The sequence below is a fragment of the Cygnus atratus genome, chromosome 9 (genome assembly GCF_013377495.2).
Source record: "Cygnus atratus isolate AKBS03 ecotype Queensland, Australia chromosome 9, CAtr_DNAZoo_HiC_assembly, whole genome shotgun sequence".
In the NCBI taxonomy this organism is placed as follows: Eukaryota; Metazoa; Chordata; class Aves; order Anseriformes; family Anatidae; genus Cygnus; species Cygnus atratus.
In genome coordinates this window covers 2,839,113-2,983,291 of record NC_066370.1, presented here as the reverse complement: position 1 = coordinate 2,983,291, position 144,179 = coordinate 2,839,113, and the positions used below count along the sequence as shown (strand labels likewise).

Sequence of the window (144,179 nt, the reverse complement as noted above, 5' to 3'; positions counted from 1 at the left end):
GTTTAAAACCTCTCTTGCTTTATCTTTCAGACAATACCCCTGTGCTAACATTGTTTATCTGCTTTGCTGAACCACGGACTCACCAGCAATGCGGCAATTCAGCAGCAAGTCATTTCTGCCTTCCTTAAAGATGGGTTTTTTTTTGAGCTTAGCAGGACAGAAATAGAGCCTCATTCTACTTCAGGAGCAAACCAGAAAAGGCCACTCATTTCACATGCATCAGATGCAGGCTGGTTTTGACTGACACCATTAACATTGTGCAGATCTAGGCATTTTGTCTCCCCTGTTGGGAGTATTACAGATGTACCACTGGATGATTTCTAACAGTTACTTTAGCTTAGCTCTCTGGTTAATTGTAGCACATGGTGAAAAAGTGGGGGGGGGGGGAGGGGGGAAGTTAAAACTAAATCAAGAGCACACCACAATATGACAGCAAATCTTGGACATAGCTTACCTTCTCTGTACCTTGTGGGAATACCTCAACCATAAAGGGTATCTGACACAAGTTTTGTATGTTGAAGCCAAAGATGGGTGACCTAGGAGGTACTGAAATGAAGGATGCATTATATCGATTCTGATTGCTCATGTCCACCCAACAAAATCTCTGCTTATGCCTTAATTTTAACACTTTTAACTTCTTATCATATGCAAAAGAAAGCACTGAGCAGGCAGTCCTTGCAAGTCCCATTCCATAGAGCTATCCCAGCCAGGAACCAGCATTACCATGCTCACATTCACCCAAGCCCAAATCTCCCCAGGTGACCCCTGGGACAAACTTACACTGCCCTGGTATATATAGAAATGTTAGTTCCTTCCCTTTTAAGCTTATTTATTTATGTATTTATTTTTAAATAACCAACCAGCCTGTCCAGTCCCCATGGGGATGTAACTCAGGGGCAGCTACATCTCACTGCTGAGAGCCATGTAGTATTTGGGTGCTGGAACCAGAGGGAGAGCAGTCAGGATGGGGGCTGTGATTGCTCCATGTGCTCTGCCTCAGGTCATGGGAGGTGATCAGGGAGCAGAGGGAAGGAGGCAGGCTTTGGCCTGATCTAGTAGCTTGCCTGTGTTAGAGAATCAATCAAAACTCTTATGTAAAGGAGCTGAGGAGATGGAGGATTTTGTTTCTTGATTCTTGATGCTTGTGTTTCTGGGGTTCAATACCTACAAATACTCTGTTTGGTGATTTATTACAGAAGCCTCCAAATTCTCAAGTTGTTTAAGGTTTTGCATGTTTTCCTCTTACTCATGTTGCCTTTTCTGTCTGACGTTCTGTTTTTCAGTATTTCTGTTACAGCGTTCCAGACATCGCCCAGAAATTGTAGTGTCTCACTCAGGAGTTATGTAAGAGTTGCACTAGATATTCCTGATATTTCCCACTGTTTACAAAGCAGACTTGTTCTCTTTAATGTTTTCCAGTATACAACTGTCAGTTTACAAATGAGCACTGGCTGAGTGATTCGTGCCAAGCCATCTTCTTTCCACTCATTGTTTCCTTGTCCCAAATGACAGGGAGCACACGGCAAGAACAATAAATAATACCAGAAAGGGTGGATAATCTCCTCTTGTAGAAGGATGTTGTTTTGACTTGATGTAAAAGGTTATGAGGGTTTTGCAATGCTAATGATGAGTCTTCTAATCTAGAAGTGTTGATGCTGGAATTTTTTTCCTTTTGCTGTTTATTTTTCTTGAAATTTCCAATGCTTTATTACTAGAAGTTAAATCTTTCACCACAGTAAACTAACATGGGCTTCCCTAACTTTACACTGAATTACACGTGCTGAGGCTCTGTATCTGCAGCTTTGTATTTCAAAGGGTTGCCAGCACTTAGCAGAGTTTAAAACTGGCAAAAAGCTATTTTGGTTTTGCTTCCTGCTTCCTAACCTCAAGGTGTGATAAAGCCTACTCATACATTAGAACGTTATTTTTCTAAATCTCGTGGTTCTAGTTGGATAAGCAGGCAATCAATCTGACTGGATACTGAGTAGTGAAGTCCCATCATTGCAGCATCAATGTCGATGGCAAGAATGGTAACCCGTAAGGGTTAGAAGAAATCTGGTCTTGATAAACATTTTATATGAGACTCATAAGGCTTGAAAAATCTGTGTGAGCTCCTCAGCAGTGCTAGATGAAAACCCTCCATGCAAAACACCTCCTGTATTAGCAGGAAAGGTTTTGAAACATAGCAGTATTACCCCTCCCACGGCCTCTGGTACTATCCAGAGGCTCCTGGACAGGTGTGAGCCCCATGTCCATCCATAACATCTCACAGGGCTGATGGGAGGCTGCTCGGTGAGACACAAATCCGTGTTTTGCAGCAGCAGGGGCACAGTGTGCAGGAAGGGCAGCTGGGAGGAACGAGACAAGTGGCTGAGAAGGGGCTGCCAGAGGGTAGGTGCTGCTGGGCAGGTGGATGTGGCTGCGATCACCCCGGGTGAGGATGGCTCCCACAGGGTTACATCCCTCAGCACACCCCTTGCCAGTCCTGGCACAGCCCCTTTATAATGCATGTGCTTGGAAAAGGGGCCAGGTGACACACAGGGGAAGAAATGCAGGTTATGTGGAGTATTCTCTTTGTGTCAGTATTTCCTAGCACATGCTATAAAGGCAAGTGGATCTGTTTCTCACATATCACAGCTCTCCCTCTAAAAGTTTGAAGTGATGAACAATAATATTCTTATGCAATGCTTTTACAGGCTGTGAAAGAAGCTTCAGTCCAAAAAGTCAGCATGTTAATCTGCTTTCAGGGAGCTCTCCTCTCAATTCTTGTGCATCTCTAATAGGCATAGTGATGATGCAGTACCAAAAACACTACTCTGCCCTTTTGGTGATGGATGTTAACAGTCATAAATAATCACTGACTCCATGCTAAGTAAGAGGAGCTTATTCCTTTGCAGTCCCAATAATGTGTCACACCATGATCCATCACTGTGTCTCATGAAAATGAATTGGTCTTTTATCTTTTCATTCCTGCACATTAACAGCCATTTGCATTTTCCTCCGATGAATTTTATAAAATGTTCAGTGACAGATTCTTTAAAGAAATGGCTTCAGATTTTCCAAGGCACAATGGAGGAGGACAGATGTCACACAGAGGGCTTCACTCGCTCTGTGGTGCCTTCTGGCTTGCAGAGAACTGAAAATGTTTTTATTCTAAAGGCTCTGCTTTGAAAGGGCTGTTTCACCTCCTGAGTTGCTAGTGAAATAACCACACTTATGCCAAATTGAGACACACTAAAAAGTGACATGGAACAGCTGTATTTAACATTATGGATTCCACTTACAAAAGGGTTTCCTTCTCAATGCCTAGGAATTTGCATAGAATAAACAAAGTTGTGATTTCGCATGTTTGAGAGCTCCAGCATCCTTGCCTGATACACATTTTCTCACAGTCTGCTCAGAGCCTGCACCTAAATCCTAGATAGAAATATATATAGCAATTAATGTTATTCTCTCAATATTTGTTTCTAAGCTGGTGGCCAAACATTTGAACATAAATGAAAACAGTCCAGGCTCACTGAACATTCACTCCACCTGACTGCTCTGTTTAGTTAGCATTTGGTTTTGTTTTGGTTCATTTTCAAGAACCTTTGGATGACTTAATATGATTTTTTTATTATTATTATTTAATCAGAAGAAATAAACTAGCTCCAGATTAGATTTGCACAAATGTAACAGTATTAATGAAGTGTTTCCTTCTGCTGTGACAAAAGTGAGCTCAGCGTCATGCTCAGCACTTTCCAAGTCATACAGAATTGCTGTAGGGAGGGAAAGGAACCTGCACTCTGAGCCCTGTGCCATTAACAGCATTGCATAAGGAGCCCTTTGCATAACCAAATAGTGCTTTGGGTCACTTCAGTGTCATATCCAGTTGACTAACTTCACGTTTCCTTACACACACACTTCATTCTCTTCTCTTTTGTATCTAAGCGGGACTGTTAAATGGGACATTTTATCACAGAAATGATTTGCAAAAGACCTTTAGTGTTTTGTTATCTATTTTACACATCCCTCACCTCATTACTGACCATTTTTATGCTGTTTTAAATTATTTCCCCTCACACATGTCCAGAACTTCCTGTGAACTTTTGGTTTCTGAGCCCATCAGTGACACACATGACTGAAACACCCTGGACACTTCCATCCCATAGAATCAGCCTTAGTCTGCTGCACGCAGTTTCTGGAAGGTGATTAAATTGCACTACCTAGTCTTTTCTCACAATTCACGTTGTAGTTTTCTTTGAGGCCCAGCCTTCACTCCAGCACTGCCACCTTGTAACGATCCGTTTTTTTCATTATTCTCAAACAGAAGCAATAGCAACGTTTGAGTGTAGTGTTAGGTAATATATCAGGCAATGAAAAATTGGGCCTGTGCTGATCACTTCTGTCTCAGTGTTAGCAGTATGTCTACACTTTTATGGCTTCACCTAACACCAGATTGTTTGTACTGAGATGTGGTCAGAGTGTCTGTTAGAGATCCACTAGGACTTCAGCTGAAATGATGCCAGCTCTGCCCTGTTCTCAGGTATTTTGGCCTCCACAGTTGTAGAAGAGGAGACAGGAATTGCTTTCATGTTTTCTGACCTGCATTCCAGCTGTTGGGAAGATGGGAGCAGTGAGCCAGCATCGGGCACCAGTTGCTTAGGAGCAGTCAGGATCTCTAATTCACTTCGATTAAATGGGGGCTTGGATTACGTGACTGTCGTGTGGGCACTTGCTGCAGTTTATCATCCATAACTGAATTTGTGATTTCATGTTGAATGGCTTTCAATTTAGTTTTCTCCTTAACACTTATGAACTCATTCACTGATGATTACCAGTGTTTCCTGGCTCCTTGCTAGCTTTGGAGAATATGAAGTAGTTCAGTCTAATGAAGCAGAGACTTTTAGCTGGAAAAATTATGCTACTCTTTTTGCATTGGGTTATTCTTCCCTTTAACTGCTTTCTTAAAGATGGTCTGCAGAGTGAGAAGCGTTAACCCCAGATCTGGCAGAGAAGGCAGCACATATAACCTCTGTCTTCCTTAGAAAAAATCTCATTGGGGGTTAGAAATCAAAGCTGAACATCTAGTCAGCGTAGTGGGCAGACCCCACCTCCACACTATTCCGTGTATTGAGCCCACGTGGAGTGCTCTATTTGATATATAAAACATGGAAGCCTTTTTCAAGTTCTGAACCTGATCTGTAAATCTGTGGCCAAGCATCTTTCTTTTACAAATGGGTGAAATTTTGCCTGAAAGTTGTTGGATTCGCTTCATAATCAAGTTGTTTTCATTTAAGATATCTTTGTCTATTGAAAACCTTGTCTGAAGGTTATTTCATTGTGTTCTCCCTGATCAAATACTATTCACAATAGAGTGGATGTCATGACCCAGTAATCCTATTTAATGAAATTCAGTGTCTTTTGACTAGTTAGCAAAGGGAGGTACCATTCAAACAATTATCAGACCTTAGCATTCAACTTGTGACTAATATCAAATCAGAAATGACTCTTGCTGTTCTCCTTCTGCTCACCTTGAGTGAACGTTAAATTAATTAATAGCTCTAGACATCATCAAAGTCCTGAGAATCTGCACACACACTGTAATAGAAGCATAAAAAACATTTCTGATGGGTACACTTAATTCACCTCATAAGGCATTCTGCTAATTTCCTTATCTCTTGAACTATCACAGGCTGATAGTGTTGCACATTTATCACCCCAAAATAATTAATTCTTATCAAAACCCACTATGCTTCTTTTTCTCGACCATAACAAGCTGTTGCTTAGGACACACAGTTTGTCTTTGATATCAGAAACATGAAAATATCAGAAAAGGAGGCTCTAACTCCATACATGTAATTTAAGCAACACGCAAATCTTGGTATCTGGCTACCTACAGGAATCTATGGCCTTGAGTTTCCAGACATGGGAACAATAACGTGCCTCACAACATGATCCACAAAAAGCAGTACCCTATATCAGCCTGTTTGGAGTACCAAAGGAAGCATCTGGATAGGACCTACATCCAGTCCAGAGAGAAACATGGACTTTGTGCAGGACCCGCAGCTACCAAACCACGCCAAGATATGTGAGATGAGTCAGACATTTCCCAGGGGAATAACTTCAGCTTGTGCATTTGTCAAAGAGCTGGGATGGCAAAGCTGCTTGCTGTGGTTTGTGCAGGGCAAGCCTGACAATACTGGGAAAAGGGGAACAGCTTCAACAGAATAAGGGGTACTGCAGAATAACTTGTACGGAGCCAATCTTCTCTTGAGGTTTCTCCCCTTTTCCCAATGTTAAATATTCATTAAGCTCTGGAGAAAAATACACCCAACAGGTGGGCAGTTGGGCCCTCCACATGGTGTGAGATGGGAGAAGCTGCCTCATCAGCAGGGTATTCACAGGACTTGAGTAATCCTATGCCCAGTCAACAGGAGAAATTAAGATGCCCAGACATTTTTTTTGATGGAAATTTAGACATCCCAACAGGGGTTTCTTTGGATGTCAGTTTCGTATTTGTACAATTAGGATCTGCTATGGGCAAGCCACCTAATCATTGCTGGGGTGATAACTCTTCAGCATCAGTAGAGCAATATAGCAAAAAAGGTTATGAAGTCGCGAATGTTGCAGTGAACAAAATGAATGAAGGCCATTGGCTTTATTGTCAGAAAAGTCTCCAAGCGTTTTTGGACAGGGAAGATTATTAACCTCTCTGTACTGACAGCAGAACAAAATGGGTACTTCAACGCAGCCTGCCTTAAACACACTGAGAAGTCAAAAGAAAAGGCATCCTTCACTTCCCTTTCTAAAGGATCATCTACAGCTTCTGTGTGTTTCCAAACAGCTGCAACATTTGTCCAAGGAAGATCCAGTAATCTGTTTAGTGTCTGCATACTTGTCTGAAGAGTGTTTAACAGCCTTTTGAGATGATCAGCACTTTTTAAAAGCAGCTTGCTATGGGCCAATTCCATTTCCATGTCTGACACTGTAGAGACCTCAAACACACCTCTAGTGCACTTTAAACATAAATAGTGAGGATATATACAGATATTCATGAATACCCCGAAATCTTTTATCACCACTGTGATAAAAGGCCAGAGATGCTTCTCAGTAGTGGCTGGAGGAAAAGGAGAGGGAAAGTGTATTTAGTGCTGACCTGACGTTTCACTGAAATAAGCAATAAAGCTTCTTTGAGTTTCAATGCACAGAGGGCACAGGTTAGCAATCTTGAAAATTTTCTTCCGTGAAGTCTATAAATATCTGGAAATGCCACTGAACTGTTTTTCGCTGGCTTATGATGCCATATAACAGCCTTTTGCGTTTACGTGGAGAATTTCAGTACAAAATTCATGGCTGTTTGCTGCTTCAGAGCTGAGTCCCTCTGAGGAGAGGCCAACCATCAGGTCTGTGTAGCTGTGGCTCCCTGACAAAGCTAAACATGATCCACTGCTCCTGGTGTCACACACAGTCCGGATCACACCCCTTGCACAAGCATGGGGGAGAGGCTGGGAAAGCCAAGTGACAGCACAGGTGAACCAGAGGGCTGAGGGAAGGGCAGACCTTCATTTACAGTGTGGGGCTGGAGTGGCACACCTGTGGCATGTGGCTCTGCAAAATTCCTGGGGATTTCGGTATATATCAAGGTGAAACAGCAAGCCTTATAGCAAATACGGATTCTTAGCTTCCTGGAATTAGTTGGTTTTTTTCTTGAATGTCACACAGAAATACTGTGAGAAGCAATGACGTGTGGAACCACAAAAGGTAGCTGCAATGGCTGAGCTCTGTGGTAATTAATTGTAGGGGTGAAAGCAGGGAAGAAAAATCTCAGTGCAGTGAAATGTTCTTTTAAGGGCTAAATAAATCCAAATGTGAACGAACTAAACATTTAAAGGAGGCCTTCAGACAAATTAGTGTCTTGTGCCCTATGGGTTATGTAAATGCCTTCTAGATTTTACAACTGTGACCGACTTTACCATTTTGTGCTACTGCATGAATCCAGCACATGTTGAAACTGATGAAATAATTGTTTGTGTACATAAGTAAACCACCCTGGAACAGCTAAAGCTTGCAATTAATGAAGATATTAAAGGCAGACACAGCAACATTCAAAACAAACCAAGAAATAATTTATATTTTTAATTACTATAGTTATTTATAATTATAGTTATTTATGGTTATTAAGTATTAGTAATGGTTTGCTACAAGCTCCAAACCACTTACTATTAAGCCAGTCTGTATCTCTGTTTTAACTGCTTTAAGCAAAGGCAGCCCCACAGGCAGAGGAAAGTATCTCAACTACATGACCAGCTGGCAAACATTTTTTTCCTTCTTTTGAGGAGAAAAGTAGAATATCATTAATTAAAAATAATTAAAATACCATTCAGCATTTGTTTGGGTCGGTTGTTATAACAGCATAGTGTGGCTTATGGATCTCTGGAGTAAATAAACAGTTTGCTTCTGTAGAGATGTATTTCTGCACTGGTCTTCTCCTCTTCCTACTCTCTGGACTGCACTGACAGATCTAATCAGGTATTTAATTGTGTTCTTTCAAAAGTGAACAGAAAGGGTATTCAACAATAAGTGAAGACAATTCCAAAGGAAAATACTTACTTTCTCCTGAAGAAAATGATTAGCTCTCTTTGGGACTGTGTTATTAAGAATGAATGGCTGTATATGTGGATTGCAGATGATATACGTTATATCCTGGGATTTTGGGGATGAGTCATATTACTGTACCAGACAATGGCTGGACAAATAAAAAAAATTGCTTCTGTTATTAGGAGAAAAAAATGTATAGAGGAATAAAAGCATTCTTCGGTACATTGATAAAAGCAAATGCATATTCAAAAGAATTGTGGAAATGTGTGTGTTTATATCACTAAAGCAGAAAAAGCTTTCATGTCTAGGACTTTCATATTTATGTAGCAACTATATAATGTATGTATCCATTATGTTTGCATTTTATATATATTTATATGTACTTAAAAATGTATATTTTGAAAAACTAAGTCCTAACATATCGTCTGGAATATCCTCTATCCCTGGATCTCTTCTGGACAGAAAGAAGGCAAACTCTAGAAATCCACTCGCTTTGGATCTGGCTTCTGACAGTCCTTGATGGATAACAGATAACAGTGTCATTTTTAAGAGGCCTTCAGCAGAGATAAAAACTTGTGTGTTAACTGCCATGTTTCTGTGCTATATCAAAGAATGTAAGAGACAGGTTTGGGCTGAAAATAATGACCCCCTTGCCATGTGCTGATATCAAGGAATATTAAGTACCTTCTTCCAGCTCACTGAGCCCTCACAGATTTAAGGCAGAACAGTATAGCTGTCTACAGCAGGGTAATACACAGGACAGCCTGTTGCTGGAGGAAGACTAAGAGAAAGCCAGGCTGAGGAAAAATGCGGAGCTACATTCAACACAATATCATTGCTCATTTCTCTGCTCATTAAAACAGATTTTAGGAAAGGAAAGTAGACTTAAGTCTACAGTGTGTGAAGTATATATTTGAGAAGAGGCTGAAACAGGTGAGTATTTATTAGAAAGTGCAGCAGATGAGAGAGTAGCATTATCTAGCCTGAGACAATTCTCAGCTGGAATGGCCAAAGCAAGCAGCCACAAAAAAGAAAACCTAAGAATTGCATTTTGAACAGGAAATTGGAGGGAAAAAAAAAAAAAAAAAAAGATTCTTTTGTAAATGAATTACAAATTCTTTGTAAAAATCCTTCTTAGCACGGTACTACTAGAATGAGTTTTCAGAATGAGTCTGAAAAGTGCCATGCCATTAGAAGTAATATAGATTTATGGTCAATTGACAACCATACTTTGCTCAGGATAAAGAAAAGCAGTGTAGAACTGTACTGCATCATCCACCAGGCTGTTTAAACTCCTTTTACTGAAGTGGAAGCCCATCATAATGTTACTGAATACTTTTTAAATGTTCTGTAATTAGTTTCCAGAAATAAATTAGCTAACAGTGGATGAATCACAGGCTTTTTTCTGCACACCCCAGTGTGAGCAACCCTCAGAGATACTTGAACCTGGAAAAGTCACAATTCAGTGCAGTTATAGCCTTGCGAGCCCTGTACAACTTTCTCATAATCAGGTCCTGGCTTCCATTCCTTCTTCATGCTGTCTCCAAAGAAATCTACTCCCCTTGGCACGATACCTTGTCTTGCTTTTTTAGGCGTGATGTGGAAGTATAGCAGGGTGCACAGCTGAACTCTGCCTTCACCTCCCTTTGAAGTTGACGGAACGGCAGAATGTGCATGTTAGAGTATTTCTCTTATTTCATTCCCCAAAACAGTGCTTCCTGGGAGCTTTCCAAAGCCAATCAGTTGCTACTTTGGAATGCAGGACTGCAGCTGGACACAGGCCAGTTCTTCTATTAAATATCAACAGCATCGCCACCTGAAGCTACCACAAACAGAACAGAACCGAGCGGAAAATGTCACTAACTCATCTATGGATTTTTGCTCTGCGCTGCTTTTGGCAGGCTGCAGTAATCACATAATCATCCATTCAAATCAGGATTGGCAAGAAAGAAACCCCAAGTAAAATGCAGCTAGGAGTAGAGAGGAATGCAAAGTTCCAAGTGACTGTCCTCCTTTTGAGGTTTGTTGCTGGTTTTCTATTTTACTCCTGAAATAACTTTACTGTTGCTTTGAAACCTCTGATGCTGTTACAGCTGAGGTATTAATCAGCAGTTTACTTGTTAATGTCCTGGTTTGGGCCAATAGCGGAAACACTGGCTGGCTTGTTTCATACAAAGGTTCTAAAGAAAGGGCTCTGGGCTGGTGAGCACAGAGCACTTTATTTTGCTTTTGGAGAGCAGTGAAGATTTCCTTTTGATGTACAACTGTTTCCATCACAGATTTGATACAGTGCCTCCAGCATACAAAACTGCATCCATGATTATGGAAATAAAGGCATAGGATGGGAATAAGGCTCCTGCAACACATTTGAATGAGTTAATTACAATCCTTCCACCACCATCATTATCCAGTAGCAAAACCCTGCATTTGCTGTTTAACTGGACACAGATTTAGGGCAATAAATATTGAGTTGTCATAGGAGATTCTGCAGGATTTGCAGAAAATAGTTTTATTCTTTCCTTCCTGTTTCTTCACACCACCTACAGTAAAGAAGTAATGGAACAATTACTTTCATTCCTCTACCGTTTTGTCGCATCTTGCAAAACAAAGCAAAGCGAATGGAAGATCTCAAGCTAGAGCACATTTCCTGCTGCCTTTCGTCAATGTTATCAGACATTGTCCTCCACACACTGCTCACCACCATTTCTCAGGGTGAAGAACTCCAGCCTTTCCATCCAAAGCCGGTGCTTCATATATATACTCTAAGGATTTAAGGCATTCAGCTGTTTCTCGTCCCTGCGAGCAGGCAAGGAGGCACTGCTGCCAGAGGAGAGGCAGGGACTGCCTGCACAGCACAGCCCTCGCCAGTTCCCAAGGGTCTTCACAAGACCTCTATAACAGCAGCCACTTCCAAAATGAGAGCAAGCAGTTGTTTGCAGTAGCAGGGGCTTCACACCACAAGGACTTGTCGTAAAAAGACACCTGAAGTCTGACAGCCAGGCAGAGCCTCCCGAGCCTGCACCCTGCAGTGTGCAGTCAGCCTTCTCTGGAGGAAGCACAGGGCTGCCTGGGGGACATCGGAGCCTGCTGAGAGCTGCTGGCATGCCTAGGATATTTCTGAGACAGACCAGTCTCTAGGGAGAAAACTCTGCCTGCTGTAGTGTTTTGCTGAATTTTCTGCTTCTCATGTCAGGAAATATCTGAGACTATGGGGTCTCCATCCAGATAAACACTAGGAGCAAAATACCCAAACATAGCTGACAAAAGTCAAGCCCAAGCATTTAAACAGTAGCACCTCCTACAGCACCAGTGGCTGCCCTTGCGCTACTGCAGCTGCATATTCAGAAATCAGACATTTCAGATGTAGGTGATAAACAAAGGGCTCAAACGCTTAAGGGTCACTGGGGGAGGGAGACAGGCCGAGAGATGAAAGCACCTGAAAGCACTCACACGTCAAAGATAAAGATGGAAAAATGCTACTCATCCGGGACACATGAGTCTTGGAAAAACTCAGACTTACTATCTTACTTTTACAGTGTCTGCGGATGTTATTCTAACTATGTTATTCTGTTATTCTGTTATTCTGTTATTCTAACTATGTGTTTTTTGTTTGTTTTTAAGAAATCAGATCACATCTTCTGTAAGAATTTAAATTATCTATGTGCCTTATTTGTATTGTTTGTATGTGTTTTGCTGTGAAAAATGGATTACGCATTCAAGACTCACCAGAGTGGCTGCAGAGTTTAATGAAGGCACAACTGATATGCTGGCTGCAAATGCCAGCTGGTTTCCACACTAAAAGATGAGCTGAGATGAAAAAAATACTTTTCCTGAGCTCATACCTATCCTGAAGTGGTTACGAAAAGGCAGCTCCAACATGGTCTTAGGAAAGTGGACAGATGAGTATCAAAGACATTCTCCTGTCCTGATTAATGCCTGTTAGTAAAGGACAACTAAAAATATGAAATATAACCTAAATAATATTTGCACACAAAAATTATTTCAGACTTGTGGACAGACAATGGGATGCAATAGGTTTTGTATGCGGATGTCATGAAGGTACAACAGAAATGCTCTGAAAGGTGGGTGACCCTTATGGTAAGTAGGTCATTCATTGAATGGGATTAAAAGCTGAACTGGAGTCAAAGATGAAATAGGGAAAAAATGGGCAAGAGAGGGCAGAAGTCCAACAGGAACAAACCGTTGACACATTATGTATCCCTGACAGCAGTGGAGGAGCTGCTAAACTCCTAACCTGGGGCTTAATGGTTCCTATTTATCACGCAAGACACAAGTGGTCTGAGCGAGGAAGAGGTGCATTAATAATTCTGACGACGTTCAAGAGAGCGCACAATCGCTGAAAGTTTGCAAAAAAACGGCCCCTGAAAAGGCGACATGCAGGGATGGGGGCTGTGACTATGCACCCACCCTCATCCAGCTCCTGGGGATGCTCAGGTCCCGGCTGGAGACAGAGCAGGACTGGGAGCCCCAGGCACAGCCCTGGGGTGCAAGGACACCCGGCTGGCCCAGCCGGCACCCTCACGCTGCTCTGGCCTTTGTGGGGCAGCTAACCCATGAGGAAGAAGGAAACCGCTTGCTTGCGTCCTGTCCTCGAGCATTTACCATCCCCCTCTAGGTCATTTCAGCCCCAAATGTCAAACTAATTAGGGGAAAACAAAATCTGATTTGAATTCCCAAGCTGAGATGGCAGCTTCATCAAATGTCTGGTGATTCTTTTTCTGTCAGTAATTTGTTTTTTTTATTGTTGTTTTTCCTCTATTTGGTTTGAGCTGTCTTCAGGAGGGAAAACAAGCCCTCTCTGAGGATGTTTCTGAGGTATTACCTTTAATGGGCCAGTATTCATGTTTGTGTGTTTGTTTACATTAAAAGGAACCTGATCTTGTTAGAAAAGCTAATGTATGCTGGAGATAGAATCCTAACTAAACCTCTTAACTCTTCAGATATTTTCCTAACTAAACCTCTTAACTCTTTGGATATTTATCTACCGTTGTGTTGAATTCAGTATGTAATTTCTGCAGTGTGCCACCAGTGATGTATCCAGGTTGTAATCTCTGCAAGAGAAGCTTCTGTATGCAAATCACTGATGATATTAAAGGCCATCAGAAAATAACAGATAATCCTACTAATAATGCCAGCACCAGTTTCTTGTTTGTACCATGATCCATTCTTAGGAAATTCTTAGATAACTACATGTAACTTTTTTTTTTTTTTCACTTATGTAGAAATATTCATCTTGCAGGCTTTAATCCAGTTAAATGTTTTGGTGGTGGTGGTGGTGGTGGTTTTTCCCCATTCATGGAGGCATCCAAAGAATAAGACGGTCTATCCAGGAATGTATGTACATTATAAGCACTGCACATTCACATGTCTTTGTTCCTAACTTTTTCAGAACGATGTTTTTGAGTAAGAATTTAAGGCAGCAGCAATCTAATTTACACATATAGCTAAGCTGCAGAAATAATGGCCATGTGGTCAGCTATGCAGCATGACAGTTTCCTGTCTCACAAAATTCACCCATCTCACCTGCTGTAAATGCTTAAATCCCCGTCTCACAAACACTCCTGACTTGGTGTCACTGATCTGTTGTATACAAAGGCTCACTGTCTGCCTTCATGGCCCACCAAATGTGAAGGTACCTTACCAATACAACTGAAAAGAAAACATACAAACAAACAAACAAAAAAAGCACCATACCAATGCTGCTTAATCCTGCTCTAGGAGGTTCCTCAGTGGGATGGGTGTGAAATGACCATGGAACTGGAGGCTATTGGCATCGAGAGCATTCAGCTAAATGAATAAAATCATCGTCTCTCATTAAGTCGGCAGTATTTGCAATAAATAATACTGATAGAGAACAAAATGTCAGGGATTTGTTATATTTTACTATATTTTCTATGCAATGTTTGAAAGAAAAAATTGACTGTTTCAATTCAATAATGGTTCATTGAGGAACGTATTGGAAATGTTGAGCTTTGTGACAATAGATTGAGCTGCAGTCATCTGATTTCTTTGTGCACATTTCAGCAGTGCTTCAACAGCTGAAGGATATATGGAATTTGTAGGTGGCTGCCTTGGTACCAGCAGTAATGTGGGATATATCGTCTGCTGTCGTTCATTAAGCCACACATATTTGAACAATAGAAAGTAACTGAAGACAATTAGTGGAATAAATTACATAAAGGGATATTAAAATAGTTTTGAGGCAGAACTGCAGTATGTCAATGTTAGTGAGAAGACTGCTAGGAAAACAGAGCAAATATAATTAAACATCACTTCGCTGTCAAGAGTTCAAGCTCAGCTAGCAGAAGGAATTGTTATGACAAATTGTGATAGCAGTGAACGAGGACACATCTGGGAATGGTGCTGGAAAACAGGACCTAGCGCCAATTAGTCTGTGCCATGAGGTAATGTCAGACGTCACTGCAGTTTCTTGTGGTGGTCTCCGTGACGTTTAGCAAAATGCCCTCTGTGAGCCCCGCAGCATTGTTCAGCATCAGTGCAGGCTGGCAAGTGGGGCCTCTGTCTGTTCAAGCACCTCAAAATATTTTAAAAATCTGTCTTCCCCTTGTCTTGGAAGAAAACCCTCCATCAAATAATTTTTGGATACACACCTATAAAATGTGCATTACATCTTTCCAGTCGTGACCTTGCTTTTGTCGTGAGAAAATGAGTTGTATGAACCCTGACCCATCAGTTGTTTTAATCATGCCCTCCATTTTCCACATTATCATCTATAAGGGATCAGGTTCCTAGGATACCATACAGATATTCATTTAATCATTAAACTATCACAGAAAAGTGCTGGCTAGTGCTGGCTGTGCTGTGCAGCCACATTACTGGGTGTGGAATGACATTAAAAGACATACAGGGGTATAACTACGTGCTGTTCTATTTACAGCAGTTAGAATCATTGAGTTTTATTGGTAAAGATAAAAAAGAACTGTTCATAAATGATCCTGCTAAATCAGGTAATGAGCAGCAGAGTCAAAGTGAAGCGTCTATTTCCTAAAGTCAGCTGAAGTCCCGCAGGTGGGCACCACGGGCACTGACAAGAGCAGCAGGCAGGGCTTATCACCCCTGAGATGCCTCTTCGTGGCTGCCAGGGGCTCTTCAACTGCATAGATACATCTGGGGCTTTTGTCTCACATCTGTCCCTGCACTGGCAGAATGATTTTTGCAAGGTTTGGAAGCCTCCATGTAACCTTATCCACAAAACGGGCTACCAGCTTCCTCAAATCCATATATTATACCCCCTGATATTTAGGAGTAGTCAACTGGAGGCACTTTTGTTAAGCAGAGAGCTTGACATGCTCAGTACCACACAGCTCCTTGACACAGCCCTATGTGGTAGTACAAAACCATGGGTTATGCTTGGAAAACATTAATCCAAAGAGAAAAGACACACCTCTGAGCACCGCACGAGTACAGCAATCCTGTCTCCCTGTTCTCACACCCTGCCTCTCAGCTGTCCCAGCTCTGTGGCTGCAGCTGAGGAAGAGCAGGCTAAGGCAGCTGTAAAGCTTCAGAAAGCACACAAGCTGCCAGTGCTCCTTTCCCCTTCTGTTTAACTGCAGGACACATAGTTGCTCGGTGAGAAAGTGGGATGTTAATCTAGCTACTTTCGCAGAAGAATGAATGCAGTTTTCCAACAAACATTTTAACATCCAAATGTTTGCAGCCACCACATGACCACTTCTCAGGCATGAGTCTCAGAAATATTATTTCACTAATGTTTAAGAGCAAAGCCAGAGGGACCACAGACACTGTGTTTTTCAGGAGTGCACACAGCATAAAGAAACACGAAGCTCTGATGCAGAAGACAACTCCACTGTGCTTCTGGGCAGGGCTGAAGAATGCAAGGGCTCTGCCAAGTTATACAAAACAGTTGTTGCCATTAGATCTACTTCAGGTAAGCCCCAGGGGAGATCAAGAGCCAGCACACCAGAGAGAGTGCTAACCAAGGGCTAATTCCTACCCTGAAATGCTTTCAGCTTAGATGGTGGAAGCAGGCAGCACATCCTGAAGCATCACTGTCCTTGGCAATTGGTGAGGAACTGCGACAAAGGAGAGATGATGGTGACCTCTTCTTTGCAACATGGGAATGCCAAACAGTGAGTTACTGGTGCTCGTGGGGGAGAAATTCTGTGGCAAAGCTGGAAGTCACACTTGCACCTCTCAAATCTCACCCTGCAGACTGAAGCAGCCAACCTCACTGTCGGATTTCCACAAGCAAGGGAAGCCGCAGCTCCATGGTAGGGCCGCTGATGGTTTTGATGCTCACACTTCTTCATTTATTTTCAAAAACTGAAATTGCCATCAGGAAGAAATTAGCATTGAGCAGAGAAAAAGGATGATGTGCCCTCCAGCACCTTCTGGAACCTGAATAATACTTTTTTTCCTTTTTAAACTACCCTGTCATTATTGTTCCCTGTAGACTTACTGCTAAATGTTTATTAAATTCAGTGATCAGGACCTGATCCTTAAACCAGACACAAACATCCCTTTTATTTATACAAGACCTTGAATAACATTAGCCAAATTCCCTGTTTTCTGATATAATTCAGCTGACTTAGTAGGAGTTGGTCACCCTTTATAGCAACATCAATGAGAGGAGAGCCAGGTTCAACACTTCATTTTCCATCCACACAAGAAGTTAACTCACAGCTTTATTCCCTGAGTCTGCTGAAAGTGTTGTTGATGGTGGTACATGAACAAAGGCTCCTTCACTTGCTGTGTTGTGTACATTGTTGTTGTTAAACATGCCCGTGTTAACTTCAGCCTCATGGCAAATACAAGAAAACCATTCATCCTGGGATCTGGAATACCAGGCAGATACTCGTTAAAAAAGGACGTGTTTTAACCATAAATAAATAAATAAATAAATAATAATAATAATAAACACCACTCCAAAACCAACAAGAAAAAAACAAACAAACAAACCAACACCACTGGAAACCCAGGGTAGATAAATACCCATGATTATAAACCTTAAAAAAAGAAAATACACTTAATATGTCCTGCCTGGTATGTCTTGAGTCATGGATAAGAGGATTTAACATTCTTTTTATTCTATCCACTTTTAATAGGAAAATCCAGGTGCAGATGTGGGTTTGATTCCAGTGCCAAGCTGCCTGCTCTGTTTAATAAAGAGTTTAATGCAATTTAATCCAAAGAAGCAAGAGCCCTAAGACACCAGCACTAGAGTCAGAATCCTAATTAATTTTCTGTTGGTCACAGTTGTCACAGAGATTCCCCTGCTTGTGCTTCTGCTAATATGGTTTAAAAAAAAATCCAGTAAACTCTATGTTTGCACTCAGTTGCAACTCCTAGGGAAATTATTAATATTTATATAAGAAAATAGAATATTACCAACCAGAATTATTCAGTTATCTCCCCTTCCCCTTGCTCCATCCCTCCCCATGAGATTTTCCTGTCATTAGTGATGGGATAAGCAGAAATGCATGGAAATACCTCTGACAGAGCCTGCCTCGTCTGATGTTGGTGCTTTGGAAAGGGAAGCAGAAACAGCTCTTCTCCACTCTGCCAGCAAGGCTGCGGGGAGGCAGGCACGGGACCCTCTCCACCATACAAAGAGGAATGATTTCTGGCCTGTGAAGATGACCAGGTCCTTTGATTTTAGTGGGCTTGTGACACCATTTTGCAGGAAGCAAATGGTGTGCCCTCAGTCAGGGGAAGGCATTGACAGAAAAGCCATTAATTACTGCACCTTCAACCCCCTGCAACCACTGTGTGTTTGTACAGACAAATGTACACCATAAAGAACTGTCTGCTCAAAAGGCAGGCTGACAGAGATCCAAACAATGCATCCAAATTCAATACACTCAATGCAAATGAAAAAACAAACACCCAAATGTGTTGACCTGTAGCCAAAGTATTCCTTTTGTAACATGATGACACCATACTGGGTTGGTTTATTTCCTGATTCAGAAGCCAAACGGTATTTGCTGAAAGCCAATTCATTTTTTTTCTGATCTTAATAAAATTTCCTTCTGATTATAGAAATGAAGCTTTTCTTCTGAGATGAAATAATAAAAAATTGAAAATTTAAGCAAACTGAGCCCTGTTGAGATGCTTTGAGGTTAATATAGATTGCTTTTTTTTTCCCCCCCACAAATCACAGATTGTAATAAATGTCAGAAGTACAGCATGTTATATGAGGGATTTGTCATTAAACAGCCTGGGATAAATACAACATGTCCAGTGTCTGCCTGTTCACTGGAAACAGTTTGATTGCATTGCTTGGTCTCACCTTCATCATTTTCACCTCCATTTAAAGCTACCCGAAACAAAGTGAGTTCCAATGAGAACACAAGCACTGATCAAGTACATCTGTTCCTGTCCGGGGAAATGGATTTTATGGCATTCCAGACCATGCACAAAGCATGAGGAAGACAACATATGTAATGGATGCTGTAGAAGCTGGAGAAAGAAGCTACAGCAGTGGCAGTCCTGCTGCCCATGCCTGTGGCTCTTCTGTGCCACAGGGCTGTGGAGGCTCAGCATTGATCTGCATTTGGAAACTTTCAGCTCTTGACTTTGCTCCATCCTCTGCCCTCTGCCTTCCCAGAAAGCAGAACAGAAAACTCCTGCACAGGCCGAGGGACTATTACTAGTGCCTCCTGTCCTGAGGAATCTGGCAAGAAAATTAAGAGTATTGCAACCTATTTTCAGAAGAAGCCATTTTCCATGTGAAGGCAGAACCTCTAACCAAGCACAAAACCGTCACTATTCCAACTCGGTTCCACTACAGCAGCAAGGGAGAGTATCAAAGTTTTCTCGTTCCTCACTATTCTCTTGTTATTTATGTATAGTAAATTACACAGTCAAAAATAAAATTAAATAAATAAATAAAAAGCATAATAAATTTCACAAATGTTGCTGGTATTTTATTTGAATAATGCAGGGTGAGAGAAGCCCATCACAACAGAAAGCTGAAGGCAAAAAAGACCAAGCTCTCATGGTGCTAGGCTGTTTCCAGGTTGCAGTTCCTGTATATACTGATTTTTCTCAGCAGGAAACAGAATTTTCCCCATATTTCCACTGTAGCGAAAAAGTGACTCTCTTCATCAGCGATAATGTACATGTCAGAGTTGAAAAAGTCAAGTCAATAGTTATTAGCTTCTTGAAACGTTATGTCTTGAAATACAAGGGCTTTGGTTTCCACATACACATACACATACACAGGCTGCCACTGGGGAATGCCGGAGTTCAGACTGGGCCCTCCAGGACTGGCCCACCCCAGGAACTGCCGAAAGATGGGGTGAGGGAAGGGCTGAAGTCTCTGGGGCAAGATGTGGTCCCCGTGTTTTTTCAGGACAGAATACAGTGCATTCTTACAAAATTATTTGTAACAATTTTGTCTCTGCCCCAGAAACTTGCTTTCACTCATTCACTTGTAGCCCAATCATCTGTTCATCACGTTTACCATTAAGACTTGTGTAAAGGGTGCTGCAGGAAGCTAAAAGAAAGGAAAAATAAATAACATGGAAAGGGGCTTAAAAAAAAAAAAAAAGCTATTGTTTCTTTGCTACAGGGAACCCATACTAGTGCTGCCTACCAAGAACAGCTTACAGGCTTATCACGGGTCAGAGATGGTTTCATTGACATGCTGCTGCTCCCTCTGCCAAGCTCTGACCTTGGGCAGGTAATTTATCTGGTCGGTGCACCAGTTTTCCCTTCTGCTGAATGGGGGGAATTGAATTTTACCTTATAGGGGCATGCTGCAAAGCTGCAGAATTTTAAGGCTGACAGGAGCAGACCTAATAAAAGGAGAAGGTACAGGGCTCTCAGGCAGCCAGTTCTGGGTGTGTGTCACTGGTCTCTGCCCTCACAATGTGTTTTATAAACACGAGCAGAAGGCATTCAGAAAAGAGAAAGACAAGTCTTAGTAAAAATTAAACGTGAGATTGGCTACTATTCAAAGTCATAAAATTAAATTTAAGAGTTCTAAATTAGGAGAGCTTTCAAATTGAAACGCTGCACAATTAGCTCAAACAGAGCAGAAATAAAAAAGCATTTATAGCCAGCTCCCTCCTGCTTCCAGTTGGCAGCCGCAGTCACTGTGATGATTGCCCAAGCTTCAGCAAGCTCTGCTCAGGAGCCTTGCAGCACCTCAGCAGGTCCCTGCGGGATTGTACCCACAATGTGGCCATGCCACTGTGCCACCATGCCACTGTGCCACCATGTCACTCTGCCATCAAGCCACTGTGCCACCAGCCATGGCACTCCCCTGCCCCAGCAGCAGGAGCCGCTGCCCTGTGCCTTTGCTTCCCCCAGTTCACCCACATCCTCCAAGTGGATTTTTTGGGAGGAAGGTGAGGTGGCGATTAGGGGTTTTGGTTGGTTGGGTGTTTTTACTATTAAAGGGTAAAATGGATAAATATTGCAATCTTTTTCTCTCTGATATTTTTTTCTCTAAACACTAATTCACAAAATCTGGACTTTTAGCATCCCAGAGGGGTGAAGTGCGTGGCCTGATGAGGGGGAGAGCAGCAAAGGGAGGCTGCAGGCTGCCAAACAGCATGCAGAGCAGGTACAGGGCAGTTACTGAGCCCCTGCCACTTTCACACTGTAGTTCATATGGCACAGGCCCCCGAGGGGTTGCTGGTCGTGGCCATTTTGGCTGTGCAGAATCACCAGTCCTTGCTGCTTTCTGCTCTCCTGGTCATCCCGTTCCTCTGGGGTCGCTGGTGACCAAATAGTCTCCCTGAAACTCTGTGTCCCAGACATTAATTTGTGGCAGTTCCTTGAGCAGCTTTGCTTGCCAGATACTCTTTGTGTCAGTTAGGCCTTTGGCTGCCTCATATGCTGGAAAATTCACATTTTTCTACTCCTTTTCTCTTGCTTTTGAGTTGTTGTATTTATTCAAGATGAAAGCCAGATGTTATATTAATGAGAACTGCCTTTCCTAAAGGGAAACATTCATCAGTGCAGCAGCAGACATTGTAGCTTTGCTGTGAATTACTTAAATTCCTCCTTTTTTCTTTTGAACAGGAAATCCAAGAAGATGTATCTGAAAGCAGTAGTATTGTGACTGCAGAATAAAAGCCATTTGCCCTAATCCCTTTAAAAGCTGCTAATAGGGATTTAAATGTACCGAAGTTTAACTATGTTTAAATTTGAAGGCAAAACAAATATAAACCTAAAATATATTGGGGGGGGGGGGGGGGGGGGGGGAGGAAAAAAAAAAAGAATGCTTGGATATTTTACATAGCAAATACCTTTCAGATACAACAGAGATGATTATTATCAAACCAGATGTCCTTTTTTTTAATTCCTGGTGTCCATTGATTTTCCTGCTGAGCCTCTCCTCCTAAAGGCAGGGCCATGGCACAGATGACTCTAAATGCCTTTTTACTTCATGCTGAAATAAAACCATTCTACAAAACAGCTCCTCCAGTGTTTTTGTGGCCAGGCATGCAGGGTGGGATGGTGCAGGGTGGTTCAGCACTGTATTGTCCATGTGAAGCGGGGCTCACCCCGTCAGGACCCCAACTGGGTCTGGCAGCTGTGGACGCACTGCCCACAGCCTGGTCTGCACCTTCCTCACGGCAGCCAGTGGTGAGAAGCTTCCCTTCAGGAGTGTAATTGCCTTAAGCACAGACCAGAATGCCCAAGCTTCTCCCGCACTCAGGTTAACACCTTAGAAATATCCTTCCCATGTATAAATTGTAACCCTTAATATTAAATAAGTAAGGTGTATATTAAAGCTTGCTAATATCACATATTCTTAAAAACGATCATAATCATAATACCTCCTCAGGCTTTGGAAAAAAAATGTTGTAGAGCTAATGCAATTCTCTGTTTGTACAGAATTTTATATCCTTATTATTAAATATTTCCATTATGCTATTGCTGGAATATTTTAAGGAGTAATATAATCTGTTGTAATATAAAGAAGAGTAATAGCATAGCTATTTTGCAAAATAAGTTCCAGCTGAACGAGCTAATTAGCTTTTAATAATGAGACCCAGCCAATGGATTTACAAAGCAAGCTACTGGGGCTTAATGATTTCAAAAGCTATCACATTTACAAGTTAATGTACCATAAATTATTTATGAGCATCTTATAAATAAGTGCAATAAGTTATTTCCAAGGCTAGTGTTGCCTTAAAATAAGGTTCTTCTGAAAAGTCCCCACAGAAATAGAGCTTTGTGTGATCCCATATTTACTGCCTCTGATGCTATTTTCAGATGAAATTTTATAAATTTGGAAGCAGAAGATCATTTACTAGCCCAGATTTCCTTCAGTCCACATCTCTGCTGAGCCCTGACAATCCCCAGGGTTTGGGAGAAAGCAGAGGCATCCAAAGCACTCAGTGTGATGCTTAACATTTCTGATTTCCTCTTGTAATGGCATGTAGCTCAGGCTACTGAAGCCAGAGAAGCCTCCTCTCTACAAGCAGCAATGTTATCTTTGGCGAAGCAGCCCTTCCTGGCATGCAGAAATGAAACAAAAGCCATCTGCAGCAGCATGCTGCCGACTCACGCCGTGAAAACCCTTGCCCTTGCACCTTCCCAAGCCTTCGTCAACACAGAAATTACTTGTCCAAACTTCCCAACACTGAGCTTGGTGGAGCAGCACCAGGGTGCCAGCAACGCTTTTCCCTGGCGCCTTCTTTCAGGGGCAGGTTCTGGTTTGCCCAGCAGGCTGAACCACCCTCACCTGGACACAAGGCAACCGTGAAAAACCCGTACGTTATAAGAACTGAACAAAGTCCTTCCAACCAATGCAGCGTCCTTCTCTCCCTGGTACTTCAGCAGAGTTTTGCTAATAAAAGGTGAATCAAGCTTAGAAAATGTTGCCATTTGGAGTCAGAGATGGCTCGGGGAAACACCACAGGTAATGGAGAGCTTTGAACCTGAAGGGAGAATACTACTTTAGGGGAAAGGGTCTTGTAAGGGCAGGAGAGAGGAAGGGCTGGGTGTTTTTTAAGGTCCTTATATTTCTAGATAGCTTTGCTGCCATTGCCATGCTAGTCCTGGTTCAAGGGATTGCAGCTGACAACAGAAAGCAGACACTGACTGCGGATATTGGGGCTAGGGTTTCTGTTTGTATCTCTTGTGGATGCTTTTCTTCAGTGATCAGAATAGGTTTATTGGTGCATCACGAAATCACTTTAATTTATGAGAATATTTGAATGTCACATCTTCTATGATAGCATCACCTCTGTCAAATGTAACTTTTTATGCAAGAAGAAGTGTCGCAGCAGAAATTTTTATTTTATATACAGCATGTGAGCCTCTAGTTGTATTTCCAACTGAAAGCCAATAAATAAACATCAAGACACAGCCAGATAAGGAAAGACAGGAATGCTTTCCTTATTTAATTGCCTGTCTGAGCCACGTCTTAGCATGTTCCTGATGATGTTCCTGGTATTTGTTGTCTTAAGGATATTTTCTCCACTTTGTTATTTCTGTTACCAATGTTGTATCTTAGATAACTAAAACCCATCAGTTCCTGTAGAAGTGCAGCCTTTCAGAAGAACACACACACACACACACACACACACACACACATGCCCCTTTCCATTCAGCTGTCGTTATTTAGGGTTGTTTTCATTTCTCTAGGTTTGCTGGGGTTTTGCGGTTATAGCAAGATCTCTTCAGGCCTCATGAACAACTATGTAACTATGTGGTCCTCCTCGTATTTCTGATTTGAATAATTAGATACAAATGGTATTTTTAAATAGAGGAAACAGTTGATTTCACAATTGCTCATTGAAAGCAAGATAGTATTGCATTTTCTCTTGAAAAAGTAATTTGGTGAGATGCATTTACATCATCAGAAATAGGATCGGGGGGAAACACTTGAACCATGTTCCTCTCATTCACTTGTTGCACAGAGATGCTGCTGAGTACAAATTTGAATCAGCAAAGGTTCATTAGATTCATTAATCCCAATCTTAAAAATGACAACAGCTCCCCTTACACAACAAAAGGCGACAAGCTTGAATCAGTGGATGTCCACCCAAACACGTGCCACTTACAGTAGAGCTTTCTTCCTTGGGGGCAGCTCAGGAACACAGAGTGACTCCCCAGGAGACACTAATTATCACCAGCAGGCTCTCCTGCCTCCCATGTCAGTTCAAGCTGCTTTGCAACCCTGCTTTCCGAGCTATGTGTGCCAACCACTGCAGGCTGTTACTAGTGGTAGGCAGATACATAGGCAGAAGTGCCCACGTGTGCATGACTTACATGCCCACCAGCACATGCCACACACACAGACACCATATTGTAACAGCCCAACATATCTCCCCCCTGGGAAAGGCAGTAAGAGCAAACGTCACCCCACTGTTAATAAGGAAATTAACTTTATGTTTTTAAAAGTGGCCAAAAAGGCCTTTATGAAGTGAATCCACCACTTGGACATCTTCTTGTGCTGACCTCAAGGTTTCTTAGGCACAAAGTTAAAATCCTGTTTAGCAGCAATAGCAGGCAATGCAGAAGGGTCAGTTAGGCTGCCGGAGGCTAGGAAGGATGCCAGCATTCACATACTTCTGTACATTTGCTTTAGAGGTAAAAATAATAATAATAATAATAATAATATTCAGTACATTAAAAATTCAAAGCATAAAAAAATATTCAATGAATTCAATGCATACAATGCATCCAGAAGCCATTGTGGATATTCAGTGTTTCATGGTTGTTGTATCTCCTATCAGCTGTGCACCCCCATGTGCTGGATAGTGAAACTCTGGTACTAAAAACAATCTGGTGTGATTTACTTACAAGGTTCATATAAATCATATATTCACAAACAACATCAAGGTCCTTGAGAAAAAAAAAAAAAAGAAAAAAGAAAAAAAAGGTTTAGCGGTTTAGAGATCACAATTTAACGTATATAGTGTACAAGATGTTGGGGGGGGGGGGGGCATTTTTACAGATTTTATTGAGCTCTGTTTTTCTTCCTCCTTTAATTTCTTAAACATTTTTAAACTCTTAAAGTTTACCAAGCATTTCCATCAAGCCTCATCCAGGCAATGAGTCCATGAGTTTTCAGTCAAGTGAAGAATGACAGAGCAATGTCAGCAAGGCATTCAGCTAACAGGAACCAGGTGGTGCTTGACACAGTATCTCCAAGCCATGCGTCATCCTGTTGCATTCTTGAGCCCAGTGTGACTTCCTGGGAGCAGTGCCAAGGCCAGGCAAATCATTATGTACAATTAATGACATGATGAAGTTTGTATACTGTTGAATTTCTCTTCTTGTTGTTTCTTTTGAACTCGTCTTTGTCTTCTTTAGGTTTTGACTGTACGCTCTCTGGAACAAGGATCATATCTTCAGTGTTTGGAAAAAGGCCAGACTCTCCACAGACCAGCCTTCACGCCCACTCTCACCAGAAGAATGAGTGTTGGCTTGCAGACATCTGAAATGGTGCTTCTTCTCCCCAGGGAGCAGTTTGTTCTTCCCTAGATGTCACCCACCATAAGGCCCCTCGTTCCCTCCTACAGCACGAGCCGACTCCTAGCTGCCTTTCTGCTCTTGCTGAGTTGTCGCATTCCCATCCAAACTAAACTCTCAGCAGTTCCTGGCGCCTTCTTCTCACTCCAGGAACAGCCCTGCCAAGCAAACCCTAAGTCTATCTCCCACCCGCCTCCCAGACCTTTTCTCCTACCTGCCTCAGTCACCACTGCAGCCAGCGTGGTCACCTCTGACAGCCAGACCGGGGGCCTGAGCAGGATCTCCATCTCCCTGCTCCAGGTTCGGGATGCGGTTTGATCGTGCAGATTCTTGCTTAAAAATATCTGTAAGATGTAATTTTCTTACACGTTCAGCCATAAAAATCCTCAGCAGCAACATGTCCCATCGAATACAGCCTTGACTCACGAATTCCATCCTGTTGCTCGTTTCCTTTCAGATAACGTTCCCATGGACCACCCACCCACCACTTACAAACGCAGCGGTTCTCCTTGTCAGAGCCACCTGTCCCTCATGGCTTCATTGCTCACTGATTCCCAGCTCCAGGCAGACATGATGCAGGTTCACAGATGGACACCTCGGTGCTTTTTTCCATTAATGCCTCCAGGTTGGTTTAACTTCTATAATAGCTATTTTAAAACAGCTTTTTGGGAAGAAAGGCTCCTTGGCTACCTGCACTGTTACCAATCCCCAAACATCAACAGAGAAATCAGACTCTTTTCCTGGAAGCGCAGAAATGAGCTTTACTATAAGAAAAAAATTAAAAATAAAAGATGAGAGTCTCTTGCTGGAGCACAGTTTAAGGAACACGCAGAGCAAGCGCACATGCTTGAGTATAATTTCCCTCATGTGTCTGATTTAAGATGGGTGGTGGCTATGCATTTACCCTGTAACAAACATTACTTGGAAAACATTTTCCTCCCTTTCCGTCTTCCTAAAGGTCTTCAGCAGTTTTTTGCCATTTTTCTCAGAAGTTTGTAATTTATTATTTTATTTTTTACCTCCTCCATTTGCAGTACATTAAATCTCTCATTAGTTGCTTATCCACTAGGAATTGGAGATGATTATCACTTTGTGGCTTTTATTTTTTTTTTACTCTGATAAAATTTACTGCCGAGATTTTATCAATAGGAGTGCAAGGTAGCAGCCTGAGCACCCTGGCTGTAATTGAGGGGAGATTTGTGGCTCTTCCTGTCAGTTCCTCAGCCATCCACCTGCAACACCGGAGCACCCAGCCCTGCATGAAGAGCACCGCCCAGCCCTCATTTGGGGCTGGCAGCTGCAAACCACAAGGCACCTGCTCTGCCACCCCATCTCCTCCTGCCCCGTGCTCCTGCCCAGTCAAAGTCCCTCATCAGCTGTGTCCACGCAGTGTCACTGTCACCAGCTCCAAACCCCAATTCCCACAGCTTTATGGACCCCTGAGCAGCCGCTAGCTGCACCACAGGCAGCGCTTCCACAAAACCTCTGCCAACATTTGCTAAATATATTCAGAATCCAGATGAAGGCAAACATGAAAACTGGAAGCAAGTATAAAATTCTGCCTGTTTGTGTTTTGAAGACAATTCCTGCTTGTCGAAGTTCCCGGTTTCTGGGCTGCTCAGGTCACCAGCTGCTTGCTTGGTTGCGTAGCAACTTCTGCCTCTGCCCGCCAGCACCAAAGGCCACATGTTGCATGAAATAATTGAAGGGTTTATTGCTTCAGAAGAACTGAAATCCAAGCTGTCCATTTTGCACTTTGTTCCCTGCACTGTTCTCTGATCCCAACCTCCCACCTGGACAAAAAGAGATATTTTTAGCACTGAAATCACAGGTCTATAATTTGTTTCCCCCCCCTTCACAGGACACAGTATGATCCTTCCTGTCCCGGACATCTCCTGCTACAGACCCAGAGGGGAACCAGGCTCCATGCTGGCAAAGCTTCTGAATGGGCAGTGGAAACCCAGCAGGATGAGGGGTACCCTTGGGCACTGACACAGCGTTTGTCGATTGGGTTGGATTCAGGAGGAAAGCAGTTGTATTTCAGTGCATGGCTGAAGTGCAGTGAGCCCTCAGGATGCCCCACTGGTGTGGATACTTTGTCTGTAAAACTGGTAATGGTAGGCAATCCCCCCAGGTTCTCCTCAGCTGCCCTAAGCATGGCCATCTTTTCGGAGCAGCCCAGCTTCCTACAGAAAAACTAAAAGAATACCACTTTAAGAATAAATCGTTTTAAAGGATCTTTAGGGCAAAATTCTCCACATGCACAAAACAGCAAACGACTGCCTTTGATAGAAGTATGCAGTGCAAAGCTCTGGCCCTGCAGGTGTCCCTAAGAGCTCACATCAGGCACAGTCAATCCTCGTGGCTCTGCATGAGGTCAGCTGCAAGTCCACCTTCCTGTGCCGCGGACATGAGCAGCAAACAAAACCCCAGAGGTTCAGGGAAAGCTTCGCAGCAGATTAGCCAAAGTGCCCACTGTTTACCTTGCTGAAAATAAACTGAAATCCCAGATTAAAACACCTAGGAACTTCAGAAGATGAGTCTGTCCATGCTGGATCTCATCTGAAATGTGCAATGAAGAAAAGACCAAGTGCAAGAGCTCAAATCTTTCTTCCTAGTCTCTATTTAGATACACCAATAAGCTACACATTTTTAAGACTATTTTCATTAGTTCTACCCTAATTTTGCTGCTTTTTTAACATAGAAGTGGTGTAAAAACCTTATAAAAACACAATGCTTAAGAACTGTGCTTAAAAACTGATTGCTCACTGTTTTTCTTTATTGATGACAGAGCAGAAAAAAGCACAGAGAGCACTACCAAACTGAATTGCTGGTTGTAAATATATCTACTTACACTGAGTGAAAGTGCAAAGGACTCTTAGATTTTTATAGTAAAAAAATAAAATCACTAATTCTTTATCTTCTTTGCATTGAATTCTAAAGTGAGTATAATAATTTTTAACGAGAACATTTTATCATAATGAATTCAGATACATATTGCTCAGAAATATACTGGGATTTTTATACAGGTAGATAAATATTTTTCAGCAGTAGAAGAATGACAATTATTCAGCACTGGTTCTGCAGCTGGGACAGGTGCCTGGCTGGTGGCCAAACACCCTGTGACAACCTCCCTTCCTGCTGCTAGCACATGAGTTTATCTCCTCGTCAGTGCCCTAAGCTCCTAACACAAAGCACCTGCTGGGAAGAGAAAAGAATGTAACAGAAAGAGCCAATATAGAGCCAACAGACTTTGCCAATATAGTCCTGCTTTTGGTGCCCGCATTTGATGTCCCAGGCTTCCTTCTCCTGCATCGCAATTCACTGGCTTTGGGGGCTCATCGGTGTTGCTTGAAAAATGAGCAGCTGCAGTACAGCAGCAATCTGATAGCCAGCATAGTTGGTGCCAATGAGTAGTATGCATGGATTTTTTATGTTAAAAAAAGGAAAGAAAGACAGAGAGTAAACACATGCATCTTGTGTATTTGGCCAGCAAAGCTGGATTAAAATAGGTAACATTAAGCATATGACTATTTACTGCCCAGCCCAGGAATGAGGAAGAGCCGTATGCCATCGCACACCTTCCAAGCATCTCTCCGGCCTCGTTTCACTCCCAGACGCAGTGCTGTGGCTGGAAAGCGAAGCCCAGGAAAGGAGGAGGGCCTGGGGCTAGTGCAGGGAGGGGGCCCAGGACCGTCCAGCTGGGCACAGGGAGAGGGCTGCTCACCTAAGGCCAAGCAGGGGGCTCAGCACCCTGAGCTCAGGCTCCTGCCTCTGAGCCCCTCCCTGGGTCTCTCACACTTGTGCTTCAATGGGAATTATGTCTTTTGGCATTTTGCTTATTTTGAATTCTTTCTTTTCCACTCTGCAGTACTATGAGCAATCGCCATCTGCTTTCAGGCTTCTTTCAGTTTAGCACATAGTTCAAGGCTTTATCAGTCAATGGTTAGCAATGCCCAGGTCATCTCTTTTTAGCTGAGGATGGGGGCAGGGGGCCTTCCTCCCCTGTTTCTCCCTGCCTTTGGAAAGGGAAAAGCTGTGTGATGTCAGGCTGATTGCCTCGTCCCTTGGAAAAAGCCAGGGGCTGAGCGGACACACGAAAGGGCAATTGCTGTCTTGGCCTTTTCTGCTACCTCAAACATCACCAAAAAAAAAAAGTCAAGGGAAAAATGTATTCTCAGGCTCCCCAATCCCATAAACGTCCTCAGCCCTGAAAAGGTTAAAGTGGAGGAGGGAAAGGGCACAGGTTGGTGACCTGCCTGCTGACAGTGACGACCTCCACCTGGAACAGCCGGGCTGTGCCTGCACCTCCATCACCAGCACCCCCAGGCAGGAATGTGGGACCCAGGTCAGCCTGCAGGTAGTTTTCCAGCTCGTCTCATCTATCTTTGTAAATAACAGCCAGAGACCAAGGAATATATTTGTGTAGCCTATCAGTAATATGCAATTTTTATGTTTCTGGGTGAAGAGAAATACATGTGCTAATTAGTGAGTATTGATTTTAGAGGGAATTAGGTAACTAAACGTTTTTTAAAATCATCCTTCGGCTGCAGGGTGTAGCAATCCCATGCACAGAATATTTAGCAGTGCAAAAATGGCTGGTTCCTGATCACCCTGAGGACACAGAGGCGATTAAAATTATCTCAGAAACAGTTTGTTTCGTTAAAAGCCAACATGTTCCAGAAGATTCATTCCACCCACATCCTTCCCAGCTGTCAAACACCCCTAGAGCACACAGACACCCGCTGTGGGCAGGAGGCTGGCTGGAGTGTCTTGGGAGCTTGGCATTTAGATGAAGCAGTTGTAAAATTCTCCGGTCATCTTTCCAGCTTTAATATACATGCATATAATGCATACATATATCTTTCCTCTCCCTATAGAGCATGGAAGCTCTCGGTGCCCAAATGCTTCATGCAGAGCAACCCACCATCCTCAGGTGCCCCTGGGCTGCCCATGAGTTCCGGGGATGCATTTTCTCCACGCACTGTGCATTACTTCAGCAGTTACATGCCATCTGAGAGGGATTTCTATCAGCTAGGAGGTTTCACTCCTGTTGTGAATTTGCCTCAAATCCTCGTGTTACTTCACACAAATGCCAGCGTGCTCTGGAATCAAAGATGTGCTGCAGCCTCTGCTGGCCAGAGCAGCTGTGCCCAGCCAAGGGTAGATGGCGATGGGGAAGCGCTGAGGCTAAGGAAAGACTCCCCACCTTTGGCTCTGCACCTGGGACAAAACCGCCACCGAGCAACTTGTGCTGGCCCAATACGCACAGGTGAGCAACGCCTCTGCACACACAGCCCCTCTGAGGAAGAAAAGGGGCTGTTACTCTGAGAAAACACTGTGTATTTTGCCTGCCAGGCTCACCCCAGACAGGCATGACCTTCCCGTGGCAGAGGAGCAGCGGTGCCAGGCCCTGGGCAGCGAGCTGAGCCCCGTGGTCACTGCCACATACAGCCACAGCCCACAGAAACCCCATGGGGAGCAGCACGGAGCCAGCATGGGTCTTTGCTTATCAAGCACATGTGTGGTGGCTGGGCAGAGCATCACCCTCCTGCAGCCGAGGACGGCGAGCACGACGGGGAGCTCAGAGGCCTTCCTGCACGTGCCTGGTCCACACTCAGCACAGGACCACTCCTCACAAACCAAGCACTGAGTGGGCCACATAACTTGCCTCTTAGTTTCTCCTTTAATGAATGCAGCAGTATTGGCACCATTATGATTCCCTTTGGCCAAAGAACCACAGGATGGGGAAACGATAAACGCTCCGTCTGCTCAGACCTGTAGATTTGCTTTTCCTGTTCAGGCATTTTTATTTTATTTTGAATTCTACTCCAAAATACATAAATTTGGGCCAAAGGATTTGGAAGTTAATTTATTGATCTTGAGCTGGATTTGGTCCTGTGAACTGATCACAGCAACTCCTCCTGCCTCATATGTGTAAAAAAGCCCTTGCTCCTGTTACTTGCTCCTGTCATCCCTACAGGGGCAAGGCACAGGCCTGCTCTTTTTTTTCTTTTTTTTTTTTTTTGGATCGTCTATTCGCAACAAGCATTATTTTTAGGCCTTCCATTTCCTACCGAACAGTGCATCAGCAACCCCGGACCACACAAGGCCAGGAAAGCTTGGCAGGCTCATGTCGTACAAGAATTGAATTTGGAGGGACATCAACAGCCAGCATGCAAACCACGGGGGGATCTCTGCTGTGGCTCTCAGAAGGCAGAGATAAACAGCATGGCAAGCTGTGGGGAGAGGCAGGGCTCTGCGCCGGGCCAGCCCATATGTGCCTCTGGTTTCTGCCTGTTCAGGGGAAGGGTACCTAGTTATAGCTCTATGCTTTGAATATTTCAGGAAAAAACAAACTAACCCAAATAGTTTGCAAGCCTCTTGCTTCAGCAGAACATGAGAATCAGTCCTGAAACACAACATTATGCTGAAGGCTGCCTGACACACAACTCTGTTTGGACAGTGAAAGGAAACCGCTCTGATTTTTAGAGCACTAAAATAAATAAATGAATAAATAAATAAGTAAATAAAGGCTATTGAAAGCTGTGGGAGATCAGCACTTCTGAAAAACAGTTGTTTTATTGTAGCTAGGATTATCACATTAATACGCAGCCCCGAGGCCTGCATTTTGGCAGCCTATAAATGAAGCTGGCGTGCTCCCGGTCCTCCCGCCCTGTGGCGATGCTCCGCACCAGGCTGGTGATGTGGTGCCCAGCACAACCCGGGCAAAAAGGCCACATGGTTTTCAAACAGCTCCTCGTTAGTAAGCCTACGGCTTGATCATCCACCCCAACTGCAGACAGGTAGCAGGGGGAATGTCTCCCACCCACCCAAGAGGTACAAGCACCCATCAGTGCCTGCCAGGCTCTGTTTTACTGCTCAGACAGCAGCCAGTGCCTCCGTGAGCACCACCACTTGCTACACCCACGTTCCCAAAAGCATGATTAAAAGTAGGGTTAAATGCTAGCAGCCAAATCCTGCCACTCAGGGAAACGGCTGGCAGCAGCAAAATGGCAACATGCTGCTCAGCTTTCAGAGAAATTAATATCAAGGCAATCCAACTTCTCTGATAATATAAAGGTTTGGTCATTTTGCATTAGGCTTTTGCTTCTTTCAGTTGCACTAGGTTAGACTGTACAATTGAATTACAAGATGCTGATTACTATTTGATAAAATATTTATCAAAGAAAGGCAGTGAAACAGCAGAGCTTCAGCAGCATTTTCCTTGAAAAGCCTTGAAAACAAAGAAAGGCAAACCAGAATTATTAATTAACACTAACAGAGCTCTCAGGAGAATAGAAGCCAGACTTTTTTCTGAAATTCTATTTGTTCTGTGTCCTATAAACTCAAATTTTAAGAGGAATATTTTTACAGCAAGCTTAAAGTGAATTGTGGTTTACATTTATGAGGCATAAAAATTAATAGACTTTTTTTTTTTTTACGAGCATCTTTGCATGCTTTGCATCACAAGAATTTTTATATCATCTCATTGTAGAAATGGAAACAATTAAGCACGACGGAGCCACATCTGCACGCTTACCTTTGCACACCAAGGGCAGGGCTGTGCCGGGGCAGCGCCCGCCGCTCCGACCGCATGCTTGCAGCCAGGCGCGGGGACCACTTCGGGCACAGACCTGGCACCAGCCAAGCAAACAACGCAGTTCTCCAAGGGTGGGATCTGGGTTTCCAGCAGTATGGGTGGTACGAAGGACTGCAGAGACAGGGCAGGGAGGCAGTGGAAACTGTCAGGATGTGCCACAGCTTTTGGGATGGCAGGTAACAGCTTATGGGCAGGACACAAGCCCTAGTAATATAAATGATAATAATCGTCGTGTCTTTAGGTCCCCACGAGGCTGCTGTTACCAAGATCTGTTGGTAACAGGGCCTGATACCAACATCGTACCCAGCTGGCAGAGAATGAAAGGTCAGCAGTTGAACAAATCAAGGAGATTTGCAGCCAAGAAGGCTGGGAGGTCTGCATTTGAAACAGGAAGATGAACTGGTCACACTAGTGCTTGCTGAGTGTCTTCAGTAAAGCCGAAACTTTATGGAAAAGGCCTGAAGATCAATCTCTGTTCTTATCATTTTTCCCTACAGCAGTACCATTCCTGTAAGAGGGCATGGGGTTATCTGTTGGTTATTGTTTGTTTGTTTAGTCAGTCAGTGCTGTATGAGGGCCTAGCAGCTCCCACCTGGAAGCATAAGAAAGCCACCTGTTACTTTGTCCAACCGTGCTGCTTCTTCACTTCAATAAGATCAAGCTGTTTCTAAGAGCAGTGAGCTATTTCTTGCAAGTTCCGCTAAAATGTATTTACTGAAGTTGAAAACTAAAGTACCAGAGTTTCAGAACAACATGTTAATATCCCATTGCAGTAAGCATTGTTTGTTTTGTGTTTGTTTGCTTTTTAATGAACATTTCTGAAGGAACAATGCCTTTTGATTATCTAATCCTCTGAAATGAAACATGTAGTCACCCTGAGCTGGCCGGGCTGAGCTGTGATGGACGGGGAGAAACAGGCAAAAAGGAGGCCAAGGGAAAGATCCCCACATAAGTAACTGCGTTAGTATTGTGCAACTTGGTGCAAGTCCTAATAAAAGATAATCAAAGACAGCTTTATAGAGGTGAAGTAATATCAGTGCACAACACATATAAAACGAAGTCACCAGGTGTTTTAATGGTAACAGGCCACAACCTCTCCTGACATTGCTTCCAGGAATGATACTTATAAATTGGCCCTGTTCTGTCTCCAGGAAGAGGGGAGAAGGGAAGACGTGCTGTGATGTGACTGCTACCTCTGCTGCTTCGCAGAAGGGGGAGCAGAAAGGCAACAGGCACTGCAGCAGTTCAGCTTCCCTTCTGCAACAAAACCCAGCCATTTCTAGCATTTCAACTCTGCTTTTTGGAGCAATAATTTAAAAGCTCATCATTTTTTCTACTAATTTTAAAATATTGCTTCACCAAAACAGTAGAAGTCTCCATTCATCAGTCCCTATTTGCAGAAGTGTCTCTGGACTCTTTCAGTGTGTTTATTTTCTTCCCAAACAGAATATAATTCTGTTTTCATCATTAATTATGCAGCCCTGTGTTTTGTTTTCCTTTTTCTGGCCTGCATAAAGTTTTCCACATTTCTTGCTGTCTTCCCGGTAGTCTTTCTAATCCCAAGAGAGGTTTCTCTTTAATTGTTTTCAGTGTATGGACACTGATACCCTTCCTGCAAACTCTGATTTGAATTACTCCTGCTTCTGCCCCTCATGTTAAGCGACAGAAGTCAGATACCTGTGAGTCATCCCAAGCACAATTTGTCCAGTTCCAGCTCTGATTATAAAAAAGCAACCTCAATCCCTTTCAACACTGTCCCAGATGCACATGAATGAGAGGAATGTTTAGCCACGGGCAGAACTAAAGGCATGCTGGATCTGCCTTGTGTCAAGCTCAGGGCCACACAAAACTTACCTAAGATTACGCTGATGTCTAGGATGGCAGCTGAAACCGTCTGCCTTAAAGTTCACTGAGACAAGCCATGCTACTGCAAGCTGCGTCCCTTTGAATTACTTGAACTGATATTTGCCCGTAATAATTTAAGCCCATACGCTAAGTGCCCCAACACCGACCACCTGCCAAATAGGAGCAGAAGCGTTCTGCTCCCCATACTCAGCAGCCCTGGGTGTGCTCAGTGAACAATGCCTGCACTACAACGGCCGCGTTGCATGGGACTTGCTTTTCTTCTTTTCCTAGTTCAGTGTTTAGCTTAACAGGTCATAAAGTGAGGCATCAAACAGAGAGAAGTTTATGTTGTTTGAAACTTCACCCTGCTATATCTTAACTTGGGTTGCATTGAACGCTTCCTAAATGCATATTAAGTTTATATAAGGCATGCAAGTGCTGCAAGTGCTCTAACTCTCATATAGGGCCCCTCATGAAACAGAGAGCAATGCCAGCCGTCATACTGCAGCTGCTCCTCATTGAAAACACAAACTAAAGACTGAAGATCTCCCTTGAGAAGCTGATTTTGTCAGCTATAATCAATAGATGCCATTTGTACATACACCCTGCCCCGCAAATGTCTGCTTGTGCCAGGTCCTGCTCTGCTGATGCAGCTTTTATGTAACTGGCTGTGGGGCTCCGGGGCCAGGGACACACATGGGGATGTGGGGACATGGGGACACGCAGAGGGACACAGCTGTGCCTGCAGCCAGCACAGCCCCACTGCTGTGCCAGGCTGGAAGTTGAACCAGGAGGCTCTCAAGGAGTGGGGATGCCCAGGGCCTGGGAGCTGAGCCCCTGCTGGATCTCTTGCCCTGTAACTGAGGACAAATCCTTGCTCTGTGGTTCACGAAGGAAATAAACTCCACAGGGAAAAAGTGATTCATGGCAGAAACATTTTCAGGTGGCTCACCATTAGCCTTGTGAGCTCTGTGGCTGTGGGCAGACAGTCACTCGGAGCCAGGGGATGCGATGCAAGCCCCTCCAGCCACAGCTCGAGGCCAGGGCTGGCAACCGCTGCCGGCGGGACGCATCCTGCACTGCACCGCAGCTCCTCCAGACACTCCCGGCCAGGGCTGGCGGACAGAGTACGTGTCCAGCCGGCGCTGCTGTCTGTTCCAGGACTGCAAAAGGTACACGTTTGTTTCAGTAACAGCGATCTTGGCAGGCGAGGGAGGCAGCTCCAGCAGGCTTTTTTATACGTACATATTTCGGACTCCCACTGAGAGTTATTAGTTATTAAAAAGCGATCAAATGAGGCTGGTTTTGGAGTACATTTGTTAGCCATATGATATCAATTAAGCCCCAGTCTCCTGCCTGCAAGGAATTGACATTACCTCATACACGCGCAGAATTAAATTCCTCCTCTCCCTCTCCCCCCACTTTGAAGCTGGTAATGCCAAATATCTCCTGCATTCCAGAGGAAAGTGTTGCAGTTATTCTGAATATGCAGATGCCTTCAATTTGCAATTAATAAAGCTTCACAGCAAATGCTTTTGCTAGAAGAGACAGCATCAGTGAGGATTCACTTTGCCGTGCAGCACCGAGCACCTTGTGCATGCACTGAGCAAAGCGGGGCTGGCCAGCAGAGCAGCTGCCCCTCGAGCTGCAGGAAGATGCACCAGGGAGACGTTAGGTTGCCTGTTAATTACTGGGGAAAGTGGGCATTTTCTTTACTCACAAGGACTGAGTAAAGGCCAGCTTTCCACACTGAAGGCCAGCCTTCCTTCTCATCGCTTTGCAAGCCCTAACTCTGAGAACGCTCGCTCTCATGCGGTGGTGTTCCTCTCACTGATTTGGGACAAATAGCACCTATTTAGACTGCAGCACGGACCCATGTGCTTGATTAACAGGCCTGGAGATGTTTTTCTGAGGCTTCACATCAGGACTTTTCCTTCTGGCACATCTGTGGCTGTCAAAACTGTCCACCTGCCCCATACACACTCAGCACCCAATCCTGCAAAGCGATACAAGAATCTACGTAGAATATTCTGTAGACAAAGGATGTGCTTAACTAAATGCCCTATTTCCTTTTCAAGGCAATATTATTTCCTCAAAGATATTTTTATTTTTTTAATCAAGTTTATTCATTTAATGCCAGTACTGTAACTGAAGACTAAAACAGGGAGAATACTTTTGTTAGATAAGCTGGCAGAGGTTTAGTATCTATAGTGCTTTCCAATGTATATTCAACTGTTTTATCAGAGTGCAAACTCACAAACAGTTGCCAAATCAATTAATATATCCCAGATTAACGACTCTCTTGCCAATTAGTGAAAAAATATCCATTATCAACTACAACTGATGAAAACATTTTTTCATCATTATGCCAAACATACTGATATTTTTTATGAGTGAGAAGACTACCACTTGCTATAAAGCATTCCAGCTGAAAACATGGATATTCAAGGTTATGAACAACAGTTTTAAAAGCAGGCTTGTTAAGAACAACAAAGCACTGCGGAACATTTTTGTAGTTATGTAAAAAAGCTGTATTCTGCACATAAACCTTTACATCTGACATGTCCTTTCATGAGGTTTTATACACGTTTTTAAATGTGTTTATATATAAATATATATACATAAACAGGAGACCTGTAAGAAGGAAATAAAAATCAGTGGTGATGTGCTAATTTTTTTTTAGTTTGGAACAGACACAAACACGACATCAAATATTTGGTTTCATAAATAACGGCAGAAAAGAATGGCATTAACTTTACCCCTTCTCACTGTATCGGAGCAAGGAATTGTGCATGGGAGAGCAAACAGATTTTCAACAGCTTTAATGATTTACTACTGATAAAAAAAAATGCACAGCATGTGCACAACCTATTAACTCATTGCCACATGTTGTCATTGCATTCAATTGCTTAATGGGGTTCACATACAGATTAGACATTTCCATAGAAAATGAGAATATCAGATGGTTGGATGAGGTAAATAGGTTTACAAAGATGTAAACACACATATTTCAGGGCAGACTCCTGAGACTGGAGAAAAAATTCTTCCAGTGGGCAGGTTCTAGCATTGCAGGGACAGCATCTGAAGCCTTCAGCACAAGCCATTATCAAAGGCCTGATAATGCACAAAACGGAGAACTGCTCTGCCTGCTATGATAATTCCTGGGTTACAGGAGGGACTCGTATTACATTTTACCATGTCTTCTTACATTTATGTCTGAGAAAAAAAAATAGTATTTGCTATGCTTGAAGTACACGCAAGAATTTTGGCTTCCTACCCACATAAATGTAAAATTGCCTGGGGTTTTCCACTGTCACTATCCTGCCCATGCACAGTGCCTCTGAGCTGCTTCCAGACAAGAATTCCTGATGTTCTGAAGTGAGCTGACGGTGAAGCAGAGCACGCTGAGCCTTGATGCTGTGCTTAACCGATAAACAATTTAGCAAATTGCTACCACCATCTCAACATTTCTAAAGGCACTAGTCTGCAGCCAAGCTTTATTTTTATTACATCATCTTTTAATAACATCCAAAATACAATGCCTCCAAGCCCACCTATTCACATGCTTTCAGTGAGCCCCCATGGGCTATCAACCCCAGTGCTAAAAGTCACAGGTGGGACTAATCTAATGCCACCTTTCTTCTGACCTTTTCCGCAAACATCCTTTGATACTGGCACTGCCATCAGCCCGTCCAAAGGAATTCGGGGAAAGAAACAGGGAGAGGGAGATGCAATGAGCCTTTAACCCAGTCCATTCCCAGTCCCACCGGCACATCCGACAGCAACTTCAGCCAGGCCATCTCCTCTCCACCATCTCCTTCCTCTCTGCCACTGGCAGCACCCAACCTGCCCCCAGCAAGTGGTGGGATGGAGGCTTGCTGACTGCTGCCCGTCCAGGGAGAGCGGCGTTGGTGGGACAAGGGATGCCAGCTGGATACTACTTTGCCTTTGGCTGTTGTAAATGCTGCTGGAATGTGCCCAGACACAGGTTCACCACCTGAGGAAGCACCAAGCAAACTAAGGGTGGGAAGTAGAGAGAGAGAAGGGGAAGTAATATCTGGTTTTGCACATTTTTTAAAAGAAGAATCACCAGTTTTGGCAAGGAAAAGTACCTGATTTGAGGTTTTCAGGAGAGCAATTATATTTTTAAATCTTGCACAAAGCTTACCCATTCACCCACTGAACCTAATCCAATACCAGCTGAAGTCACTTGCCAACGGCTTGCACTCATGCTTTGATGTAAGTCAATACTTTACATAAAAACTCACAGTGCAAAATTACCCAATAGATCTATTTGTAATGAGTACCTTTCTACATAAAACGTTGAGCAAATAAGCACTTATATTTTTAGGAGCATTTTAAATGTTTACTATAAAATTTTATTATGTATTAAACTTAATTACCCAAATTAAATTCTCAATTATTGTACCTGTGCATACTGTTTTATTTTTTGCCTCACTAATGCCAGATGGCATAGCCATTCAATTTTATTTTGAAAATTTGATTGAATTTATTCAGTTACTTTGTGTTGGTGTTGAATTAACACTAGGACCTGGGTAACCTTCATTATTACAGATAGAGACTGCACAGGCTATGTACTGCCAATCATAGTTGCCAACATGCACTGGGACTTTTTTTTTGGAAAAAGGCTGCAGCAATAAAACAAATGGCACTGAAAAGTACTGTCTGCTAGGACCTAACGTTGAATCAAAAGCAGATTTCCATTTTGGAGCCAAATCTTTCTTGAAACCAGGTTTTCAGAGATGAAAACATTACATCACCTTGAAGGGAAAAGGAAGGATACAGTAAGAATTTTTCAGGCAATAAGACTTAAAGTTTGCCAAGTGTATGACTGCTGACAATTAGTTTTAGTTATGCATTTATGGAACATCATCTACATTTTTATATCAAGCATAACAACTCCCTCCCCCCAAGCTCTGAGCCTCCACATGTTAAACTACTGAAATAGGATGTTACACTTTTATTCTTACTCTTTTGATTTGAAAACTGACTGAGTTCCTTATGTCTCTAAATGTTGTAACAGGCATCTATTTTCTGGTAAGCCTAATGATGAACTCTGCTAGCCATGCAAACAATACAAACACGATTCAGTGCAGAGATGCCCTTTTCAGGGACCACTTTATTTATTCTTTGTATTAGAAAGGAGCTGAAAAATCCAGGCATGAAATCATGTTTTCCAGCTATGCATTTTGTTATATTTATGGTCTCTTTGGTAAAATCAAAGGAATGCACTTCTGTCTAATGGGGCATAGTTTGAATGGCACAGTAACCATCATACCATAAAATTTAGAGTTGGGCTGCTTGATTACAAAAGCATGTCTTCACTCGAGCCTGTGCACAGTGCAGCTGTTTAAATCACTGAAGGTTTAAAATTGGAGTCATTTGAGAACTAAAATTGCATGTGATGGTAAAATGGTAGAAAATATTAAGTATAGGCTGGCAATTTCAGAGCAATTTCTAAAAGTCTGAGAGCTTATGGATAAAATTATGGGATGTAGAACATGCAGTATTCATTAAACTTATTTTCTGTTGCTTGCATCATGAGATGTCATATCTTGGCACTTCACTGTGGGACTCCTTGAAGTTAGAAACAGGTACCAACAAACAAGAAGGGGGTAGCAACGCTCCAAAGAATGAAGCTTATTACCTCTGCTGTTTTTCTCCTCAGATATGCTCCCTGCTACCCCAGGCTGCCAGAATCAGGCCCCTGGTGTCCCAGCCACAACAAGCCTTGACATCTTAAGTTTCCAGGGGGGATCTCTAATAACCCTACGGAAATACTTGTTTTCCAGGAAGCTGGAGAATTGCGTTGCCAAGCTGGTCACTGCTGCAATTCCCAATTAAGAGATTTTGACTGCCATCAGTTACCTCCCATGCAGGGAGTTTTACGCAGGGCAAAAATTTGCACAGAATCAGTCCTTCATCATCCCTCAAAGCAATACACACAGCTTCCACAGGAGAGGCAGGCACCATTACAAGTCTGTTTCTTCTACTTTTTCCTCTGCTATTCAACACTCATCCCTGTTGCCAGCAAAATTTCAGTACATTCAATAGCCTCCAAAAGCCTGCGATAGCAGCAGGACACCTGCAACAGCACAAGGAGGTGGAGCTGGGCTTGCAGGGCTGATGTCTTTCCTCACAATCTCAAAACTGCTTAATTAGGAAATGAGGGGAAAGCCACTGTAGAACTGAAGCATTGTGGGGAAATAGAGGTACACCATTCTTTCCTTTTAGACGTTAAATGGCCTTTTGAGCTGTAGTACTTTTTTCCACATTTACAGCTCTTGTTTTTCTAATTTTTATTAAATCTCAGTTTACCAGCTTGGACCCTTTTGATTTCCACCTGCAAGAAAGATACTAACGTCTTGCATTGTCTGACATCACTTAATCTACAAGATTAGAGTTAATTCTCTGTTTTACCTAATTAATTCCGCTGGACTGATCAAACTTATTTTTCTCTTCAGTGAAGATGCATTCAGCTGCTCATCTAAAGCATACAAATTATCTCATAGCCTAGTTATGCTGCTGACACGGGGTCATGAAAAATGTGCCAACAAAACAGAATCCCCAGCGCTCCAGCAGACAACAATGAACCTCGTATTTCACTATAACTTGGCAATTAAGTCAGAAGAAATGCCCTGGGAGAGGAGCCGTTCTCTAGGATTTCAAGCAGAACGAACCACTGCTGATGAATTAGCTGAGACCCACTGCAGTGCTCAAGCAAAATATAAACCATGCTCAAACTCTTTGTTCTTACCATTTCTAATAGCATAAATTAGGATTTTTGTAAGCAAGGCACAGGGAACGTGGTGACCTGCTCTACCGGAGCGTGCTGGCCTAGGAAAGCTCAGCACAACTCAGCATCAGCCCATCCTGCAAGCAGAGGAAGCATTGTAGCTCCTGTGTGGCCATCGCAGTGCTGGAGGAGCAGAGAGGTGCCAGCCAGGCAAACAAAACGACAGGAACAGAAATGAGCCAACCTGACACGCATCCCCCAGCTATTGCAATACGCCACGCTATAAACGCCTGTGTGAGATGGGCGCTGAATACCTCTGCCCAAGGCACCCCACCATATACCAGGAGAAAGGCCCACCATGAGGTGTAGCCTGGCAGCGGTGCGCCATCCTGGGGAGTTATTGGTCAGGGTTTTATTTATTTATTCATTTATTTATTTTCTGTAAGGATTTTTGCTACTTCTCACCCCCTGAAATCACCAGGCACAGGAGGGAGACCAACAGCAGTGAGAGAAGCAGAGCAAATTGCTGCAGACGGCCACAGCACGGGATGCCAGCCCAACCCAACCCAACCCTAATGCTGGGCACTGCAGCCTGCGGCTCGGCCAAGCTCAAAGCACCCCACGGCCGGTGATGCCAGGACTGTCCCAGCCCCATGCCCTTCCCTGCAAGCCACCCAACACATACACCAGCTGGGCCTATGGCCCTGTCCCACGCCACCATCCTGACATCCATACTTCTAATCAGCTGAGGCCTTACAGACGTGTTCACCCTACTGTGAGCACACCAGCTGAGACCTCTAATGAGTCAATTAGTGACTGCTGGGCAATTACTGTTGGTCACCCTTCTGCAAACAGCAGGAAGGAGGCTCTGGCCTTTCCCCCTCAGCTCTGCACAGAGTAATATGTTACCACATAAACACTGCCACAGCACTGGTAGGAAAAGACGTATTTTTCTGACATGTCACACAAATGCTACCAGGGCATGCTACTTGCAGAAGACACTGTGGTGGTCCAGGGAGCAGAGCAAAGTTCACTGGAAGTGACAGTGACCTCCTGGGGATGTTGAGGATGGGTAAAATGGAACGGCCATGGTAGAAAAGCGGGGACCACATGGCTCCTCTCGTGGTAGGCCTGGCTCCAGCTCCTCACAGACATTCCGTTGCTGTTCAATAGCAAAAGCGAAGGGAGACGCAAATGCCTTTTCTCTGTGTGGTCAGAGCAGACTCGAGAAAAAAGCACACAAAAATCACCGGAAACCCTGGAGAGAATTGGGTGCAAACTCTCTAGGAGTGTCCAGGTGAGCATGAAGCACGGTTTGTTTGTTAGTCTCGGGCACCACCATGATGTAGCACAGTTTCAGATTTCACCTGCTTCTGCATTTGGATAGGCCTGACATCTTTTATGGATATAAAAATATCCCACCGGTGACTATGTCATCATTTAACCTTGTTTTTCCTTTCTAGAGGAGTTTCCTTTGAAGTTCCTCTTCATATTTCATCATTCTCCTGGGATCTGGAATATCTGCTGTTACTTGAAACCACCAGGTCTGGAATCTATTAAAGATGAGACTGAGCCAGGGAGCAGCAGCATGCACACTCAGGAAGAAGGCCATAAGAATTTAACCCAGTTGCGCAAGAAAACCTTGATTAATTATATCCTCAGTAATTACATCTAAAACTATTTCTACTCTCTCTAAACTAGAGGTAACTAATTAGACAGCAATAACTTATTTTTTTTCCACGTGCATAAGACTGATACCAACTTTCCCAGAATTAAATCCGTAAGGTGATGCCAGCAACCCACTCCTGTCCGTCGTTCTCAGAAAATCTATGCTGCTCACAAAGAAGAAAAAAATAAAATCATCCACATTATGAATTATTCATAGGATTATAATGTTTCCTCTCTTTCTGACAGCAATGTGATTTACAGGAAAATAGCAGAGAATGTAATGCAGAATGCAATTCAAAGCATAATAGACAACTTTAATCTAGTAATATCTTCCCCATTCCCACTCTTGTGATGGTGAAAGTTGGGATAGAAATGAGGCACTCCTGTCTGCATAGTAATATTCCCCCTTGTGAAGGCATGGCTGGATTTTGAGTCATGACATGCACAATAATTAAAAAACACTTATTTTCCATGAGAGCTGGGCTGCTTTAGGGGCTTTTTTTCATTAGGTGTTCTCACCTTGCCCATGTAAGTGCACCAAGTCTTTGTGTTAATACATGAGCACTTTCCTCCTGATGAGAAAACATCAACAGCCTTTTCACACATGCCTTCCACTACAGACATTAAAAAAAAAAATGTTTTTTAAATCAAAACAAGCACCCCCCAGATATTCCCCTCCCATCTAGCAATAACTGGAAATCATGCCTATGCCTACATGACCTGCTGCCACAAGTATTTGTAATGCTTTCTCAGCTGTACATTACAAATACTCCTCCTTTGGTGGGGTAAGTCAGGTTTGTAACTGTTTGAAATCATCCAGTTGATGGAAAAGGAAAACAGACAGAGACAGTGCTGCTGAGGAGCCCTGGAGCCCCCAGCCCCAGGACAAGTCCTGCAGCTTGCAGCTTTGATCCTGCTTGCAGCACATGGTCACCACATGCACCAGGTCTGTGCTGCCAACATATTTCAAAATTCTTTTCAGAGAAGGCTCTGCAGAAGACAGGATAGCATCTCTCCAAACATAAAAGCTTTTTCAATAAATAATTGTTTCTGCTTTAAAAGCTCCAATCAAAATTAATTACAGTCCTAACTGAAGAAAACATTTTTACGGCACTTACGATGAACTACTGACATGCAAGAGAGGTTTTCCCAAACTTGAAGCTTAGTGTTTACAACTTAGCCGTACAAATCCAGCCTGACAGCCTGACCCACCTTCCTTCCAGCCTCTTTCAGCTCCCAGAGAGCTCTGTGCCAACCCAGCCTCTGGAGTGTGCTCTGCTGCAAGCATGTGCCCTGGCACTGGTGCATGAGCAACAAAGGACCAAGCTGGAAAACACCGAGTATTTCTGTACAGCCATGCTACGGGGAGTCCCTGTGGCTGCAGTGGCACAGACAGCAGCCTCCGCAGCAGGTCCAGCCAGGTCCCTGCTGAGTGGGGTAATCCCTGGCTTGCCCTCAGCCTGGCCCCAGGGCAGCACGGAGGAAAGTCATGTCCTGGAGATGAAAGACCCTTGCACCCACTGTTGGGGCAATGGGTAAGAGCAGCCAACGATGATAAATTGCACAACAAAAGGAAGGAAACCCTCTGCTTGACTTTAACAAAAGAGGAACCTTTAAAAACACCCTCTATCTGTTTAAAATTACATTAGAAAAAAAGTTATAATGAATGTCCCTATTTTCCAGAAAGGATGTATCCTCTTGGCAGACTTAACACTCTAGTCAACAGGATAACAACCACACATTTTAGCTATCGCTTCCCAATTACACACAAATTAATAATTCAAGAAATCTCGATTCAGAGCTCCACCGCCACAGGGAAAAACGAGTCCAATCATACATCATTCTTACAGCAGCTAATTGGGCATGGAATGGGCCAGCTCTGGTGGTAAATGGTAAATAATGCATATAGTATATCAAATGTTGTATGTAGATAGACAAGTTAATTTGCTTCCCACTAGAGAAAAAGGCCTTTAAGAAGTCATCCATCTATCTGACCACTATTATGCAGGACTCTATTCACAAATGCACCTCCCATTACATGTATTGAGCATGCACAAAATACTTAACAAGCATCAACTTTCAAGATGTGTGTGTGGACATGTGTACATACATATATATGTATATATAAATACATATGTGTATACAGACACAGAGGACCTAGTGATGCTGCATATTGATGTTGACATCTAATGACCTAAATGCTCTCTGCTTTTTTTTTGCATTCTTAATAAGACACTTAGATATCTGACCCTTCTCTACACTCCCCTACACACAGAAAAGGGAAAGAAATCCCTTATGCATTCTCCTGGCTGATGCCGAAGGAACTCGTCAACCCACAATGGGATACAGCGAGATCCAAAACTGTGCTCTTTGTAGTTGAAAATAAAAGTCTTTGGCCAATTGGAAGTGACTTCTGATGGAAATTTTATGATTTTTCTTTTCCAGCAGATTAATTTAAGGAAAAGTTTAACTTGATGTTTCGTTCTGGTATCTACTGGCAACGGACATTCAGTGATAACTGATACTCTCACTATTTTGGAGTCAAAGCTTTTCTCCTTCATGCAAATGGCATCACACATTTGGTGCTGATAATGAAGAGGGATTTGGCCTGAATGCAAAGTGATCTAAGGATCCAAACTCATGATACTGATTATTTTTCAAATCTCAAGTTTTCTAAGATAAACTGGAGTTCACATTCCCTCACGTTCCCCTGCATGTCTGAAGCCTTAGAAAATAGCAGGTTCATGTTTCGAATGGTCTGATTTTCTAATCACAAGAACTAGAATTTTCTCCTTTACTTTTCATTTTTATTCTCCCACGATCCAGAGCCTCCAACTGCTGAGGAATACTGCAGACCCCACAACATCAAATACTGCAGGAATTCCCTGAGCTGCAGTCCAGCAGCACAAGACCGGCGACAGCTGCACACGCGGTAGGCAGTGCGCCCTGTGCAGCAGTCCCTCCAGGGCCCTAACCAGCACCCAGGAACACATTTCCAAACTCACACAGGTACCTAGCAAACAGGCAGGCCCTGAGCTCTCAAAAGCACTGATTTCCCAAAAGCCACGAAGTACGACAGTCCACAGCCACCACCAAGTGACCCCTCGTAGCTTCTGTACCCCCCATCACTGAGCACGTGCACAGCACTGCTGCTAACATCAGCCTGTGACAACACACACAACAAGCATCACCACAGGCAAAACAGGTTAAAATAACATTCCCGGATTCCTCCTGAGCTGGGTGCCACCACGTGAGCCCTCCCCAAAACCAGATCATCTGACCTAGCCCTCCTCTGTAGGCCAGGCAGGAGATCGGAGCAACATTTACGCCACCTGGTCAGCAAGGCTGCGCTAGGTCCCCTGCAGCCAGCTGAGAGGGTGAGGACAGGCTTGGCCTACAGAAAGGTCCCAAACCTGGGCCACGTGCAGCACCAACGTGTGTGCCACATTAGTGAGCCGGGTGGCAAGGACCCAGCAGGGTGCACAGCAGGGGGCTCAGCTCCTGTGCGTGAGGAGAGCTGGTGTCTCCCACCTGCCCCTCTGCCACTCTTGAGCAGCCTTTGGTGCAGGGTTGAGACTCACGGTCAAAGCTCTCCCTTCAGCAGGGACATCTGGCTGAGGCAGGTGAACACAGGCTTCCACACGCTAGTTCACAGCAGCTCTAGTGGCAGAACATTCAAACAAGTACAGAAACTAAAACGCAATTACGTCTCTGCAAAAAAAAAATAATAATAATTTGTGAGAAGCTGAAGGAAGTTTTGCCTAATTTTGCCTTTGGTCAAACTGATAGCTACATGTGACAGGCCTCAGTTTTTTTATTTTGACCAACACATAGCCCATACATGACCCTGGATGGGAGACATTGCTCCTCTTCAGCACAACTCATCTAAACTGGCCGAATGTCTGTGTGGGGGGAGATCTCTACCACCTCCTGCAATGCAGAAATTATAAACCATGTCCACACAGAGCAAAGGTAAAAAAAAAATAAAATAAAACAAAATCAAACTTCAACACCTCAATAGCAATAATTTACCTCAAATATTTAAAAGAAAATAATTTAAAATTATTGAAGGCAATTCTCATGGAGACTGATGTAATGCTAAATGGAATTAAATGAACATTTTCATTCCAATAAAGCAACTGAACACAGAACCCACACACATGAAACAAAACCACAGAGTTTGCATTGGAAAGACAGCTTAAAACCCCCAAGCTTTAACTCAAACATTTTTTTTTATTAAAGTATGAATGCATTTGCGCTCGAGAATAGTTTACATACATTGTAAAGCAACAAGCATATTTCCAAGAGGTGTGGGCCCTCCTCAATATGTCTCCATGCTCAATCTACATGCTTTAACACTGGGGACTCACACATACACGCTCACATACAAACATATATACCCACAAAACACAGACACAGAGCTAGCCGCTTCAATTAGCTTTCTTTTAAGGCTTCTGTAAGGTGCCCTAGTGCCCCTAACGTTACCATAATTACGAACAAAATTGTATAAAGGAGCAGCATTACTTGCGAACTATTGATCTGCTCTTGACCTTTAAAAATATCAAGTGAAACAAGGTTTTCCTTTTATTTGAGTTTTATTAAACATTTGCATTTAAGAAAGGCATGACTCTTTATATCTCTGCACAAGGAAAGGTATGAGAATCTTAACATGGGCTTCTCAACCAGAACAAATGTTCAGACCTGACTCCTACGGGGCCGTTTCCTTTGATCTTTTCAGTAATGCAGCCCTGGCTTCCTGGCCAGGCAGAGCCAGCTCCATCAAACCAGGCCCAACAGACTGGTAACACGGAGACCAGTGACATGGAGTCGAGGTTACCATATTCATACCGCTTCAGACCTGAGGTTGGTGAGGAGTCACAGTTCAAACACTGACAGACCCAAGTGTCCCTCAACTCTTACCAGTGGGCCGCCCTCCTACTGAGCAAACGAGAGCTTGAACGTGAGCAGAAAGGGGTGCTGGCTCACTGTACTCCTAGCCACCGTGGGGGTTCAGCCCACCCATTTTTGGTATCCTGCAGTCTGTAGTCTGAAACTGCACCTACTGGTGCCGGGTGAAAGATGTGACAGCAGGTATATTAAGAAAATAGGTACAATGAATAAAATAAAGGATAGCATATGATATAATGTGTACATACAAGGATCTTTTTTCATTTTTCAATCTGTGAAATGTGAATTAACAGTAGAATGCCAGGCCATTAGTCTAAAAGGCTATGTACGGCTGTCTTAGCCTACGTATGGTCAAAGGATTTTTGTGATGCATCTTGGAGAAAGATTCTTCAAGAGCCATTAGGGCTCTGTAGGTCTACTTGGTCTTGTGCATCAGCATCAGCCTCCAGCAAGGAACGCCAAAGGAGCAACTAATAAAATTCCCTGACCAGTCTTGTAAGACAAACAGGAATGAATCTACTTTGCAGCATTCACCTGAACTACAGAGATGAGAAAGGGACAGCGATGGGCGGGTGAGAAAGATTTGGAGGGAAAGAGAGGGAAGCTTTTTTCTCATGTTTACAACAGCAGCAGATTTCAATGTAACATAATTACTTTAATGATGCATATCTTTAGGTACCAAATTGCTCTTTTGATTTAAAAAGCTGGTCAGCCAAGTGTTTGGCAGTCTTTCCATTCCCCAATTTCAATTGTTGCTTATTCATCTATCAGCTCGCATTCCCTAGGCCATTTCTGCCTTTGCTGAACCATGAATGAGTTCAGTCAGCCATCGTCAGATTCAAATTCATGAGACACTTCCTCTGATGAGCTATTCCTGTGGATCCGGCCATCACTTTTCATGCTGTGAAAAGTCTTCTTAAAGGCCTCCATCATAGCATGAGCCAGCTTCTTGGCCTCCAGCTTGCTCTCACACTCTACAGCATGGCAGTCCATCTGGTAGGACAAGTCATCGTTGATCTCCCTGTAGACCCAAGCAAAGATGTTTGGGCTGATGTTGTGGTCAGCAGTGCAGTAGGCTATACGTGCTACCTGAAAGGTATCCATATGGACTGTTGCCTCGCCTTTGAGGTCCAGATGATGCAGCCAGACTTGGAAAGGGCGAATTTCCAGAAGGGCATTAGCTGGGTAAATATCCTCCCTGGCGAGCGTGTGCTTCTTCCATAATTCAATGACTGGTTTCTCTGTGCAGCCTGACAAAAATTGCATCCCTGTTGTGGAAACCTTACCCAAATATGTAACCTGCAAAATAGAGGAAAGATAGGTGAAACACAGACACTAGACTCCAGTGTTGCTTTCTGCCATCCCAGGGAATTTTCCTATACCTGAAAAATACAAGCAATCCCCTCACCCAAGCTTCCCTATTTCCCCATCACCTTCAGGGGGAAAAAAAAGAAAAAAAAAAAGAAAAAAAAAACAGAGAGAGACTGGTTTCCAGGTATTTGTTTCTTCAAACGTTGTTTTCACCACTTAAACCCAAATGTAAAAAATGTTCAGTCTCCAAATTTCAAGGGATTGCACTCTCTTCAGCTCACCTGGAAAAGTCAGGTTGAAAACCCATGCCTGTATCTCTAAGCTCATGATAGCAAATCTAAGTGCCAGTGAAGCACGTCCCAGGTAGCTGGGGTGCCACCCAGCCACCATCTTTATTTATTTATTTAACTATATTCAGATTGAACGGTTGAGATATGATACAAATACTAAGGAAACTGAGATATTCTTAGTTTGACAACACAAGGCCGCAGGGGGTCAAAAGACCCCCACAGCAGAGGATTTTCAACTGTTTAAAAGTTTTGGCTTTTGTTTTCTAAAACAGTCCTGTCTTTCCAGCACTTTTGCTGTTCCTACTTCAGTAGTAAGCCAGGAACAGCTCAAAAGTATTCAATACTCTGTCTTCAAAAAGGACTGAGCTACAGGGCTGAGACATCTCTTACTTTGATTTAAGAAAATAAGCTGCTAAAAAAAATCTAGTAATAAATCTAGCTTAGTTTAACCAAATCATCTCTTTTCCTTTCTGTCTCACTATTTTGAACATATATCCTGTTATCCAATCTGCACAGGAAAGCAATAAGTCTTTTGTGCTCTTACTGTATTTTGTTCACTAAAAATCAAATTCACTGAGTAGTCCCTACCAAAATTCCGTATTAAGTGCGTGCAGAAACATTCCCTTAAATCTGTACAGCTGCTAAAGAGGCATTCTTCCATTTACAGCTGAATCTGGGAAAAGAGATTTTCTCTAGAAAAGATAGGGTAACACTACATAAATACAATTATGCAGATAATTCCATTTATTGCTGTTGTCAGAATGCTGCATTTAAGAACAAGTATATGAAAGCAAAATGACTTCTAATTTGTCTCTTGCAGCAGTTACTGTTTGAGACAGAATCTGGCGCCTCTCGCTTCATGTCTTATAACCTCATGTGTATTTTACTCAAGGCATTTGGAGAAAAAGTAATTACATGCACTTTCCAAACTAATTTCTTCAAAATGCTGTATTAAATACACAATATCAGCTATTTTTTTTGATACACTTTAAAAAATGCAAAGAAAAAATACAGGATCACCATGTTTAAAAACATCAAAAATCCACAAGGAATACAGACTTTGTATTCCGTGCAAACAAAATTTTCCACAAGAAAAATATTTTGCTGCTAGTTTCATAGGTTTTCTTAAGCTCAGAGACTTAAATTAAGCCATAATTAAAAAATAAGCTTACAAAACATTATTGGAAGTCTATGTGGCTTAATCATGCTTGCCAAAAAAGCAATTTCATAGCACTGACATTTCAAAATAAGAAGTCTTATTCTTTGTCTATAAATATTCATGCTTTGGACTGGGACTATTTTAAATCTTATAAGGCTTTATAATTTTTGGAACAGTGGGAACCACACCAGCTACAACAGTTAACGAGGCAAGACCTACCAGAGTTTTGTTTTGTTTTATTTTATTAGCGATGAGAGATGAGTTCCCTAAAGTACTGTAGAACAGCATAAAAGAAAACCTCAGAGCTTATAATGCCAACTGAACACATATAAAAAGCACATAAAAGACCAAAGAGGAATGTGGCTGCAACATACTGTGGGATAGTTCAACATACATTTGCAGTCACACTACTTTGAAAAGATCAAGATCAGTGTGCAACTTCGCATGTTCACAACTACTCAGTGTATCCTGCAAAGGTTCGCTCAGTACCGTTTCATATTCACAAGCCAGCTAGCAAAAGACTAACACAGACTGTAAATTAGTTGTGCATATGGGGTCAGATTCAAAGCCCACTGCAGCAAGAGAAGTCCTTCACTGACTTCAAGGAGAGTTGTACAAAGCCCCTAAACCCTGAGGAAAAGAGAATTAGCGTCTTGCTCATGCACTCCGCCACTGCCCAAACACTGCGTTTAATCCCCAGCCACCAGAGAGATCATGCCATAGCTGCAACATTTGTGCCCCAGTCGCTGCTCAGAGAAGACCGGTATCACATGGAGCAAGGAGAGAAGAGTGCCTCTCATGAGTGCACAGCCCAAGTCCACAGTGCCTGCAGGGCATGGCTGCACTGCGGGCTTCTCTGCGGGAGGCAGCCGTCCGCAGCTGCGTCGTGGGGACGGCTCCCAGGTAACGCGCAGGGCACCTCCGGCAGCTGAGGCTGTCCCAGGGGAGCACACACTGAGTTCATGTTCTCTCTGTTCCTTGCATGGGCTGCCTAGGTCTGGGATTTAAAAAAAATAAATAAATCCCTTAATAAAGCTACTAGATGAAGAAAAGAGGTGAATTGCTCTGAAAGTGGCCAAGGCAAAGTAGCTAGTAAGAAGGATGGGATGGGATGATGGCTTGTTTACCAAAATGGGACTTAATGGTCTGATTTTCTGTCCCATTTGTGTCATGCTATAACTGTGTAGCAACCTTTGGAAAGTTGCTTCCTTAAACACCACTTTGGATCATCATTATATACATTCATTTTCCTTTGAGGATGCATTCATAAATATTTATAAGATGCTTAGACAATACAACAAGGAGTCCACAGGAGAGAAAAAATAAAACCTTTGTTTCAGAAACCTTTGTTTTTGAAACCTTTGTTTTACAAAGAAACCTCAATGACTAGTAATGTTTTAGGTTTTGTTTCAAAAAGAAATAAATCATTTTTTCCTAGTCGAGATGCAAGCATTGCACAAGAACAGCATTACCAAAGCTCTTAGTTAAGACCAATGTTCAACATTTCATTACTTAATCCCTGTTCTGTATCTAGCAAGGGACGATGCAGAGGGACTGGTGAGACACGCTGAGTATTTGACAAACAGAAATTAAAAAAAAAAAAAGAGCAGCTCTCTTTTCAGAACCAAGATTTCTTCATGATTAAATATCATTCAAATATTATGTGTTACATACTAATCTACTTGGAGCTGGCCAATTTAGTAAATCAGATATTAACATCTGCATAATTGCAGGGATGGTACCAATATGAATTAAAACCAACAAGCGATGGATTTACGGGGCAGCTCTCCCTGACTCTCAGTCACAAGGTTATTCCACAAGCAATGCTCCTGGCACTTTGGCTCCAAGCACATCACGTCTCCCAGCAGACACACCTTTTAAAGGAAACATCTTATTTAAATGCCCAGAAATCACTGACCACAAACATTATTGGAGGAAAGCTATCACAGCACAACCATTTTCCTTTCCAATTTCTACATTCGCCAACTGAAGATCAAAGAACAGATTATTCCGTCCATTATCAGATGGAGAAGAAAATTATTTTGAGGCACAAATTCCCACTGGTTGTCTCTTCCATTAAAATCAGTGGTGTCTCATCAGTGTAAAGGCAATAGGGAGTACAAAAAAAAAAAAGAAAAGAATTTCATCTTTAATAATTGTAAGAGCCAGATGTGAGGGCACAGAAAGACATATTATTATTATTTGTGCATATGTAAAACACACTGAAGAAGTATCTGAAGAGCAGCATCAACTGTATAGCTTTATTATCTTGGGCTCAAGGACTGGCCATAGTCACACTTCAGGCTTAAAGCAGCACCTGTGATAATACAGCACTGAACACCAGCGAATGTTCACTAAATAATGCTTTTTCTTTCTCTGAAACACTGGACGGAGGTCAATGGAAGATGCCCAGGAAGACAATCGATTTGTAACAGCACAACACATCCTTATAGAAGTGTCATCCTACATGTGCTGAGGTCAACAGCCCCATTCCCCCTCTCCAGCCTCAGTGCAACATGGAATAGCCTCAGGTTCTTTGGCATGTGTAAATTATGATCAAGCTGTTACAGCATGTATTTAATTTGGACACTGTATTTTAAGTTAAATAAAAAAAAAAAAAAAAAAAAAAGGAATGGAAAAGCCAGTTCATTGCCACTGTGTTAACCTTAAGGAACACAGGCATCTCACATCACATCTTCTTCCGGGACAGGAATGTATTTCTTTATGGTTCTTGAAGCACTTTGGTTTGTACGTTCCATTTTTCCAATGAATTCCCAAAAGATCCAACTCACAACAATGTCCTGTGCATGTCTAAAGTTATCTATATTCTTTCCATCCTCTCTGTGGCAAACTGGCAGTTTCCATCTGATCCTTCTCTCACTGGCAAGCTGCTGCCACCCAAAATGACACCAAATACTTGTGGTTTCAGCACTTCTGAGCTTGCAAACATTCAAACTTTTAGCAAAAGCTCTGTAGAGCTCCTTATTTTGCTCCAGAGACTTGTCAACACCAATGTCAGTATCCAACAAAATCCTCAAAATCTTCAACAGAAAAACACTGTACCTTGGCCTTGCATGACATACCTACAGCTATCTGACACTTAGGTGCTTCATGTCAACACACACAAGATTAATCAATGTCATTTTCATGCATTGTGCCAGACATACAAAACCACCTGAGTATTCTGACACTGTTGTTTTAAATCCCTTCAGTCCAGTAAGGTATAGTGAAAATATGTTTTAATAACTAGGCTCAAAAGCTTACAAACTCTTAAAAGACCGATACAACAGCTGACAGAAACCTTCACTCTAGCACAGCCCAGTTTGTCAGATGTAATATGGAGGTTTCACTTTCCATACACAATTCCTTTCTTTATAATTGAGCACACATCATTTACCTTTAGCTCATCTGAGCAAAGAACAGCTCAGCTCCTGCATGTGCCAAGCACAGCTTCATGACCCAGCCCTGCAGTGCCCTTTGCTGCTGACTGCTCACTGGGCACAATGGCTCCTTCATTACCAGTATGGACTGCAAGTCCATACTGCCACTGTAAGTCCATACTGCCCCTAAATCATGAGCCTCAACTGGGTTCCTGAAGTCAGGATGTCCAATTTCTTTTTCTCTTTCTGTTCCCCATCCCCAGTCTGTCAAATAATACTGCTCCAGGAAAGCAGATCCAAGCTGTAAAGAGGTGTAATTATCACATTATGCGGGGGCAGATGCTCTCTTGGCACAGGAACCTGGCACAGGAACATGTACGCACACAGGACTCCTGCCTCCCTTACTATTCAAGGATATGAACAAAGGGCCATGTGGAAAATGAACTACTCAGTTATTTCTTTAATATATTTATTTCTTCCACGCAAGACAATGAGGGTCAATGTCAACAAAATTAACAAATAAACAAGGTTAACAAAGAAAATAAAAAAATTGAAACAAAGCACTATACTTGAGCCATTGGCTATTTACCCTGCATATTTGCAGGCACTGAAGTCCAGGCCCTGATATAAAATAAGGTATTTGTCACCCAAACAGCACCACCACAAAGTGTAAGAACAGCAGAACAAGGTCAAAGCTCCTGCATGGCTGGTCCCGGAGAGGCAATTCAGGTTAGTGGCTGGCCATGGGAGAGGAAGGGGAAAGCCAGCAGGATGCTAGAACTACTCTATAGGAATTGGAGTCTTATGCACATCTTAGCACTGGCGACTGTCTTCCCTCTGTTGTATGACTCTCTTCAGCTTTCCTAATATCATCACTGGATGCTTGGATGTCTCTGGATTCTCTGTATTCCTCCCTAGTTATCTGTACTTGCTTCCACTCCCTGAATTAGATATGGTGCTGGTGGATCCCAAGCATCACCTCTTTTTGCTTCAGAGACAAAATAACTACATAAATAAAAAGGGCACATATCACCACAGCCACTGCCACCTGCACACCTCCCCTTCATGCAGGATGCCACCCTGCCATCCCTGAGCACACAACCCTGGGCAGCCTGGCAGGACCATCTGGGAAATCTGTCAGCACCGCAGGGCATGGGGACACAGTGCAGCAGTCAGAAAGCCAGCCAGGACACAGGTATCACTGCAATGGGAGCACGCACAACTTCTCCTGCTCCCCAGCCAGGAAGTCCCAGGGTTCACTGGGGTTTGCATGGCTCTGAGCTCTGACGTGGGATTTTTCATCCCCAGCAGAGCTAGGATGCAAGCAGGCCTGCAGCAGGCTTCCTGGTACATTTATTTCAATAAAAGCAGATCCAGCTGCAGTGCCGTTTACAGCACCTTCCCCTCCCACAGCCAGCCCCGCGCAGGAGCACTCCCTGCCAGCCGGCTGCCCGCAGCCCAGCCCGGCCTAGCCCGGCCCTCCTCGCCTGTAGGCCAGCGGCGCTGGGAGGCAGAGCCAAGGAGCACTTTTGGCTCTGGAGGAAAAACAAAAATATCCCAGACATTCCACTGGGTCACTAAGCAAATATTGTGAATTGCGTTCAAGCAACGTTTGCTCAAGACCCAACAAACTAACTCGGTTAAGAAGAGAGAAAAAAGGCCGCACAGTTTCCCTCCGCCTGTCAGGGCTGCTTTGCCCACACTGAGGCCATCCAGCCAAAGCCTTCGCAGCACACACACGGGGGCTTTGTGGGAACTGCTGGGCTCCTCTGCACACAGAAATACTCAGTGAGTGCAGTAATGCAGCTTGCAGAAATGTGTAAAGAAGTGTTTTATTTTGGAGAAGCAATTCAGAGGGAGAACAGTCTGAGCTGGGCAACTGTCTAACAGAAAATAACCATCGAGTCTGACGGCTGCCCTCCAGTTTAGGAGGGAGGGAAAAAAACACCCCTCGTTAACATCTGATTCATGCCGACGACCCGATGCACAGCTGCAGAAAAAGCAGGGAGCATCAGCAGGCATAGGGCTGGTGGCCAGGCCTCCCGCTGTTGGCACTTTGGGAGGGCAGCAGGGGACACTGAGCTCCGCCGGGGCTGAGCACAGCCCTCCTTCCCGCCTAGCCAGCTGCCACGGCATGGGACGAGGGGGGAAACACTGATGTTTGGCAAGTTTAATATTTGGTAAATAAATGTGCTGGAAAAGAAAAGATTTACTCTTTGCAGCTTAATTGGTAGACACTGGGAATAAAAGCAAACAAGAAAAAGCCCACTGGTTCCACAAGCCAAACAGCCAGTACAGGATAAATAAGGCAGCAAGCAGAGCTCTCGTTTGGAAACTCAACCCTAAGAAATGCAGCGGTCTGAGCTTTTCACCTTGTATTACATCAGGCTGCTGCTCAACAAGCTTCTTTATAAACTACCCAGGGTATTAAACTACTGTCCTCAGTTAGACCTAAGAGCAACTTGCATCCAGCAACCAGGAGGCTCTGTCTTACTAGCAAAGCCCAGTTAACCAAGCCCAAAGTCAACCTCAGGCAGAGCCAGCTTTTCATCCCTCACAGCACCACTCCTCACAGCCTCCCATTAACAACAAAGGGATATTCTTTTGCATTTAATTTTTCACTGGACAAGAAACTCTTTCTGTGGTTTGGCTTGCGGGGATGAGTCTGAAAAGAAATCAAGTGGAACTGGCAAACTGAAATTAGCTTGTACTCAGAGACACTTGGGTCCTGATGTGAGTGAAGATTTACGCTGCGCTATTTAAAACCCAAGGAATCACATTAGTTCTAACAGCGATTTAAAAAGGTTGCGAAGCAAGACATAACTGAATGAACAAAGATCATACGCAACCTCAGCAGGGCTGCTGGACACCCTACTGTACAAGCTGATGATTACTTATATTCCTAAATATTTTCTTTATCTTGCTATTTAGATCATTTTCCTCTTCCGTCTCATTTCTTTGCCTCAAATAATTTCATTTCTCTATACCCAGTAACCATTGGGTTGAAATGCTTTCCTGGATACCCCTAAGCCATTTCTTGCTGTCTTTCAGGAGGCTTCCCAAGGCGAGGAGAGGAGATGGGGAGGCAGCCAGGGAAGTGAGAAGAAAACCAGCTCATACTCCAGTTACTACTTGTAATTATTTAGACTTCCCTTCAGACAAAATCCTTTCGAAACTTCTCCTCTACCATCTCAAAACCTTCACTTTGAGAAGATCCTTCTGCCAGGAGAAAGTGGCGTAAGTGTGTATGAGCGTGATCTCCCCCCAAACAGACATCTATCTTTACTTTCATGCTCAAATTACATTATTTTTTTCCTACAATTCCTTTATGACATTTACATCAGGTTGAAACTGAGCATGGAAATCTGATTAAGTAACTCATCATGCTCAAGAAAGCTTTTCGGCCCCAGGTTCCTCACAGCTGCTGTCTCGTAACAGACGGAGAAAAGGAGCACATGGGTGGAGGGGGGGAATGGGCTGGTTGCGTTTATTTTGTTCCCCTTCCTTTCCAACCCACAGAAAGCTCATTTTGGCACCAGTCCTACAAAAACTTCTCCAATTGTACTTAATGGAGCATGCAAAGGGTGAGTGCAGGAATGGCTGTATAACATGGGCCACTGTTTCCACCGAGACGTGTACTTTATATACTGTCCAGCACTTTGGACACTGACGTACTCCCAGAAAGCCATGCAGAGTGCATGTTTTTCAGGCTCTTTTATGGTTAAGAGATTTGTCCCAAGGGTTCCTTTCTTTGAGCATTCCCCATGAGATCCTTGTATTTCCCTTTAGTTCTTCCTTTCAAAAGAAGATGCCAAGTAATAAAAATGAACAAAGCCTGTGTTACTAAGATATTGAGTTCTGGAGACCAAATATCTCAACTTCACTTGCTTCCTGGCACAGCTTGACAACACCTGAAATTAAGAGCCAAAGGGAAAGAATCCAACATCAGTGATGGCTGAAGATGACTATAAATTATTTTTGTATTTCAAGAAACAAGAAACATTAGGCCTACATTACATGAGGAACAGGGATAAAAACTTAAAAAGCAGTAAACTAAACCATTTCAGCTCTTCCCCCCACTGGGTGCTGTAAGAGCAGTAAAATTAAAAAAAACAAAAAACAAAAAAAAAAAAAACAGTAATTACGAAACAAACCACAAAGACATGAGAGAGTCCCAGAAATGGCAGCACTTATTCCTTCCGCTATCCTCCACATACTGCAAATGAAATGCATTCCCCAAAGAGAAAGGCAGACCACAGAAATATCACCCCCCATATAAATGTAACTATACCCACATCTGCAAAGTCTCCTGTTAAGGTACTCAATCATTAGTTTTACATCTCCTTCATGCATCACTATGTGAAATGAGTTGCATGACTTAGCAAAACCCTTAGAGATTTTTTTCCAGCTCTCACAATTTATAGCATATCCAGGAAAAGTCTTATTCCAAGGCTGCAGAAGCAGAAATACTCTGCCTACAACTGGGCTGCAACTCCTACACTGCAGCAAAGAGGAACAGACCTTGCGTATTTCAACATAGTAAAAGGCACTAAATACATTATTAAAAAGAAAATATAGTTGAACAACTCTTTTTATTGCTAAATGAGTCCTTAGATAAAAATATGAATGATCAATCAGATGTATGTTTGTTTTATCAAATTGTAGATTGGGGGCATAGCAAACCAGGCTCTGTACAGGCGGCAAGAATTCATCGCTGCCTCTAAGGTTCATGACACCATTTTACCATTCAACCAGAAGTTTCCCACTCAATCACGCAACAGTATGTTAGCAGACTAAACAAAAGATTTTTTTAAAAACAAACACGTCCCATAGAGTAGGTATAAGGCTAGAAGATGATGATGCCATACAGATACTAACTCATTGCAAAAGCCATGGTTTACAGTGCCTCCTAAGTCCTGTTTTCACAATGGATTTAGTGTTGGCCTGTGCCTTCAACAGTCACTTTCCATTTGGCTAGGATGGGTAATCTTTTTCCAGCCAGCACAGAAATAGCCAAAAGTGATTCTCAGCCCCGCATGAGCACCCAGAGCAGTGATGCAGGGCACTGATGCAGGGTACCTGGGCACCGGAGAGGTTCATCTCCTCCAGGCAACACAACATCTTTTACAGCCACTTGAAACAGGAGCCTCCCTTCCATCTGGCTAATTTAATCCCAACATCACCTGTATGCCTCCCCCAGAAAAGCTGTATTACCCCCAGCCCACCCTCTTGGCATATATTTCAGCTCTAAGGCCGTGTAAACCTACACAGCAGCCAGAAAGCACTGCCCAGAACTGCCTGGAGCAAAAACCAAGAAGTGGAGACTTCTCTGGTACCCATTTCAGCCAAGATGAAAGGAAGATGAAGCCATGGTTTGGAGAGGCTAGAAGGCAGCACTCCAAAGTGGAAGACTCTCTGAAGGAGAGAAGGGGAGAAGGGCAAAGGTCCTTTTCTCTGGGGGCAGCTTTAGTTATCACTGCTGCAATTTAGATATCCGTTATAGCAGCTTTCCCGCAGCGTAATTCGGAAGGCTGCAGGTCAGACCAATCGCTATTCACACCAGTTGTACAGCGAAGTCCTAAGAGCTCCCTTCATTCTCATGGTTCATCTCTTTGGTATTACAGAGGTCATTGCTTTTACGAAGGGCAGAAAACTCATTTTCATGGTTTCCACTGGCCCAGAAGTTGACTTTGCAAAGATTTAGTGACAAAATCTACAGTAAATAACCTTGCTGCTGCTCATTTTGACAGAGTACAACCTGGTGCAAATTTTAGGGATCTAAGGAAAAAAAGAAACTACTTCTGATGAAAATGAATAAGACTTTCACCGTTTTTCTTGATGCTTACTGTCCTCACGCAACAATAAATACCTGGAGTTAAAAATACAATAATCAATAACATTATATAGGGGCCCATATCTTGCAGTTCTCAGCCAAACAAAACTGCTATCTGGATTTAAAAAAAAAAGATTGCTCTAATTTGTATTTGCAGAGGATCTCTGTGTTTGTATGAAGAGTAAGAAAGAAGGGATATAAAGATACAGTGCCAAAACACAATGGTAGGATCAATACTGATTCAGAACGACCACTGAGCATCACACTCATCTGTTCTCTATATCTCACATTGCTTTAGGAGAAGTTAGGGTAAAAGAAATACAGCAGCAGCTCCACTCATTCCCATTTTTTATCTTCCTCTTGGCAGCCTGACAGTCGCTGGGACTACGCAGCAAAGCTGTGGGCAGCAGGGAGCCCAGCGGGTGCCCTGCCACTGAAGCTCAGGCACCTTCGCTCCAGTTGCTGCTTGGCCTAAGCAGGGATGAGAGGATCAGCACTGGATAAAGCAACACTACTCTGAAATCACTCTTCGGCATGACAACAAAAGACAAATTCCTAAAGCAACGAGTGTTACAGGCTGTCTGTGATGCTGTCTCTAAGCAAAATGCATCCCTCCTATGAAGCACAGGCAATTCTGCAGCATGGTAAACTCAGTGAGGTCTCACCACCCAAAAGTGAATTAACATTGCTAGCTATGACCGCAATATTTGTCCTGTAAAAATCTCAGAAGTCTGATGATTGCTTTCCAGATAAACAATTAATTCAATGCTTTCCATCAACAAGGTGTTTTACAGCTCCCTAATAAATGCTTAACTTCAGCAGTTTATCTTCAACATACACTGACAATTTTCCATATATTTTTTGAAAATATTTAATAGAATAGACATATCTTTTTAAGAGCTTAATTGTTCTTCACCATACCGAAGTAAGAGTCCAACCAGTGCATAATGCATAATGCTTTCCGTGGTATCAGACAGATGGGGAAGAACAAAGCAGCAGGGCCTGAACTGACAAAGCAATGGCCAAGATTGGAATAAACAGCCCACAGGGGAAGGTTTTTCTTCCCCACACAGCAGGAACCAAATTTTTCAAGGCACTTCAATAAAGCCCATGGGGTTAGAGTGCTCTCCATTTGTTTTGAGATACTGACAGAGAGATTTTCAACAAAGCAGACAGCAACATGTGTCAAATGCGCTAAGAGAAACCGACCCCTCTTTCAATATCTAGAAATACAGATAGAAATTTGGCAAAAGAGATGGGAGTTTGCATTAAAAATATGAGGATTACTCATCTTCTAAAATTTTGTAGCTTTCCCCACCTAAGCTTAAGTGAGCAAAGTCAAAGCATCCCAGCTTTCAGGGAGCCTGATGCAATTCTGTTATGATACACAAGTGTACTTCCAGCCACAGGACTGTAGTCCTCAATACATCTCTCCTAACAGTCTGTTTTCCTGCCAAAGCTGTTATTACTTTGGTTAAATTCTTTTAAATAGAAAACAACATATATTTTAGTTTTAATTATGCATGAACTTATGAGAGACAGCATAATAGACAGAAAACAGCATTCTGAGTAACACTGAATTTACTGTATGCTGAACATCTAGGTATTTACAGTAAAAGCACACACTATACTATTTGTCCCCTATCATCTGTCTCTATCTTTCTACTCCTCTCCTCTGCTGCCTCTTCAAAACAAGCCAATATCTCTTGTTGGGCTGAAATCAGGTAGAAGATTCTTTAATGACAGGGCAAAGCCAAGAACAGCATTAAAGTTCAAATCACGTATGCAAAAATCAAATCTGAACAGACCAACCTAGCTGTTCTTGTGGGGGGATTTTATTTACAAGAAAATTCCTGCTTCTATAAGAAACTCACACACAAAAAAATACTAATAATTTTAAAGAAAAGAGAGAGAAGAAAAAGTGTTTATCACTGCAGGCAAGGGTAGCCAGCACATGATGCTTCTTTGGAGAATCTTGTTCACCTTTCTTTCCCAAGGAGAAAAAGCTGAGATACAAGTTAGTCCCTACCTGAAAAACCAAGACACACAGCAGACAGTATAGACTCTAATTTGTCTTCTTGTTTTGTCATTAGCAAGATAAGATTTTAATTAAAGAATGTAGACACAAAACAACTGCATTTCCCTTCTCACAAAAGTACTAAAGAGATTATAAAAATCTCCACATTTAAAACGTGGCCACAGCAAGAACAACACAGCCCTGCCATGGCAGTGTACAGGCAGCAAGATCAAGCAGCGTGCACCACTGAACTGGGACGTGGCCCTTTGGTGGATGAACTCGTTAACAGCAAGAAGTGGCATTAATGCACCATATTGTAATGCCTGTCACAGCCTTAGGTTTCTCAGACCCAAGAAATTGCTTAGCTTAGCACAGCAACAACTGCCTATGTGCATACACAAAGTGGCACTACACTATTCTAACAGGATATGATAAACATGCACATACTACAAAATAATTCCATTGAATTATTTATAACACCTTTATCTCAAAGAAGCATTTAGCAAGCTATATCATCTAAATATAAAGAGCAGCTGCTGCTTAATGTCCCAGAATACACCAGCTCCAGAGTTTAGAAGAGGAGATGATGAATAGTATTACCAAGAGAAACTGCAAGGGCAGTTTATGAGGGAGCAGTATAATTAACCAAATGGAAATTTGGCTCTAGCAGCTATGCTCAGAGTACTACCCTTGCAAAAAAAAAGAGACACAGAGGTTTAAAATGATAGCAGTGCTCAGGATACTGTGTGTCATTCCCAGTACAGCATCATTAGGAGCAGTGCCTGCTAACAACATATGGCAGTACTGCCTTGACACCAGTACGTCTGCTACTCTCCCACTCACTTTGCAGAGCAGGTCTTGGTTATTATAATCACCCAGGAATTAGCAAATGCAAAGGAGAGGCAGTCATGAAGCAAGGTAACTTCACTGCTTTCTTGCATCTGACTTCTTTCCTCCCTTCCACTCACTCTACTTCCTTCCTTCCTGCCCAGGAAAGCAGGGCTGGCAGTGGGCAAGTGCCACACTGCTGCACAGGCTGCCTGATGGAAATAGGTGTGAGCAGCATTTGCTCAGGACAGAGTTAAGACACAGAGTGTGGAAGCCATGAAAACCACAGCAAGTGGGAAGAGTGGAAATGTAGAACAGGGAAAGAGGCATGACAGGACCCCGAAAAAGCTCTTGCTGAAGATGCTGCTGTTCCCAAGGTGGACAGCAAACCTGAGGACACATGATAGTCTGTGGAAGTCCCTGAATGATCCATAAGAATACCTCTAGGCTTCTTATAGCACCTCAAACGGAGATAATCTGATCATAAATTGATGATTAGAATGAACATTGAATGGTTTACCCAGACATTTTTAATTTAAGATATTGGGAAGAAATTCTAGAAGGTGAACAGAAGAAATTCCATGAAGTGGTCCAAAGGAAGTACATCTCACGGGTGGGTCATTACCGTAGAGGATACCAGCCAGAAAAGACTAATAAAAACAGAGAAGCTGTGAGATCCCCACAGAACTGCCACCTGTGCTCTCCTGGAGGTGGTCCAAGAGGATGACGGCACAGTACCACACGCCAAAGTGAAATCTACTCTCTATTATATAAGGCTGCTGTACTTAGGAAAAAATACATAACTAGCATGATTAGATTTAGCAAGCGAGAAGTTAAGGCAAAAATCATTTTGGCTACTACTTACAGATTGGGTTTGGACTTGTGTTACAAACTGCCTGGAAGAAATCAGGAAACCAAACATTTCTCTTTGATGTGCAGCAAACTGTTCTAGAGAGCTTCTTTATAAAAGGCAAATGGACTTTTCATTTTACACTTTAGGCAAAGGAGACGATGTCCTTCACACTTTCCAACTGACAATCAGACTTACACAATGCAAAATCAGGTATAAACAAGATCTTGTATTTAAACTTATTAAATTGAAGATGCAATGGCAAAAGACGAGTTTAATCTTGCTTGTATTCTTCCCCAATCCCAGTAACCAAGCTACTACATGTAGATACTTTTTTTGAAATGGAAAAAAGTAAACACACACAATGCACATCACACACAAAACAACAGAACAGAAAGTTGTATCCAAGGGTTTCCTACAAGTGTGGAAAAGGACATAAAGCTCAGGACTTGTCAGCTGGCATAATCATTATCTTAGGCTTTGAAGAATTCTCTAAGATTCAACAGCAGAGGAACGCAAATCCTTCCACACAGATGGATAAAGCCATACACAGCAGCCTTCATAACACTCAGGGAAGACTGAGTTAGCTTAAGTGTACAATCACTCTCCTTGATCACTCTGTAACCTGTTACTGAGCACATACTCTCCTAATCCAAGTTTCTTCCGCTTCTTATAAAGTTCTCAGCAGATGATGCTCACATGAAGAAAATCCTAACTACACCTGAAGGACATCGTCACATACATAGCACTGCTGGAAAAAACAAACACCTCCTATTCTGAAGATCCACTGAATTCCTGATTAAGAGGAGCTATTGCTGATCTTTTTTCCAACAGATATCAGCTTGAAGTTACTAAGAAATGACTGTGTGTGGGTATATATATATATGTGTGTGTGCGTGTTTATATATATATATATATATATGTATGTCACAGAATGGTTTGTATTGGAAGGGACCTTAAAGACCACCTAGTTCCAACACCCCTGCCATGGCAGCGACACCTTCCATCAGAACAAGTTGCCCAAAGCCCCATTCAACTTGGGGCCTTTTTTTTTTTTAATAAAAAGATATACTGGTGTCCAACTCTTTGATAGCAAAGCAACAGACATCAGGAACTCACCAAGGTCATGGAGCAAAAATTACCTAAAATTAATTAAATTACCTACAAAAATATTTTCCAGTCCTCAGTATCAGCCCATGTGGATTTATTTTGTGTTTTGGCAGCAGAGAGCACAGCAATGCTCTTCAGAGTTCCCACTCTCCTCATAGCGACTTCATGAAGAAGAGCAACAGCTGAAATAAAATGCGATTTTGACATTCCTGAACAAGAAAAGGCAAAAAAGCTGGTCGAGATACCCCGACAGGGAGAAAACTGAGGGCAGAACTGGAGGCCCTATTAACAGTCAAAGTCAATCCTGCAAGCTAACACCACAGAGGAAAAACAAATGCTCCTCTCCTTGGCAACAGCATTATTCATACTTTTCCCAAAACTTTATGAGTCCTATGATATGGCCTTGTTTGATCTGTCATAACCAAGATAAACTGGCCACTAAAACAGCGTGAAGCAACTGCAAAGCCCTGGCTCTGGTTCATGGCACGAATACTATGTTGTCAGACAGACGACTATCTACAGTATTTCTGCTGCCCCTGAGTTAGTCCAAGCCATTGCCTAAGAGGAAGGTTGCCTGGGGTTTGACCTGCTCTTCACAGGGTCACCCGCATTTGTGAAGTGAAAGAAACAAACACAACCTTAACCTCCAGCACAGAAAGCGGAAACATGGTGGCCAGCCCAGCCTCTTGTGCAATGACATCTGTCATTTGGCACAATCCCCTTGTTTTTAATGCCTTTTTGGTGTCTGTTCCTTCACCTCTTCTTCAGTCACACGTTCCATGCCTACTTGCATTAAAGGGCTTGAACTGATACACAAATCCAGAAACCTCACAGAGATCTGACAAGAAAATACGAAAGACTTCCTAAACTGTTTTCAGTGTGGAAATCTGTACATAAAATTAGCTGCCTGATACATCGGGATTAGGGAGCTGGGGTTGTTCAGCCTGGAGAAGAGGAGGCTCAGGGGCGACCTTATCGCTCTCTACAGGTACCTTAATGGAGGCTGTAGAGAGGTGGGGGCTGGTCTATTCTCCCACGTGGCTGGTGACAGGACGAGGGGGAATGGGCGAAAGTTGCACCAGGGGAGGTTTACGTTGGATATTAGGATGAACTTCTTTACCGAAAGGGTTGTTAGGCATTGGAATGGGCTGCCCAGGGAAGTGGTTGAGTCACCATCCCTGGAGGTCTTTAAAAGACGTTTAGATGTTGAGCTTAGTGATATGGTTTAGTGGAGGACTTGTTAGTGTTAGGTCAGAGGTTGGACTGGGTGATCTTGGAGGTCTCTTCCAACCTAGATGATTCTGTGATTCAGTAGTACATCAGTGTCACATAGGGAAATGTGGGACTACTGAAGCTTCTCATAACAGATGAGAGTGAAGCCGTGGTGCCATATGGTGAATGAGAACCAGGAGCCAAGATAAATAACTCTGCTTGTCCCTAACGTAGCCGAGGCACCATTGTAACAGCTGTGTTGCACCAAAACTAAAACAGAAAAGGATCAAAAGCCCATTCTGCTGGCTTACAAAGTCTTCTGGCGTGATCAAACCTATCAGGAAGGAAATCTTGTGGTCATACAGAGATGACACATTTGCTTGGATGAGTCAGATTAGTGAGTAAAGTGCAGAAAAGATATTGTGCAAGGTATGCGTGATCTCTTTAAGCTGACAGCGGACGAGAAGAATTCCAAAAGGACATAATATACTAAAATGGAGCCACTGACAAAGCCTGGAAATCCCAGAAGATCAGATAAAGAGCTTGTCATCACCATAGCATCAGCACAGCTGTAGCACGAGCATAACCTCCTCCTCTGTTTCTAAACATACCCTGCAAAGCATTCCTACCAAAATGGGCTGTCTGCTGGGGAGGACGGCACAGGTGGGGAGTGCTGCCCTGGGCAGACGCAGCAGTGGGAATCCAGCCTGACCACCCACACCCTCTCTAGCACCCTATGCTGCGGCATCTTCACCCTAAGCACACTGGAATAAGAGTGGCCCTGTACCCAACTGGTCTCCCCGGCAGTGAGCAGGGTGCTCACCTTGAGAGCAAGAGATGGGGTTCATGCGTTGGTGCCCCATCTCCCAGCTCCAGCCAGCAGAGCTCCGCTCCAGCTGGCCACACCGGAGCAGCACCCACTCCTTCAGAGGTGCTGCTGGGCTCTGAGCACTTCTACCAGGTCAGGGCTGAGCAGTCAGACCTTCTTACTTCTTCCTTTTTTCCCTTTTTAAACAAATTCTGAGTGAGTGGTCAAGGTATCTACATACTCAGCATTTTATGGCCATCATATGCTAAATGCTAAAACTTTAGTATATGCTAAAATGTAGACGTTTATTTCTGTCGCGTAACTATCTGACATTACCAATGGAAACCTGTATGATAAAGAAGTGGGGTAGTACACCGGGTTACATGAATGCAGTAAAAAAATGTTTGGCTTAACTTCCTAAATACCTCTTTCAAGGTTCAAGAACGGAAAGTCATGAGACAAACATTTGCCTATGACAGGTCACTGCTACTTAGGAGGAAAATAGAAAAAGTGTTCTACTTACTTGTTAAGATAAAAATGAAGAATGACTTCTCATTTTAGGCCTTTAAAGGATAAACTATTTCTGTTACACTGCTATTAAACCTGTTTATAGTTCTATGACCATAAAAAAGAAACATCACACTTCCAAAATGATTGCAATTATCAGTCATTAAGGATGCCACTCATAATGCAATACAAATGCTATACAAAAATATTATAACTTCAGCCAATAATGTTTAATTTTATCTCAATTAAGCAAAAGCCTAGAAAGTAACAGCCTTCTTTGCAAGTTGAGTACAAACCAGAAAGCATACATAGATTTTGTCCTTGAAGCATCTGCATACTGATCTCTAGAGCACTTAATGTCACAAAAAGACATCCCACATGGGTACCCATATTCACTGCACAGACATTTATGAGATGAAGTTACGTAATTTGAAAAAAGGATCTCTGAAAAATATCACATTTGATTGGCATTTGCAGTTAAAAGCTAAAAGGCAGCGTTTTAAAATTCTGAAATTTCAATCCTGGTCTGATATGGCCTCCCACCACAGGATGCTGACATTTAAAGGGCTGTTTGGAGAATGCTGGGTATCATCTGTGCCCAGTGTAAATCAGAAAGACACACAGACGTCAGTGAAGCTACAATCATTTACCCCAGCCAGGGCTATGTGATTACCACCAGGCATGATCTGAAACAAGGAACCAACCTGCAGTGGATAGGACCAACTTTTCCCTCTTTTGTGAAAATAGTCATTAAACTTAACAGTGCTCTGTGACAGATTGACTCGAGGCAGAACGATAATTATTTCTTATCTGATGAGATATCCCATCTTCATTAGGAACTAGAGCTCTACCAGGTGCGTTTATTCTGAAATACTGCTAAAGTTCTCTTCCAACAGCTGCCTTCACAGTTACACATGTACACCAGTAAACTGGAGTTACCCACTAATCTCACAAAAGAGAATTAGATTGATGTCACACAGTCTGAATAGTAATTATACTATAAGCTAGAAACTGTTCACTGTAATAAAAGCAGTTATAAACAATTCTAGATCCACAAAGTATGATGGATGACTTGTTATGGCACTGAATAATGTTTTAAATATTGCATTGCCTAAATTCCAGCACACCCTAAATTGGAATATGGTCATGTAACTCAAATTTGATTCACACCAGAGCTTTGCTTGACCTATAATATCTTAATTTAAAGCTATGGATTACAGCTAGTTGCTCACAATTAACTTTGCCAACAAGGTCAATTAAATGTGATGCTTTATTTGATCTTTTCTTGATTAAAAAAAAAATAGGCAAGCTACTGGGAGGTTTGGTTCTGTAAGCACAACGCAACCTCAAAGCATCAAAACAAAACTTGGAAGCAACACTAAGGCTGGATGAAAAAACTAGCACTGCCCAAAGAGCAACAGGTTGTATCTAGCAACAGATGCAGCAGCTTGAACATCTGCCTCTAACATCAATGCCACGGCACCTTCCAGGAAACAAACATTCTAGCAAACAAAACAAAGACTATTTTCAATGGGTATTTTGAAACTTTGATCCACCTTCAGCAACCAAGTTTTTGTTTTCTTTTTTCCCCTCATAATTCCTCCTACTATATTTCTGGAGGGAAATGTTTGGAAAAATGATGGCTCATTTTTGTTGCTCCCTGACAGCTAATCGTGTTTGATATTTATATTGTACTGGGATAAAGAAATGTCAAATCGGATACTATAGTACATTTCTGAAGATAGTAATTTAACCTTCAGCAATTCCATTTGATTCAATGCTGTCTACACACTTGTGACTAGTTGTATTTTAGATCCTTGCAACCTGGTTACAGATATATGCCCGTCCCCTGTTAGATTGCTGGGTCTGGAGTGCCACTCGGTGGCCAAATACAGCACTCTGTGGCAGCAGACATCTATCTAAAGCCAGCTGAGTGGATATGCAACCCACCAAAGTAGTCTTGTTGAGTCTACAGTTTGGGACACACTGGATTTGGAAATAATCATTCTGCAGTTGCTTATATGACAGCCTATGACAACATAAAAACATTTTTCTTCCTCATATGAACTCTGTCCATGGGATATTGGTGACGGCCAACACTTCCTTGGTGAACCAGGGGACCTCCAACTCTAGAGGCTGAATCTCTCACCTCAGGTAAAAAAGGAGATCCATAGCTGTAATAAGCTGTAACAATCACATCCTCTTGTGCACCAAGCACAGAGATTGACCTGTAATGCACCTTCACCAGGGGCTAACTTGGGATCTGGTAGCTCTGAGGGGCTCGTATTTATTTCTTTATCTCAACCTAAACAACCAGTTCATTCACAGAAGCTGATACAGCTATTGCAAACAGGGAAGGAATCAGAAACTGAGATGGAACATGCCACCAGCAGCTTGAAAAGCTGGGAACATCTCCTTATGGCACCACTTGTACACTGCTATCATGGAAGAATGTTACCATTTATTTGCTCGCAGTACCTCATAAGTCCAAGCCAGAGCTGACCTTGCATCACTCTGATCCAGCCAGTCTCAAGGGCAAAGCACTCCCTGTACCATCAGAAAACCTCAACTTCCTCTTACTCAGCTGTCTCTGAGAAACTGAGATGCAACAGGGATTTCTGTATTCCTACCCGCTTCTTCACAAAACAGCAGCCACCAGCAGCAGCATGAATGTTCAGCACAGGTGCCATGGGGCAGGCAGATGGTAAAGGAAAATATGGAGAAAATTAGTTTACACATGACCTACATCTTTGAGAGATCTTAAGAGAATACAAAAATCTCAAGTAACACTAAAAAATTTGAGAACTTCCTTCCTAACAATCATCTGAGTTAGCTGCACTGTTCCTTTTTCCCTCAGGTAGTACAATATATGTGAATGGAGAGCAGACGTGAGTATCCTGGATGAAAAACCTTAACTACAGAAATAAGATTATATCAAACAATGTCAAACATCCATTAATCATATTTTTATTATGAACTTTCCAAATTGCTGGCCAGCCTCCCAGAACGCTTTTACCTCTTGTTTTCTCTCCAGGGTAAATGGCTCACAGTAACATTTAATAAATCTAATCAGAGTGCACTTTTACGATAAATATTATCTGAATAAATCCTAATCAGATCAAATTAGCTGAATATTCAGCCTTCTTCAATAACTCACCCGCATCAGTTTAAAGAGATTAAACAATACTACCTTATAATAACTTGGTATCAGATCATAAACAACTGTCAAATACAACACAAGGCAGGGAAAGATTCGTTCTTAATTCAATAAGACATTAACTCATCCTACATCACTCCACACTAGGAAACAAGACTCCTGCCCTGACACGACTAATCCAGGGGCACCAGTCTAAAGGAACACGAAACTGCCTGCAAAGCCAGAAGATGCTGCATGGGAGACCTGGACCCATGCAGAAAAACCTCAGAGGCTCAGGGCACTCTGAAGGTTGTGTTTATCCTGTCCCCCTCAGCTGCAGCCTGGGATGCTGGAAGTATTTATGGTGATACAAGGTAAAGACACTGTAGCTGGGCCTGCACTGTGGCAGCACAAATGTATCGCTGGAACAACAACAACAAAAAGACAGAAGAAAGAGAAAAAGGAACAAGATTAAAACACATTTTTATCTGTAACAAATCTGGGAGCTCACTGTTCCCTACAAGTTCAGCGCATGAGGAACCATAAAAAGCTGCTCTGGAGCGCAGGAGGCTCTTGGTAGCACCATTTTCATAAAGCAGAAGTTAGAAATAAATGGTGACAGTGTGCTGAAACCACATCTTTCCCCCAGAGAGGAGATGCCAGCAGAGCCCTGAAAGACGTCAGCATTTGCAGCAAGTCAGCCACAAAGCCATCAACTGTTTGGCCCTCAAAGATATCAAAAGCAGTATATTCCAAATACCTTTATACCTTCCAAATACCTGTGTCCTCATAAAAAAACAGGGTCCGATCAGTGAATTTCTGCAGGGAGCTGCATCCTATGTTATTCAGTACTTGGGGAAAAAAAAAGAGCCCAGCTTGCTGAGAGCAGGCGAGCTGTACACCTAAGACGTGAGGTGCCACAGCTGCATCTCAGGGTGGCTGAATTCTGCCCGGTTTTGTGCTGGATGAAGGCAGCGTTGGGCTGCGACCAGCGGCACCAGCACCGTGTGCCACACGGAGCCCATCGCTGCGGGGCAGAAAGCTGTGCCCGGCCAGTGGAGTGTGCACAAATTGGCAGCAAGCCCAGCTCGCCAGCTCCGTGTGCTCCTCGTCCTACGTTAGCCAAGTGCTTAAGCACAGGAACCTACCACATGCTCTTTGTATAATAGGAAACAGTTACTTTTGTGAGTGATTATAAACAGAAGGCTCTTGAAAGAGCTTACCCTCCAACAGGACCCCTTAAATATTTACATTTTGCGGGCTGACGTGTAGGAAGGGGTGTTTATTGCTGAGGCTGCTCTGACCACACTTGATAGGGAGCCTGCACACAGCACGTGGCTGTACGGCACCTCTCGCTACAGAGCCTGAACTCTGGATAACAGATTGCATGGTCCAGCTTCTGCCTGCACTGTTCCTCAAGGTCACTTGCAAATAAGCCACCTGCGTTTCTTCCTCTCGGGACATGGCTCCAGCCACCATCTCAAATGCCCCTGAGTACCCCAAACAGGGGCTGGGGGCCGGATACAACTCTGCTCTCATGTGGCCTTCTCAACTCCACAGAAATTCTTTGCTGCAACAGATAGCTCTTAATTTTTTTTTTCACTTTGGGTCATTATGTTTTTCTTGGTTTTGGTGTCTTGTGGTGTTTTTTTTTTTTCAGTTTGTTGGCTGGTTTTGGATTTTCCCTCTTGGAACTGAAGCTGGCTGTCAAGAAAAGGTGCTATTACAGCCCAAACTCCCCTCGAAAACATGATTAATACCTTGGTAAGTGAGAAACCAAAGATGAGTGAAAAATGGGGAAGGAATGAAATAGGGACTTTTGACTCACTTCTGTGCCATGACTGAAGCTTCTACTAATTGCGAAACTGCAAAAAGCACATTCACCCATTCATCTTTCAGTTTGCAATTTAGAGAGAAGCAGGCATTTACCAAAAGCAAACAGAACTCCTTAAAATTCACAATAGGTGGTTCCTGTTCTGAGACAGCTCCAGTTTATAATCTGCTTTCTTTATTGCTATTTAATGACTCGTATCATGCTACTCTTTCCCCATTCCTAATGTCTGCTGCTGAAATCTCCTCTAGAGAGATAGTACTTGGATGCCTCAGCCTCAGGGAAAGTCAGAGAGAAAGATAACTTGAAAAATAAAAATGAAATAAAAAGGCACAGGAGTCATCATTTTCTAAGGCTGCACAGAAAGAGATAAAACTTCCATTGCCAAGATTAGCTCACACGGTACAATATATGAGGAGATGGACAGATCTCTTTACATGGGATGATAGGCTGAATCTTTCCATCAGATATATATGCAGACATATATGAAATAGCTTCTTTGAAATTGGCTGAATTACTTTGGATTCACAGCCAGAAATCCAAGGTCTGAAATAAGCTTACTCTGTGACTTGGCAGCTGGAAAATCCAGCCGACTGTCAAAGAGAAGGCGCATCTTCCCGTGGGATAAAGCCAAGAGCTGGAGGTAGAAAAAACAAAACCAGATGCTATCACAGCATTAAGCCCTATTGCTTATTAACCGATTTCACATGTGATAAGCTGTTAAACTACATCTGTAACTGTCACAAGTTAGTCCTACCCCTATTTCATCATTACAGGTTAGTTGATTCACAATGGCTTAATACGAGCCAAACTAATTATTGTACAAAGTTTCTATGAAGTGCAGCTCTTTACTTCCATACATTCTCTAAGGAACACACAGCAGTCCTAAAAAAATTTGGTATGGACTGGTTTATATCGTAGCAATTAGTACAGTTGTCTCCTACTCTTCAGCTCGAAGCAATAAATCTGTTTCCACAAATGTATTATCTCACTGTTGGCCAGCATCCCTGACAGCACAGGTAAGTGAAGATGTTTTATACAGTACATAAAATGGGAGATCAGAGATCTATCCTGCGGAAATCAATAAAACCCACATAATTTCACAGCTAGGCTTGCAGAGACTCCTCAGGGATTTTCCTGGAAAGTTATGGCTGAGAATTTAAAAACCAAAGATAATTGTAAAACCAACACTAGGGCATTTTCCAAGTGGGCAGATGACTGAATTTAGATTGTAACTTTGCTATGTCTCAATAAAACATACGTTATAGCCAAGTAACAGTACGAACTCTTCTTGAAATAAGCTTGGCTCACCCTCTTTGACCAAATCTGCTCAGCTTTTGACACCCAGCCAAGAAAGCTGCCACAAGCACATTGCATCCTCCTGTCCTGTGCTGGGTGCCCTGCAATGCATGCCCTGCAGAACGGCGTCCCTGCACTGCCCGGGTGTCCAAAAAACCCCCAGCAAGGTAAGGACAGGGCACCCCACAAAGGATCACATCCCCGTGCTGCCCCTGCTATGTGCAGTGGGGCAGGGGGGAATTTCGCAGGAGGCAAACAGCAGCAAAACTGGAAGGAGAGCTGCACGCCAGCATTTGCATGCGTAAAGAAGTTCTGCAGAAAGTGCTGGAAAATACTCCACCTTGCGAGAGGGCAGAAGTTGCACCAAAAGCCTTTGGTTCCCAGTGACAGCAACTATCTGCGGCCCGTAGATAATGCCTTTGCAAGGCCTTGCACAGGCATGGAAATTTGCACTGCCATGGGCTCTGGCTTAACCAGTGGGCTGCCAGCCTGTCCATTTGCAGGCCTGATGAGCTGCTGGAGAAAACGCAGCACAGAGCGAAGCCCCAGGCTCCCCCCTCTCCTCCGGGGCAGGGAAGAGCTGGGGATGAGTGGGCAGCCAGGGACCATGGGTGCTGCAGTCCTGACGGTCCCTTCACATCCACTCCCTATGCACTGCTGAAGGCAGGTTTGACATAGAAATGTTTTGAGATAAAGAATTTTCCTTTACTACCCACCACTTTGAAGTCTGGCTTGGTTGGACGGCAGTGACCTGCTTCCCACCACCGGCGTGACTCCCAGCCTGGGGCACAGAGGCAGATAGGGACAGAGAAGGCACAGCACTGCCTCCTCCCATGCTGCCCAGCCCAAGCAGCCAGACAAAGCTCTGCCCACACAAAGCCTCCAAGATTATAAAAGGACTCCCCAGCTAAGCAAGAAAATAATTTACCCTTGCAATTATCAGAAGGCCTCACAAATCTTCCAAACGCCCTTCAAATGGCACTGGATTTGCACTGATGGAAAGAGTAATTGATTTCACTCCGGCAAACGCAGAAAATCCAGGGATGTGTTAGACTGCAGTTAACACGGCAGAGATGGGGTGCCCTCAGGAACACCCCCTGTCCTCTCTGGCTCCAGGGGCAAAACCATCAATGCTTCGCTGCTAAGCTGCTGGGGAAGAGCTCCTCGAAGCACAGGTCTTTCATCACAGATGCCCATTTGATAACCATCAGTCCCTAATGTAAATAATAGATTTCCATTTCAATTGATAAGCATCACTTAGTGTGCATCAAAAGGACCTCTACTGGTAGAAGGGATTAGAGGACCGAGGGTTTGCTCAAGAATGCCTTGAAACATTTCCCTGATGAATTTCACATCCCAAATCTCCATCATTCACTTACTTCCATCTCCATAAACAACATTGTTTCATCCACCAGCTTTGGCAAACTCAGGTAACGTAAGTAGTAACTCTCCTTAGGTGCGGAACCCAGGCCCAGCATTAAACAGTGTTTTGCCAGTTTTGTCATGTAATTAAAAACAAGCAAAACATTTGTTTTTGCCATGACTTTGATGTAAAATGCATTTAAATGAAGAAGTTTAGGCTGAGTTTGGTCTAAAATTAAAAATCCCACTTGGGATACAACCACATAGCAAAGCAAATTCCATGAGCTTTGCAGAAATCATTATAGCAATCCAAGGAAAAAAAAAAAAAGCATGGTTAACTTGATGTAAGAATGGCTAAATTACAAAGACAACAACGAAACATTACAGTCAAAACACGTAATGATGAGAGAACTTAGGATTTTTCCTTGAGGCTGCTGCAGTGCAGGCCCCCAGTGGGTTTATGCACAGAATTTCTGTTGTCTTCAGCAGGAGCCCTTTGTATGGCAGAATTCCTAACTAAAGGACTACCCTGACGAGGGCAGCCCTTTAATCAAAAATGATTTATTATTTTATGTACTAGTCCTACAGTGCAAGGACATTTTCTTAACAGATTTGACACTATGTTAATTTGGAGGGGAAAAGGTGGAGGGAGACCAAACAAACCCAGAATAGACTTCGTGATGGAAAATGGAAAGGGCTCCATAAAAGGGTTTTTTCACCATTGAAACACGTTTAAAACGGTTATATACAAGTTCCCATATGCAAATATATATTCTCCCACAATCTGCAAAACCAAGCATTAAAACAATCTTTCTCAATCATAAGTGTAAGAAAGGGGACCTAAAATTGTTACCTGATGAGAAATTAAGTTTTCTAGAAATGCAAAATAGTAAGTAAATTATAATAATAATAATAATTTTTTAAAAGACATCAAAACTTCTTCCAGAATTCGGAGCATTCTGTTAAATACTCCCATTTCTACTATTTTTCTCTTTCCTGATTCTGGCACACTGAAAGTTGCCTACCTCCTGTCTAATACTGTGAGCAAGAAAGCTACCTGGCCACATGTGACAATACCTATTCCAATATCAGAAACTGTATTCCTCTTCATTTTGAAATGCAACGTGAAAGACAGAAAATTGCCATACACTTCCCGTGCATGGCAGGAAACTTCAGCCCAGCAGTCCCTCCTCCCGGGCAGCTGCCTCCACTTGTCACCCCAGCAAAAGAGCGAGCCCAAGAAGGGACCCACCTGCCCCACTGCTGCTAACATCCCAGGTAGAGGCATTCAACTCGACCTGCACTGAGAGCGAAGAGATTTGTGGCACTCTAGTTGTGGTAGTTTTGAATCTGTGGGTGTTTTTTGATACTTTCTTAGGCCAAGAGAATGATAAAATTAAATATGAATTACTCACAGTATTTTGATAGGAACTGCTCCTTAAATAAGGCAAAGTTACAATCAAACCAACCAGGGTTTATTCCTTTGGATAGCCCAGTAACATCATCCCAGTGCCTTCGGATGAAGCAAGACTACCATTTCATCCACAGCCACACTTAAGCCACATCTTCAAAAAAATAAAAAGAAATGGAAAAAAAACAGAGGCTTCTCAATGTGGTTGCAATCAGGTAGCTACCATGACCCAAACTTCATGTTAAAGAACACAAAGAGCTCACAGCTCCTGTTTGCAACTTGCATTGCCCAGCAGCCAGAACATGGCAGGGGAAAATAGAAAAATCCAGCAAATACAATATCCTAGAAAGAATATATTCTGCAGGTTTGTAGCACTGTACGTTCATGCAGCCCACAAATACAGCTCCTTCTTGGTATGTGATGGCCATTTCTCCTGCGAAGCAAAAATCCTCAGCAAGCAAAGCTGGAAGACAAGCACAAGGATGGGCATGGATGTACTGTCACAAAGGACAGCCACTTCTGCCACCAGCTCTCCCCATGCCCACAGCGCTGTGGACATGCGCCTGGCCTTGGACATACACGGGAATAGTGTGGAGAGGGCAAGCACACATGCAACACAGAGCCAGATGTAAAAATAGTTATAATTTTTCTAAAAACAGACTCACTGTAACAACAATCTGTTCTATTCTTAGCACTGTTTAAAAACAATAGAAAACAAGATAAAGCAAGTTAGAAAGAAATCATGGAAAGTTTAGTATCTAGAAATAGCAGCGCAATTCTCTGCCAGAGTTTGATTCAGTTACTGCCCTGGAATGACTCCAGGTTTACACCAGCCTGTCAGACTAGAATATGCCACCTTATATGTGAAATCCTTCTCTGAGTCAGCGCTAAGGAACCCCACAAAAAGCCTGAAGAACTCAGAGAATCTCTGTACAGCAACAGCATCGCGAGGGGAGTCCAAGAATCCCAAGCAAAAATATTTTGCTTTGTCCAAGTATTCACATGTGGAAAAAAAAAGGGCCTCTGAAGCAACTGCAGTTCGCACAACATCAGCCTCCAGAAGTGCTGAAATTACCTCTCCACCTGAAAGAGAAGTGTTTGCAGCTGCTGCCATACCCTGCTCTGGTCAGCTGGAAATCTGTGTGCTGTGCTCCCTCCTGCTGCCCCCCAAACCTGGAGAGAAGGGAGCTGACAGAGACATGCCCTGATGGCCACGACCTTTCCGTTTCCTTTTGGCTTTTACAAGGCCAGTATACCAAACCACAGACTTTCTGAAAAACAAAACTGCATGTCAGGAATGAAAAACTCCTGTTCTTGCAAATGATTGCTTCCAGTCTGTGGCACGGAGACTGCCTCCTACTTAGTGAGCAGCTCCATGAAGCTAGCTGTATCTTGATCAGCATTTGCTGCCCAGACGATACTTTTCACTGAGCATTTTTCCCTAGGAGACTATCCTACAGAAGTCACCAAATATTAAGTGTTTAAAAACTAGAGATTTTCACAACTTTGGGGAAAGACCATGAGATTTGATCTTCGCAACCTGTTGCCTCTGGATCTGCAGTCTCAGAATCACAGAATGGCCGAGGTGGGACAGGACCTCTGAAGATCATCTGGTCCAACCCCTGCCAAGCAGGATCACCTAGAGCACATTGCGCAGGAGGGCATCCAGGCGGGTTTTAAATATCTCCAGAGGAGGAGACCCCACAACCTCTCTGGGCAGCCTGTCCCAGTGCTCTGTCACCTCACAGTAACGAAGTGTCCCCTCGTATTCAGCCGGAACCTCCTGTGCTTCAGTTTGTGCCTGTTGCCTCTCGTCCTGTCACTGGGCACAACTGAAAAGAGACCAGCTCCATCCTCTCGACACCCTCCCCTCAGATATTTATACACATTGATGAGGTCTCCCCTCAGTCTTCTCTTTTCTGGGCTAAACAGGCCCAGCTCTCCCAGTCTGTCCTCATACGACGGTTGCTCCAGTTCTCTAATGGCCCTCCTCTGGACTCGCTCCAGTAGCTCCATGTCCCTCTTGTCTTGGGGAGCCCAGCACTGGACACAATACTCTGGGTGTGGCCTCACCAGGGCTGAGCAGAGGGGCAGGCTCACCTCCCTCGACCTGCTGACAACACTTCCAAATGCAGCCCAGGACACCGTTGGCCTTCTTGGCCCCAAGGGCACATTGCCGGCTCCTGGTCAGCCTGCTGCCCACCAGGGCTCTCAGGTCCCTCTCTGCAGATCTGCACTCCAGCAGGTCAGCCCCCAGCCCGTACTGGTGCTTGGGGTTATTCCTCCCTAGCTGCAGGACCCTGCACTTGCCTTTGTTGAACTTCATGAGGTTCCTCTCAGCCCAACCCTCCAGCCTGTCCCTCTGAACGGCAGCACAGCCCTCTGGGGTACCAGCCACTCCTCCCAGCTTTGTGTCATCAGCTTTGTGTCGTCTGTTTATGTGGCAGCCTTAGTAACCATGGGATTTGGCAGAGCGCAGGGACAGACGTACAGACAGAGAGCTCAGCCCTTCTCCCCACTAGGTGCTGGGAAGGAACGTGTCAGTGCACTGCTTGTGCTCCCATCTCGGCAAATCCCGAGCAGCAGCAGGCCTGGGCCATGGCCTCACCTCTCTGAGCTGCGCCACAGCAGGATGCTCTCAGCCCTGGTATCGCAGGGCTGCGTTTCTGCAGCGAATGGGTGCTCTCTCCTACAAATGTGGAAGGCCATGGTGTTTCCCTCACATCCAGGAATGCCGTGCCCAGGGCACTTTCACACCTCTGCTCCCAGTGATGTCTCAACCTGAAAGCAGCACAATGCAGAGGAGACAAGCCCCAAGGGAGAGGGCCAAGCAATATCTTTGGTGGACTAGCAGCTGCTTTAATTCCCTATGCAGCGTATAAGAGTATGGCGAGCAACCCAAATCCAGCAGGCATGTCAGGTACAAAGGGCACATTCTGCTCTCATTCAGCTCAGCCCAGCCCTTCCTGCCTCATCCCAGTCCATTCCCACAAAAACCGACTCAGAAAAATTGAAGCCCCATGACAGCATGGGTGACCTTGCTGACCACCTCTTGTTACTCTGATCGTGGAAGGTGTCACAATTCAGCACACCTAGATGACAGCAAGTCAAGAAACACTGCACAAAAGAAAAGCAAAGGACATTTTCTCAAATAAGACAGATGTGTGTAATAATAGCAATAACAAGAGCAGACTGTGTACAAGCACTCCAGGTTAACAGAGTTATCTGTGAACTCCTTCCTGTTGCTATTCATATTTCTGTAAGATGGGAACACAAAATTATCCTGGAGGAACAAAATTATCCCCAAATGATGACATCCTGTCGGTCGTCACGTAGCTGCACAGCCCCTCCCCTCCGTGTGAGCATTCAAAACTTCTCTCATTCTATTTTGCACCATGTCTAATGCACACGTACGATAGGCTCATAGTTATGTGGAAAGAACTGCTTTTTTTGGCACAGTCTCCTGACTTGCTCCTATGACATCCTACATGTTCTACAGTTTCCCTTGTTCTTTCCCCCTTCAGATCACCATCACCACCCTGCTCTTTGCTGAGCTGCATTCAGCTAAGGGAAGGGAAGAGGGTGGAGGAGGAGGAGGAGGAGAAGGGCCTATTTTTGGGCCCAATGCCCTCTTCCCAGGGCAAGGAGTCCAAAGACAGTGTGGGTCCTGCTGCAACATGTGCTGTGGAGTTGATGCTGCAGAAGTCCCAGGGAAACAGGAAAAACTCAGCAGTAACACGCATCATTAAAATCCCCGCATCTTTCTGCTTCATCAGTACAGATATCCCCACCTGTACAAACACCATCTGGGGTCCCACGTTAGGAAGTTTCAGTTCAGATTATTGTCTGAATGGTTAGAAGCAGAAAAGGTGTTTTCAGCTGGATGACTTACTTTAAAACTCCCGTAACTATTCCTGCTGCAACATACTCAAAAATTATGCTTCATAGTGACTGCAAAATAGAATGAATAAACACTCCAACATCCTTGGCTCACAAGCCTTGCAGAGAAAGCAGTTGCTGAAGTCTGTGGCCCTCACTCATGAAGGACCTCCTTCCCTTGCCTACCTCCCACTGACCTCCTGAAGCTGCACTACCAAACCTGTGCCTGCACACGTGAAGTAAATCTTAGGCCCTCAGTCACACGCAGCCTTAGGACAGGGCAGACCAACGTAACTAAGGCGTATGTAGCTGATTCATAATTGGATGCTGATGTGAGCCAAAGATGTTACGCTTCGGGTCAATCCCGGACAGACGCTTTCTTCCAGGCACAATAAAGGGGCAACCGCAGCGCTGACCACGGCCCCACGGTGTCCTGCTCGACGTGCCGAGCCGGTCCCCACCTGCCCCTGCTCGGCTGGGTTGCGAGGGGTGGCTTGGTGACAGGGGCTGGGGACAAAGCCACGAGGACCATTTTTAAATGTAGTTGTTCATTCGTGGTCAGCCTATCTTTATGTCTGTCATCTGCACAGAATTATTGCTGCTTTCAAATTTGAAACTTGGTACATTTTTATTTCAAGATGACTTTACAAGTTTTTATATGTGATATTCATTTCAACATCACTCTAATATTGCACAACAGTCATATGATCCAGTGTGTGTTTTATGAGACAGACATGACACATGAAAATTAAAAACAGGTTCTTTGTCTGGAATACAGAGAGGAACCGCAGGGGGAAAAAGAAAAAACAATGAGAGCACACGTCCAAAGATCAGGGGGGCGGAAAAAAGGGGAGGAAAAAACAGGATGAGACATCAGAGTCATTTCATCCTGCCCAGAGTGAAAACAGCTCCCATCAGTAGGGAAGACAATTCATTTGCATAAATTTACTGCAGAATGCAATTGAACTATGCTGCTGCATTTCAGGACTGGCGCTGGCAATGAGAATAGCTGTGCCCATGGTCCACTCGTTTATTAATAATTTGCAATATTCCCTTCTATGAGAACAATTTTTTAATTGCCCTTGCACTTCAAAATTATTTCCAGTAGTTATTACATCCAATGAAAAATACAGACAATTGGGTTTTAGATGCACAGGATTATTTTTTAACCTGTGATTTAAACACTGGGCAGGAATACTAGGGTCAGCATTAACCCTTCAGCTGTCCTGCTTAACCAGGAGAATTCACAGGTATTTCAGATATCTCAGCCTGATCTGCATAGGCCTCTCAGACTCAGCCCCAGCCTGCAAGACTGAAACATTTGCAAGACCACCAGCAGGTGCAGTCATTTTGGTGTGCTTAACTTAGAGTATACCTGTATCACCATGCCTGTATCAAGTATTACATTGGGCACAGCGTGGGCAGAGCAGGACACCTCCACCTGAGAAACGGATTGCTGCAGCTGTAAGCTACAAGCTTTTGCAAGAAAACCACTTTTACATTGTTTGGCCTTATGCTACTGGCTGAGACAAAGAGGCTCTCTTTTAACCAAGTGTACTTCCTAGTTAAAGGGTTATAAAATTAGGTAATTTTACAGAGTTAGGTAACTTAGCAGGTGTTGTATTCACAGCTACATGAGCATGAACAAAAAGACCCAAGGTAATCAAATCTCATGCTTGAAGGGTAAGAGGATCCATATGATGATCACCAGCTGAGATCAGGCACAAACTACTTCATCCCACACCCTTTTAAACACTGAGCAATTGGCCAGGTGCAGGCAATGTTTTTTTGTTTACTTTTCAGTTTCTATTTCTTCAAGGCATCCACTGCTGGAGGGCAAATACAGAACAAGATGATGACGCATTTGTTTCACCCCATACAGACAGAGTCAGGAAAACACACAGCTACCTCAGCACATACAGACAGAGGGGAGGCAAAATAGTTGTACTAGCCAAAATACTTTTACTTCTGCATGAAACTCAAACACATGCCGTAGGATTACCGCAAAGTAAAAACATTCCTCCAAACACGTGAATGATCCTTCGCTTTTGTCGCTTCTCTCACTGGTAATATCCCTGGAGGTGACAGTAACGTTCTTTAGGTAAACATATGTTGTGATGTATGGAGATAGACTGTTTCTCAAATGAGTTCACCTCTGTGGGGTTTTGGAACAGACAATTTTAAATGAATACCATCACATCCATATGCGTTTTATGACAGCCTGCCTTTAAAAAAATATATTTTTAAACATAGATGTTGATTTTATGGGGAACTCAATGCCAAGCAGCAAATAAGTATAAAAATACATAACAAAAGAACAACATTTCCCTATAATGGAAAAAACAAAACAAACAAAAAACATTGGAAACAAAATCCTAAGTCATTTTTATAACTTCTGTTCCATAGACTACTCAGGAGACACAATATGCAGGACAGACAGCAAAGGGCCTTGCACGCATACACAGCTACGCCAACTGCAGTAGCAAATGAGCATTTCTACCAGTAAATGACTTCTACAGTGCCTATTGGGCTTCTTTGCATATGCAAAAAAATCAGAAAATAAGAAGGCACCAAGAGAATTATATGACCGCTGTGAATTTTCAAATTGTCTTTCACAACTTCTCTTCTTAACTTTAATAAGAACGTATGTCTTCAAGTATCTGTGTATCTACCAAGTACCAACTTCAGCGCATGCTTAGCAAGGGTATGCTGTTTAATGGATAGAAAAGACAAGAAAACAAACAGGAGACATAAAATGCAACAGTACCCTTCAGACAAATCTATCTACTACCAGTATGAAAGGAAGATTCATCATGAACTTCAAAACAGGAATAAGAACTGTATCTAAAACTATGATGAAAAAACAGCTTCCAGACAGTGACAGAGCAGGGGAGCTGCCTGTACAAACAGGATCTACTATATAAGTAAATTGACTTAATTGAACCTACATTCACTGACACTTGAGTTCAACACTAAACCGCTTGCTTCGTGCTCTCCACTGATGCTAGCACAGAATATCACAGAAAGACACAGCCCGTTTTTTCTCATCCCAGAAGAGCAATCAATCTCTATTCAATCTACAGAAAATGACAGAGAAAAAAAGGCAATAACCAATTTTCTTCATGGCGCTCTGCAAAGAGGAACAAAAGGGCCCCAAGATACTATTATTTCCATGGGCTTCAAAAGAGAAAAGGAAGATGATCCTTATAACGTTCATAATTTATTTTCTTTGTTTTTGAAAAACAAAATAAATTGGAAAATTATTTGTTTGAACTAATCTTTTGGAGATTTTGTTAAAGGACTTTCACAGTCATAAATGTGAAACTACCATCTCCAGCCAATGCTACTTGTCTGAGACAAAACCGTATTGTATCTGCTTCTTTCATCCCTCCCCCATGTTGAAGTAAACCAGGTAAATTAATTTTGATTTATAGAAAGCATGAGGATTTAGTCATGGTATCAAAGCCAGAGTGCATTGCTATATACCCAGCATAACCACAGTCCTAGTTTTTCTGTATGACCTCCACAAAATAATTCAGAGATATACAGCATTATAAGGCCAACGTCTGTATCCTCAGTGCAAAATCTGAAATCTAAATTGAAGGTGATTCTCAGACCCATCGCCTGCCTGAATCTTTTCATTAGGTGTGCAACGCAGCTGGACCCAGGAACAAGTCAGGGAACGGGGTATTATTCACACCTTGTAAGGGAACCAGGACAAAAGGAGTCAATACTATCTTATCCTTCTTTTATGTTTAGAACGGGGAGAGAATGAAACTGTGGATTAAGTTAATAGCAACATATATACTATTTGTGAGGAATGCATGGTGTTTCTTTGGTTTCATTTTCTACTAAAGAGCCCCAAATTTTACACTTGGGAACAGCAGCCTGAGCCATGGCTTTTTGAGACACCAAATACGGACCTTAAATACCTTAGACGTGTGTTGATTACGTCAAGCTGTTCCAGACATGAAACGCTTGTGGCTTGCTTCGTGCTATACAGAGATGGCCATAATCATTTATATCATCTGGGCACTCAGAAGAAGAAATACAAACCAGATTTCACTTCATAGAATATGAATAGTATATCTCCTATATAACAAAACATTTAGGGTTTGTGTGTGTGGATTTTTGTTTTTTGTTCTTTGTTGTTGTTTTTGTTTGTTTGTTTGTGTTGTGGTTTAGCCCGGCTGGCAGCCAAACACCACACAGCCGTTCGCTCACCCTCCCCCCTCCCTCTCCGGGATGGGGGAGAGAAACGGGAAAGTGAAGCCTGTGAGTTGAGATAAAGACAGTTTATTAAGAATAACAATATTAAGAATAACAATATTAATATTAATAATAATAATAATAATAATAATAATAGTATTAATAGTAATAATGTGTACGAAATAAGTGATGCACAATGCAATTGCTCACCACCCGTTGACCGATGCCCAGCCTATTCCCGAGCAGCCGGCCCCCCACCCCAGCTAGCCACCCCTATATATTGTTCAGCATGACGTCAGATGGTATGGAATACCCCTTTGGCCAGTTTGGGTCAGCTGTCCTGGGTCTGTCCCCTCCCAGCTCCTGCTGCATCCCTAGCCTGCTCGCTAGCAGGACAGAGCGAGAAGCTGAAAAGTCCTTGGCTTGGTGTAAGCACTGCTCTACAACAATTAAAACATCAGCATGTTATCAGCGCTCTTCTCATCCTAATCCAAAACATAGCACCCTGCCAGCTACTAGGAGGAAAATTAACTCTGTCCTACCTGAAACCAGGACAGTTTGTTTTTTAAACACTCCTCTCACCTTGGAGAGACTTAAAAGAGTGCTTTATGTTACAGTGCTGGAATATCAGAGTTAATTCCACAAGTTTAGTGCAGTTGATGTAGAATTGTACTGCTATAAAATGAATAAAATATACTTCCAAATATACAATACTATTAAAAATATCTTCATAACTGTATAATCAGGCAGCACTTTCCATCTTTCACCATCACCTGACACCTTAACGTGTTTCATGTTATTCTGCCATCAGCTTTAGGAGAATTAATTGGAAAGATAGCCCCGAGACCTGAACCAACACACCAGCTTAACCAAACCCCAGTGTAAAACCACAAGGCCTTTCTAGCTCATTTACAATGATGAACCTCATTTTACCGTCAGTCATACCACCTGTCAGCTGGAAATAAAGAAATGCCATTCATATCTTGAGGCAACAGTCAAGCACAACTGCAGGATGATTTGTATATATACTGTCTGATTTCAATGGGAGCACTAGGTAACAGGGAACTAGGTAGCTTTTTCTACAAATGCCCTTCCCCCTTATAACAACCCTCAAAAAAAAAAAACAGGTAGAACTTATTTCTCACACTGGAATCTTTATAAGAAAAGACCCTGTACTTAAGGGTGACATTTCAGACACCTCCCTCACAACTAAAGCCTGCAGTCTCTCCCACTTCCTCCACCTTGCACGTGTGACGGGGACAGAAAACACAAACACCATAAAGTCACAAAGCAAGGTACTGAGCTTTCATCCAAGGATCAGGTTATGCCACTCGGTAACTACCAAGTTTGCCACATATTTGGGTGTTTTGACTGCACTTTCTTGGCCCAAAAAGACAACATGGAAATAAGACTGCAGACCTTTTTAAGTGGTTGCAAACTTCAGAGAATGCAATGAAGGACATTTGCTCATTTCACACACAGGACTGAATTTGGCATGCCTGCATTTTTGCATTGTCATGCACTCAGAAGAAGAAAGCATTTTTTTTTTTTTTAAAAAAAAAAGGCAGTCTTTTTTTTTCTTGAGAAGAAGGCAAGGCTTTCTTTCATGTACCTGGAAATGTCACTCTTTGCATATGAAATTATCTAAGTACATCAAGAATGCACTTGAAGTTGAAAAGTCAATTAATGTACATATTACTTACTTTTTTATAGCTGTCCTTCATGTAATAAAACTTATTTCTATCCCATACACTGTTTAAAGGCATTGCTTCATGAAAGATGTTCTAAAACATACCACATAATCGCTGCTGTAATTTCTCTGTTGAATTTATGCCGTATTTTATTTTCTGAGTGAAGGCAGTGCTGCCTTGCAAAGACAGATAGGACAGGATGGAACTGAACTACCTTTGATTCTCTGTGCAGCTACAGATTAGTCACTTGACCTCCCTGATCTCTACTCTGCCCGTGTGTATAATGGTGCAACTCCGCACAGGATTGTTATGAGAAGTAATTAACTGACACTAAAAGGCTTTGAGACATGCTCAGTAAAAATTATTTCTATAAAAGTGCATATGCATAAAGTGCTAATTGATGCCAGCTGGCCTTTCATCCTGGGCAGTAAAAACAGCTTTTTACCACACACATTTTGTTTTGTGGGCACCAGCAGCATGCTTTTAATTTCTAAAGCCTGGCTTTTGCCTTAAAACACACCAACCATTTGATTTTCAGGAATACTGCTATTTGGAGAATGATGCAGCAATGTATTTCAAAGATTACCTTTAACTCTGCATAGGCAAGAAGTAACACCCTTCAAACCAAGAAATGAATCCTATTTGCAATGTACAGTCCTAGATTCAGGACTTTGCATCTTGAAGGGTCTAGAGTGTCCTCTTCATTTCCTGTATGAACCAGACAATCAAGTTACAATAGCCCTTGAAACAAAGCTGCTGTTCCTGGACTGGCTTTACACGACATGGCATATCTTAATTTGATAAGTAATTATTTTTCTTTTGATTTTCCCTCTATGCTGTAAAAAACACTGTTTTCTGGAACCCCTCCTCTGCTGCAAAAATTTGGATGTGCTCCACCTGCTTATGCTTGCTGATAGAAGCCAGAGGAATTTTTACTTCATCTGTTTCACAGATGCTCAGACTCTTTTCTCAAGACATGTCACACAAAAATGTCTCCAAAATAATTAGCAGGATTTCAGTCGGCTTGACTGTGCTGGCTGCATGTAAGGTAAAGCTCAGACAGCTCTTAAGAAATGGCAACTCTGAAATGACCGTCTGGGACTTTAGCAGCACTCATTTAAATCTTCCCGTGTGACACATTTATAGTTTTCCATGTAGTCAAAAGGGCAAAAGGGTTGGTATGCAGAAAGCTGCTACAATGTGAGAAACATCGTGCACTTCTGTAACCTCTTGCACTCATAGTGACATAAAAGTAATTGATAATGGAAAGCAATGATGGAATCTAAGTCAAAGAGGGGAGAAAATTACAGATGTCTGCGATCAAAATCTCTATGTCTCACTCCAAAGTAAAATTCACCATCGACTGAGGACCATACCGGAATAAAAACAAACTTATGAAATGTATTGCAAAGTAACATTTTAATATTTAATTGGAAGATGCGCTTCCCTTGGCCGTTTGCCTTGCAGTACAACTGTCAAGTGGGGCTCTTGACCATCCATCATGAGCCTGCCCCTGCCTTGCTGCTCTTCACCCATCCCCAGTGTGCCACCAGCCTTGCCATGGCGAATCAAATAATGACTTCATTGCAAAATGAGGGCACACTGACAAATGTAAAGAGACAGCAAGAGCGCCTCACAATTGTTCACAAGGCTCCTGCTACAAAGTCTAGAGGCTAAATTACTTCTCTCCTCTGGTTTCACAATAGACTTTCACAATATGAGTCCTCAGGTTTCACAATGTAGGACTCATAAGCTGAAAGTCTTTTGCCTGAAATGATAGGAATTTAATTCCCATTGCATAATCTCTGGATGAGAGTACTTCAGATGGCCACGAGTCACCGATAGCCAATTTCACCTTACAGTGATATGCAAGCACCCTCCAAAAGGGCCAGCAAGATGGACCTAAGGGAAGTGTGGGCTGCTGCAGCCTGCCCTCCACACCAGGACACCTTGAGCATTCTCCTTTGGTACTTTCTTGGGGGGACAGCAAGGCTTTTTTACTGTTGACTTATTTAACTTCTTGTGAACACAAAAGCTACTGGAAAGATGAGAAAAACATACCTGAATTAAGTTTCAGGACTTAATCAGGAGGCAAGAAACATCAAGACAGGCTCCAAGGAGCTTTCTCTTGTCAGCTCGGGCATTGCTGTTTTGCAGCCACTGCACAGAGACAGCCATTCCTGTGGCAAGGCCTGGGCGCTGCAGGCCCACACAGCTCCTTCCCCTGCACTACCATGGCCGTTACATCCAAGAGGCTGCAACACAGCCCCGCCATAGCCATGAGGCAGGCCTAGGCCATCTCTGACCTGCAGGCCCGATGGCCTCAGGCAGGCCCACCTGCAGCTGCCATATGGCCTGGGGCAGCCCCATCCTGGCCAGGCAGCCTGGGGAGGCACACAGAAGTCCCAAATCTGGGTCTCTTTGCTCACCTCCTACTTCATTTATTTATTTAAAGCCAAGCTCAGTCACCAGTAATGCCTACCACACTCACAACCTGGAAAGCTGACACAACTTCAGCTGCTGAGCAAGACAAGGCCACAGAAATCCCAACACATTTTTTTTGTGAGATTTTATTTAGTGTGTGTATATATATATATATATATATATCTTTATCATCTTTAAAGACCACGTTGGCTACTTATGTAAATGTGCACAAGAGCATTCAGGTGTGCAACACATCAGGTGTCAGACATTTATTAGATTGATATCAGATATTCCAACTTGGGAATGCAGAGTCACAATCTGTTTGGCCTTGTATAAAGACCTTCAAACATAACTCCAGGCAAAGCTGTGGGGTAAAAACACACCTCCCTCTAAATCACAAGATGCTTCATGCAATAAAAAGCATTTCAAGAATCATTTAATCATTAAATATTTTTAACACCTAAGCCTAATAACAAATGACAAACAGCACTGGTTCACATATCCTGTACTCAATTACTCTGATTTCATTAACAGACTACTTTCAATCATCAGGAATACCAAGCCACATGTCGAACTAGAAGCACAAGTTTTCAGATTACATAATTTAGCAGAGCAGCCAAGTCAAAGGAAGTACACCAATTAATACCATGGTAAAAACAACCCCAAAACTGCATCTTATGGCAATTCCCACAGTGATTCTAGGCAGCATGATTACAAACAGCTGAGAAAGGTAAATTATGTTATTGCGCTATATTGAAAGCATGTGTCAGATGAATCAGCGCACAGGAATTACTCCCAGCCTATAGATAATTCAGTCAATGAAGCACCTTCCATAAAGATCTAGAACCAGCTTTTCTGTTCATCGTGTCCTACAGAATACCCAGAGTCACCTTCAAGAACATTCTCAAAATAATCATGAGACAGATATTATCTTACCTTATTTCATTTTTCTTCCTTATCTCCTCTCCCAGTTTCATACTCAACTACACCAATCTTTACACTGATCATTCTCTGACCTTAGAGATATTAATTTAAATCTTTGTTTCTGACTTGAAGCTTGCTTTTTTCCCTCCTGTTTTCTCTTTGCTACCGAAAAATAAATTGTCGGCGGGGAGGGGGAGCACCAGAACACACACACACACAAAAGTAAAAGACCCTGAGGATGAAAAAAATCCAACCAAATAACTATTCATTAACAAACAGTTCAATGAATTTTATAAAGTAGCAAACATTTTCACAGAATCACAGAATGTTAGGGATTGGAAGGGACCTTGAAAGATCAGCTAGTCCAATCCCCCAAATTTTCAACTTATTCTCCTTCCAAAATTTGCTCATTTATATTAAAGTAGTTTCCTTCTATTTGTAATGTTTGTATATGGGCCCTTATTAAATAAGAGGTCATCCACATCCCAAGTTTGTTATTAATTATCAAGTGCAGGTCACTGCCATTCCATTTAAATCTTGAGAGCATTTAAATCAGAAGACTATATCTTATATATCTATATACTTATACTATTATTACATTATAATACCTTATACTATATCTTATATATAAGACTATATGGCTTTACAGACGAAAAAAGAGCATACTGAATTAAGACCATCTTCCAGCTGATTAACTCATTAATTTCCTCCCAGCGTGCTATGCTCTAACAACCAGACAACAATCCTGTTACCTAACAGACATGTGAACATCAGCTCCTGAAAAGGAGTAGATTCTACTCTCACTGGCTATAAAACAGTATTCAGTTCCATCAAGGTTCTACCAAGGTTCTACCAATTCAACCTTGTAATTTTTTGCTGACTTTCACAGATAAAACTTGATAAACTTAATTCTAAATTGACATTGTTGTGAAATTCAGCATCTTATTTCAATGACAGTATGTATCATTCAACAGGATCGTGCTGTGATTAAAGGCAAATACCAGAGATTCTTGGATTGATAGTACAAGGGAAGTTCATACCAACAAGTACTTACAGATTTTTTCCAAACCAGGCTGTCTCCTGAAGAAAGGAGACAGATCAATTTTAAAGGAAAAAAAAAAAAAATCATAACTCTGTTGCACTTGTTATTCCTATACAAGCTAGAATTTTAGAGAAGAAATCTTACTGAATTTCCACAAGCCTGAAGTCTAATATCCACAGCAGACTGCAATAAAGGTAGGTCAGCAATACATAACATATAGCAAAAGTCTTTAAATTGCCCAGAAGTATGCTGTAAAAATGGCTATTGTTATAAACATTTAATTAAATATGCAAATCTTTCATGAAACAAACAATACTTCTGATACACTGTCATACATCCCCAGGAATGGAAAATTTTCCTTCCTCTTTCAAGCTAATATATTTATACTTTGTTCTGCATCGCAAGCTATATTGCAATAGTACAAGCAATTACTCCTGGGATCAACAAAAAAACAGAGGTGGCACACATAGGATTCTCTTCTCCAATTATATCTTTTTTTTTTTTTTTGATTGCAACATTAATCTACAGTCCCGCAGCCTGTGCATCATAAACGAGGCCAGTGGAGGAATGGATCTGTAATTCAATCCAATTTCAGCCTCTTTTTTTTTTTTTTTTATTTGGCAATGTCATTTACTTCAGTGGGAAGCTTTGGGCACCCAGGATCAGCCCCGAAATAAAAACTGATGGCTTTGGGCATCGTACAGCTGTAAACAGAGATTATGTATTCCTTAGAAGGGTCATGTTGGCTCAAACCAGTGTGAACATCAGCACCAAATGCAAATTTTGCAGTATTCTAATGGAAATCAAAGAAACAATATCCATGGCTTCAGGGGAAGAGCTACACAGAATACCTCCACAGAATAAGCACTAAGCACGCACGTCTTTGTTGCAAAAAAAGCACTGCCTAAAAAGATCTGCCAAAAGCACTCGCAGCCCATTCCCTCCCGCTGCAAGGATACGAGGGAGCAACAGCCACTGAACCAGAAGTTCTTGGGTTTTGTAAGAGAACAGCATCACATGCTATGAAGGAAGGGTGCTTTCTCCCAAACGCCAGCTCACAGCAGGGCCCTATACGCTCTGAGCACCGCAGAGAAGCGGGAGCCTCCCTGAGCCCGCCAGCCACCGCAGCGGTGCCGCTCAAGTCACAGCTCCACATCCCGCTGAAACAGCCTAACCGCCACAGAAATGTCGCTCAAGGACGCACTAGAACAAAACAATCGTCAGTGACTGCAGCATCTGCTCGGCATAACCACTATAATAAATTTCAATCTCATTTTAATTTTTATATGTCAAAAGCTATTAAGTCTTAGAGATTTGAACCTTAATTATTATGGAAGCAATTAGCTCCTGTGACCAGAAGGCCTTGCCTGAGCAATTGTGATGAGCCCAATATTTCCTACAGCACAAGAAATAAACATACTAACAGAACTGCAGCTATCTAGGACCTTTCCATTGCCCCTTGCTTCAAACTGGTGTCTTGGCTATGTGCCAGGCTGCACAAGGCAGAATTTTCTCCTTTAAGGGCACACACCATATGATACTATACAGCCAGGTAATTGAAGATTACATCCTAACACAGGAAATTTCGTATTTATTAAGTTTAAATACTTCCATCAGCAGATAGATTAAATTGTTTTAAAATACCCAAATAATCTGTGAGAGAACACTCCTCTGGTATGCTACCTCCTATGATGACAGCCATGGTTACACAACAGCTGTAAGTACCTTGAAGACTGGGATTTCTATAACTGACAAAACACACATTTGGGTTCCAGGATAGAGAAGTATTCACTGGAGTATCGTGCACTGAAGAAATTGCATTAATACACATTACTTTTTATTACCTTGTTTCAATCCATTACTACTTAACAGAATTATGCATTTTAATTTTCACCATCTTTTGTAGTGTTCCTGTGACACATTTTATCTGCGGAACAGTGTCCCCATCAAGCCTTCCCCCAGCACCAGTGAGCTGATCTGACCTCTGCAACCAGGGCTGTTGGCTGGGAATGGCAGCTGAACAGCAGGGGACAACAGAGCTATTTTAGAAAGTGTTTTAGGATCTTTCTGGGTGAGAAATCCTACAGAAATACAAGTTATACACTGCAAAGCTGCTGCTGAGCATTCACCAGCATGCAGTGCCTGGTCTCCTTGCTACCACACAAGTTTTCCAGCTGCGTTTACAAGCAAGGGTGAAATTCAGGAATGGCTGGTGCTCATTCTCAGCCAAGTCACAGGAAGTATTTTCAATTTCTATATATCTGTATTTTACACAGTGCTCTCCTCTTCCACACCTAATTGAAATATAAACTGTTTAGTGCCTTGTTTTGCATTAAGGGGTTGAATTTAGACTACTTCTGCTGATAAATACCATTTGCTAACAAAATTAAGGGTTGATGACTTCCAATTCAAGCTTTTGTTAAGTCAAACTCAACTAATACCATCAAAGCTCTCAAGGCATAGGACGTACTCGATTCCAGCCAAAGGGACTTTTGTTTATGTTACCACTACTCTCCCCAGGCTGCATATCATGCATTATTTCCGTTTTCTTTATTCGCTGCACCTGCCTCCGGGAGAGAACTAGGGGTGTGAAATGAAATATGATGTACAAGGTGGTTGTGCAAGCCATATACTACATGTACCAACTGGAGGAGTAAAGCATAACGTCCTAATGGATGCTGTGACTTTATTTCCCTGTGTTTTTCAAGGTTTTATTTATTGTTTAGAGGACATTTTCTGCAGCCTGCTGCCCATGAGAGTGGACTTGGACACACATATCTGAGCAAAGTCTGGCTTACCGGAATGAGAGTGCTCTCACTGCGGTGTGACATTTCTGCCCCTATTTCTTCAAAGCAGTGCTGTCTGGAGGCCACTCCCCATGCAAAGCCAGGGACCCTGGGCCTTGCTCCCAGGAGGGGCTAAGGAGACCCTCAGCATCCTAACAGCCAGGACTTGCTGGGTAACACAGACCTGAGCATCATCTGCATGGTCCATAGCAATTGGAAGCCTTTCTACCCAGCCCAAGGCGCTGGGGACAACAAAATCCTCTCTTCTTCCCTGGAGTGTGCATGACCATGTTCATTAAACTCTCTACGAAACCCAGTTCACTTCCTAACTTCACTCGCAATATGCCCAGCAAAAGCCCTGAGCTCCCTTATTCTTGAAGGAAATCCCAAGGGAACCAGAGGGAGCAAGGCCTGCATCCAGGGCACCTCAAGTCCTGCACTGATGCAGGGCAGGTCCCAGAAATCCTCCTGTTCTCTCAAGGTGATTTTCTTACTCATTTTGTGGAACTCCCTAAAATGGTTTTAACAGGCACATTCATCAGTAAAATCCAAAAATAAATAGAAATAGGGAAAACTGTTTTCCTTTAATTAACCTGCATACATTCAGAGCAAAGTTACTCCACCATATGTAGAAAACAGCCATATACTTTTTCCTCTAAAGGTGATTAAATCAGAAACACAAAGCTGACTGTGAAATACAAGACCATTTTCAGATGGGATATAAGAACTTCCCGAATAACAAGATGCCCTTTACTTGAACCATGGCTGGAAAAATGTCAGTGGTGCAAACGTTATGGAAAAAAAAAATACCACCAGCATATCTGACAGGACATAACTTACACTGTCCTCAGAATATGTTAGTCTTACAATGCCACTTCGCCAGTAAGCAAATAAAATTACACCAAAATACACCCAACACAGCAAAACTGAACATTGCAGAATGTCCTATTGAAAGCAGGCTCAGTGTAAGATTTAATAAATGTTTTAGCCAATTTATATTCTCCACCTAGGACTCCTGGACTTCAGGAAATGAAGCATTATGACATTTTAACAACATTCTCCACTTCCATCTACCCTTCATATTTCTATTAGCTCTTCTGCACTCATTTAAAGCATCAATCCTCACTGACGTAAATGGGCTTTCCGCGCATGAAATAAATAAAATATGCAAGAGTGCTGAGCTTCAGGGAGGATCTGAGAGCAGCCAGTGCCAGACATCACAGAGCATGTGCTGTGTGAAGATTGCTGCCATCCTGCAGGGCACCCCATCATGCTCTCAGTGGAGCAAAAGCCCCTGTTAACTTCATAGGTGCAGGAGAGGACCCAGCCATTTGGTCATGCATTGACAAAGAAGGGACCACATTCAACTCTGTTTTTAATAGTAGAACAGGACTTGGCCAAATTGTTGTGAAGCACTCTGGGATGCAGTCACGTGAAAGGCTTCCGCGAGTACTTTACTCTTCCCTAACTTCAGTATTGTTTTTTTGGTTTTTTTTGTTTTGTTTGTTTGTTTTTCCATTTCTGCAACACTACATTAAGAAAAAGTAAATAAAATACTTTGTCTTCATATAACTTACTTGTTGTAGCATTAATTTATTTGATGAACTCCACTTTTGGAAAACACATCATTAAAGACTCTTTGTCTCTCACCAATGAGCACTATATCTAAAGATACTGAACCTATTAACATCTGCCCCACGCAAGAGTTCATACGCATCCTGTTACCTCATTTGATGAGGGGCAGAAGTGGAAAAACAAGATAGACTAATAGAAAAATGCTCTCTTCATAGTACAAAATATGTAATGCTTAAGGATAATAACAGAAGGCCTCTAATGAACCAAGACAAAAATAAGCTATGTGCTTCACATTCACATTAAATATGGTAGAAAACAGTACACTCGGGAGTGATGGTATGGTTTAGCTTGTTTCACTTGTTTAATCTGTATCTTTGTTAAAGTTAATGGCCATCTTAATGTTACAGGCTTACAAAATAGTAATGAAGACCAGCCAGCTAGCTGGACTTGTATTTACAGCTGAGTAAAGCTGCACTCAAGGCAATAATTCCTGACCAAGCGATAGCTGGAAAGAGAACCATTTTTATTAAGCTTTATTAGGATAAACTGAGGTGGTTTTAAGAGTACGTGCAGCTTCCAGCCAGCTATGATTTGACTAGTCAAAACAGCAATAAATGTTTAAGAGGAGCAAGGTATATAAATCCTCAACGGAAATTTAAATAAAACACTAGATCATTAGCCATCAATTTATATCTTCTGGATTTCCCCATCTCAGGAAGTCTTCAGGCACATTTTCAACCTTTTTGAGCCAATATGTTGGTATGAACAATAAGGAACACCTTGGTTTATGGGTATGGAAATGAGACACAATGTTTGTGTTAATTTTGACTGATTCATTGTCAAGACACAAACCACAACCTACGCTCACTAACAGCACAGCAGAGGGGAGCCATCCACCTACTCTTTGACTAGCCAGAGCAAAAATTTGGGGTTTGGGAAGCAAAGAGGAAAAGGCACAAGGCCGGGGTTGCCACCTGGGAGGATGCTTCAACAATTGGGGTGTTTTCCAAATGCTGAGGGGGCACCAGGCCCAGGAGATGGGGAGCACACTGGGATGGACCAGCTGGCTCCTGAAATTGAGAGCAGTGATGCATGGCTGTGCTGATTAGGACAGGACACAGGACAGAAATGCTGGACAAAATGGCTTAAGAACTTGATCTAAAGGAAAAAAAAACACAAGTATTTAAGTTTTAAAAACCGCACGACTAATAAAAGCAGCAACAGCATTAATAAATTTGCTGTAGAGGCATTTAGGGTAGAGTAGAACTGGGTTATTTTACAAGTATATGGTAAGAGACAGCCCTGCTGCAAGGCCTTTGCAATCAAAATTAACAAGGCAGAAAATCAAAAATAGGCAACAACATCTGAGCAGACATTATTCCTAAATGACTCTCTCACACAAAGAATCAGAGTCAGGCCTAGCAGGGCAATTTTAAGACAAAGTTTTATTTAGTTAAATAAGTATTCCAATGAAAAACATCATATTTCTAGGGAACATAATCAGATCACTATCAATATCACTTTCTATTCATCCCACAAACTCATTATGAGCTTTTACCTCACAGACTACATGCCACTCTCTGCTACTCTGGGGTAAATGTCATCGCTCACACCATTTGGGGGCAGTTTCACATGCAGAGATTTATTAGTATTGTCCATATTGTCTCCAAAGGTGGAAGTTACTTTTGGGACAAGAACAAAAATGGGTGAAAGGCAGAGAGACAAAAGGGAGCAAAACGGCCTGGAGTACAGGAGCCGGAAAGCGGAGATGCTACGTGGTGCTAGCCGCTGGCCCCACAGCTGCACCAGGGAAGCCCAGCTGTGGGCCACGGTCCCTTCCTCCTGCACACACATGGGGTAAAACCCACTGCAGTCACGAGCAAGCTTAGCAGCAAGTTTAGCATGGGAACCTTTTTCTTTCTTTTTTTTTTTTTTCCTTGTAAGCAAAATGATTAAGCTATACAAAAAGACCAAATTCCATTTATTGGTATTAATCCTTAGCTGTTTTTTTTTAAAATACGTACAAGATTTGATTTTAAAACACCAGTATTGCTGTAATGCAATGCATGCAAATTGACTAAATCTTGTTTAGCAATCTTGAACTAAGATATACCACCATAGAAATTTCAACATCATACCTTCCACAAAGCCTGAATAACCTTAACAACTGAATGCAATAAGACAGGCGAGCAATGTGTATCGTGCCTGTAAACACCACATCATGAATATATGTTTTGCCATTTAATAAAAGCATCCTCTTAAGAATGTAATTATTTGCACTGTCTATGCTTCTCTCATCTCAGCTTCCCATGCTGCTGAAAAAAGCTTATCCACTGGTGGGAACTGAAGGAATAAGATCACGTTATCCAGGTGGATTACAGCCAGCTACTGATTATTCAGCACTGACTTCCCTTTGAAGAGCCTTCCAATATTAAAAAAAAAAATGCTAAACCTATGGCACCACTTGAAAAATCGGAGGCACCATTTTTAACCTCTGTCCTTTTGCATTAATACAGCAGTGCCTGGAAAAGCTACAGCAATAGAGAGGGAGTCATTCAGGCAGTTCCCTTCACACCAGCACCATAGCTGAAAGGGACAGAAATCATGAAGCATTAGAATCAGCGTAAGCCAATAAGGACATTAAGGAAGAATAAAACACACAGAACTTAAACAAAATCTGTTAAAAGTCACAGAGAAAGCACACATTTCTGAGCAGACAGAGACTTATTTTCTGGAGGGGTTCCAGATTTTCAGTTTCCATCTGGCAGTACTTAGTGCTGTGATAAGGCAAGAGGAAGTTTCCAGCTGCAACACAAGAGCGCACCACGTTTGACACGAAAGACCTGCAAGTCAGACAAACACAGTCAAATCAAAATCCTTAGGATCTCAACAAGGACAGACACATTTTTAAATGCATCTAAATGGCACTCATGCCTGTATACACAAACATGCCTCAATTTAAATAACAGCAAATTAGGAGCCCGTGATTGAAAATGTGGTCCAGCTGGGAAGAATAGAAGATTTGTTCTTACTGTTTTGTGTCCTTCTGAAGCACAAGGTGGTTTAGCTTAAGCTGACACTTGCTATTTACAGGTTTACAGTAAGCCAGTTGGGATTTTTCATTCTTCAGGCCAGCTACCACCAATGATGCTTGGTGCTCCAGCATTCACAAACCCCACGTCCGTTGTAGGGAAGAAGCAGGCAGCATGTGGGGTCTCAGCCATGGCTGGGATTCCTCCAGGGCCCAAGACCTGCCTCCCACCTAACATACACCATGGCTCAAACAAAAGCAAATGACCCTTCACAAGGGTCTGAATGCTTTATTGAGCCCAGGAACCCTGCTGAGTGGGACTGTGACGGTGCAACCCCAGAGTGTGGGTCTGTCACTCCCCATTTGCAAACATAGCTGGTGTGGAATGGAGGTGAAGGAGGGCAAGAAGATGCCCCCTGGGATCTGCAGCCTTCGAGTCAACTGCTGCCTTAGTGAGTGACCAGCATCACAAGCTCTGAAACATGTGAACATACAGCCCTGCGCTGCAAATCAATGCAAACAGTATCTGCTCTCTCCTGTTTGGTGAAATCACGCCAAGTCTGGCAGGGTGGGAATGGCGAGAGTGCAGCCAGCCCAGGCAGGCAGGTGTGGACGTGCAGTGATGGGAGGAATGAGTCTGAAGCCTTCTGCTGTAACTAAAAAATGTATTTCAGGAAACACAACGGCAGTGAAGTTGCATCAGATCTGGAACTGCGGAGGAACGGGAAGCATTTTTTTTCATTTATTTAACTTTCCAGATTTTGTGGGGGTTCTGCCTGAATTAAAGCAAGACATTTCTCTGCTATTCTTAAAGCCATCACATTCAATTACAGAATGAGATTGGATCTCAGCAGAGAAGTTTTGTTTCTTTGGGATTCAGCAGCTAATGCTGAATGAAAGAAAAAGAGAAGCTTGTCTTGTGATGAAAGGACAAGGAAAAGAGCAATCACATAAGAAAACCAATGCCCAGACCTCTGAACAGCAAAGCAATTGCATGTGTCAAGTTCCCATAACATGATGGTGCCAGCTGAGGCTTATGTTAAAACAGTGCAATAAAACGAGATGTCTGTAGCCTCTGTCAGAAGAATGATGCTATCTCATTAATGGGATTACACAGAAAAATTGGAGGAATTTCAGTCAAGAGGAGTAAAACGATTAAGGATCAAAAGAGCATGACTCATGAAAGAAAGTAGAAACTGGGTACTTCACTCTAGCCTGAAAAGCTTATGTCTCCAAACCGGGGAAGCTCAGTGGTACCAGCAACACCCCAGCATCTCCCCCAGTTATGCCTGGAATAACAGTGATGCATCAGACCCCATAGAGCGAAAACTCATAAAATATTGGCTTTGTTATGGCAACACTATTATCACTTCACTCAGCAAGAAACTAATAATCAGAGGGGAAAGAGGAGAGAAAGGCTAATTACCTAGAAATAGCTGGAGGATGTAAGCTCCCTTAGAGAAGAATATATTTAGTCAGGGGGAAAAAAAGAAATTAAAAGATTGTGACTAGAGAGACTGGGTAAAATTGGAGCACTTCAGTTAACAACTACAAAGGATTTCTTAGCCATAGGAACAACATACGTGTGGAATCATCTTCCCAAGCAAAGTGCTGGAACTCACAATTGTTGAATTGATAAATGGAGGCTGGCCATGTCCCCAAAACCATCCCCGTAATGCTCTGGCACTGACAGGAGGTCAGTGGCTACTGACTGGCTGCTGGGGGAAGGGAAGAAAAAACTGGTACAGGCAGGAAAAGGGGAACATTGTGGCAGCAGATGTTCTCTAGTCACCACTACTATGATATATTGCATGAAAAATAAATGAATAAATAAAAAAGACCTCTAAATATAGAATGAGATTTTCCTCACTGAGTGGTTCAACGTCTCTCTGCAATCCGTCTTTTCAGTTCAAGGACTATAGGTTAAATAAAAAGGCTCATTTAAATTCTGCACACATTCACAGAGGTAAACTGATTTCAGAAAGCGTTATTATGTTTGAACTCTCTCTCAGTAGGGGTGAAAACCAGATACTTTGTGAAACGTTTTTATGATAGCTAATATTCTCTAAAAATTCATTAGATGTCAACATAAAGGACATAAGACTTCAGCACGGAAGAGCAGATGCTACGTGCTACCATACAAAGCATATTAGGGTCACTTGCCCTGTGTTCCATCACATCAGCATAGGGCAGCACTGCTTCAATACCCAGCAATGGTCTTGTTTCTCAGCTATCGTGGCAGGCAAAAAGTCAAACAAAAATAACACTTCCCAACAAGAAACTTTGCTGAGGAAGTACCAGACCTGGAGGTGTCAGAGCACAGCCCTTTATGACACACCCACAGCCCATGCCATGTGCACAGTATGCTACGAAAAGCAAGGGATTTCACCAGGAAGCAAATTATTTCATCCCCATTGCAGTCCCATCAGATCCTCCAACAAGACAACTGCTCAGGAGGAGTGCCTGTGTATGCGTGCACACATACACCACACAGGACAGAGCGTTATGACATTTACTTGCACTTTGGACCTTACCTGGCACTTGCAGCGTCAGGGAATGGCTCTTCTACAGCTGATGCTTTACAGAGCAGAGGAGGCTCAAACCCAGTTCTCTCTGTTTTTGGAGACCCTTAAGGGTAGGTATCTCCACATGACCAACTCCTGAGGCAGGCAAAGTAGACTTGGCTGCTGAGCCCCAAAGGGCAGCACAGGCCAAACTGTGACCTGGCTCAGGCTGCCTGTTTGTGAGGTGAGGCAAGCTCTGCCATGACGCTAGACAGCTCCAACACAAGATACACACAGAGTAGATTTGTTTGCTTTTTTTATATGGTTTCTTTCCACAGAAGAATGCACTCGGAGCTCTTAAGCCATTAAACTTTAAAGCAGCAGAGCTTTTTCAGAAGCTGCTTTGATGTAAGTAGGCAAATTCATGTTCTTTCTTAACCAAATGATGATCTAACTGCTCCCCAACTTTTTTTATAACCAACCTTGAGTTTTAACCTGCAACCCTATTTCAGTAGTTTTATACCTCTGATAGTACAGCTTGCTAAATGCAAATACACAGCACTTGGCTCTTCATCTCCCATCTCAGCACTAGCACTTACAGAAAACAACTGTTGTGTTTACAGCAAGTAACGTTCCTGGGAGGCTGTCAAGAATTCTCTATTTGTGTTGTGCCACACACCTCCACCACATTTTTCACTGAAGCCCAGAATTTTTCAGAAACCCCCTACTGACATTTTTGATTTAGAAACCTTATGGTAATAGTGGTAGTTAATGGGGTTTCCAGAACAATGACCACGTTGGTTACTTTGGGCTCTTTAGATTCCTCTTACATATATAGGACAATTCCACTGTGGTCTCATTCCTAATGTTTTTGCTTGCAGGTACCTTGCATCCAGTGTGAGTCCGGGTCTTCATGAGGGGTGTTGTGGTACACAGCTCAATGGCTTCTGGTTCGTGGAAGATCACTGTCGGGAGAGGCTCCTTCCGAAGAGTTAGGACATTCAACTTGGTCTTTAACATGGTCTGAAAGTGCTGAACAGAGAAACAAAAGCAATTATATTGCGTTCTGGTGCAGAAAAATGAGAGATAATAGTTGGACCTGTCTGCATGTTTTGCTTGCTATTCAATGCCTTGGAAGTTTCCATGGGGAGAGTGAAGAAGCTTTATAACTTAAAGTGAATATCCGTTATTATTAGCAGTGTGGAGACTGTTTTTAATTAAAAGGATATACACACACAAAATGAGATGATTTAGCCATTTTGAGCAGAGAAAACATTTCCAAATTTGCCAAATTAACATGAAGATCTATGTATGTCCCAAAAAGGGTCTATATTCAACCTCTAATCACTCCTAGGCACATTATAAAAACTGCTCTTAGACCCAGTTCCACTACTAATGACAATATGAAGGAAAGAACAGGTGATCAAAGACCATTCAAAGAACCACTGTTTCAACCTTTCTTGTTTTCTATCATCTGTATTTAAATGTCATCCCATTGAGGCTAGAAGAAGTTACCATTCCTGCCAAGCTGAATGCCTCATCAGTTTGCCTTTAGCCTATGAATTTTAAATCATCCTGCTTTGTAAGCAGTTGTTCCCATAGTCTCCAATGTAAATGCCACTACAAGTACATAACAAATGGATGTCATTAAAAACTTGCCACTTGCTACAACAAACAAGAAAGTTTCCCAGACTTGGAAGAGGAACTAGCCAAGTGAACATTAACACTGTTGAATTAAAAGTTTCTCAGTAATTGCTTAAGTAAAGAAAGCCAATCCATGAAAAGTTTCTAAATCAATTTTGGAGAATCAGAAGAGTCAGATTTTTTTTCAATTTTTAGATGTTTCTTTGAACTGACCTTGATTTGAGAAACTAAGTATTTTTGCTTGCTAAAATGTATCTAAAGGGTAAACTATGCAGATACGAAACAAATTAATGTCATATTCCAGCTAGAAATATACTACAGTTCTGTCTGAAGAAATATGCATTTGTTAAAGCTTCATAACTTGACTCTTATAAATCAGCAGTTATTAGACATATGTGCAATGTCTCCATTTTTTATTATTATTATTATTTTTATCAAAACCAAACAGTATGCTCTGACTTTTGATGGGAGATTCTTAATTTGGTTTGCAACCACTCCTTTCCTCCGCCTCCCCTTCACCTCTGTAAGGCAGAGGAACAGTATGGGGTCTGGTCTGCAGAAAAAGAGCCACTAAGTGATTTCCCAGAACCATACAAGAAGGCTTTATCAGAGCTAGAAATTTAACTCAGGTCCTTGCTTTTCAGTCCTGTGCTTTAGGTGAGGAGAGTGCTTACTAAATATTTTATTTATACACAAGGGATGAATCCAACCATTTGGATTTTACGATGTTTTCATACAGATTTTTGTGGATTCAAGTTTTCCATTGAAAATTCACGAGAGTTTCTTGGAAATAAACCTCCTATGTAATTCATAAATACTTTATCATTAGCTAACTGAAAGCCTGTTAAAACAATATACTTCTGAAACAATTTAATCCTTACCTCACCAGTGTCTGTATCTAATAATTGTTACGATCCTAGATCTACAGCTTTTTCAACACTCTTGTAAGCATATTCAGGGCACAAACACTAACAGCCTGTGAAAATAATACTTGCTTTCCTACCTCACGCATGAAGTTACAGCCTGTTACAATAATACTTCAGAGCCTCTGTGCAGTTTATGCAAGCATTCAAGTTTCCATTCCAGTGAAAAAATCTACTCATACTATTTTTCATCTGGCTCATATTACGTGTTATCCCATTCACTCTCCCAAACACATCTCCAGCAAAAAAAAAGCACTCTGTTTAAGATAATTATACATTGAAGAATATTCTTTGACACATATTTCTGAAGATAACAGTGCTCTTTGCCAGCCAGGATTACTGAACTCATGGAGAGAACCTATTTCATTTCACCTTTCAGTTCTGATTAGCAGCCTTTTGTTTGGAGTTTCCTAGGCTTCTCTGGCAAAGCTGTTAGCAGAGGCCAGACAACAGCTTGCCAGCCCCAAAGAGCATAAAGCCAGCTCAGTCTGAGATCCTGGGTTTGATGGAGCACTGCTGATTACCAACCACAGCACTGGGCCGACTGGGCCCGCTGAGCCCGTCAAGTAACTGCTGTCTCCTACAACTACAATAGCTTGTACTGTTCTTATATACAGGCTCTAGATTGGCTAACTTGCTGCAGAAATTGTACTTCTGGAGAAAATATGTAGAAAGGAGAGCGTGCCGGAGGCTGGTTGTGAGGGCTAGGATGACCCCAGCCTGGGACTGGCCCTCAGGAGCGCCACAGTACTTCTCCCTCCCAGCACGCTGGAAGAGCTGCATTTGCATTGATGAGCTGTTTACAGAGGTTCTTAAATAAAGAACACTGCTTCCATTAGATATTCAACAGATGAAAAACCTCCATTTGGCTCCAGAGCATTGAGCTGGTTCTGTGGTATTGTGCCTCTCCTCTGCTAGCATCTCTATCAACTTCAGTGGGACTACCAACAACGTTTTGCTTGCAAAGTTTGACCAAATGAGGAAAGATGTGACAATAAACTACTTTTTTTTTCATGTTTTAACAGCCACATACAAAGTCTTAAACAAGGAAAAGCCTACTCTCCACCTTACAAAGACAATTCAATACTTGCATGAGCAGCAAGTTGGAGTGGTTGAATGCCAAAAACACTAGAGCACAATTGGCAGCAGATAGATAACTAGTTGCCAGAGAAATGCAGGATCGACTGGGGGTGGACACAGAAATATCCTTTTGCTTTGGACTGTGTGGCTGGTGCAGACAATGCTGTACTCCCTGTGCACAGGTCATACTTTGGTTGCCATAAGAAAATCAAGACTCTGCCAGCAAGACATCATGCAGTGAGACCCCAAATAAGCAAGTTATTTAAACACGTGCCTAACTTTCACTATGTGAGCAGTCCCAGTAAAGCACACGTGGGTAGTCAATGGTTTTATTCATGTGCTTTAAGCCAAGAACAGGATAAAGTGCTTCGCTGAATCCATTTCTTAGTTTCCACTCCAAACTGGCATCTCCTCCGGAAACTGTTGGCAAATGCTGACATATAACAGTAGCCAATGTATTTTTTGAGTAAAAAGCATTAGCTCTCCACTGCTGTGAACCCAAAATATTTCTTTAAAGTGCTTTAAGTTCACAAAGTTCTTGAAAAGCATGACTTTGGCAATTCAGTAAATAAAGGTTCAGAGAACATTATAGCATTCACATTCTATGTGCCAGAACCACTAGCTTCACTTGGTAGCTCTTAAACTGAACATCAAAAGAAGAGATTCTTAACTGGCACGAATATATCAGCTCGCAACTGCACATCATTCATCCTTTATCCATTTAGATGGTGTTACTGATACAGACTTTATGTTTGAAAGAAATGTGAGGAGCAACGTAGCAATAAGAAATTGGCAGCAAGTTTTGAAATTCTTTGAGCAAACAAAATAGCTGAATTGCCAAAGAAAGGATCAGAGCTGTAATTAGCATTGTATTTTTCCTACTTGCTGAACATAAAACCATTCAGCGTGAAATTTAAGTAAAGACCCTACTAACACTGAAAATTTATCTTAATACTAAACCATGGTTTTGCTTATTCAGCTATTCAAGTTCCATCATTTTGTTTTGCTTAGTTACCAGTACTAATGGCATCGTTTCCCCCTATAGAAGAAAATGAGACAGTGTACAACTGGTAACCCAAACCCTTAGCAGGCCATGATTGTCACTACAGAGGTATGAAAGATTCTTTCCTCCTTGGTAAGTGCTCTGTACTGCAGTGAAAATTTCATTATCACTAACTCTCCTAGCTACATGTTAATTCAACGTAAGAATCAAGTACTTCTGAATAGTTTCAATATATTTTATCAACTCAACATTCACGTTTTAGCTCTAGAATAACTATTTTACAACATTCAATTTGCAAATTTTAGGTTACTATGCATTTAGTCCAAACTTAATTTCTGTTGCTGTTAAAAAAATTAACAGCACTTTGGTTTAATTTGTCAGCAAAAATATGGCCTTTTCCACAACCCAGGCCAAATGGCTTGGAGAAAACTATGATACTATACAATTAAATGTGTCTTTGAGGAGAAAAGTAGGCACTGACAGTCTGTAATAACAATGCTTAACGCTTCTGCACAGCTCTTCATTTTTAGGTCATAACTAAACAGCCGCTGTTGTTTACAATATTGAGTACTCAGTAGCCAAGACTGGGCTAGTAGATCCTTTTATTCTCTACCAGGTGACGGAAACAAAACAAACTCCAATAAATACAACTAAGAAAGTATTATATGTTGCATGTGCATATACATATATGAGTCACAAAAAATGGGACCATAACTCATTGTAATCTGTAATGCAGCAAAAACGGACTCAGTTTACAGGCTATACGGGTTGTGACACAGTGAGCGTAACAAAGTTTTCAGACCCATAGCCCTCAGCCCCCATTATCTCCTAACATCAGTGTTATAACCAACATTCAGCTGCATCAGCTCATCTGGAAATGTGATACTTCCTATCTTTTGCCAAATTTTGCCAAAGACACACGTTGAACGAACAGTATTGCAAACCCCAAACTGGTAGGGTGTTAACATGTGTTAAAAGCCTCTGAAATAGGGATATGCCAAAATGAGAAGCAAAACTCAAGCTTCTACAGCACCTACAAGAAAACTGACAGATGAAATCCACATTAGAGCAATAGCAAAAGATCAGTCACTGGGAAGACTCAAAAATAACCTCTGTGATGTACTACCTTGTGCAAGCACTTCCTCTATCTTTGAAATTAATTTAGTTCTGGCATGAAACCCAAACTGTTCAACAGCATCCCACAGCAAGAGCAGCCTAGGAGAACAAGGACAAAACCAAATGCAATGAACTGCAAAAGAATTTTGGTAAGTCCAAATGTTCTTTTTCCCTTCTCTCAGCGGAATTTGACTACTGAAGTATCCAGTCCGTATGTACAACAGACTCCACTATCTTACTCATAGATAAAGGAGATGAAAACACAATCATCCTTTAGCAGTACGCTTATCCCATCACTGACGCAAGCAGAGCTGTGACCCAAGGAACACCCCACCCCAAGCTCTATATTTTCGGTAAGAAAAGAAGAATTCAGATACAGTTCATATGAAAACTTATCCATTTCAAGTCTTTGTTTTATTTAAAGCAAATGCAATCCAGTACAGATAAATGTCAAATCTGATCCATCTCTTGTTAAACAAATGCTGGTAATACACTTTAAATGCTTCTTTCCTCTTCCCCACGTTAAACTTCTCTGTGCAGTATTTATTTATCCTGTACTAGCAGTTCATATAAACATTGTACTGAACACTACAATGAAACCCTCCACAAAGGGGATGGAAGCGCTTATCAAAGTCAGAAATCATCCCATCAGCAGCCTGCTCTACAGTACGGCACTGACCGGCATGCACAAATCCAAGATCCTGTCACAAGTCTTTATACTCAGGCAGATCTGGCCTGGATAATCTGTTTGAAACTGATCTAAATCCAGAAATTTGGTGGTTATTTCGAGTGTATCCCTTCTAGTATCTTAGGAGAGCTGGATTTTGCCAGCCTATCAAACCAAATCCATCCAATCCCTTACAGATAACAAATGCTATTTAGGTTAAAGAACACGAGGATACGATGGACTCACCTTCAGGTGAGACTCAGTTTGGAAGCCCAGGAGCTCAGGCAGCCCATGGTGTGACTCAGCATGCCCACACTGAGGGCACGGCATCTCCCAGGGGTCCAGGGGCAAAGCACCTGGCAAACATCATGTCACAAAGAGACCTTCACACCCTGTGTGGTCACGCACCAGACACTGAAAGACTGCAAGCCGCCACGTCCCCACTTGTGTCCCCTGGTCCTACCACCCCCCACCAAGCAGCCTGGAGGAGAGACGTGGCAGCAGGGAGCACTTTGGCACAGAAAAGAGTAATCTGCAGCTGCTGGGGTGCGCCCCAACCTGTGTGACAGGACACCAAGCAGAAGACAGCATCAAAGCAAGCAAGGCCTGAGACTGGAGAGAGGGAAGTGGCAGGAGAGCAGTAGCCAGCATCATGCAGGCGCTGCTGCCTGCTGCCAGGCACAAAGACTTCTCCTGGGCCTCTCCTGTATTCGGTGAACACAACAAGGAGGTCAAGGTTAAAGGTCAGATGGAGGAACCCATAATATACAGAAAAAAGGGGTAGGTGAAGTGAAGAGGGACATAGGGCTGTAGACAGAAAAGCAGGATGAGGACACAAGCCCAGGTGCAGGGTATGGTACAGAGGAAGCCAAATTCAGCCAGGTGTTAAAAATCCTTTCAGCAAAGATGCTGCTGCATGCAAGCGCTGAGAGTTATTCCACCCCACTGCAATACCAGCTTCTTGGGGAATATTCTGCTTCCTGCTGTGAAAAAACAAAGCCCTTAAAAAATCCACAACTATGAAGATTCCATTAAAAATAAAAAAATAAAAAAACTTGCACAGCCTATCTATACCCTGATCGCCCAGCTGCATGTGTGACGATGCTCACATTGCCTTGTTTTCTTACAAGTTTGAAGAACTTCTGTTTCCTCACAATTTAATTCATGTGAAACGTTTTGTTCTCAGACCCTGTGTACTTTGAGTTTGCTCTGGCTGGATTCCTCCATCCTGTTGCCAAGCTTATGTGATTCCGATCAGCAGGATTGCTGCCCAAACAAAACACAGTCCCAGATACAAACACCCTCCAAACTGCAGGGAACTTCAGAGCCAGATGAGAATTTCATGACTGATCCTCTAACATCTCTCTACACTCAGCCAAACTAAACCCCCCGACCTCAGCAAATCTGAATACCCAGGATATTCAGCGACCACGCTCCCCGTTTAGCCGTAAACACTAAAAAACTTAAGTCCCACTACAGAGATCCACACCGGAGTAATAAAGAGTCAGTATCTCAGAACACTAGTAAGCGGGAAAATACAATTAGAAATCCTTAAAGTGTCAGTGGAAGAGGTAAAAGAAACCATAGCACTACAATAGCTTTTTTGATATTTATTTTTTTTAACATTACAGTACCTAAGTTCCCAGTCCACTATTTCAGTGGAAATTAGGCATGTGGACTGAAGATGTGCAACTAACTACATCTAGTTGGATTTGGGCTTTGACAGTTTATTGCTTTACTGATAAGTGTAAAATAGATTTTGAAATGTGTTGCTACATTCAGAAGTCAAAGAAAACCTGCCTGGGAAACATGGCCCCCATGCACAGCACTAAAGGAAATTAAAGTCATCCTCTTTATCTGCTGTTCATCTTCTCATCACCAGAGCAGCAGTACCTCCCCAAGAGCACTGTGACCACATGCAAGCCTGGATTTTTAACTAGATTACATTTCCAAAAGTACCAGTATGCCAGAATTTCTCCATGCGAACCCAGGTATTTATCAGCCCCTGCACTTCTCAGCCCAAATGGGAACCAGAACACAGGCCCAGGAGAAAACTAGATGTTTTTTGTTGGTTTGTTGTTGTTGTTGTTTTTAAAAGGGAAAAAAAGGAAACGAAAGAGTTGATAAAATTAAATAGGAACTGACAAGAAAGGAAAGAACAAAATAGGACATGCAGCAGCATAGATATGTCAAGTCCATTCACTTCGATTTTGAGCTTGACCCCTTAGCTGCTTTCCAACATATTTTTCCCCTAACATGAGTTTCCAGTGGATGTATTATTTGGTATAGTTGGCCCAATATTAAAACAATGGAATCCTGCAGCATGAAGGCGGTTGTTGGTTTTTCAATTTGCTCTTGGAGGCTTTCCAATAATTTCTGTGTCAGAGGATGCTTTAAAACATTCTTTCTCCTCACTCTGAGCCTGGCAAGGCGAGATCATCTTGTACAATACCTGCCAGACAGCCACTGCATTCCCCAACACAGCTCTTTCAAAAACAACAACAAAAAAGCATTTCAGTCACTTTCACTTTTCTCCTTCACTTTTTGCAATAAATCGATAACTTGTTAGGCAGTTCTGTAGTTCACTGATCTCCCTCTTGCCTTTCTGGGACTCGTTTTCTGAGACAGGGCTAAGGACTGGATGACAGAGGTGTCTGCTACGAACAGGGAATTTGCTCTATTTGCTAGGTACGCGCATGTTTGCTAACACTGCAGAAAAAAAGTGTCCAAATTCTTGCCAAAATTCTTGGATAAATACGAACCAAATGAACTTTTGTAACAAGTCTATTAATTCTTGTATTTACAGCTATGAGATAGAGACACAATCCTAATGATATAATACAATGGTAATCCACTCCTTTCTCTAAAGCTGTCCATTTTATCACTCACTCCTGGTTACTCTTTTATTCTGTTTTAGAGAAATGACTTCTGTGGGCCTGACACAGTCCCCAGACTAAAGCCTGGCATTCCCGAAGGTCTCAGAATAGGGGTCCTCCTGCTTCCCAGGGATGTAAGCCATCTCCAAGTGAACAGACCTGCTCCTTCAGCAAGTCACCCTCCTTTTTGGAAAGCCTCTATCATGGTGCATCCCCCCAAGTCTTGCAGAAGACAAAGGAAGAAGCTTGATGGCTTTAGCCTCCTCTCTCTCCACACATCCCCACGAGTGCCATCAGGACATGCTCCAGGGCATACCCAGGGGAACCACGTCTGGCCAGCGCTGCTGTCCCATCACACACACACACGTCCCCTCTGGCCAGCCCTACGCTCACAGGCCTTTCATCTCTGCACTATTAATCCTGTCTCACTACCATCAGCAAATTATTCAGCAGGGAGGACCCCTACAAGGATTCACGGCGATACAAACCTTTGGGGCTGATGATGCAGAATATAGATAAAACTTGGGTCCCACTGCAGTGCAAATGCATAACCCCTGTCCCCAGGAGATTTCACACAGTAGGTCTTCTCACTTCTTAAAGCCATGAATAAGAGCAGCACACCAGAGAGCCTATGTCAGGAATAAGGGAGTCTACAGAAAATGATCAAAAATACCCTTCCACTAAGTGTCTAATTAATTTAGAATTGGATAACTGACAGCATTTGCACCAAGAAACCTTCACAAAAGGAAATCAAACCAATTCATTTACATTCCTGTTTCTCCTGCAACTACCTTACTGGTTGAGTTAAGCCAAAACAGACAGATGCAAAATTACTCTGCTTTTTGCAGCACAAAATGATTCAAGTGAGGTGGCTGAGAGCGGCGCTCGCCTTGCCTGGTGCCGACCTATGGCAGCCACAGGCAGGACAGCCCTCTCACAGCCACAGGCTCCGGATGTAAAGGCTGGATCTGCATGGTGTTTTCAAGGTTTTCCAAAAGTAATTAATGTTTGCTGATGTTTCCACTTTTCTGATTTTCAAAGGCCAGGTCCTTAGTGCTTGATGAGAAGGGAGATTAAGCTCCCGAGTCTCCCAATTTAAGCACCCAAATCCAGAGATACTCAGAAATCCCAGCTTCCCTGTAAAACCTCAGTTTTTTCTTTAATTGTCAAAGTTCAGATATTTTTGCAGAAGCCTAACTAAACCCTCTGCTGAGTATTAAATTTCAAAATGCTAATGATTATACTTATATACATGTCTACAGTTCTTAGAACAGCAACAAAAAAAAATCCAGAAAAGAAATAAAGTGTGCACCAAGAGATTCGACCAAAAGCCCTTATCCCCCCAAGGCATGGTTAATATACTATCTGCAAATACATATGGGACCAATTAAACAGAGCTAACTCCTCACACAGGCACTGCAGTGTCACTCTGGAGGAATCCACAATTGATTAAACAAACTCCAGTAATTCCATTCTGGAAACACGTACTCATTCACAACTAAATCCCAGACTTTAGGAATCCCATATGCCATGCAAAAACTTTCCCTGCTTCCACAGAAATCCAGGGCAAAACAGCTATGAAGTTCATCGGGAACTGCACCAGACCCCTTTTTGCTGCTGCTTTACATGTGCTACTACATTCACCTACACGTAGCATTACTACTGCTTTGTACAGCAGTAACTAGACGCTGCTATTTCAGTCCTGTAATTCAGCATCACCAATGCAATGAAGCACATTGACTGATGGAAATATTAAACAGTTTAGGTGCATTAAATGTAAGAGCTCAAAACTATCCCAGCGTTCCCTTCCAGCAAGACTGGCATAATTTAAGACCTCAGGCCTACATAAGGGCTGTCGTTCAACCTCTTACATCGGGAAGACAGATTCCTCTTTTTCTGAGAGGTATACTCTCGCTTTTGCCTGATCTGCTCCAAGTTTTGACTGACACAGCAATGACTGGCAAGTTTTCCATGCAGAAAACATCTGCAAAATAAACAACCCTGCACATCAGCAGACAAGCAGAATAGGAAAATCATTCTTCTCAGCACATCCCCATCCTTCCTCACCCCACCCCTACCTTAAACATGGCCACCTTAAACATGATCCTTTCTCAGGCACCTTACAACTTAAATTTTATTTTGCATCCAAAAAAAGCCAGTCAACTTTGAGAGTTTGGGCTCAACTTCAAGCAGTGAAGTTGCAGGAGACATGGGAATGTAAATGAGTGAGGTTCATTTTCCTTTTTAAATGTTTCCTGGTGCAAACCCTGCCAATTATCACAAACAAAACTTTAACACATTTCAGGCTTGTGGGAAATGAAATAATACAGAACATCAACAACCAAGGAAAAGGGCCTGGGCTTTTAAAGCTCTGAGCTTCCCTAGATGCAGATTTAACATAAGCTCCTGTAATATAAGGCGATGGAAGTATTCCGAATGCCCAAGACACTTCCAGTCTCCAATGTACATGTGTTGGGCAGCTAGTTAAACAGATGTGAAAGAACCAGGAAAATTAAAATAAATGAACTGCCTGCCCAGCATTTCCCTACTGCCTTCTTCCCTTGCCCCATTCAATTTAACTTACAGGCATTACTGATGCAGTTATTCCAGCATCCCTCAAAATGCACAGAGCTGTAATTCTACGGGAGATGTTAACAAGGTGGCTTTTATCAAACTCAGTGCATCTGAAATCTAAATTATTTACCCTGAAAGAGAAGGGAGGGAAAGAATTTAGGTGCCTCTGATAAAAAATTGAAGTTTTGAATCTTGTACCAATTAGTCATTCTTCTGGGGGAAAAAAAAAAAAAAAGACACTGATTTTAATCAAAAAAGACATGTATTTGGCTGAAAAAAAGCAAACTGATGTAAAATGTTTGAGCAGCTTTACATACTCAGTCCTCTATAATTATAACAAGATTGCTAAAAATTCCATTTTCACAAACACCACTGCCACAAATAAATAATTGCCAAAATAAATCCAGTAGATTGCCATGCAGAAATGTGTCTTCTACAGCTTAACTTGTGATAATGCTTTTTATAGCATGTCTCTCTGCTCAGATTTGCAGCTTTTATTTGCATTCTGACCACCAAGCCCAAGGGTTATCAATCACAGAATCCACTTTTTCTTATATTTGCAATTCTTCATGCCGCAGCCCTACTTCTGAACTGTGCTTATCTAAGCTATTTGCATGTATAATGGACATACAGTTCCTTCAAAAAAAATCTCTGGGCCAAACTGATAAGCAATGTCAATGACAGTAATCTGGAGAAAAGAAAAAAAAAATAAAGCTGATGCTGGCCATTTACTGATATGGCAATAATCAGGTAGGCTGCAGATACGATACAGATGGATGCACACACACAGGGATTCAATGTGAACCTTCAGCGCTGCTTCTGTGTGAGTCAGCCCCAGTTCTGCAATGGGAGAAGAATCCACAAGGGACTTTTGAAGGGACTCCAGCAAGTCTCCTGTCCTCTTCCACAAACATTACTAGCAAAAGTAACTGTCTAGCTCATAGCATCTTGGAAAGGAAAGATAATTCACACAGCGCTTAGAGCAAACACCAGCTAGTATCATGAGGTCCAACTCCTCTGACGGAGGGCCATCAACAGAAGAGAACCTCAATGCAGAGCTTGTCGGATAAGCTCTCTGGCACACAGAGAATAATGCAACAGCTACGCAAGACCTCATCACCACTCACCGCCAACTGGTTTTTCATTGCAGCTGCCAAGATCCCCAAGACTGCACTACAAAGCTTTCTCTGCCTACACGCTGTTCATGAACATGCAGCACTCAGCGCCTCAGACAGGCACAGAATAAGGTTTTGCCTTCGGTATGCACTTGGGAAAGTCAGCAGGAGGTCAGAGTCCAGTGCTCGAGATGGGTATTTCTCTTCCTGAGGGCTGATTCCAAGCTAGATGTCAGAGGTTTGTCTTCTTGCATTCCAAGTTTTACCATTATTTAAAGGAAAGTCTGTAAAAGTGTTGGTGCTGCTGGAAAGTTACTTTGGAGACCACCACAACTAAAGCACTGTCATTCAAAATAAATAAACAAATACATCTATGTCAATTCAGTCCAGAAGCAAATCTTGAAACAGAAAAACCCAGAAGTGGAAAGTCTGGGTGAGCTGCTAGTCGCAGTCACGGACTTTGAGAGGGCACTTGAACTCCACATCACTCTATCACCACCAGCTCCCCTCCAATATACTGACCTTTAACCCAACTATGCTATTTTGAGGCTTAGGAGACTTCAGGAGTGGAAGGTATCCTTGTTTGATTTTTATTTTATTTCAGATCCCAGGTTCTCCGTCTAGAACAGATTTTCAGATGACATTAGAAAAGCCTCAGAAATAACATCAGTAAAGTTTTGCATGCACAGCTATCTGGACAAGGCAAATCTACAGTTTTACAAGACAATCAGATAGATAAACATCTGTCTGCTCCATTCTGAGCAGCTGATGAGAGCAGGGGACCTTTGATCATTCGACAAAGCCTGTTGCCTCTTGGGTGCAATCCAGCAACCACCATAACAGAAATGTTTCAAGTTTTGTTTTTTCACATCTTTAAGTGCTGGTTGGGTATCATAAGCAGCTCAGTGTCATCCACACTACAAAGAGCACAACAGGGAAAATCAGAGGTTGAAGAGCTACATCATCTCCCCACAGAAACACGAACACAAACTAACAAAATCTTCTGTTGTTCAAGGCAGGCAGGCATATGCAGGGCTTATCCATAAGGAATGGCAATAGCTTTTGACTTTCACAATGAAAAAGCTAAACAACAAGTACATCTGCTTAACCGCTGAATTTTAAAAATAATTATTTGTAGAAATAAAGATTAGATATCATCTGATGACCATGGTACTCCATGCAGTGCTCCATCCCTTGTATAAATAGGGAACCAGCTTCAACCCGCACATGAAACAGGGCTGTGGCTGTAATCTATTTTCCCTGTAGCATCTGTAGAAAAGTGATTAGTTCCAACTCCTGCCCTATGACATGAGCATTTCCACTTTCACGTTTTATCACCACTGCAGTTAGAAATTAACAGGCTCTGGTGACCATCACTGATATTCCCAACCCAACGGAATAAAGCTGTTCCTGAAGCAGATTTGGGATTGCCTTTTCTGCTTACACAGTAGACAAATCACAAATGCAGTTTACTGTTATGCTGCCAATATTTAATAGTGTTTAATGGTGCGGTATGGGTCTGAGCGAGGACAGGGCACAAGCATCCATATGGAGAACAATTAGTGCATCGGCTCCACCACAGCCTCCCTCCATGCCCTCCTCCTTGCCTGTGCACTGCTGTACTGGAGAACAGGAGCAAAATGAAGCTTGCAGGCTATTTATTTGCTGAATTACCAGCTCAGACCAGACGATTCTGGGGAAGGGAGGGGAGACAATTCTGAAAGCAGCGCAAGCAATGAACACGCCATGGCAGAAATAGCGCTCACAGGACGCGGGGACAAATCTCAGCGGTTGCACATCGGCAGCTCCAGCCGCCTGCCCCAGGCCCTATAAAGCACTCCTGGGTGTCGCTGCCCGTACTGGGTTAGGCTGCAGCCAGCCTGGCTGCCCACCATGGCTGCTTCATCATCCTCAGCTGTCACAGAGCAGGGTATCTTCCCATTTATTCAGATGTGCGTACGCACACACAGCCGAAGGAGCGAGCAATGCTCGGCTCATTTTCCCCCAGCCCATTCGGTTTGGAAGAGATCCTTCTCCATTTCAGTGCCTGATGTGTTCTGGCCTCAGCCGCTTTTCCGTTTGGCACACAATCAAACCGTATTTAGAGGAAATCCAATTCTTCTATAAAAGTTGCATCTCAATAAATTGTGTCTTACCTCTCTTCCCTACCCACGTTCAAGGGGAGAGAGTACTGCAAGTCTCCCAAAGCCGTTCCCACTTGAACATTGCTTTCCGTGTGTACCTTTCAACTCTCAAAACTGCACTCAGCATGAAAAAAAGCACAGCAAAGAAGCAAAGCTGTCTTCCTGTATTATATTCACATAATAATCATAAGCAATTTCTCTGAGAAGTCCTCCAGGCACAGTTGTAACGTTACAGCAATTCTTGCTCCATTTTAACCACCCAGTGATACAGAGCTGATAGCCCAGCTCATTAAAAAGTACAAGACGCCGTTTCAAGAAATGCCATAATTTCTTGGGCAGAGTTTAGACACACTCCACAGAACAGCCCAGCTGTTCAAACCCAGCACTTGAGCCCCTAGGCTTTGGGCTCAGATGCCCGTATTTCATCGGGAAATTCAGGTGGTTCTTCTGCTAAACCAGGTGCTACACCCAAGTGAGACACTGCAAATCCACTGTACATTCCTGATCTCCAGCAACTCTGCAAACATCACACTGCTCTGCTTAAGGCTTCTTTTTTTTTTGAGGAAAAAGGAAAAAAAAACAGCTATTTTTGAAATAAAGCCTACTAGAAGGAGATTAACTATCCTTAAAAAAAAATACTTGACAGCCTCTTTGCATGTTATTGAGTGGCCCATACATATGGCAGATGAGTGCGGTAGAAGATGATAATGCATAATGATAAATAAACACTTCTGTTTAAAATCCATAAGCCTACTTATGACTAGCTTGAGACATACAAGTATCTACAGCTTACTCAATTCAAGAATCCTCTGCTTTCAAAATGTCCATTCAGCAGCCCTGCCAGATATTGTTTCACAATATTACAGGCTCACTTATTCATAAACAAATCATTAACATTCTTGACATAAATCCATAGTGTACAACAAATCCCAGCTATGATAATGTTTTACTACATTTGCTGTGCCCATCATGAATGGGAGTTCTGTTTTCACCAAAGAAAAAAAAACAGCCTCAACAAATAAAAGGCAAATTATTCGCTGCGAGAAAACCGCCAGGATGAAATGCCTATGCACAAATTACAAACTAATTATCAAGTCCATATAGTAATAAACCTTGTGTTCAGTTAGTGAACCTGGATGTCACAATTTATGCAAGAAATCTTCCTGCTAGGACCGTAATAAATAAAATCCTGATAGTTAAATACAGAATGGCAGACTTTTAGAATTTTCTCAGCTGCAAGGAAAACCTTTTACACGTTCCCATTTCTCCAAACACAGGCACAAAAATCATCTGAAAAGATCCATCCAAATCCCCCCAGCATTCACACGTTGCTATGGGTTTACTGACAGCTCTGTACCAGAGGTTTTCAGCCAAGCCCTGAAATGATCACGGACCATTTTTATGTGCATATATCAAAGCTTAAATTAGACTAATTAAAATGAACGGAATAGCTTAATGAACGCATCAGGACTAGGCTAATTACTCTTGCTGAATAGCCTCTGCATAGATGGCAGCACAGAGCAGTGCTTTCAATCAGGGCTTCCCCAGCAAGAGTCTACACATGGTCCAAAACCACAGCCACCACAGCAGCATCCCCACAGGGCGAGAAGGGCAGGGGTCCGAGGGATGGGATTTCCCGAGCGAGGCGGGTCTGCAGCACCTCCAGGGGCCAGTCAAGTGGTCTGTCGCCAGCAAAACCTCGGAAATCATGGAGTTAAATCCTCCACCACGTCCCTCAATTTGCTAACGCCTTCTGCACCTTATTTAAAGAATTAAACGCCTTCCTTAATGGCCATGTTTAAATAATTAGGAAAGATACTGGGAGATGGTTAAACTTTCCATTGATGCTCTTGGGAGATGACAAGTACACTCTGAAGAACTGGATTTCTCTGTGGATTGATAAACAAAATGCAGACTGCTTTCTGTGTTGGCTGCCAGCTCAGCCCAATAAATAAAAGATGTTTTCAATTCCAGAAGAGATACATGTGCACCAAATGATTTAATATTTAGCAAAACCCAAACGCTATCCTGCAAGAAATTAGACTTCACTTAGTGCTCAGAGCACAGCCCTTTTGACACAGGCGGCTGCTTGCTCGCAGTAAGTAAAAATATGCGCATGGCTGAAATGAGAGCTTTGTTATTTCTATAAAAGCGTGCAAGTATTTACTGTTACACTGCAGCATTTATTAGGAGCATGCCCCCTCTTTTTATTATTTTGATTGACATGGTTTTTCCATTTCCAGCTGGGTTTAGCTCCAGTTTTGTGATAACATAACGGCAGTGCACTCACTTGTCGATACACAGAGCACGGCTAACTCGCAGTCTTCAGGCCTGAGCTGCTGGGTGACGGTCTGCAGCTCAGGAGAGCAAATTTACGAGATATAGTCATGGGTTTCGCTCTGTCTGTACCCAGCCTTCAAAACCATTTCAAACCTACTTTTGCCAAAAACCGACCAAGGTTATCTAGCCTAGCTTTTGGTATCACAGAGGTGACCAACCTTAATGATTCTTTAACCCCAGATCTCCTGAAGTTGTAACACATCTGTTATTACAGAAACAGTCAGGACTGAAAGAGCGGCAGAACTGCAAAGTGGCAGCAGAACTGCAAAGTGGCAGCAGAACGGGCAGTCTGCATGAAGCAAAGCCCCAGCCCCTCCGTTCAAAACCTGAGTGCACCTGAGGACATGTGTGTTTGCCACCTTCAATTTCCTATTTTCTGGAAAAAGCAATATTGCAAATCCCAACTTTCCTCTGCTGACTGGTGACAACACAAAAAGCCTGCACTGTGCGAACCCACAGCCACACATCTCCTGGCACTCCTGCCAGCTGTTCACTAACCCAGCTCAGAAGCTGAAAGAAACGACACTTTAGCTTCACAAAGCAAACGGCAAAAGCAATACCTGTCTGCTCTGGCTGGGCTCACCTCACCTATTTATCTCCTTCAATATGCCAATGCTAAATTTTGCACCGATCTAGTTCTCAGAAAACAAACAAAGACACGAACCACCAAAAGCCAACCAGCCAAGCCACAAGCCTCAGGCCCCCGCTCCAGCAGCAAGGCTGTCCGTATTTTACCAGCGATTTCAGCGAGAAGCAGAGCCAAGCCTGAATCTTCCGGTTACCCTTTGCAAAATCCCAGGATTGGTGCTACCAAAAGAAAAGAAAAGATCAAGCAGGTTGACTCAGACAGATTGTTATTTCTGTACCTCTGTTTATTAACTCTGGGTACATAAAAGAGAGGAAAGCTTAAGCAGCGCTAGAAAAACACATATTGATGTTAACCACAATGGCAAACTAGAAGTATGCACTGAACCTTCCCTTCGGCCAGGAAATACTTTCAAGCTGTTTCTTTTACAGCTAGTCACTGGGTAGGAAATGCTTTTTAGACAGAAAAATATTTTCTTTTCCAGAAGCCTCCATAAAATCCATGCGCAGAGTACATTCGGATGAGAATTAGTTACTTGTTTACTGCAGTAGTTCAACATACAGCTAGACCCAAACATCGACTAAACAACTTATTTCCTCTGGTAAGTGAAGAGTGGCCCTGCTTAATGGTCAACACAAACAAAACAGTTTGATTTTAAGGAAAAGAAGAGGCCAAGCACTGGCGACACATCTGCTGACTGTAAAAAGCTGAACAGCAACATTAGAGTGTACAGGAGGATATCCCTCGTGTACCTTCCATTTTTTTCTACATGAAGATATTCCGGAATAAAATGTTACCAAGTGCAATGAAATTGAGATGTTGTAATATATGAAAATAATGTCCTAAGCCCTGAGCTATTGATTCTGAAGTGCTGTGGGCTGTAGCTTATCACTATCATCTAGAAGCGAGGGATGGTTGTAACAGCCAATTTCATTTCTCCCCAGTGACTGAATCATGTGCTAGCTAAATCATTTATTAATGTCAAAGGCTGACATTTTTCAATTAAGATAATGAGATTCTGGAGGCTCTGGCCATCTGAACCCTATTTGTGCACACTCGTTTGGCAATTAAAAAAAAAAAAAGGAAGCAGCCTGATAAACTGATTTTACTTAAAGTGAGTACTAAATACTAACAATTTAGCATTAATCCTAACACGTATCTACAGCTACGTTCTGGGAATAAATATTTATCCTTGTAACCACAGAGTGTTAGGGGTTAACATGAGGTTAACAAGATATTAATCAAAACATGCACATTAGAAATTGGAACTGCCTGAAATCATCTCGCCCCCCACTGCAGCTCCTCTAGCGAGGACCAAGCCTTTGTCCATCCAGCAGACAGACAAACAGCATTTCAACATTGCATGAAAGTTAAGTAAAATCAAGTCATAGAAATAACATGGTATCAGACAAGCTGGTCCAGATGTTACCAAGATCTGTCCAGACTCCACGTGCTCAGCTTTATTTTATTTTGCTTACAATTAGTTTCAAAGATATGATGATGAGCTTAAAAAAAAAAAAGTGTTCTCTTTTGAATTCCAGGTGTACAAAGCAGAACAGCATTAAACATTCGCTAGAGCAAACCCTGGGTCTGTACGTGGGATCAGGTAACACACCCTGGACCAGCCAGCATGGGCAGCACATCACAGCACGGCATTCGCAGTGCACACTTGCTGCCACGACAGTCAGCTCCCGCACACATCCATCAGGGTGGGCGAGAACCGATGGCACACAGTGAACCAGAGCTCTCAGCTTCCCCTTGCAGACACTAGCCCATCCCCAGAGTCTCCTCCAAAGCCCACGGGAGTTTTTCCAAGCCCAATTCCCCACAGTGCCATGCACTGCCCGGGCAGCCCCTGCTCAGCTGGAGGCCTACTGGACTTCAGCATCCCTGTACCCCACTCGCAGGAGGGATGAGGTGGGCCAAAGGCTGTGATACCAACGGTCTAGCATCGCCAGTCACCCAGGCAAAGCAAGCTGCCTTAAAGAGTCGTCAGAGCCGCTCCTCACCAGGGCACCACCACTGCACAGCGTAAAGGCTCCAGCACGCAGCCGCACCTTGGCACTGCCAGCACTGGCACCGCAATGACCTCCTTTCAGCAGGAAAAACCGACGATGCTAAGGAGGTGATGATACGCTTAAAAGCCATTCCTCCACCCCCAGGGAAGGATAACAGACGGACAAGCTGTGCGGTGTCACTGCTCCCATTGCAGTCCCCCAGCGAGGTGCCTGCAGCCCCGCTCCCTCCCCAGTGCACCGATCCCACGGGTCAGATTCAAGCTGGCACTGAAAGGAAGCCCTTACCTGCTCCACTAGCTGGACAGCACTACTAAAAGAATTCATATCTATAACAACTATACCGCTGCCTGCTGACGCCTGCTAACTGGGGTGCTACAAAGATGCCAAGCTATTTTTTCTGGAAACTATTATGCAGCCATAACCACTCCACTGTCTATAGCTCTGCAGCAGACTTGCAACGATTAACAATGATCAGCTTCGTTATTCTTCAAACTCCCAGCACCCCTTCTCTATCTGTATGGGAAGTCACGTATAACACTGTAAGGCCTCGGACATTTTTGAAAGCAGATGTTTCAGTCTGATTTTGTTCAGGTATATGTTGAGTTGTAAAACTCAGGAGGCCAGATTTAAAAACTTCCCAGAAAGCATTTTAAAATAAAAATTAAATTAATTAATTAAATTTTAAAAACTCCGGATAGATTTTGGAATAGTAAGGAAGAATATGACATCACTTTCCTATTGTGCTACATATGGATTTGAGAATAAGAAAATGTTGGAAATGATGTTTTCCCCAGGATAAGACAGACTGCTCTCTAATTTCAACTCTGTAAGGACAGCTGCTGGATAAGAAACATTTTTTGTTGCTCCTGATAAATGCTGAAAAAAACAAAAACTGGAGTAGGCATTTTAAACCCTTTGAAGAAACAAACGTTACATTTTCTTGAGAAAACATGAAAATAAGAAAAGGAATCAGAGACAGACTGCATTCACAAACGAGAAATACGCTTTTCAACCAAAATCTCAAAAACATCTGTTGAAGCCAGGCCACAGCCCACGGAAGGCTGGAGGCTACAGCAGGAGGTGGCCGTGGGCACTGCAGGGCCCCAGGTTGGTGGCCAAGAGCCCGGGATGCTACCAGCCTATGCCTGGGGACCCAGCATGGCACCCACGGGCCCCCTACCCGCACTCCCCTTACCCTCACAAAGGGAAGAAGCCGTGTGACCACCAGGTTTATTAATGCTTCCATAAATATTTTTTAAGTGCTTTTCTCCTCCACCCCAAAGCAAGCACGCTCCAGGCTTGCAGCGTGACACAGACGTTCCGGTTGGATACGTAACAGCCCCTTATCCAAACAGGGAGGGCTTGGTCTAGAATGACCTCAGTAACAACGCGTTCCAAAAAGAGTAACACAGAAATGTTCAGTCTGGCTCGCTTAGACATTAAATCTTTTCACAGTCACATATATCTGCTTAAAAATAAAGAAAAAAAAATCAGGTAAAATTCGGACACTCCCAAATACACATGAGGTTTCTTCAGAGGAAAAGAAATCCAGAGCAGCTCCCCTGACATTAGCAATAGCACTTAGATTAATACCAACTTACCAAGATCAGAATTTGGACCAAAAGAGATCTGCATATAGATATACAGGAGCAAAGTTTATCCCCATGTGAACAAAGTGACATCTATTTAGACATTAACAGTTTCTGAAATTCCCTAGCTTGATATAACATCAGTGATTTAAATGCCAAACCACATTCACTTCATTTATCTTGGAAAGCTTCACATACACGTAAGAAAACCCTCAAACCATAACACAGAAACTGAAGGTCAGACTGTTGCTTTCAGAGCCGGCATAGTAAACTGCAGAACAAACCAGTTACGGACATTTCCACGGTTAATGCTGCTCGCTCACTCACTGCACATGGATATTTTTCTAATGTCATGTAAGCAGCCACAAATAACTCCTGCTGTTGAGAAATAAAAATCCTAAATCGAAAAGACAACATAACAGCCCTCTGAAAATCATTTAACAATATTTATGTTTCTCGTAACCAATCAGAACCAAGTTATGCCAGCGCAAGGTTTCTGCAGACAGGGCTCTGGGCTGTGACAGCCCCCAGCCCCCTCTGGCCCCAGCTGCTGACAGCTCCCCACCAAGGGGACATCCGGCTGCCCCCACATCCAACAGCTCCACATCTCTATAAGGCACTTCACATTAGTCCAAAGCCTCTCTTGTTGCTGTTTTGCTGACAAACATACCGAGATACGTTCACCTACCCACACCCCACTGCCCCACTCCAACCTGCTGCAGCCCTGTCCTGGGCTCAGAAAACCAGAGGCAGCTTGTCCGGCCACGGGGTGAAATCCCTCAGCTGCAGCAGTGGGATGGCTCTTTCCAGGAGAAGAGCTCTCTAACTCATTTCAGCTGTTGCTTGCAACTCACAATCTCTTCAGATACAACTCTCCTTAGTCAGATGAGCTCCACCACTTGTGCCCAAAACTTGTCAGCATCTCAGTCGTAAGAAGGATGTAGGAGAGTGACTTCAGGGAAGAAAAAATTAAACAGTGACTAACTAAAACTTCAGTGAATACTGTCCTGAAGTGCCAGGGCTTTTCCTCACCCTTGATTATGAAAGTAAGTTGTCTCAGTCCAAGGCTTGCTCGGTCCCACAGAAAGGCTGACCTTCACCTCTCCAGACCCTGCAGTGAGCCCAGTATTTCTGATGGGGTTGTCTCCTGTACCAGGCTGCCCAGTCACCACTGGACAGCTACCAGGAAATGACCCGAACTCTGTCCTTGGCAGCTCAATGGCCCCTTTCAGCCAAACTGTTGAGAAGACCACTGTGAAATTTTTTAGAATATCCTTCGTTCTGATTCTAACCCAAACAACAGAGCCCAGCTGTGAAAACTGATGCCTGCACAGATCCACACTGCACAGCCTCCTCCTGAAAAGCACTGGGACAAAATTCAAGCCTCTACAATTTTTGTTGATTCAAAGTTATAGTCAAGCATGGAATATTCCTGTGGACTATAAACAAAAAACAAAACACTGAGGAAAAATAAAACACCTCACATCGAAATTGATTTACTATCATTCAACAGTGCTGGAACTGGCAACACGAAAAGCAACACGGACACTGTAGAGTATGCAAGCCTGGAAAGCATCACAGAAACAACTCGCTTTACACTCCACGTGTACATCCAAGTGCTTCTATGTCAGGGCTCACCTCTGTCTTAAAATATCTACGTATGAGAAATGTATCAAATTGCTCTGTACCCCACAGTAATACTGCCTGTGTCCCCTCACACACAACCCCATGAAAACTTCACTCAGCCCACGAGACATTTTGAAAGCCCTAATTGCCAAGCACCACACCACCAAAATCTGTTCTCCAGGCCTTGCTTTGACTCCTCCCTGACAGTCCTCTGAAAGATGAAAGAAATTCTCTGCCGCCTTCTGCCAACACAATGCGTGGGGAGGCAGGGAGGAGGCTTGTGCCAGGCCTCGACCCCCAGGCAGCTCAGGGAGCTACAGGCAGGGCTTCCAAAAAGAACTTTTCTGGTCAAAAACTGGGGAGGAAAAAAAGAATAAATTCCAGATGGAAAAGCTAAAAATGGGAAAAAGATTCTATTTTAAAAAGTCTCAAATCGGGGGGAAAAAAAAAAGATTAAAACCCTGTTTTTGAAACCTTATGTTTTTGCTGTTTGTCTTGGTGTGCTCCAGCTCCACACCAGAGCCACAAGAACCAGCACACCCAGACACAACCCTCCTGGTGGCAGTCTTGTTTCCAGAAGGCAACACTGGAAAATTGAGAAAAATGTCTCTTAACATAACACTAGAAACCAAATTCAGCATATTAATTTGGACTGGTCATGTTTGATAAATAGCAACAGAAATTTTGTTTTTCTGTTTTAATCAGAGAGACTAGAGGGAGTGACTTTTCCCCCAAGGAACAATACCATTTTCAGGTCAGTATCATCATCAGCTCAGAAAGCGAGCATTAATCCTGACAGCAGGAAAGCTCATCTCCAGCTACAGGAAAGCCACCAAGCAAGTAAGATGTGCTATGCAGAGCCTCCTCCTGCAGCCACACAGAGAGGAAAGGTTGCATCTGCCCACACCTTTTGTCTCTCAGCACCACAGCCCACTCTCAGGAAGAAGTTCCACAGTGTGGAGAAATGTTTGTTTTAAATGAGACCATACATGCTTTCTGGATCCCGTGTAACAGCCCAGTAGGTGGGATTGCTGCCCTGCCCTGAAACCCAGTTGGGCCCATGAAGGCTGGTACAGACCCCAGTGGAGCTTGGACTAGCTCCCGTTGCAAGATCTTCAGGGCAGCTACTCCCCCGGTGGGACCAGACTTCTGAACACCACTTCTTTACAGGCGCTGAATGAGTGGTCATGTTTTCAGAAGAGCTCAGTCCACCAGGTAAAAAGCTCTCTGGAAAAGCCTGGCCCCAAATGGAGGCTCTGAATATTTGGAAACTTACTCCAGGGTCATTCTGAATGCTTGACACGAAACGTATGGAATATCCATCTCTGAAACCCAGAGGGAGCCTGGAGCGGGAAGAAAGAAGCGGCCACAAATCTGAGCTCCAGGACATTTAATTAACTTTCTATCTGTTCACAGTGTTCCTGGCAATTCCCATCAAATATATCTGGAGAAAATATTTTCACATGAGGAGACGTTTGAAAACCATCTGGAATGGCACAGATCCAATGCCATGAAGGGGCACAGCACAGGATTGCTGGTGACTTCGGTGCCACAGCTCTGAGATACCTGCGCTCACAGCTCAGCTCAGTCATTAGGAAGCCCATCAGGGATCTGGGTCACACATAGGGCTGTTAAGGCTGCCTGGAAGCAGGGTCAGCCATTAACCAGCAAGAGTGGAGTGGGACAGCCAAAGAAGGCCTGGGGCCTGCCCCAGACTTCAACCCCTCGCTTGAGGCCCTTGGCATGGGGGTGAGGGAGGCCTGTGAGAGAACAAAGGCAGCAAACAGTGAGAATGGCAAAATTTTTAAGTTTCTGAATTTGCACTGGAACTATTACCAACAATAATTGGTTCATCAGAAAAGCAGCTACCATTTAAACACAGCCAGTGAAAACAGGCATGGAGGCTCTTCAAAACGACCAACACTTCAGAAGCCACTGCTGAACTGCTAAGATAGGGGTCACTGTAACGAAATCAACTTTATCATTCTGAGTCTGTACAATTTTGTTGAAGTGCTATCATTAAAATAAAGAGATATCAAGTATCAGAACACAACTTTTTTTAAAAAAATTAATCCCCCAAAGACTTTATGCATCAAGATTCGTATTTGCTACTCCACATTTTCAGTATTTCAGCGAGAAAAACAAATCATGAAAGGTCACATTAAGTCTTTTCACAGACACTTTACAATCACCCACATTTAAAATCTTTGCTCAAAGATTTTTATGCACTTAATCAAGAAGAGCCCGGTAGACTAACACTGCTGTCACCTGCAACTTTCCAGCTATTATTTGAAGCGCAAGTAAGTTCAATTATTATACATGAAAGCATTGTGGAAAAAGAAAGCAAGTATTAAACATTGCTTGAAGGGACTTTTCAGCTCCACATCCACAAGCGCCCAGGCCAGGCTCTCATCCTGCTTGCACAGCACACCGGATGGCAGGCAGAACCACCACCACACCAACCAGGCACAAAGCCCCTGCAGCCAGAGGCTCCGCCGCCCAGCTGAAGGCCTGCCTGCTGCACACACGACCACCCATGGAAGGTGATGGCAATGCTGCTATGGACTGTCCTACTGGCTGCCACTGGGGAACAGAAAGAAAAAAAAAAGCAGGCAGTCAAAATCCTGAACTATTTAGACTGAATGCCTTGGGCTGACTGCCTTTCCTCAAGGAAATCATTGATTTTTTTTTAATTATTTATTTTTATTTGTCTTGGTCATCAAACAGGCTGTCAGCTTTATAAACTGAAACTGGTAGTACACTATTAAACGAACCCTTAAGATCATTTCCCAGAGGGCTTTCCACAAAACAGTCACTGATTTTGATTTTCTTTTGGTCATAGAATGCTTCCCAAAATTAGCATTTTTCCAGAGCCATTCATTTTCTACAAAGAATAAATAATGTAGAAAAAAGGCACTGCCCAGGCTAAGTGGTGCCAGATGAGCTTGCTGCAATTCACTGAGCTTTGTTTGAAGGATCTCTGACTGCTGCAAAGTCATAGTAGCAAACTGGCATAAAAACTTTGATGCCTTGAAAAATATCCTGTAGCTATATAATGCCAAAACACTGTGCTGTGAGACTTTCCGGACGTTTGCATCCACATGATATAAGCTTAAATTTCAAATACTTTTCACTTTTTCCTTCTGACATAATATTTAATAAAACCAGAGTTCAGTAGTAGTATCGCTCCCGCTATACATGTCTTGCAGCAGTTTCTGTCTAGACAGCTGTTTGTATGCTTTACACTTGCAATCTGTTTGTGTTGGTTTTAAGGAGGAGTTATTCCATATGCTGTTAAAAATTTGAAAAACACTGTTTCAACTGACTGTATAGCGCATTTTCAGTAGACGTGCATCGGAACACTACAAATATAATACCAAGATGAGAAGTTGATTTGAAAGCACCGACAGCACCTAAAACCACATTACATCTAACAGATACAAACGTTGCCGTAAAACCAGTGGCAGAGACACGCACGCCACAACCCAATTACCTTGAAGCCATCACACATGTCGCTTTGCTCAAAGCTGGCTTTTCTTCAGGGAACGGTTTCCGTATTCCTGACACAGGAAAGGTGTTTGATGTTTACCCTAGGTGGTAGAGGATATTTTCTGAATACTGGAAAGCCCTGTGCAGCGTACTGCACGGGTGTGGGGACTCTGGCTGCCTTCCAGTAGCGTGGGGCAGAAATCAAGGGACTGATTAGCCAGAGGCAACCACTTGCCCAAGAAAAGCATCCAAAAGGCAGAGATGCAACGTGGGATGATGGCAGCAGGCACCACCACTTCTCAAAGCCCACCAGCGGTACCACGCACAGGACAGAAACAAGAGCTACTTCCACAATGAGAGCTTGGCGCAGCTCCACACAGGGACGTTCGAGGTTATAGCACCGCCACATCCCCCACTCCTGAAGGAAAAGTATTTGGACACGGCGATCCTCTGCCCACACGTGCTAGGAGAAGCAGCAGGGAGACTTATAAACAGGGCTTACGGACAGCCTGAACTCGGAAACTATGCACCCTCAGGGATTTATTATCTACAAACAATGTCTGGCATCAAGCTTCCAGGAAAATTTAGGTTTCAAAGCAAATACCAGTCATCTCACAGACAAGCAAATGGAACTGCACTAAGACTTTGGCTGTTTTCAAAAACCACTTCAGAGCCCTCATGGGAGCAACACTGTGGCCAGCAGCTCTGAAATCCCAGCTGCGACCCTCCCGTTCCGAACCAGACACTGAGGGTACATTTGGAATTAGTTTTAAATACGGACTTCAGAAGAGTTTTGGCTTTATTTCAATCAGTGCCATCACAGCAAACATCAAGCCAAAAATCAGGCAGCACTGCCTGCGACTACCGACAAACTCTGCCACAAATGGTGCGATCAAACCCATGCACAAAGGGCAGAGGGCGCCCGCAGCTGGAGCCCAGTGATCGCAACCGGTGGACCAGCTCTTATATATGCGCTGCACCTCCCGGTGAGGACTCCAACAGAGGCAGGGCACACACAAGTCCTCTCCTTTCACCAGCATTTAGTTGAACACAAACAAGAAGTGCTGCCGCAGAAATTACAGCAGAAAAAGTTTTCAAAAGAGACACAAAGATCATCCCTTTTACACTGAGCATGGAAAATGCTAATGCCTGTATTACCTGTAAAATCACAACCTTCTTACGTACCACACCAGAGTGGCTGATCCCTATGGTATACTCGGGCAGTGCCCTGGCCCTGCAGTGTCCCACATAAGTAACAGTCCCACAGACTTTAGAGAAAATGCACGTGGCCGAGATATTGCTATAGGTAAAGAATGGCAGAAGGGGAAGGAACAAAGAAGAAAAAGTGGTACTGTATTTTCAAGGAAATTCCAGAAACCTTGATATTTACGTTTCTCTTGCTTATTCTTCTAATCCATTTAATTCCATTGGGAACTACACTGGGAGTCTGCTGGGATTTTTGTACACGCACAGCCAAAGCCAAAAACTTCAGCACAAACTGTGAAACTTGACAGGACTGAGCACATTCAGAACAACAGCAGCTTTTACGTGAACAGTCACAGACCAGGAACGTGCAGCCCTGTTGCTCACCGGGTGGGACTGAGAAAGAGAGACCCACAAGCAATAGACAACCACTGCACCCTTCCCAGAAGGAGGCAGGTGTCTGCACGCTGCCATGAGCGTGCCCTTCTCAGTTAACCACACGCAGCTGTCCTCAGCAAGGAGTGCAGGGCTGACCCAGGACAGCAGGCAGCCACTTCCAAAGTCGGCTCACAGTCTCTTACTAAACCAGGCCAAAAGAAATATGCAGAAAGATGAAAATATTTTCACTGCCGTTTTACTTAGCACAGAGCTACAGCACGGACTAATAACAGACCTGCACTTTGGCACAGCTGGAAACTGACGCAAGATGCATCTGAGTCACAATGACACCACATACAACTCGTGAAAGCCCAGCTCCATGCTCTCTGCACCCATACATCAGCTTGAAGGAGAGCCTACAAAAGACGGAGCTGCAACCTGCCATATACATCCCCCAAACACTGCTGCATCTTGGCATGACTGGCACGTAACTGCACAACATGTGAACAGAGACCACAAGACATCATCAACTCTACCCAGTGCCCCAGTAGCCACAGTCTCCCCTGCTGCAGCCCAAACCCCATGCCCAGCACCCTCCCACCCATGCCATGGGGAAGCACCAGGGACGAGCTGGGGCCCCCCTCACAGTACCCTGGTGGCACCGAGATTTGTTTCACAGCAGCTGGGTGGCAGGAGACAGGGAGCCTGGGGACAAGGGGAAGGACACAGGACACCTGAAACTGGATTATGATGTTGACATGGAAAGAAGGGAAAAAAACACGTATGTATTGCCTTGCACAAGCTCCCCGTAGGAGGGCCAGGCAGCGCTGCCAGCAGCTCTGGCCAGGCTGGTGATGCACAACGTGTGGTGGTTCTTGGAGACAAACACAGAGATCAGGCTACTTAAAAACGACCACGTCTCAAATTTTTTTTAAAAAAAGTTGGGAATATTAGCTAATCTATTGTTAACGCAACTCTGGCTTGTGTGTATACAGCTTAGAATCCAACTTTTAATTAGGTGATTGCCTCCCAGTGACTCAGAGCAGCCTTCCTCCTTGGTGGTGCTCACTGCATTCATTTTGCCCACTGTTTACTATGTTTTTATTTAACCTCATGCGAACGCAGAACTATTAATGGCTTCTTGGGGCTTTTTCAAAGCTTTCCTCTTCTCATTCCAGTAACTAGCACAAGTCAAAACGTCATTTAATTCTGAAGGTTTGGATCCCTCTGGCTTGTTTTTGACAGCACCTACAGCTCTTAATACGCTTCCCCAGCAACTCCCGGTAGCAAGAACCACAGTTACAGACTCAGCATCTTGGGAGACTCAGGATGCCTGGAGGCTCCAGCTAGAGGCAACCAACAGTAAGTTGCACAAGATCAGTGGCCACTGCTGAGCAGTTCGGGGCTCCTGGCTGCCTCCCAAGAGCACAGCCTCCCCTGCACCTCAATCTCACTGCAACAGGCAAGCGAGGTGTGTGTCCCCCCTTCAGGCAGCCCACGTTCCCTGCAGCACGTGGTCTTCCCCATGCGCTCCTGAGGGAGAGACGCCTGCATGGGCGCAGGATGCGATAACTTCATCCCTGCGAGCTGTAGCAGACTGCAGCGGAATGCACGCGCCTAAGGAAGCTGAATAAGGTTACACTCACAACTTTCTTCTGCATAACATAAGCACTTGATTCTAATTAGCCTTTCATGCTCTCCTAGGCAGCATCACCTGCTTGTTACATTAGTATCTTAGCTTTAAACCGAAATCCAAGAACAGGACACATCCATATGATCCAGACCTGCACACCACTGCTAACCTCAGCCTTCCCCTTCTCCTCCCCTCCCTCTGCTGCTCTTTGTGCCCCAAGTGCTGGGTGCAGCCTCGCCTCGGGTCCTTCCCCCACAGCATCCCGGGGCCACATGCCCAGCCAGGGGCACGGTCCCACCGGAGTGCAGATGGGACAGGTGCCCCAGCCTCAGCACCGGGCCCAGGATCACCATGACACAGGTGATCTCGCTGCTTGCCTTTGGTACCCTCAGGTTTCTGGCTCACACAGGGGAAACAAACAAATAATAATGCATTTACATAATAATATTACATAAGGTTCATAATATTTACATCGTAAGAATTTACACAATAATATTTGTCCTGGAACCCACAAACTATTGTTCCAATCAACTACAAACCAAGCTCCTCGTCCTAGAGAAAAGTATGCCTTTTTGAGAAAAATAACTATTCCTGTTCCTGGCTGGGGGGATTCAAGCTCAAAGATCTGCTCAGCGTGGCTTTAGTATCAACTCAAGCCAAACCTCTGAATTTTCTGCTTGATGGTATCAAAGCAAACTCTCAATTTCAGTCGCAAAAGCCATAAAAACCTTTCATTGGCACCCAGCTAAGTAAGACCGCTGGTTCTTGCTTAAAATGCCCGCTTCTCTCTCAGCAGACACTTGCTCTGGAAACTAACAAAGTAGACACAGTGGAACTACAAAGTGAGTTGGATTTCTTCTCGCCGTCTGCCTGTCTCAAATTTCACCCTGAGTTTATTTACACGCAAATCTGCATAAAAGCATACGTTAAAAAAAAAAAAAAAACGCAGAGAACCGGGGCCAGCACCCCGGCCGAGCGGGGCCGGAGCTCCCCGACCCTTTGGGACCCGCACATCTGGGGGCGACACCCGGCCCCCGGGGACCCCGCTCCCCCAGGACCCCGCTCCGGCCGCGGGGCTGCGCGGACCCAGCGGGGCAGCAGCGTCGAGGCTGCGCTCCCCGTGCCCCAACCCCTCGGAGCCCGCACCGGGGGGCAGCGGGCACCGGGAGCGGGGCAGCCCCGCCGCGCCCCCCGTTCCCAGCCTCTCCGGGCCGGGGGAGAAGTTGCAGCCAAGTGTCCCGTTGCCGCGGGCGGGGGATGCTCCGCCGGCCCCGCCGCCTACCTGCAGGCGCTCCGTGGCCGGCTGCCACATGGTGCCGCGGCGGCGGGAGGCGCTGCCGAGCGCGCTGGGGTCTCCGCGGGCGCGTAAAGCTCCGCTCGGCTCCGCGCCCCGCTCCCCTCCGCTCCGCGTCCCGCTCCGCCCACGGCCCGCCCCCGGGCGGAGCAGCACCAGCGGCAGCAGCAGCAGGAGCAGGAGCAGCAGCACGCTGCAAGGGGTGGCCCCCGGTGGGTGCACCGGGAGCGGGCCCGGGCCCGGGCATCGCGCCCGGCCCCGGCCCCGGCCCCGGCCCCGGCCGTCGCGCCAGCGCCGTGTCGTTTCTTGGCTGCCGGTGTGTTACATGACAAAGCAGTGTTCCCAAACGCAACTGTGCACGTTCCCAAAATGCCAGGGTTTCCACCGCGTTCGCCTGTGGGTAGCAGCCCCGTGACCGCGTCGCAGGATCGAGGCGAGGCTGCGTGTGGTGGGAGTGAGGCCTCCGTGAACGCAGACCTCGAAATTGCTTCTGGAAACACGCCACCGGCATGGCCCTTAGCAGGGACGGGCTAGTGAAAGCCATTCAAGGCTTGTGGCTTGGCTAACTGATGAAGCAGAGGGACTGGGCCCATCCCCTCCCCAGGAGGGGAACAACTCACCCCACTGGGTGCTGCCCTCCTCACCCACAAGCTGACGGGGTGGCACCGTGTGGCCCCGTCACCCTCTCATTTCTTCCAACTGACGCCAGGGAGGCATTTCCTAAAAGCCCCGCTCTTTCCCAAGTAAACTTTGATGCTGCCCTTCTCCTAACGGTGAATTTACCTGCCGGCACTGCCTGTAGTGGCTGGGAGCACATACAAACCCAGGCTTCTGTTGGCAGCACCTCACGAAGCGGGTTTGGGATCCACAGTTAGCAGGAAGGGGCCACCTGTATGGCAGGAGGCTTCTTCGTTCTTCATTGACATGACTTTTATACAAACCAAAACCAGTGAGGGAAACCATTTCATTTCATTTTCATTTCATTTCCTGTGAAATGGGTGGCATGCTATTGCAACAGAAAAGCAGAAACACTCACTTCATTTCCAAAAGTATGGGAAAGTGGAGAAAATGCCCGCTGTATGCTTCAGCCTGTGTTATACGAGAGGAAGGCAGGAATACGCTTGTGGGTAGAGTGGAGCAGCTTGGCTGCAGGTTTCTGAAATCAGGCTGGCTGGTTTCTGACATCAAAGCACCGTGCGAGCTCCCGGAGCCTCCCCAGGCGCTGTCCCTAGCAGTAGCAGTGAGGCAGCTGCAGAGCTGCCCAGTGCAGGGGCGTGCAGCCTCCAGCAGCACTCGGCTGTCATACGGGTTCCTGGTGTCCCAGGAGATTCAGCCCCTTGGGACATGCTCCTCCTGTCCCCAGCACGAGCGCAGTGTCCCCTCCTGTTCTGAGGCTCCCCGCGACGCCTCTGCAGGGAACTCATTTTTCGGCTGGACTGGTGAGGGACCAGACAGGGCCGAGTTCAGGAAATGATCAGTTAAGCTTGGGTGATTTCATGTCACAGTCTCACCAAGATGAAGTCATTTTTACCTAGACCTTCTAATATTTTAATCCGAGCACTGTTTTTTATTGGGTATCTGAGCTGTTCTGCATTAGGGAAGTTCCGTCCCCAGCCAGTCAAAAATCTTTTGCTTTTGCTTAAATAAATAGTGTGAATTAATATTTCCAGGATGTGCCATGTTCCAGAATGTGCTTGTAAGAAGATACAGATATTTTTTCTATTAATTTTCCTTCCTCTGTTCCAAATCCTAGGATTTCTCTTCTTGTAATGAGTTAATATGAAGATAATTCTTTCCAAAGACTGCAGTGCGTTACCCAGGTTAGGCCCACGTCTCTCAGTGCTCACGAGGCAGAAATACTGAAGCCAGGGGTGCTCTCCCATTTTGATGGAATAAGCCAATTTCAGTTTTATTCACAAAGCAAATTTGAAGCTTCTCCAGTGACTCCGGGTATTTTCTCTCTCAATGGCTCTTTGTCTTCCCTTTGGGGCCATCTCATACACTAATATATATAAGGTGTATATAGCAACGTGGCTCCTCTGCTTTCAAAAACAAAACCAAACTTTCTCTTTTTCTGTAGACATTGCCTTTTTAATTACCTAAAATGGTCTGATTGCCAATCCCGATGTATAATTGGACTTAACAAGCTCCATTAGCATTAGGGGCACTACAGTTTCACACTGAAACATATCACTAGAAGAGTCATCCTGTTACTTAAATGCTGCTTCCCCAAATATTGTGCAGACTTTGCAACTCCAGTTTCCAAGATCCTCATTTTGATTGTGCAAGATTATCAAGTGTACACGAGTCATTAAACGCATCTTTTTTTTCTTCAGAATTCAGTTTACCTTGTTTTTGCTGTTGCAGAGTTTGCCTAATTGATGACTTTAATGTCCCGTAAAGAGCTGTAATTAACTACATCCTTCCAAAATCTAAATTTACTCTTAAACTTGTTGTCAACTCACTCCAAGCCAACATAGCATGCTTGCAGAGATGAAGTACATCAAGTACATTGTATGAATGATATCTTTCTGAAAAAATGTTTTGTGCCTAAGCAACCCAAAATACAGTATCCAAGTAATTGAAACTTTTGTGTTTTGTGTTTGTTTGTGTTTTTTTTTGACAGCTTTATCATACTTTAACATTCAAATTAACAATAAATGTATTTTTAAGTAGAACTTCATCTTTCACAGAAGGCAAAGCTAGATAGGATGGAATTATCTCTGCTTTTTGTCTAAATGATACAAAGAGGACAGAGTGAAGAACCACGTCAGAGATTTCCAGTTCCAGTGGCACCACGTGTACTCGGAGGCTCAGCACGGCAGAGCAGCGGTGCTGGTGCTGCTCAGGGAGGATATGGCCAGGCTGGGCCTCCAGCGCCGCATCTGGCCGTGGGATGCAGGCAAGCTGCCAACATCAGCAGCCTGTGTTCTGAGGGGACTCATTCACCTGCTGGCTTCAGTAGCTCCTGAGAGGCAACTTAAATTACAGCAACTTCTAAATGGCAGATACCCGTCCTTTAATAGGTACAGCCGCATCAATAGATCCGGCTCTGTATTCCCTACCCAGGAGATATGGGATGGCTGCTGTTAAAGTCACAGCAATTGAACAGCAAGAATATTTCTTTCAAATACTGACAAAATGCAGACCATGTATCTCCAAAGGTCCTTGGTTGCCTTTCAGCATTTTACTTTGGTAAATTGAAAGAAAAAATTATTTACATACTTGCTTACTGTATAATCCCACCCGTGCAGCACCATCTATTTAGGTAGTTGTCTTTATTCTGATTACTTAGGTGCTTTGGGATGACTGCAGATGCAGCAGTGCAGCTCCACCAGTGGTAGTTCAGCTGAGGCCACTTCTGCTCACAGTGCATCTGGCTCATTATCCTCTTCACAAATATTTTAAAATGGCACTGGGAGATCCTATAAACCTGAAACAACACGGTGTTAATGATTTTTGAAATTGGGGCAGCGATAAGTATCCCAGAGAAGGGAGATAATTCAGATTTGGATACGGCATATTCTCCAGCCCCTCTGTGCCAGGCTTGCCAGGTGCAATGAAGTCCTGATTTCCAACGTGCCTGAAAAGCGCTTGCTGGGGTTACCATGGTAACCAGGTGCTTTTTGTCAGCCATGCTGGTGCCAAAAACGTTCATGTCCCCAATGGTCTCTTCAGCTGGAACTGTCCCACTGCCTTCCTGGAGCACAAACAGCTTCTCCTCCTCTCCCCACAACAACTTGGAAGATGACTTCAAAGGTGTCTGGGGTTATAAATCAATAGAAGTCAATAAATGTGTGCCGTGCACAATTAGGGACCTACTTGGCCATGTTTTGTGATAGCTGTCTTTTCTTCTCACCTCTTGGCCTCATCTTTGTCACCTCATCTGGTGTCACCTCATCTTTGTGTTGGACTGTGCCAGCCCTGCTGACACCAGCACCACAAACAAGGCACCAAAACCAAGGCAGGCCAACAACTGCAGACAGCAGTTTACCACAAATGGCTTGCGTGGCTTTAAAAGGCCAAATCCCTAGATCTTGGCAATGGTGGAGCAGCAGGGGAAGGGCGAGAGCCTGGCAGGAGCTCGGGCAGCTGCCTCCTAGCTCCACGTACCACGGCCTAGCACCAGCTGTCAGGAAGCACCGGGGAGCCCAGGCCTCCCAAATCTGGGCCACCCAGAAAAGGCAGGGCAGCAGCAGAGAGTGATTTGGGCAGGCTCTGGTCTACAGCGGTGGTGACAGGAAAGGCTGAGCCACAGGGCATGGGGCCACGGGCAAGGAGCCCAGAGGGATCCGCACGGAGGAGAGGGGACAGCAAGGATGGGAAAGGGGAAAAGCAGAGGCCCAGAGCTTGAGGGAGCCAAAGCACAGAGCATTTCGGGGATAGTGACCACATGGTGGGGTGACACAGGAAGGACAAGGCAGAAGGGACAGAAGTCCTCATCTCCAGGGAACACTCCCACCACAGCACCAGTGACACAGCTGTTCACCAGACACTGCCATGCGGGGACAAAGAGATTTCCAGAGTGTCTCTAGCAGCCAATTTTGCCTTAACATACACAAAGAATATCAAGTTCAGTTTGTAATGTAATCTTGTAAGCAGCAGAAAATAACACAAAATTTGGGGTTTGACACATGCCAGACACTTCTGTCTTCACTCTCTTCTAGGACCAGAAGAATTTGAAACAAAACCTTTAAAGACCCCATCAGCTCTGTGCACCTAGATTTTACTGGTTTTATTTGTGAATTACTTCTGATGATTATTAAATACTTATTTGTCTATGTTATACTCCCTCCAGAAATACATTCAGAGATTACAATCGCCCCACATCACTTTTACACGAAGCTAAGTCCATGACTTGCTTACAGCTCCTGTCCATGACTCTTCTGTGAGTTGCACAGATGAGACACCGTGAACTTAATGTGAAATACTTCTGATTTTTAGCAACGTAAACAAGAGAAGAATCATGTGCATATAGAGAAGCTGTTTTTAGGGAAAGCACTAGAGACAGTGAAATTACAAAATGAATGAATGAAGAGTCATAGGTGATAAATATCCCCTCAGAATAAGAGAATTTACTAAGGAAAGAGACTTTTGACCATCTGTGGTTAAAATTGTTTGCAGTACATCACCGCAGCAAGAAAACGGTTTGCAATGTCATTTAGATTTCACAATTGCCAACCACTTCCTTCTCAGTCCATGACCTGGGCACTGCACAGATTATTGGGAAGATTTCAAACACGTGCTGCTGGGCTGATGTGAACTGATTCACTGACAAATACCTATGGAGGTAGTAAATATAGATTTACAAAGCATTCAGAGAAGCCCAAGAACCACCTCTTGTGGATGGTAATTTAATGGGGCTTCAGTCCCTTCTAAGTTTTTGGGAACCAGAGTGGAGGAGTCAATGCTGAAGGTATAAGGCTGATGCCATCAACATTTCACACAAGATTTTACCAAGTTTTGCAACTCAAAAATGAACTCTACAAATATGTAAACTTTTCCAACCCTAGAAGAGGCAAAAATATGTAACAGAAAATTAACGAATCTCAAAAGTCCTTCATTTAGCTCCTGCTTAAACTTCAACATGAGCAGTCCCTAGCACAGCAGTGCAGCTGGGCTTGTGTTTTGCCTCAGCGCCATCTGGGAACTTGGTTCAAGCTAAAAGCAAGAGATCAGTTAAGCAGACTGGTGTGGGGTGGCCAGAGGGGCTGGGTGGCTCCATCCCACAAACTGCCATCGGCATGCAGTCAGGGCAGTTATTGCACAGGTAACATATCTACTTGTAACATAATTTGTTTATGCATTATGAGATGGGATTTGTATTTTCCCTCAAAAATGTATTAAACATTGTCTTTTTAAAGAGATTTAGGAGTTATGTGCCTCTTTGGTGTGTAACAAATACATCCCCATGCTGAGGGAAGGGATTTGCCAACTATTGCTGCAGAATGTTACACAGAAAATTGCACTCATAAATCACCCCTGACACTGAGGTTTGAAGAACAGGGATGTAAATCAGAGGCAATATACAAATGAAAAAGAGAGAGACAATGAATTCTCAGAAATCTCAGTTGCTTTTGAATGAAGAGTGCATTTAACTGTTAATTTGAAGTCAGATATTTCTCTGTCTGCAATTTCTGCCCTTCTTAAGAGGTACTGCCAGATGGAAAAAGAGAAATAAAAAAAAAAAAAAAAAACCATACTGTTTATGCAAAATCAGGGCTTCTTGAAAAACAACTGAAAAAACATGGGTAGTGCCAGCCCTACTGCCAGGGTATGGTAGTTGTTTTGTTGGGAGATTTTTATTTTTTTTTTCTGCAGACAGGAGTCCCCTAAAGTGGAGCAAAATTAGAAAATATTAACCAGTTTGTACAGAAATTTTGTAGTGTGTTCCATGAAACTTTAAAATGTCATTAAAGCATCACCATATTTACCATTCAATAGCCTATTCCAAGTGAACTCTTTCAAAATTCAGCAGTGTATATCACCAAGTAAATCCCAACTGTGAGACATTTTGATTTAAACGTAACATGTCTGTCATTACTGCTAACTTACTACCCTATTTTAAATATCACGTGTATTAAAACAGAGTAAACTCTTCAAAGTTTATGAGGAATTAAGGGATCTCCCTGGAATTGTAAGACAATCTGTCTGTGGAAATGAAATGGGTGAAAGAGGAAAACTGATAAACTCCACACCTAAGTCAGTGCTCTAAAAATCTTCTCCAGGCTTTGTCATTACCACACATGGAATAACACAGGGTAAGGGGAAAAGGAGAAGCAGCTTGTTGAGTACTGGGGATTAAAAAAAGCTGGTCATTGGCTTCGATATGTAGAACAATAACAATTTCAAATTCATGGCAGAATAACATAATAGGCACATGTGAAAGCAGATCCTTTCTTAAATACATGAGGTTTTTGCCAGTTTTGTTTTGACAGACCTGTTCTATCACGAGCAATACAAAGGGAAAACAACCAAAATACATGTTCAAATTAAAATAATAGGAGGAATTGGCATTACATACAGATCATAAATAAAGCATTATGGATAGCACATCTTCGGTACAAAATCCTTGGAAGAAATTATTCTGCATCATGACAGTTACTGCCTGGTTGCCTTCTTCACATGATAGATGCAACATAGCGAGTCAAACAACTATAGGCTGCTCTGTAGAATATCAATGCCATATAACAGGATCTACAAACACCGAGTTTTCAGCAAGTTAACACTGATTTGAGATCCCTGAGATCCCAGGTGTTGCACTGTCCTCATGTGCCCCCAGTTTCCATTCCATGCAGCCATCCAAGAGCACCAAGGCTCTGTCCTCCCCTGGGCCACGCAGGAAAGTCCCCTCACCAAGTGAAAGACCCCACACACTTCCATAGCAGAAAGTTGCATTTCCCAGTGCACGTAACTTCTGAATGACTTTTGGAGGCGACCTGCTACTCTTCCTACTGCAAATCTCACTCTCTGGGTGAGAGGCTTGCAAAGCACAGGCGTAGTGATGAAACCATGGAGAAGTTTCCAGACTCATTAGAAAGATCTCCTCTAGGAGCAAGAGGAGCAGCCCAAAATTGCACCTTCAAACTAAATATACAGAGTGGACTGAGACTCATGTCAAAACCAGTCCTCCGATGTGTCACAGGAAGCAATCAGGCCTATGACAGGCAGGAAAAATCAGCATTTGCAGACAATAAGCTGTACGTGCCTGTCAACACTACGCTGAAGCGTGGGCAGGCAGCCAGCAGGCATCCAGAGCAGCCAGCTCAAGTAATGAGCAGAATCGCTCTGGTTTCTCTCTGCTGGCCCGCCTGCCTCACTCCTCCTCAGATGGGGACAGGAAGGCCAAGCCAGTGCCAGCCACCACATCCCCAGGGACACCTGTGGCAGCGAGTCAGTGTAGGCCGAGCAGCTCGGGAAGGAAACTCACACAAAACCCAGTGGGACAGAGCACCTGCCAAGCACCTGCCAGCCCCCTGCCTCCACAGTCACCCAGCGCCGCCTCCCACCTGGTTAGCCAAGTCACACCGGGGACACCACAGTTTCGTAGGTTGACTTTAAAGGCCTATTTCGACAGTGGGTAAATGGCCAAATTACCCAAGAGAAGAAAACAAAGACTCCCTCCATGCTGGTTAGAAAATAATTTCCAAAGCAGCAGCTGTGTGGCCCTAAGCAGGATGCTCTTGTGGTGCCTCACAGCCCTGCGGTGCAGAGGCAGAAGAGGCTGTGGAAATTGCCTGTCACTCCTGTGCAGGGATGCAATTAAAAGGTCTGTCATCAACCCTACAGTCTGGTTTTGATTTAGCTACATTAGTCTTATCCCTTAAAAGGATAACACCGACTCGCTAGAATAGGGCTATCAGTGGATAAAACTGAGGGCCACCTTCCCACCCCTGCTCCTTGGGGATTGCAAGGGATAAAGCTTACCCCCCTGTACACCTAGACACGAGCAGCAAGGTCAGTACTCTCTTCTGACCTGCAAGCAGCTTTGCTGCAATGTACCAGAGGAGAGATTTGGTACAGGCTCTCCTCCTTTTACAGCCCCTGCAGCAGTGCCAGAGTATTCTGATCAAATGCAGACACAGCTTTACACTTTCCTACAGCCATTCTTACACCAAGGAAGAAAGCAGGTATAGGTGGATATTCAGATTTGTGTCTAGTTTGAGTCGTGTTTTATATTAAAAAATGGAAAGTAATTCTGAACTGGAACCTATCATATGTGCTCTTTACCCCAACACAGTGTAAGAAATAAGCTAATGTTAGGACACTGAATAACCTGTATCCATGAGCCATTTTTTCACAAGGAGAAGCCAAAGCCAAACTTCTGGAAGGTGGCTGGGGTAAATGAAGCTTTATCGTGTATGAAATTGGCCTCATGGCCCTGATATTCATTACCTAAATATTTTCTTGAAACTAGTAGTGGTCACATTTTCACATGAAAGATATATGAGCTGAGATTCTACATCTTGGTTTCATAGGCTTGAGGGCATAAGATATAATTTCCAGAAAGATATTGCAAGTGAGTATACTATTATATTTCAATTCTTTCAATACAAGAATGGACACTAAGCCATCATATGGGACAACTATTTTTAAACAGCCTTCATGATGGTATTTTAACAAATTGCAGATTGCCCAAAGGCAGATACACTAAGCAAAGACCATAAAAGAGTTGGCAGTAAAGGTCTGTCATAAATATTGCTTCCACATTCAACAGGGCATTGATCATATTTTTTCAACCTGGCTGAGATATTTTTTGTTAGATTTTACACAGATTCATAAATTTCACAGGTACTAAACCAAAATGTAAGTGGTTAGATAAAGGGGAAGTTTGGCGAAACTTTGTTTTAGAATCATGGACACACAAAAAGACTTTCATGAAAAGATCTCAGAACATTTCAGAGGCATGCATAGAAGGCAAATTTAATTACATGCAATTTGAATTTAGAATAAATTACTAACCTGTGAATTTAAGGGCTGTGCTAATAGTTGTAGATTCATGGTAAGAACCCAGGAATCTCCTGTGGTCTCCACCCGCTACAGCTCCAGAGCAATGCTCACAAGGCCACTTCTGCATCTGCAAGAGCTTTCACTCAAACCATGGAAGTGTTCCAAGCCACCAGCCTGAGGAGCGAAGCTATGCTGCTTCTTTTCCTGTGGATACATTCACAGGTCAAAGCCTGTCAAAGGTCAAAGGTCTGTCTGTTAACAGAACCATCTTGTGCTGATATTTTGGCATAAATGTATCCTATCTCTGTTGTAGACACTTATCTTTCCAAGCAATCTTGACTTTGTGTTTTTAAGTCAAACACTGCAAAGGGGCAGAAATGCAACTATGCCAAAACGCTGAGTGTTTGAAATAAGGAACAATAGAAAGCCATGGCTTGAGAACAAAATGGGGCATTCACAAAGGCTACAGATCACTATCTCCATTAATGTTTCATTCAGGTGTTAAACTGTACAGCCCTGGTCAAGCAGTGTCACTCTGAGATACTACCTGCCTGATGCAATGCTCAAGAATGACACGCTAGAAGATACAGCACAAGCAAAGGGAAAAAGCAAAGGATGATGAGGCAATGATCATCCCTCAAGCCACTAGGGGGAGAGGAGGTAAGAATTAAATCTTCTGCTGACAAACTAAGTGTGATTGCAGTTACTACATGCCAAAGTCATCTAAGTTGCATTAGGTGATTTTCTGGTTCCACAACAGCTATGCGCATTTTTGGTAATATGTGCAACTTGTTTCTGGCTCTTCGGCTCAGGTTCCAACCAGACTTACTTCAGATTAGCTCAAATCCGTCTAAGTCAATAAAAACCTGAGGTAAAGATCAGAGCAGTCACACTCTCATTTCTTTGGGCATTGATGGGCTGACATCCATGTATCATCACATGCACAAGGACATTAACTTGCTCATCTGGAAACAAGAATGGACTCCGAAGCTTAAGACACTACAAATTCAGATTATTGTTCATGTATGTACTGTTCCCAGGAGGTGGAAGAGAAGTCACAGCTGGCTTCATAACAGATCTTTGTTCTGCTGCAGGGAGCTAACCCCGAAGTGAAGAACACCAGTCTACAGGAAAAGAAACTAAACAAAAATCTAGACCAAAGAGCATCTCCTTGAGGAGACAGCATTGCCTCCAGACTGATAAACAGGATCTCTTTGGGTCTGTGGGACTCTAGCAAAAAGTCTGGGGTCAGTGAGCTAGAGCAGATTGTTTCCATTAGACTCTTCCTGGCCTGTTATTGAAGCAAGCGCAGCAGACCAGCTTATTTTCCTAAATGATTAACTTTGTGCCTTTTCTGCTCAGCACATCAGATAAAGAAGTTTATTCAGTTAGCTTATTTATTTACATTCCTTTGCCAAAGATCTCACCAAACAAAGCCTATCTGATGATTTATTCTTTGCTAAAGGGGAAGCTTATTTACAATAATCATCTTATCATAAACTTCTTAAAAAGAGGATTCAGAAATGTAATTCATAATAACTGAGAAAGCTGACTTTTCCAAAGAGGTCATTTTTGTTATCCATTTTGCACTGCAGAAGGAATGAAGCCAACTGAGCCCAGATGGGGCTTGATGTGGCATAACCACTTTGAGGTTTTGTTTGTTTTCACTGGTTGACCCACTCCCCATCAGAAAGAATCACCTTCACCTAATTGGAGCACTTCCAAATTATGGGGGGCTAGGTAACGCTATAAAGGATTCAGAAGCTGGATCCCACAGAAGCTGCTCTGCAGCACAGAAATTGCACTAGTGGGATCACCTCCAGTGCAAGCAGAAAGTGGAGAGCCAGAAAGTACAAACACAACTTCTGAGTGAGCCCTCACCAGTGACCGGCACATCAGGCTAAGGAGCCTATGAGAGCTGAGAGCACACTGCGCTCAGCCCATCTTCATAACTATCTCCAGCTATTTGAGGCAGCACCAGAATTCAGATTGCTCTGACTCTGGCCTTAGGCCAGTCCCATTTCCTTGATAAGATGCTTAAAATGGACATAAAGGTGACTTGGACTCAAATTTACTTCATGCCATCCCTTCTGACCCTGCATGGCCCCATAGTGTTGGCAGATAGTGTTGGCCGAGGTTTCCAGGAACAGAAGACAAACTTATAAAGAGGAGAAAAAAGCAGGTCAAAGCGCAGTTCTGCTCCATATCTCTCATCT

The 144,179-nt window shown here is 43.3% G+C and overlaps 1 protein-coding gene and 2 long non-coding RNA genes across 6 annotated transcripts in view; 1 reads left to right on the top strand and 2 right to left on the bottom strand.

Moving 5' to 3' along the window:
- LOC118247230 (uncharacterized) overlaps nt 1-548 on the bottom strand; it is a 17,470-nt gene extending 16,922 nt beyond the window's left edge. Inside the window, exon 1 of the long non-coding RNA XR_007708651.1 lies at nt 455-548. This is a non-coding gene — a long non-coding RNA (uncharacterized LOC118247230). The remainder of the gene's footprint in view (nt 1-454) is intronic.
- Nucleotides 549-48,474: 47,926 nt separating this feature from the next.
- PID1 (phosphotyrosine interaction domain containing 1) lies at nt 48,475-142,539 on the bottom strand. 4 transcript variants are annotated; one of them, XM_035545043.2, is made up of 3 exons: nt 141,976-142,539; nt 102,101-102,247; nt 48,475-50,105 (listed from the first exon to the last, which is right to left on the bottom strand). In XM_035545043.2, the coding sequence occupies exons 1-3, from the start codon at nt 142,012-142,014 to the stop codon at nt 49,629-49,631; spliced, it is 663 nt and encodes a 220-aa protein (XP_035400936.1). In that variant the 5' UTR covers nt 142,015-142,539; the 3' UTR covers nt 48,475-49,628. The 4 variants fall into 4 exon arrangements, with proteins under 4 accessions (XP_035400936.1, XP_035400937.1, XP_035400938.1 ...); XM_035545044.2 differs by lacking the exon at nt 141,976-142,539 and adding an exon at nt 132,502-132,667; XM_035545045.2 differs by lacking the exon at nt 141,976-142,539 and adding an exon at nt 128,010-129,006.
- On the top strand, nt 57,504-61,460 carry LOC118247226 (uncharacterized). The gene is made up of 3 exons (XR_004778313.2): nt 57,504-57,679; nt 57,998-58,183; nt 61,147-61,460. It is a non-coding gene; the product is annotated as an uncharacterized LOC118247226 (long non-coding RNA).
- Nucleotides 142,540-144,179: the final 1,640 nt, after the last annotated feature.

Excerpts from the sequence above, each read along its gene's own strand:
- PID1 (XM_035545042.2), bottom strand. The coding sequence starts at position 122,983 with ATGTCACTTTGTTCACATGGGGATAAACTTTGCTCCTGTATATCTATA. Across the intron at positions 102,248-122,902 it reads TGGTCCAAATTCTGATCTTG|CACTTTCAGACCATGTTAAA; the intron begins GTAAGTTGGTAT and ends TTCTCTGTTCAG. Across the intron at positions 50,106-102,100 it reads GGACTCACACTGGATGCAAG|GTTACATATTTGGGTAAGGT; the intron begins GTACCTGCAAGC and ends TCTATTTTGCAG.